Below are 144,179 nucleotides of genomic sequence, written 5' to 3'. Positions count from 1 at the left end.
TCACACTTGATATCTTTCCCATCAACAGTCACATGTTGTGTCTCATCAGAGTTACTGTTATAACTTACATCAAATGCTTCACACTTGATATCTTTCTCAGCAAGCAGAGCCACATGTTGTGTTGTTTCACAGTTACTGTCAAAGCTTTCATCAACTTCTTCATATTTAATATCTATCACATCAGCGTGTTCAGTCATATAGGTATGCGTTTGTAAAGCATCATTACCACAATATACACACAGACACTTTCCCTCGTCATCATGTCTGGCCATTTGACCAACAAAATCAGCCATCTTTTACAAACTGTAATTTACAAAAGTTTGTACAAAATAATATTTCATCAATGGACAGACCTTTCAGACATATACTCAAAGTATAAAAACAATATAAATCCCAGTCGTCACAGGTAAATGGTTCCTATTCATAAGTCACCACATGTAGGTGGTTATGGAGGTTACTCTTGCACAAGGAAACCTTAACCAAAAGTTAACTTTATCTCAACAGTACACAAGCAGTGGAGACAAACACTTGCCACATTTATGTACTGTACTGTATTGGAACTTTCTCACCAGTGATCACAAGCATTAGTCACAAGGTCTTGTTTAAGGTAAAACATTACAATAATCATCATGTTGTATTTAAACAACATTTAACAGTGCAATATTTTCAGGAGAAAGATTCACTTGTGTGAACCTTCTTTTCATCCTCAGTTTCCTAGGATCACTAACTTGACTTTCATATTTGTAACTTATGATTTACACAGTTGATAATTTACATTAATCATGCTTACAAACTTCTCCTGAAGATACAGTATTCACTAATCCTCACACTGACTTATTGTACAGTTTTAAGGGACTGTTCTTGACCTGTTCTGCCTCCTGTTTTGTAGGTTGTGGTGAGAGATGTCTGTGTGGGACGGCCTTCTGATGTCCCTTTGTTACATCCACCCTCTCCCACCTTTATGTCTGAAATATAATAGTTTTGGTATAATTTGTATTCCTTGCACAAGCTGTACCTTACTCAGTATATACACCTACCTTAATTTAATAATAATAATAATAATAATAATAATAATAATAATAATAATAACAATAATAATAATAATAATAAACGGTTTATTAATAGAGTTGCAGCCGGTGGCTGAAAATATACAGACTTGCATTTGATTTAGACATAATGATGTAATATGCATTGAATATATTTATAGGGCTGTACAATACATAAATCAAGAGTTGTTTATTATTTTAACAATAGATGGGATGGCGCTATTCTTATATCTATCGGTGCGGGCTCGTATGGGCTGAATTTTGTTGTAGTGGCGGACTGCGCGAGGTGGGTCGGTGGGGGGCTGCCGGTGGCAGGAGGTGGCGATGACGAGGGTGGTGCATTAGTTGGCTGCCAAACCTTTCCAGTGCTCGGTGGTGGAGGTCACTGAGGAATAGCATTTCCAGAGTGGAGAGAGTGTTGGTGTAACCAGAGTATTCTGCGCCGAGCATGATTCTGCAGGCCTTTTTCTGTACCTTCTCTAGCTGACGTTGTTGGGTGGAGTTGAGAGAAGACGACCAGGCTGGTGACGCATACGTTAGTTTGAGGAGAATAAAGGAGTTGTAGATGGTCATCAGCTCTGGCGTGGGTGTCCCAAGTGACCTAAGTCGTCGTGTATCAGGCGTTGATAAACAATATCATAACAGATTTCTTTCATTGCTGTAAGAGTGAGTGACTGTCGAGTGTGATACATGATACTGCACTGTTTATTGACTTTACTGGGAATGGCTTGTATGTGGTTTCTCCAGTTAAGTTTCTCAACAACAATAACTCCGAGAAATGTAGTATTTTGTTCGCGTTTGAGGACTGTATTACCAAGGTACAGGGGGTCCAGGTCTGAGGAAAAGTTTTTCCTTCTGTGGAAGATCGTGTAGTGGGTTTTTTCGAGGTCTAAGGTCAGTTTATAACATATTACCCAGGTCTTGACTTTAGACACTTCAGTGTTCATAGTTCTCATCAAGGAATGGAGGTCTGAGTTGCTAGCATAGAGATTACTATCGTCTGCAAATAAGTTGTATTTATGAGTGTGCTGGAGTTGACTACATATATCGTTTATGTACAACAAAAACAGTACGGACCGAGAATGGAGCCTTGGGAGATGCCATACAAGATTGGCGAGGAGTCAGATTGGTGACTATTATAGCAGGCATACTGCTTCCTGTTGGACAGATATGATGTAAACCAATTGTGGGACAGGCCCCTAACGCCGTATGTTCAAGCTTTAAAAGGAGGATGGTATGGTCGACAGTATCAAAGGCTTTAGAGAAATCCAAGAAAATACCGACTGTGAATTGACTGTCATCAAAGGAGTTAAGATGTTATTAGTAAAGGATAGCAGAGCACTCTCAGTTGACCTTCTAGCTCTAAATCCAAACTGGGAGTCCGTAAAGATGTTATTGGCATTGCAGAAGGAATTTAGTCTACTACATGCTAGCTTCTCCAGTATCCTACTCAAGGCTGGGAGGACTGATACCGGGCAGTAATTCTTGAAAAGAACTTTGTCCCCAGATTTTTTATATGCTGGGTGAACTTTAGCAATTTTCAGTTTATCCAGAAAAAACACCACTAGTGAAGGAGGAATTACAAATGTGTAGGAGAACAGGAAGTAATAAGTGGGCTACTTTCTTAATGATGCTCATTGGCATATTGTCTTCGCCTGCTGCTGCATACTGTATTTGGACAATTTTATGATGACCAATAATAATTCATCTGCTGTGACAAGATAAGAACAGTTCATTTTGCTGAGTTTTACAGGTAGGCTCTAAATTTCTCATGGTGATCAGAGATGCTCTCTACAAGATTTTTGCCAACATTAATAAAATATTAATTGAAGTGGTTGGCAATGAGGGAGGGTTCCGTTACAACCAAAACATTTATCATAAAAGCTGTGGGGGCCGAAGGCTGAGTGTTCCTGTTCTGAATAGAATTTATGATATTCCAGGTTTTCTTATTGTCACCTGATGCTGACTGGAGCTTATTTGTACAGTGGTCCCTCGGTTAACGAACACAATTCGTTCCACAGAGTCGTTCGTTAACCGAATCCATTATTTCAATGGGATATTGGGTAAATGAATCCAGCTCACAGAAAAGTACATACAAAGTATAAACAAAATGCAGTAAAGTACACTTACTTTGAGGTGTGTATGTAGAATGTTGCTGGTTGATGATGATGGGAACTAGAAGTGAGGGGTGGAGGAGGAGAAGGGAGAAGAGAAGGAAGTGGGGATGGAGGAGAAATCGCCTTTCTTTAGACCCATGCTTGAGGCAGTAATTTCACCAATAAAATTTTAAATTCACTAGCTGTAATTACAGATCATTTTATTTAAATCAACACTGCACTGTACTATATATTATCAACATGTTAACTAAATTTCAGAATGAACAATATGTAATTTGAATGTAAAAACGTAAAAATACTCTGTATTCAAGAGAGCGACAAACACGATGTTTCCACCACCGTAAACAAAATTAAACTGACACTTTGGTGGGTGAGTAAAGCGGCTGATGGGCGCACAAAATATTAGTTCCCTGTACTACACATATTATCAATATGTTAACTAAATATTAAAATGAATAATAATTTATTATAAAAAAAATGCAAAAATATTAAAGAGCACAACCTTTTTGATATTTACTCCACTGGAAACGAATGTAAACATAGAACCGATTAATGTATTGGCGGACTGGCCAATCAGCTGATGCTTACAACAAAACGTGTTTGTCGTAAGTTTTGTTCGTTAACTGAATTGAAGATCCTTAAGGGAGCTAATTCGTTAACAGAAATTTCATTAATCGAACCATTTGATAACTGAGGGACCACTGTATAATAGCTACATCTGGCATTTCTAACTGCTCGAGTTACTCTATTTCTGTTACTTTGATAAACATCACCGAAAGTTATGGGTCTTTTTTGCAAATTTCCTTTGGAGTTTGTGGGTTTTTTTATCATTGTCTTGAATTTGCTTGTGATATAGGGTTTGGAAATGGATACAGTTTTCACTGACTTAGTCTAGAAGGGGAAGCATTTATCAAAGCAGACATTGAAGATGCATGAAACGTTGCAGCTGTTCACGTTAGGGGTGTCAGAGGCATACGGTAGGCAAGATCCCACTAAGCATTCATTAAGTGGTTTTCAAAAAGGGGCATATTGTCGGTGCAGTAGTCTCTGTATTGTATTGAGACAACTTGACCTTTCAAGTCCTGTGGCAGTTTTATACATGGCAAAAACTGGGAAGTGATCTGAGATAATGTTATAAATAATTCCACTTCCTAGATTAGGAGTGTTGTAAGTCCAGATATGATCTATCACAGTGGCAGAGGTGGCATTTACTCTAGTGCAGTGGTTCTCAACCTTGTTTGCCCCATGCACCCCTTTCACCATATGCCAGAATGTCATTCCCCCCTCCTCTCCAAGATTGTCTGCCTCAAAAAGTGCATTCCAAATAATATGCATATAATACTGAAAATCCTTTATTTTTTCCATATTAGTACATATACATTTACAATTTTACATGGATTATTTTTATAGTGGAGTTTTACAAATTAAATGCCAATTGAAAATGTTGATGAATTTATAAAACTTGAATAAAAGTAAAATAGTTTTTTTTTTTTTATAATGAATTACTTAACAGACCAAACTGAAGCATAATGCAATAAACAAAAAGTTCAATAGAATACCAGGATATTGTAAATTTGTAATTAATTTTATTCAGATGAAGATTACAGTCAATGAGAAACCTGTGATTGTTTTTTCTTCGCCACTTCTGGGATACGCGGAGAAGTGCTTGAAAGGGCACAACGCAGGTCATTTTCTACCTCTAATCTACTACGTTGCTTTGTTTTAATTTGCAACAGAGTTGAAAAGCCCGACTCACAAAGATATGTCGACACAAACGGAAGCAATGCACGGATAGCTCTTTCTGCCACTTTTGGGTAGGAATCGCACATCAAGGGCCAAAATTCTGTGATTGATTTCTCATCGAACATATCTCTTGCTCCCGAATCAGTTTCCCCCCCCCCTGAAAACCTGAATTCCCCCCTGGTTGAGAACCCCTGCTAGTGGGTTTGGTTATAGTGTTGAAGAAGAGTTTAGAATGACAGGTAGCAAGAAGGTCTAATACTACGGTGTCGGTTTCTGATTTTAATTTGTCAAGGTTGAAATCTCCTGTAATGTAGAAAAGTTTCCTCTCTGAAATTATGAAAAGAAATAAGCTCCAAAAATTTATCAAGGAAGTTCCTTACATTAGTGCGAGGTCTTCTGTGGATTACTCCTACTAGGATATTTCGTGTCGTTACGTAATTCAGTGAAAACACTCCATAAATTCCCCCTGAACCTTTAAATCATCTCTTACAGAGGTGTGTTATACTTGATATCAACATATAGTGACACACCACCACTGTATTGTGATGTGTTGATGCAGTGTCTATTATAATTAGGAATATTATACAAATGTTCAAAATTTGGTTAACGAACGACTCTGTGGAACAAATTGTGTTCGTTAACCGAGGGACCACTGTACAACAATAAAATCATGGTGTAGATATAAGTTGGTGCAACTGATCATGAATCATGTAACCTTAATATACGGACAAGTAACCAAACTTTTCCATAACTCATCAATGGAGACAACTTTAGTTTTTATATTACATCTTAACTTCTAAATTTTGGTCAGGGTCTACATTAAAGCATAGTCTTGACTGTGCAGATGCCATATAATTTCTTTTGAGAAATGGTGACTGCATACATAGTGGCTTCTATTTAGCTTTTCAAATGTTTTCCCCTTCAAAGGTATGCCTTTTTCTTCTAGTATCATCTGCCATCTCTACATCTAAAGAAATTTATCCAGAATTACTTAGTTACTAAAATTATAATAAGAATAATACCAGCCCCTATCATCTTCCATGGAAATTGTTTAGCTTTCAATATATTATACATTGATAATAAATAGGACTAATAAAATCTTACTCTTCGTCTATTTTTTAAATATATTTACACTGCGGTACTTACTTTTCTTCATCTTTGGGGAATCGATGAAATACGAAACCGGGATGTGTATCCTTTCTCCGTTTGCAGATTATGCACGGGTGTCCTTTACTTGTCATGTTGATAAGACTACCCATTTGTAGATTGTGCTCGTGAGCAGATTCCGATTGTCATATTTAATGTGTAAACTACCATATAACGTGCTCCACACAGTGACATCTACTGTATACAACTATACACCGCACTACAAAATTTGTGCATTCCTCGTGTGTTAACCATTACATGCGAATGCCTGAGCTTTCCCGTCTTCTCATAGTCTTTGATATTGCCTATGCGTGATGCGCCGATAACATCCCCTCACAGACAAAGACCGAAAACTACGCAAAATCAATTAAATTCAATTGTGTCACTATTATCCATTTCCATCATGTACTGTATATATGGGGTTCAAAATGCTCAGAATATCGAGATCTAAATGTTTCAGTAGTTTATAACTTTCAGGGGTGCTATGTCCTAAAGTAAAATACAGTAATACCGTTTTTTTTTTTCCACTTGGCAATGATTTTTGTCAGCAAACGCCCCACCAAAACCTCCTTGTTCTCAACAGGATCCCCTATCTTGTTGGGGGTAGAAAGGGGCGATAACTAAAAAAAAAACACACAAAAAACAGGCAATTTCCAATGGAAATCAAGATCAAAACCAATCAAAACACAAAAATAAACTAGATAAACATAGTTTTAACAGAATTGTGTGAACTACTATAAATTTGTTAATTTTTTGTTATCCACCCGTCGGATACACCCTATTTCGTCACCGACCCGGTTCGTCACCAAAACCCCATTTCGTTACCAATATCAAATTCGTTTCGTCACCACTAACAGTCGCTGGTATTAGTGACAAATTGTAAGTTATTATTTTACATGAATAGAAATTACACATGTATATAGATGACTCGAGAAGTATTATTGTTATTATTATACACAGAATATTAATTATTTAATAAAGCAAACAATTAAAACATTGGTAAAAAAAATACAGAAAAAATGAAGATTTATTGTGTTATTACTACAGTATACAGTCAACCCTCACTTTACGCGGTCCCACATTCCGCGTTTCCACGTTTACGCGGTGCCCTGCCGGAACCCAGGATGCTCACATTCCGCGGTGCGTGTACCCCTTTACGCGGAGAGCGGCTGGCAAGCCGGGCCATTTTTGGATCCAAACCTCCCGCCATCCGCCATGTTGTGTAAGCGGCGCAAACATGGTGCGCACAAGGTCGCCCAGTCATCAAAACATTACCAGTTCTTCACCCGCCACCCACCACAGCCAGCCCAAGTCAGTGATAGTGATAATTATGGTGAGGATATGGACTTATATGGACTTTGGGGGGTTTGACAAAGAGGCCCTGCAAGCCTCTGTGGTGGATAGTGATACAATTGATACAAGTGAGGGCCAATAATCTGCCCTCTGCCTCGGAACCAACCGCCCATCCCCGTGTGCCCAGCCATCTTTTCTACTAATGTAAGTGTTAAAAAACCTAATATTATTGATATTTCTCTTAATTATTAATTGTGTGTGCATACTATCATAAAGTTAAGATAATATTTTTACTATAACATAGTTGTGTGTCGTCAAAAAGTGGAGTTTGGGGGTCGGCCCGGTCTCTATTTCAATTAATCCCATATGTTATGTTATTCACTTTACGCGTTTCTCACTTTCCGCGGTACCCTGTGGGTTACATTAACCGCGTAAAGTGAGGGTTGACTGTACATGAATATTAGTTGTTTAATAAAGAAAACTATTCAACATTGGTAAATAAACAAAATGCAGAACAAATGAAGGTGATTTGGCACCAGCGCATAAATCACCGAGCAGTGAAATGATTGCAGGCGCATTACCAATGTTTTTATATTTTTATTTTCGTCTTTAATAAATTGTCAGTGTTTTTAATTATTTTCTGTCCCAAACAACAGTTATTTCTGTGTATATATTACTTTTATCTTCTTCAACTCTGATCGGCTCGTTAGCCGCTTGGGCTATCAGTTACGTCTCTGTTACGCACTGTTGGCAAGTGCTGGGCATGCACTGTCTCCTGAATGTAACTGAACCTGCTCCAGTGCTTATCCAGTCTGAACACAAGTTAAAATCGTGCACAAGAGAAGCAAATCATGACAAACAAGTCCATCTCTGGAAACTGTGGGATGAATATGAAGAAAATATATCACCACTTCTAATTTCCTTAAAAAAAAAAAGTCATTGTCTTCTGCCCAGCCTGCATGAGTAAATTTTAGTCTTTCACATATTGTTTTAGTTAGATGATTGCAGGCGTATTAAATTTTGTTGTTGTTGTTTCGTTTTAGTCTTTAATAAATTGTTTAAGCGAGATGCTTGCATGGGAAATGTTTTAATTTTCTCATTTTCGTCTTTAATAAATTGTCTTAGTGAGATTCTTGCATGATCCAATGTATTGTTATGCCGAGGCATAATTTTGTAATAAAGTTTTGTAAACTAGGTGTTTTGATTAAACATTGATAAATATTTTCATAAACCACGGAGCAGTGAGATGATTGCAGGCATATTAACAATGTTTTTATTTTTGTCTTTAATAAATTATCTTAGTGTTTTTTACTATTTTCTTTCCCAAGCAACAGTTATTTTCGTGTATATATTGATGAGAATGAACGCAGTGCCAAAATTGGTATAGCAGTGGTCACGAAACGGGTTAAAATAGTGGTGACGATATGGGCAGACCCCCACCCAACACCCTTTTTTCACATGAAAAATATGTTTTTTCACTAGTTTCCTTGCTGTTTTAGATGATTCTGACATTTATCTTTAAGGCAAATTACTTTTTTCTTTTTTTTTTGGTTTGGTTAGGTTAGGTTTTCTTGCTTTTTTAGATGCTTCTGGCATTTATAGTTAACTAAAATAGCAAGAAAACCTAACCCAACTTAAAAAAACCAGTTATTTGCCGGTATTTTTGCATTTACACACCGCACATTCCTACCACTATTCTATTATCATATTCTAATAAGACATCTAATTATAAGATAATTTTCATCTATTACATTACCGGTGAAAATGTATAATAACGGAGATACCCTATCAAAAATGTTCTCTATTTTCTTCCATTAATCTTCCGCCATCAACGCCTGCCTCACCTACAACACTGCGTGTCTCCTGCATTTCCTTCATAAATCATCACGCGCATACATTCCCATAAACGTCATGCGGCCAATCAAAAGCGATTTTGTTTTTGCAACCAATTAAAATGATTTGGGGTTCAATTCGCAGTATATTTGGCCAAATCAAATTCGAGTTTTATTTTGGGTCTCTCATATTTCGAAAATCAAGTTCAGTTCCAACCATGGAAGTCTGCGATGGGTGTCACTTAAATTATATGGAGCTGATTGCGAGTTTTTTGGAAAAAAAAAACGAAGAAACTATAGCATTTTTTAAATCGCATGGTGTTCTTCCAACCTCAGTAAAGTGTACTAAGTGTAAGACTGAATGTAAATATTGCAAAGACCAACATATGTGGCGTTGTGTAAGAATCTCAGAATTCAACAACGAACAAGAACCAGGCCAATAAGGTAAGAAATAGGCGATTCCATCATATGGTGAGAGTCAGTTAGGTTAGGTTTTGTTTTTGTTTTTCATGTGTTTTTGGTGTATTTTGCCATGATTTTTTTATTTTTTTGGAAAACGTCCAACGAAAAAAATTCGAAAAAAAACGGCAATTTCCGCCAGAAATGAAGGTCATATTCGGTCTAAACACACAAAAATACACTAGAAAAATATATTTTTTACTTTCTAACAGAGTGCGGTGTGACAGTGCAAATTTACCTATTTGCCCCTAAGGTGAATGTCAGAATCATCTAAAACAGCACGAAAATTAGCGAAAAAATATTTTTTTCGTGTGAAAAAAGGTGATGGGTGGATAACAAAAAATTACCATAAATTTACCCAATAATGTGCAGTGTAAGTCTACAATGTAGTGTAAATATACAATAACGTAGTGTAAGTATAATGTACATAAAACGCAGTGTATAGAGAGTGTACGTATACTATACAAACAATACACAGATAGTGTAGCAGCACATATTGTGAAGGTACACAAGAAGGGCGAGGTTTACCTAATCTCTCTCAATAAACAAAGTAATGAGTAAACCCACCTGATGTAGTCAGTGAGGAAGAGCATGTTAAGTAAAGTCATTACTTGTTGTTTGTTAGCACTGCTAGTTGCTGCACCAAACGCCATCGGAATGAGAATTATAAACTCTTTAGGACAACCTGCCAGGGAGTGTTGTGACGGCACCGAGTGAGAGCTCATTTAAGAGCCGTCCGAGCCGCCAGACTTTACTAACACTTAGTGAAGCAGATTCTGATTGGGCTAGGCCAAAGACTATATACGAAAGATAGGAAAGCGGACCGATAAGAATTGTTGCGCTAATTTGGTCCTAAAACGTACTGAGCCAAAACGATAGATAGAGCTGGCGTACAACTGGTGTCGTCTGCAGCAAGAGGACACCAGTGCATGTTATGCCGCAGAACCAAGAAAGATCATCCCCAATTTGTATACTATTCATTCCCAAAGGATAAAGAAAGGTATATGCACAGTTTTGAAATACATACATATGATAGGACAGGTTTATTTATCATATCCACAAACAACGTGAAAACTCCCTGCAGGCAAAGTAGAATCTGATTTTGAAATATTATTTACAGGTATTTGCAATGGGTACAACAAGTACTGGAGCTTGAGAAACTTAAAGGAAAGAGCCCCCAAAATATAAGCAAAAACACCAGATTATGCAGCCATCATTTTTCCGAAGGCAATTACACTGCAGGGAAGGCAACTTCTAAGCTTTGTAAAAATCTATGTCCAGATATTAACAAAGGTTTGTATTATAATATGTACAGGATGTCAAATATCAAATATTGCAAATAAATATGTTTGCACATATATTTATATATTTCATGTACAGTAGATCCACAATGAAAACGTGGATAAGATAAATCTTGATAAAATCACACAGGAAAAAGGGAAACAGTGGCCCAAGGTTAAAAATGCTTTGAAAGCATTCGAGTTAGATGTAGGATAGATGATTAGTGGGTCCCATATTTTTTACCTGACTAAACATGACTAGTTACGTCGCCCTTTCTTCTAAGCTCCTTTGTGTGTGTGGTGGTGTTGGTGTGCGGATTAGTGGATGTCATGTTTATGACCTGACCTCATGTTTAGTAAGGTCACCCTGTGTACTTAAGCCTCTCGGTCCTTGTAATTCAGTTGCCTCTGAAGATGTCTTGAATAAAGACGAAAGCTAAGGCGCTCCATTGTTTCCCTTTTTCCTGTGTGATTTTATTAATATATATATATATATATATATATATATATATATATATATATATATATATATATATATATATATATATATATATGCAAGTAAATCACTGTAGGTGCGCGTGATCTAGGTATATGCTGATAACCACAGGAAAGAAGAAAACACGAAGTTCCCAAGCGCTTTCGTGTAATTCACATCTTCAGGGGTGAGTACAGACTAAAGAGAAATACAAACCAAGGTGTATATATACAGAGGAGGGTGAGACCAGGTCCATAATGGTCAGGTATTAGGTAATGACCCTACTAATCTTTAAATAGCACACAACGGTTGGTGGTCAGGTCAGAGGGTAAGGTGACCCAACTTTCTCACCTGATTACAAATCTTCTTAATTACAAAATTGTCCAGTTTGTACAGGCCATTACTCAAATTCATGTTGAATGCTTCGGTATGTTTAATAAGACTAGATTCTATGATGTTCCTACTATCAATTGAATTACAAGGTAATATTGAGGAGGCATTATCCCAGTCAATGCAATGCTTGTTATCCCTCAAATGAACAAACAGAGCATTGGATTCCTGGCCTGTCCTAACACTGTATTTGTGTTGTTTAATTATAGTTGTGATTGGACTAAGGATGGCAATCACAACTGTGTAGTGAATCTCTCCTCTAAACAACTAGACAATGATACCTTGTGTGCCCTCGGCTATGGTTTAAGTTTTGATGGTTCTAACAAGGGAGTCGACAGTGTTGACATAGCCAGAGCATTTTGCAATTTTGATAAATTCAGTAATTTGACAAGTGAAGAAGTGAACATGTGTAAAGGTGTTGTGTATGTATCTATGTCCAAGCCTTGTATTCCAAACTGTCCAGAAAGATTCACCAAAGCAATCCAAGCCCTTAAGAAAAATAAGGATCTACATGTCACTAAAGCAGATAAAGCCAACACAGTAGTGATTTTAAACAAAGATGACTATATCTCTAAAATGAATGACCTTTTATGTGGCACTACAACATATTCCAAACTCATAAATAATCCTCTCAACACCGTCAACACCCAGTTCAACAAAAAACTGAAGTCTCTGTTGAGAGGCAAACCTACTCTCATTAAACATCTTACTTCAACGTCCCCTCCACTGCCATACATGTACGGTGTAATCAAGACCCACAAGCCTAATAACCCAGCAAGACCCATAATTTGAATTCAATGGAGAATATTATGCTCCAAAATTTGGTATGGCAATGGGTAATCCACTCTCACCTGTATTAAGCAACCTATATATGGAATTCTTTGAAAAGAAACTATTAAGTAATGTTTTACCACCCTCAGCAGTCTGGTTTAGATATGTTGATGATGTATTATGTCTCTGGCCATGTAATGAGGACCTAAAAGCTTTCCTGCCATAACTTAACAACTTAGCCTCCTCGATCAAATTTGTAGCGTACTGTATGTGGCCAGTTGTCAATTCTCTTTAGTTGTCTATTATCTCTTTGTATGGGCACACAAACGTACGTACATGTAGATACCTTCACTCAGGAATGAGGTTGGATAGAAACTCACGATGCGCTTCCTGTATATATATTGTTGTACAGCGCAGTGCTTAGGAGTGACTAGGTGAGGAGCTGAGAGAGATGTTGCTGGTCCAGTAGCTAAGTGTAGGATGTCCTCCCTGGGCAGGCGTGGCCGTATTTATACAATTTACCAGGATCAGGATCTGGGGTGCGCGTAGCGAGATGACCAATCACAGCGGCTCAAGCGTAAGGTGTGAAACGCTCTGATCCTGAACTGGAGGTTGATGGTCGAGACTAGGTCGGCGATCGTACCCCTACGTCCTCTGCATAGACCTAGTCTCTCGGCGTAGCTGGCTGTACGCTGATTGGCTGGTCGGAGTGCGGCCGGAGCTCAGTTGGAAGTTGTAGGGGAGAGTAGCCACTACAATACTCCCCCTCCCCTCCCGGCGCGGCGGGAGGCTGGATGTTGTCCGGGTTGTGTCTCACACATAACACATACCGGGCAGGTGTATGTACGACTCGGCCGCTACGTGTAACAACTCCCTCCAGTGACACAAAACCTGTGGGAGAATTAGGAGGAGAAAGAGGGTTTGGGATTAGAGGAGGTTGTACAAGCAGTGGTTGTTGTGCTCCTGCTGCTGCAGGGGCTGCGTCAGGAGGAGGGTCCATGGCAGGAGCAGGTTCTACGATAGGTGCAGGTTGTATGTCAGGAGGAGGGTCCATGGCAGGAGCAGGTTCTATGTTAGGAGGGAGGTCTAATATAGGTACAGGTTCTATGATAGGTGCAGGTTCTATGTCAGGAGGAGGGTCCATTGCAGGAGCAGGTTCTATGATATGAGGGAGGTGTACTATAGGTTCAGGTTCTATGATAGGAAGAAGGTCTATGACAGGAGCAGGTTCTACAGCAGGAACAGGGTTTACTTGAGGGTGAAAAGAGGGTGCCCAGAAATGTCGTGGGCGTGGTGTTGCTGCAGGTGGTAACTGCGGGTAGACTGGTGCAGGTGTAGTTTGTTGATGGTGCTGCTGGACTGGGGGCCCAAAGGGTAAGGTGGCCGGTTTGACTCGGTCTATGCTGACGGTGTCATGTCTGCCATTCCGGATAATCGTCAGGAACTTTGCTGAACGGGTAACCACCTGGAAGGGTCCATCGTAGGGACGTTGTAATGGGTTGCGATGAGCATCAGGCCTGACGAAAACATACTCGGCTGTGAGTAGTGCAGGAGGGATGTATTCAGGGCGCCGAGGAGGCTGGCGTGGAGTAGTAGCTCTGAATGCAGAAACTGCTTGTCGTAGCTTTTGGAGTAAGTCGTGACGACCGGCTGGAGTGGTTTGGTGAGGGTTAGGAGGGAGTGAGAAATCCCCAGGTAGCCGAAGGGGCTCGCCTAGTGTAAGATCTGCTGGGCTACAGTCCATATCCTCCTTGTGTGACGCACGGATGCCGAGGAGCACTAAGGGAAGCGCGTCAGTCCAGCTGTAAGGGTCGTGCTGTGCCTTGAGTGCGTCCTTTAGCTGCCGGTGAAAACGCTCTACCATGCCGTTGGCTTGAGGGTGGTATGCTGTAGTGCATTGTCTAGACGTGCCGAGGAACTGTAGGAGGTGCTGCCAGAGTTGTGACTCAAACTGGACTCCTCGGTCAGTGATTACGGTTGCGGGGGGGCCGAAACGGGAAACCCAACCGGACATGAAGGCGCGGGCAGTAGTCTCTGCTGTAGCATTGGGCATGGGAATTGCTTCTGTCCACCTGGTGAAACGGTCGATGCAGGTGAAGATGTAGGTGCTGCCGTAGGATGATGGAAGAGGTCCCACGATGTCGAGGTGTTCTACTTGAAAACGTCCTTTGGGAATAGGGAAAGTATGTAAGGGGGCCCGTATGTGACGATGTACTTTGGAGGATTGGCAGGCCAGGCACTGGGCAGCCCATTTCTTAGTATCGGACTTGATGCCGGGCCAGACGACACGTTGCGTGAGGAGGCGCTGGGAGGCCCGCACACCCGGGTGGCTGAGACCATGGATGCGGTCGAACACAGCGCGGCGGTGGACATGAGGCACGAACGGTCTAGGATGCCCACAGGATATGTCGCACCACAATTTTGTCTTTGTGCCAGGAACAGGGAGTTCTTGGAGTGTGAGGCTTGAGGGGGATGTCTTGTATTTTGCCAGGTCTTCGTCCTTCTCTTGAGCCGCGGCTAGCTGCCCATAGTCAATGGGTGGAGATGAGGGAAGAATGTTGGATACACAACGAGAGAGGGCGTCGGCGATCTCGTTGTGGCTGCCTTTAATGTGTTGGACGTCGCTGGAGAACTCTGAGATGTAAGCCAAGTGGCGCAGGACACGAGGTGTATGTGACTGGGAAGCTGAAGCGAAGGCGTGGACGAGGGGCTTGTGATCAGTGAAGATGGTGAACTGACGGGCCTCGAGGAAGTGCTGGAAATGTTTGACAGCCAGGTATATGGCCAGGAGTTCTCGATCAAAGGCGCTGTACTTGAGGTGTGGTGGTTGAAGCCGTTGTGAGAAGAAAGCAACGGGCATGAGAATTCCGTTGATCTCCTGCTGTAAGACGGCGCCCACTGCAGTAGAAGAAGCGTCTGTTGTGAGAGTGGTCCGGGCGTTAGGTGCGGGGTGGGCCAGGAGGGTGAGGCGTGTAATGTGCTGTTTGACAGTTGTGAATGCCGTGGCAGCCTCTTGAGTCCACACGAGAGGCTTGTGAGACTTCTTTGGGCGTCCCTTGAGAAGGTCGTGTAGGGGGGCTAGGACGGTGGCAGCTTTGTCAATGAAGCGGTGGTAGTAGTTGACTAAACCCAGGAATTCTCGGAGTTTCTTCACCGTTTCAGGTTTGGGAAACTCCCTAATCGCGGTTATCTTCTGTGGTAGGGGTTGTATGCCACTGGGCGAGACTCTGTGACCGAGGAAATCGATGGCCGAGGTTCCAAAGACGCACTTAGCAGGATGAACTTTCATGTTGTTGTTCTGCAGGCATTGGAGAAGGAGTTGTAGGTGGTGGCGGTGCTCGGCAGGCGTCGAAGATGCGACGAGGATGTCGTCAATGTAGACAGTGACAAAGTCGAGGTCGCGAAGCATATGGTCCATGTACCTCTGGAAAGTCTGTGCTGCATTGCGTAAGCCAAAACTCATGAAAGTGTACTCGAAGAGTCCAAACGGAGTGGTGATGGCTGTCTTCTGGGTATCTGCCGGTGCTACTGGGATCTGGTGGAAGGCACGCTCCAAGTCGATCTTCGAGAAGATAGTCTTGCCATGAAGTTTGTGGTGAAAGTCCTGGACATGCGGAATAGGGTACCTGTCAGGTTTGGTGACGAAATTCAGGGCTCTGTAGTCGCCACACACCCTCCACTCGCCGGGCGTTTGCTTAGGAACCATGTGAAGAGGCGATGCCCAGGGATTCCTATTGCCATCTTGCAATAGTTTGTTGAATTCTACTTTGGCTGTGTACAGGAGCTCAGGGCGCAGGCGGCGAGGGCGTGAAAAGACTGGTGGTCCTTTGGTTTCGATGTGGTGGAAGATTCCCGACGTAGGTGGTGGGGGTAGGGAGACTCGGGGTGAGAAAAGCTCCTTGAATTCGTTGAGTAGGGAGGAGAACTCGTTGGAAGGCGCAAGACAGGTGATAGTGTCGGTGTGTCTGGCACGAGAACCCTGGATCTTGCGTGCTGTAGGCTCATGGATGAGGCATAGATGACTTGGTTTGACGCCGAGCTTGTGGAAGGTGAGGAAGTCGAAACCAAGGATGGGTTGAGACACGTCTGCTATCACGAATAACCAACGCAGTCTTGGGCAGACCGAGGTCTAAAGCGAGGGTGAGTACGCCGTAGGAGGCGATGGGGGTACCGTTGGCAGCGAACAGGTCATAAGAGGGTTGCTTTGACTTGTCTTGTAGTGAGGGAGGGATGAGGCTTACCGATGAACCTGTGTCGATGAGGAACTTCTTGCCAGAGGTGCGGTCGGTGACGTACAGTAATGAGACGCCTGAAGGGACGGGGGCTGAGGCGTCTACCAGCCTCCGGTGTTGCCGTTTCCCGAATAGGTGCAATAGGGCTCACAGTTTCGAGCATTGCGGCCGAAAGTCTGGTGATACCAGCAGAGGGTATATTTGTTGTGCTGGGGGCTGGCTGCTGTGTGTCGGAAGTTGTAGGGTGTGGTGCGTGAGTCAGGAACTGGCACAGCAGCGGGTAAGGAGGAGCAGAACTGCTCAATGGTGTCCATCCTGCGGTTCAAGGTTTGTAACAGGTCCTTGATATCTTGTGAGGTATTGCTCGGCTGAGGTGTGTTGACCCGGCTTGCAAGTTCGGTGGGAGGTACTGGTGTGACCGTGGCAGCAAGGGGTGCAGCAGTGCACTGGTTGAAAATTCTGTCTGCCGCGGTTGCATATAGCTCTGGTGTCGTAGAGTAATCTACTGCGGACAGGATGTTGCTTACTTCTGTGGGTAGCTTTTGTGCGTGAAGCTGGCGCAGGATAGAGTCAGGAAGTCTGTCTGTGTACCGGGAGTTCACCCTGCACATCTCTTCCCAGAGATGTCCCGGAGTTGAGTTTCCAAGGGAGATGGAAGATAGGTTCTGCAGGATATTGGAGCGGGTCCGTTGGTAATGCGTTCTTAAGGCATCCCGCAGAGTGGCGAATTTGTTGTTCTCTGGAGGGTTGGAGATGATCTGTGAGACTTGTGTGGCGACTTCAGTGGGCAAGGAGCAGAGCAGGGCGCCGTACTTCTGTTCGTCTGTAGCTGTAGAGCCGATGAGAGCTGCTTCGACATGAACTAACCAGTCCTCTACGTTGTGGTTGAAGGTTGGTAGAGAGATCCGTCCGTCCATTCTTGCGGGAGTATATCGCACCTGTTAGGGAGGTGAACACTTGCGGGGGGGACTTCGGGACGAATACACTTTTTTAGGGTGCAGGTCCTTCGGCCAGAACTAAAAAAACAAAAGAAAAATAGGAGAATAGGCAAAAGAGCTCAAACCACGTTTGGAATATTGCACAATAGTTGCTCTCCAGCTGTGATGTGGGTCACTCACACCGCCAGTAGGGGAGAACAGACTAATGCGTTATAAACCTTACGGTCGTGAGATGGTGTCGTTGTGGAGTAGTGGGTGGTGCAGGGAGGCGGTTGGCCTAGGCTGGCAGCAGGCAGGACGATCTTCTCAGCTCAAGTAGTAAGGCAGCAGAAAGGAGTGTGGTATTCACGGCTCCGGGGGTCACCAATGTAGCGTACTGTATGTGGCCAGTTGTCAATTCTCTTTAGTTGTCTATTATCTCTTTGTATGGGCACACAAACGTACGTACATGTAGATACCTTCACTCAGGAATGAGGTTGGATAGAAACTCACGATGCGCTTCTTGTATATATATTGTTGTACAGCGCAGTGCTTAGGAGTGACTAGGTGAGGAGCTGAGAGAGATGTTGCTGGTCCAGTAGCTAAGTGTAGGATGTCCTCCCTGGGCAGGCGTGGCCGTATTTATACAATTTACCAGGATCAGGATCTGGGGTGCGCGTAGCGAGATGACCAATCACAGCGGCTCAAGCGTAAGGTGTGAAACGCTCTGATCCTGAACTGGAGGTTGATGGTCGAGACTAGGTCGGCGATCGTACCCCTACGTCCTCTGCATAGACCTAGTCTCTCGGCGTAGCTGGCTGTACGCTGATTGGCTGGTCGGAGTGCGGCCGGAGCTCAGTTGGAAGTTGTAGGGGAGAGTAGCCACTACAAATTCACTATGAAATTAGAGCAAGACTGTAAATTGCCACTCCTCGACTGTCTGATACACAGAATGGGTAACACTTTTAAGTTCAGTATTTATAGAAAACCAACTAATGTGTGTTCATACATTCATTATTATTCTTCCCACCATAATAGAGTCAAACAGTCAGTATTTTCAACAATGTTTTTACGTGCTTTTAGAATTTGCAGTCCGGAATTCATTGATGAGGAATACAAATATATCTATAATATTGGCTCAAACCTTAAATACCCTAGATCTTTCATAGACAAATGCCTAAACATTACTAAGAAAACTTTTTATAGAACTGATCCAAAGCCCACCCATGACCATAAGAATATCTTAATATTACCATTTCACAAAAATTTCTCACACATTCTTTCACAACTAAAAACCTCGAACGTCAATGTGGCATTTAAAAACTCATGCACTGTTAAACAAATGTTAATCAAGAACTCCCCCAACAACACAATTGGTTGCATTTATAAAACTATTTACCGGCGGGGTGTAGTGGATACTCTCCTCTACAACTGCTGGGATATGCATATCCTTCAGTCCTTCACCCCCAAAATACTGACTGTTACTTATGATCCTAAAAAGACAACGTAATATTTTATATTCTAAAGCTTAGAAAATGAGTTGGCATTCAGGTGACTTAAATGAATACATGAAAAAGGATATTTGTATGATTCACACATAAAATATGTTCCAAACATGAATAAAAATGGAAGGGAGTGTAGTGGATTTCTCCCCTACAAACGCTGTTTGTCGCCGAGTAGCCGACCCCACCAATTCCCCAGTGTATGCCTCGTTGTCTAGGTCAACCAGCGCCGCCATACACCACGGAGCGGGGGTCAACTACTAAGCCACGCCAACCCCTGCTATTTAAGACCTGACCTCGTGGTGATCTCCCTCTTTCTACCTACACCAACCAGCCAGCAACATCTCCTCCTCCTCCGCCTGCCTGGCGGTCCTCGCTCCCGCCGGCGAGCATGGCGACCCACAGGCTGATCCTCCTCTGAGCATCCTCACCAACCAGCTCTCTCTACATCACGCTTGTAACCATGCTGCCTTCCCAGCACCAAGCTACATTGTACATCTAATACAACATGTATATAGAGAGCACATTGTGAGTTTCCTTTCTCCATCCCATCCCGAGTGTGAACCAAACAATCCCATACCCCACAAATGATGACCCCCGGAGATTTGCACTCACACAGGATGGAGGAGAAACTGATCACTCTCCCAGTCTTCAAGCAACATGGAAGACTGGCTTATCCACACAGAAGCAGCTCTTATCGGCTCTACAGCTACTGTCTCTACACTGCAGGTTAGACACCCTAGAGCAGCACTGCTTCTCTAAGCAGACACCAGCTCCTCTTCCTGCCCCAAGCACCACGTCCTACCAACCCCAGCACACCCGTCCTGTCTCAGACGCCGACCCCGGCCCAGCAGTAACCCCTGACGCGGCCACTGTTCCTGAGTGCAGACCCACACCCCTCTTTTCTCCCTCAGGTACTCCCTGCTAATGTCCTGCACCCTGATGCTGTCACGAGCCCTCATCCGCTTCTGCTGACGCAGCCCCTGCTCCTGACCCAGGCCCACACACCCCAGCAGGCGCATCTGACGACTCTGTACCTGCCGTGAGGGAAGCACAACATTCATCACCTCCACACACCCATTTTCTCCCTCTCTTCTCCCACAGATAGTGTGTATATAGACAGTTGTATCCAGCGACCGGCTCATCCACGCCATCGCCATTGTCTCACATGAGGCATGTACCGCCCGTTCTACCTCACATGTGCTAAGCAACCCTGCAGACAACAAGTCTCCTACACCGCCTGGAGGGAAGGGGGAGTATTGTAGTGGATTTCTCCCCTACAAACGCTGTTTGTCGCTGAGTAGCCGACCCCACCAATTCCCCAGTGTATGCCTCGTTGTCTAGGTCAACCAGCGCCGCCATACACCACGGAGCGGGGGTCAACTACTAAGCCACGCCAACCCCCGCTATTTAAGACCTGACCTCGTGGTGATCTCCCTCTTTCTACCTACACCAACCAGCCAGCAACACCTCCTCCTCCTCCTCCGCTGCCTGGCGGTCCTCGCTCCCGCCGGCGAGCATGGCGACCCACAGGCTGGTCCTCCTCTGAGCATCCTCACCAACCAGCTCTCTCTACATCACGCTTGTAACCATGCTGCCTTCCCAGCACCAAGCTGCATTGTACATCCAATACAACATGTATATAGAGAGCACATTGTGAGTTTCCTTTCTCCATCCCATCCTGAGTGTGAACCAAACAATCCCATACCCCACAGGAGTAACAATTCTTCCTCTAACTTATCATAACATACCAAGGTGAACGACTAATTTATACATTTTATATGTATTATATGGAAAAAATGTAAAGATTATATTAACAAATTTTAAGCATATTTCATGTGAAAAATTGACACGTTAGCTACCGTTATAATGATGCTCGGTAGAGTGATGTGCCAGCTCAATAGATGACGCTGTCGTGGATTTATACCACACATTTTTAATGGCAGGGATAGTCGCTTTCCTATTTTTCGTATGTAGTCTTTGGCTAGGCTCAGTTATCTTCATGGGTGGTCGACCGTCGGTTACGTTGTAGTGGATTCCTCCCCTACAAACGCAGTTTGTCGCTGACGAGCCGACCCACGAATGTCAACTATTAAGACACGCCTACCTCCGCTATATAAGATCTCACCTCGTGGTGACCTATCTCTTTCTACTCACAGCCACCAACAAGCAACACCTCCTCCTGCCTGGCGGTCCTCGCTCCCGCCGGCGACCATGGCGACCCACAAGCTTGTCCTCCTCTGAGCACCCTCACCAACCAGCTCTCTCTACATCACGCTTGTAACCACGCTGCCACTCCCCTGCACCAAGCTGCACTGTACATCCAATACAATATGTATACAGAGAGCACACTGTGAGTTTCCTTTCTCCATCCCATCCTGAGTGCGAACCAAATAACCCGTACCCCACAACGTCTCTGATCTGAACACCACATGCTTCCCTGTTGGGAGCTGTGACGCTTCACCTTATACAAGGATGTATGGGGGTTCCCAATAAAAAAAAATATCTGAACACCGCTCAGTCTCACAGAACCACTTACACAGAATTCTGTACCGTTAGTAATCAAGTAAAACATAATCTGAGCTTTTGTTTTTGAAGTTTTCTGATGGTTTGGACGCCACATTGGCATAAAAGATAGTGTACTATTTGTTGGGATTGGAACCACTGATAATGGATACATCACCTTTGTCCTTGTCAACTGTGGATCAAGATATATTATTTATTTTTAGCAATGGTATTATCTGCTGCAGCTTCATGCAGGATAAGGTGGAAGAATAAGAAAAAGTATCTTTTCATAGATAGACTAAAATGGATAGTGTAGTGGATATCTCCCCTACAACTACAACTGTCGTTTGTTGTCGACTAGCCGACCCCTCTTTGAATTCCCCAGCTTACACCTCGTGGTCTAACCAGCGCCGCCTAACAAAGCTGAGGTCAACTATCAAGCCACGCCTATCCCCGCTATATAAGACCTGCCCTTCTTCTAGCTACAGCCGCAGCGAGCAACACCTCCTCTGAGCACCCTCACCAACCAGCTCTCTCTACCCCACGCTTGTAACCACGCTGCCACTCCCCAGCACCAAGCTGCATTGTACATCCAATACAATATATGTACAGAGAGCGCATTGTGAGTTTCCTTTCTCCAACCCATCCTGAGTGTGAACCAATATCTCAAAACCCCACAAATGGTGACCCCCGGAGAATCGCATTCACACAGGATGGAGGAGAAACTGATCACTCTCCCAGTCTTCAATCACAACATTGAAGACTGGCTTATCAACATGGAGGCAGCACTCATTGGCTCTACAGCTACAGTCCCTACACCACAGGTTAGACACCCAAGAGCAGCTCTGCTCCTCTATGCATGCAGCTGCTCATTTTCCTGCCCCAAGCACCACGTCCTACCGACCCCAACACACCCGTTCTGACGCCACCCCCGGCCCAGCAGCACCCCCAACAAACTACGCCTGCACCAGTCTACCCGCAGTTACCACCTGCAGCACCACCTCACCCACAACATTTCTGAGCACCCTCTTTTCTCCCTCAGGTACCCCCTGCTACTGTCCTGCACCCTGCTGCTGTCGTGGACCCTGCTGCTGTCTTGCACCCTGCTGCTATCTTGCACCCTGCTGCTGTCATGGACCCTCCTGACGTGGCCCCTGCTCTTGACGCAGACCCACACACCCCACCAGGCGCTACTGAGGACTGTGTACCTGCCGCGAGAGAAGCACCACATTCCTCACCTACAAAACCCTCCTTCTCCCTCTGCTTCTCCCACAGATCTCATGTATCCAGACAAAGTTGTCTCCCGTAGCGGCCGGCGCATCCACGCCCTCGCCGTTATGTCTCACATGTGGGATACAACCCTGCCGACAACAAGTCTCCTACACCGCCTGGAGGGAAGGGGGAGTATTGTAGTGGATATCTCCCCTACAACTAAAACTGCCGTTTGTTGCTGACTAGCCGACCCCTCTTCAGATTCCCCAGCTTACGCCTCGTGGTCTAACGTCGGCAACCAGCGCCGCCTAACAGAGGGAAGGTCAACTATCAAGCCACGCCTACCCCCGCTTTATAAGACCTGCCCTTCTTCTAGCTACAGCCGCAGCAAGCAACACCTCCTCTGAGCACCCTCACCAACCAGCTCTCTCTACCCCATGCTTGTAACCACGCTGCCACTCCCCTGCACCAAGCTGCTTTGTACATCCAATACAATATATGTACAGAGAGCGCATTGCGAGTTTCCTTTCTCCAACCCATCCTGAGTTTGAACCAATGTCTCAAAACCCCACAATAGGAACTTGTAAAAGGTCTCTGGAGCTTCAAACAAATGTTTTTGTTTTTTGTTTTATCCTCTTCACCACTGATCGGCTCGTTAGCCGCTTAGGCGATCGGTTGTACTGCGCACATCATCCATAATCGCTCTAGCATTTTATATACATCTTAAAGTCTGGCCTAATGTCAGTGTTAATTAGTAGTAGTTATTTTGGTGAAGGTTAACTATTTTTGTATTGTGACCGAATGCAATATTTTTTATTAGAAAATAAATGTCAAGGGTTCGAGCCTCGGCCCGGGCGTGAAATTTCTTTTCCTGAGGGTTTCTGTCATTTGAACAAGCGGCACCGGCCCAGTGTTTGAAGCATGGCACCACTGTACAATCAGCTGATGGCAGCAAGCATTCGTTCTATCTTGGCCGTGCTGGCTAGGTTAGGTTATTATTTGTTTGTATTAGTATCTATTACGTTAGGATATACAATATTAAGCCAAGCAGTGTACAGTGGTGCCGCGCTTCAAACACTGTGACGGTGCCACTTGTTTAAAATGACGGAAGCCCTCAGGAAGAAAAAAAATCGTGTGACCCTACCAAACACCACAGGCTTCCCGGTCTCCTCCTGTACTAACAGTGGATAGATCGCCTAAACGTCTAATGAGCTGATAAGTGGCTAATGTGATAAAAAAAAAATCTTGATCAGTGCTTCACCCTTTTTTCCACTACCTAAACAAACTACATACTGTCCAGGAGGTCTGGTGGCAGCGACCTTCAGTCAAGTATTAGGTTAAGTAACCCCTTAGGATTAGTGACCCCATTAATGGGTAGTAAACGGTCACGTCTCTGTTACGCACTGTTGGCAAGTACCGGCTCCTGAATGTATCTGAACCTGCTCCAGTGCTTATCCAGTCTGGTCTTGAAAGAGCTCATACTTGGTGCCATCACAACACTCTCTGGCAGATTGTTCCAAAAACTCACAACTCTCACTCCGAAAAAGTTACCTCTTGCAGTTTTCTGGGCTTGCACCTTCAACCTTGAGCTGTGACCCCTTGTGGGGCGAGCGTCTGCCAGTTCCAGGTAAGGACACACGACGGACTAGTGCCCTTTGAGATGACTTTACACCTCAATTAGACTTCCCGTTGCCCGTCTGTAGTATAAGCTAGGCAATTTCAGGCGCTCTAATCTCTCAGGATAGCTGAGTGCAGGTACCAGCTGGTGGTCCTCCTTTGGACATTTTCAATCAACTGAGTACTCACCCTAGCATATCTCGGGGACCAGGTGGGGTGACTGTGTTAGGGGGTGATATTGTTTCCATTTGTTTTCCCAAGTCCTTCTTTCTAAATGTATATTTCTTTGCTTATATTTTCTAAGTTAATATTATTTTCTATTTTATGTTTTCTATTATTATTTCTATATTTATGTTTTCTATTTTAATATCTTTTCTATGTTTTTCTGTCTTCTTTATTTCAGTGTGCTTATTTATTTCATTTCTGATTATTTCTTTCTCTCAATTTATTATCATGCCTTAGTTATATTCTATACCATGGATTAATCTGGGAAAACCATGTCATTCTTCCACAACTCTTATTGTACTTACAACGGTAGCCTGCCACCACCCAGACTTTTACTAGAATATACCAAACCTCATTGAACTTTTAGGTAGCGCAAATGCGACCTTAGGCACGTGAGTTCTAATGAGTATTTTCTGAGAACCAACTGTTAGAAGGAATAGAGCGATGATACTCTCAGTTTACTAAATCAATATTTATTAGATTAAGAGTGAATAAGACGTCAATTTAACACACTCAGATAAGACTAAACCTGTATGTCCTACCTTTAAAAAAAAATATAGATCTTCAATCATTTGTTATATCAAACAACTGTTATATTATTTCTTTGACAAATAAGATGGTTATTTAACACTCTTAGATTGGACTTGACCCTTAGGTCTTACTTTACAATTAACAAAATAGATCTTCAATTATTTATTACAACATTCAACAATGATTATGATATTAACTTAGCCATACAGATGGTTATTTCATACACTTGACAATATCCCAAATTAACACATTATTTATAACATCATGTTATGTCGAAACGAATAACATGGCACTTTTACTAGCACTCAGTTGGTAGCACATACACACACACACACGCGTACATGTGCACGCACGCACACACACACACATAGACAACAAACTAAATTGGAAACCACACGTCAGTGAAGTTGTCAAATCCTCCAGTTTCCGTCTCCACCTCCTCCGCCGACTCAAGTCCCTCGGAGTTCCTGCACACGAGCTCCTCAGTGTTTACACAACATTCATACTTCCCAAGCTCACCTATGCCTCCCCCACCTGGTCTTCCTCCCAAATGCCACACAGCAACACCTAGAAAAAGTGCAAAAAGAGGGCATGCAAGATTATTCTCTCCCCTTCCTACTCCACATATCAAGAAGCGCTCAACACACTGACCCTTTACTCTCACTGACCATCACCACGACCTCATCTGCAAATTTGGTAAGAAGCTTCTACACCATCCTCGACAACCGGCTCCTACTACCACCTGAGATCCCTAGTCCGAGAATTGCTGTTCGACACCACAACCGCATCCAGCCCATACGTGCACGAACTGATCGCTATAAGAACAGCCCAGTCCCAACCATTGTAAAAATTATCAATAACTTGTAATAAACCAGTGTATTCACTCCCAGTAAACACTACTCCTTGCACTGTCACTATGTTGAAATGAACTGTAGTTTGAGCTTTTCCCCATCTAGTTATTATATATCTTATTTGTGTCACTTATGTTACTTGTATATTACAGTATTTGTAATTCGAAACCCATTCCCCAAATATGTAACTGTATATTTTCAGCCTTCTGGCTGCCAAGCTTTCAATAAACCGTTAATTATTATTATTATTATTACACATATACTGTAGGAAAAATCAACGAATTCACAGATTACTTCACTCATTTTCTGCTAAATGCCAAGAAACATTAACATTTTACATAAAAAAATATTATGATTTATTTGTTTCATAAGTGGGAAAAAAGATTGTTATTGTAAACTAAAAATATCTTAACCCTTTTCACGCGACATGCGGGGTAACCCGCGCTAAGGATTATAGTAATTAAACGCAACATATGGGTATATTCCACGGCCTTGAAAAACTTTACTGATAGAGGTGACATGCGGGGATATTGGAAGGACGCTCAAATCCCCGCCAAACGCCGACTGCTGCCATCTAACGAACTCCCAGGCAACTACAATCATACTGATGTGTTTGTTGTGACGTCTCGTTGGATCACATGCGGTAGGTGATTTACAGCTACTCCTCGACTTACGACCACCCGGACATACGACCGCCCAGTCGTATAAAATATTTTTAAATTACGTACAGTGGTCCCTCGGTTAACGAGATTTCGATTAATGAGTTACCTTCCATAAGATTCTTAACTTCGGTTAACGAGCAATCCCTTGATTAACGAGTTTCTTACGAGCCAACCTCCACATGTTTTAGCTTGCATTTGGCGGTCCACCAGCTGTAGTATTAGTCCGCCAATACAGTAATCGGTTCTAGGGCTTAAATTCCTTACCCTTTTAGTAAATATCAAGAAGTTTATGCTATTCAATAATTTTAAAAGTTTAATATTAAATTTTTTAGTCATTTTAACAATTATTGAACATAATTGAAGGTAGGGTCACTAGTTTGTGGCACGCCATCCAGCCTGCCAACACAGCATACAGGTGTCAGTCTTTTTGTCTTTTCAGTGGAGGTAACATCTTGCTTGAGACTCTTCAACTAAATGCTTTTTTTGTGTTTACAAGCAAATTATTGGTCATTTTGAAGTTTATTTTACATATTGACAATATATAATGCAGTGCAGTGTTGATTTAAAGAAAATGATCTTGAATTACACCAAGAGAACTTAAATTTTATGGGTGAAATGGCGCCATGGGGTGACTTCTCTTCCACCCCAATGCCTTCTCTTCTCCCTTCTCCTCCACCCCCATTCTAATTCCCATCATCATCCAGGAGCCTTCTACATACACACCTCAAAGTAAGTGTACCTTTCTACCTTTTTTGTTGAATTTAGGCAATTTTCGGTGAGCTGGAACCAATTACCCAAAAACCCATTGAAACAATGGTTTCGGTTAACGAGCAACCTTCTAGAACGGATTGTGCTCGGTAACCGAGGGACCACTGTATTTCGAGTCTCGACGTTAGTGATCGCGCTGTGTACTGACAAATTTTCATTTGTAGTTCCCTTTAAAATGGCTGGCAAGCGTAAAGATGAGAGTTCTCGTGGAGCTGAGAAGAAAGAGACACACCCATTTTAGATTTTCTATGTACATATTATTTTTGAATTTTCGACTTACGACCTGGTCGTTGGTCCCTAACCCCATTGTAAGTTGAGGACTCACTGTATTGTCATTTTGTTGATAATATATATGTTTTTTTCATGTTATACCATACATGTATATCATCAGTATGTCATCCTGTATAAGCTACTATACCAATATAACCTTGTCATTGTTCAATTAAGTGGAAACATGTATATCAACGTCAGTGTTTACTCATTTTTTTTATTTTTTTTATATGTGACTTTTGGTTCCAGATTAAACAAAAATTATATAAAATGTGATTGTTTGAAATTCGTTTTTGGCTGGATAATTGACACTTTTCTGGAACCAGTGCGAAAATTAATTACGCTTTTAAAGGGTTAAGGTGGACATGACGATAAACTGCTTCACTGTCCGTGCTAATACAATATTGACATTACTTTTGGGTTGGGTAGGATATCAATTTTGGTGGTTTGACCCACAGAAAAATACCTAAATCATAATGTGGCCCCTGACTTAGGAAAGGTTGCCCATGCCTGCTGTACTGTAAAGATATTGGAAGAGAAGGATAAGGCTTGATGTGTTGGGAAGAGAGAACTGGAGAACACAGAGAGTGGTGGGAAGCGAGGATCACCAGAGTGACATAACGCTATGTGGGAAAGAGAACACCAAGGATGGTGCCAGGATGCATGGATGGGGGAATGAAAGAGATGGTTCATCGTGGTAGAGAGAAAATAAAACATGTGCAGTGATATATAATCCATAACTAGGATCTCAGATGTCTAAGGGTCTGCTAAATCCAAACATTTACAATATCACCTCTCACCTCCACATAACTGGTGCCTAGTGCACAATGTTAATGGTTCTCAATGTCTTTACGCAAATCATCATCTTTTTACCTTACTGTTGGATGCGTTTCTTATTTTACAGCAATTCAGATTGTCAGGTCTGTACAATAGAGTACAGTACAGTACTGTATATGAAATTACTACAAAGCAATTGATATTTATGAAAATTCATGTAATTATTACAATGCAATTACAGCCTGCATTACACACAGCTGTTTACTCACAAAAAATAGACTACACTACATACAGTACTACTAGAGGCCAGACGCCTCCTTGGGCCAACATGATGTGTCTCAAAATTTGTGGAGGCAACTGTGCTTGTGTACACTGTGATATATCTAGCTGAGTGGTGTGAAATAACCTCTTAAAAGTGGTCAGACTAAGGTGTCAAGTATGTAATACCTGTTCTCTTATTTATGAATGTTAATATTTTCTGTTTGGTTATAGTTTACAGTCAGATTGGTGAATAGAACGTCATAGCCTCCTATATATTGAATGGTGGTGTAGCATCAAGAAAAATGGGGGAGGGGGAACCCTCCCCAGGAAGTAGGAGAGAGGAGAAGGTGCACCATGTTGCGAGGTCTGCCCCATCATATTGCAATCGTATTAAGTAAGCAATCCTCTTCAATCTATGAATTCTGATATTTCCAATTTGGCTCTATTTAAGAATCAGATGACTAAATACAGTATGTTGAGCTCACAGTATTTTCAAAGGTATATTTTTACTTCAGATTTAGGGGATAATCATATAGCCAAGACAATAAATTATTTAATATTTGAAAAGTCAGTAATGTGTCCAGCCACCCTCCTTGTCAATCACTGCCTGTAGCCTGTCTGACATACATGAGATGTGGTTTCTTAAAAGCTGGGGCTTGGCCCGGCACAGCTCCCACCGAGTCTTAATGTGGGCCAATAAGTGATCTGAGGTTTTTTCCCTTTCTGGCTTCCAGGTGTTGACCATACTCCTCCATATGTTCTCTGTGGGGTTGCAATCAGTGCCCTTGCTAGGCCAATCCAGCAATTGCAAGTTCTCCTGACCTGTGAACCACTGTCGAACTACTCTGGTCATATGTATGGGGCAGCTATCTTGCACAAATATGATGGGGCCAGGAGGGAAGGGGAAGTTCCTTTCCTGAAGGGATGGAAGGAAAAAATCCTGCAGAATATCAATATATTTTGCTGCAGTGAATCTCCCCTCAAGTCTGGTCACATCACCCATCCCATGGATGGAGATCCAGCCCCACACATTACATGTAACATAACCAGACCGAGCCTCCTCACTGATGTTTCGGCGCTCATACCTGTAGATGAATAAAACAAAAAACAAAAAACACCAAAAAAGTAATTTTGTTGCTTCACGAGACTGATTTCCTAAAATGTTGTTGACACCATTTGGTTGGAAATACAAGCATACATTTTTCACCCACAGTGAGAGATGTAAAGAAACTATGAATTTGCATAGTATTGTGAGAGAAAATGATGATACAGTGGTCCCTCGTTAACGAACACAATTCGTTCCAGAAGGTCGTTTGTTAACCGAAAATTTCGTTAACCGAAACCATTGTTTCAATGGGATTTTGGGTAATTGGTTCCAGCTCACCGAAAATTACATACAAAGTAAAAAAAAAAAAATGCAGTAAAGTACACTTACTTTGAGGTGTGTATGTAGAAGGGTCCTGGTTGATGATGATGATGGGAATTAGAAGTGGGGTTGGAGGAGAAGGGAGAAGAGAAGGAAGTGGGGGTGGAAGAGGAATCACCCCATGCTTCATGCCGTCATTTCACCCATAAAATTTTAAGTTCACTAGGTGTAATTCAAGATTATTTTCTTTAAATCAACACTGCACTGCACTATATATTGTCAATATGTTAAATAAATTTCAGAATGACCAATAATTGTACTGTAAAAATGTAAAAATACTCTGTGTTCAAGAGACCCAGAAGCAAGATGTTTCCTCCACTGAACAGATACAAACTGAGGCCTTGGTGGGTGAGTGAAGTGGCTGATGGACGCACCAAAAACTAGTTCCCTGTACTGCAATTATGTTAAATAAGTGTTAAAATGACTAAAAATTTTAATATAAAACTTGGAAAATTATTGAATAGTCCAACCTTCTTGATATTTACTCCAATTTTAACGAATGTAAGCCCTAGAACCGATTTCTGTATTGGCGGACTAATCTTCCAGCTGGTGAGCAAGCCAAAGCATGTCGAAACATTTTTGTAAGAATTTCGTTAACTGAATTTTTGTTCGTTAACCGAATTGAATATTCTTATGGAAGGTAATTCGTTAACCGAAATTTCGTTAACCGAGGCGTTCGTTAACCGAGGGACCACTGTATTGTAATATTACCTGGTATTATTATTTCTCCAAATCTGCAGTGTGCCATGTTTTGTGAACCTGAAGGTCTTCTCATCTGTGAAGACCACCCTGGACCAGAAGTCCAAATCTTTGGTAACATACTGGCTAGCGAAGGCAAGCCTAGCAGAGCGTTGTTTGTCTGTGAGGCGCTCCTTCTTGACAGGAACCATATGTTGGATTCCCGCTTCGTACAGACGTCTTCGGACTGTAGCCGTGGATACTTCTAACTGCAATTCTTTCCTAATTGCTTCAGCATTCGTAAAGGGGTTTTCCTCTGCCTCTCGTTGAATTCTCTCATCTTGCTGAGGAGTTGTCAACCGGGGACGATGTCTCCCCTCTAAAGTGATAAAATAAAACTGTAAACAAAATGCACGAGCATATAGTACATAAAACATATCAAGATTTCTCATGTCAATATAAATATATGTCATCAACAATAAATTTATTTATATCATACCTAAGTTGCTCAAATTTCCACTTTTCTTCCAACGTTTAATCCATTTGGCCACAGTCGTGGTCGAGGTGCCTAGACGGTGAGCGATGGCTCGTATACTAAGGCCACCATCTCGAAGGCCAATGATCTGAGCTCTAATAGATAGTTGATATTTTTCACCAGTGTGTACTTCCATATGTACCTTCAGATATTTCTTCGTGGAAAATCTTTTATTACACTCTTCACACTTAAAATTTTTCTCACCAGTGTGTACAAGCAAATGCTGCTTCAGATTAGTCTGTGAATCAAAAATCTTTCCGCACTTATAACACTTAATAATTTTCACACTATGGACTAAATGATCCATCAATTGATTCTTTCCATTAAAACTTTCTTCACAATTAACATTTTCCTCATCAACAGTCACATGTGTCTCATCAGAGTTACTGTTTAAACTTACATCAATGTCTTCACAATTAACATTTTCCTCACCAACAGTCACATGTGTCTCATCAGAGTTACTGTTTAAACTTATATCAATGTTTTCACAATAAACATTTTCCTCATCAACAGTCACATGTTGTCTCTCATCAGAGTTACTGTTATAACTTACATCAAATGCTTCACACTTGATATCTTTCTCATCAACAGACACATGTTGTGTCTCATCAGAGTTACTGTTATAACTTACATCAAATGCTTCACACTTGTTATCTTTCTCATCAACAGACACATGTTGTGTCTCATCAGAGTTACTGTTATAACTTACATCAAATGCTTCACACTTGTTATCTTTCTCATCAACAGACACATGTTGTGTCTCATCAGAGTTACTGTTATAACTTACATCAAATGCTTCACACTTGTTATCTTTCTCATCAACAGACACATGTTGTGTCTCATCAGAGTTACTGTTATAACTTACATCAAATGCTTCACACTTGTTATCTTTCTCATCAACAGACACATGTTGTGTCTCATCAGAGTTACTGTTATAACTTACATCAAATGCTTCACACTTGTTATCTTTCTCATCAACAGTCACATGTTGTGTCTCATCAAAGTTACTGTTATAACTTACATCAAATGCTTCACACTTGATATCTTTCTCAGCAAGCAAAGCCACATGTTGTGTTGTTTCACAGTTACTGTCAAAGCTTTCATCAACTTCTTCATATTTAATATCTATCACATCAGCGTGTTCAGTCTTACAGGTATGCATTTGTAAAGCATCATTAAGATGAAAAAAATGTCCACAATATTCACACAGGCACATTTCCTCATCACGTTTGGCCATTTGGTCCACAAAATCAGCCATTTTAAAAAAATTACTTTAGAACACTTTGTATAATTTAATTTTTTCCATCAGTGGGCATTCATATGAACTATTCGTTGTGTAAAAAAAATCCCACTTTTCACAAGTAAATCGGTAGCTCCCATTCAAAATTCTACACATGTATGTGGTTTCTGAGGTTACTCTTGTTTGAAAAATATTTTCCATAAGTGAACTTTGACTTAACAGTACATGGGCAGATCAAACAATCACTTGCCATGTACAGTACAGTATTGGATCTTTCATCACTCTCACAAGGTAATCATCTGGATAGAAACATTACACTAATCATCATGTTGTATTTAAACAACATTTAACAGTGCAATATTTTCACCAGTATTTTCAGGAGAAAGATTCACTTGTGTGAACCTTCTTTTCATCCTCAGTTTCCTAGGATCACTAACTTGACTTTCATATTTGTAACTTATGATTTACACAGTTGATAATTTACATTAACCATGCTTACAAACTTCTCCTGTTCTTGACCTGTTCTGCCTCCTGTTTTGTAGATTGTGGTGAGAGATGTCTGTGTGGGACGGCCTTCTGATGTCCCTTTGTTACATCCACCCTCTCCCACCTTTATGTCTGAAATAGTGAAGCACATGAGGTATACTCATCTTCCAGTAGCTAGATACAAAGAAGCAAGTGGCAAAAAGCTCACAATGCCAGTGAAGATAAGATGGGATTCTGTGTCTGACTGATTGGAACTCTACCTTCAGAATTGTTTAATATAAGCCTCTCTTCCTCTTGATGAGTCACTCTCTCAACCAAGATTATGGACATGAACAAGAGCAATGCACAAGACTTTGCAAACAGACTGAAACCTGTCTCTACTGCCCTTTCAAAATTATAAAGTGTTAAGTGTAAAACAGAGGAAGTGATGAAAATTTGGAAAGATATAATGCACGAATTAAAACAACTATCGTATTTTACAGCATATAAGATGCACTCTCTTGTCTGAAAAATGGCTAAAAAAAATCAGCCTGCATCCTATGTGAAGTTGAGATCTCCTGCACACTAATGAATCTCCCTGTTGCTGTCTCCAGTAGGCTAAATTCTACCTAACTCAACTCCAGAATTAAAAATACGTTATTACTTACTTAAACATTATATTTATTTTTAATTACAGTAGACCCTTCCCATTCGCGAGGGATGGGATCCAAGAAATGCTGCGAATTGACAAAACCGCTAATAGTAACTTATTCTGCCTTAGTGCACTACTGCATACCTATACAGTAAAGCATCGAATAACGATGGTAATGTGTCCTCCAATATTGCAGTGTAAGGTGAATCATCGTATTGCGAATCATTAATTACCATTAAAATAAAGCAATAATAATGAGATGTGTTCCCAAGTGTGACCTTTTCATATCTTTTGTGTGACTTTTTATCCTCTTCCCCCCTAAAAATACAATTAATGAAAATTGCAAACTATGTTCTTTAAATAATGTTTCTGAATGCACCTTATACAATTTAAATGAATAATAATATGGTCACAAAAGAGGAGATGGGACGCCATTGTTTTTGTTTGTGTTTACAGCCGGGAGTCTAGGACGATAGTTCTACAAGAGAAAATAAGACCCTGGTTGTAGCTGTAGTAAAATTAATGTAAAAAAAATTAATATATATGTTTAAAGTAATGTTATTTAATGTTAATAAGTGGAACAATAGACGTGGCTAACCACTAATGGTAAAGAAAAGAAAAGTGAGATAGATTGGGAACGCCAACATATACGTGCGAATTTAAGGATACCGAGTCATTTATCTTTTTAACAATATGTACAAAAGATTCATTTTTGTTTATGACTTAATATGTATTAGATTGAATTAATCTTATATATGCGAAATGAACAATACAATTCATTAATAATACATACAATATTAAAACACACAAGAGGATAAGAGACAGCATTGTTGTCAGTGTTTACACTCATAATATGTTATCCATCTGAAACTGAAGAAAATAAGACCCTGGTTGTTGTAGTAAAATTAATGTAAAAAAATATGTATGTTTTCATTAATGTTATTTAATGTACAGCAGAAGTAACCACTGATATTAAAGAAAAAAGTGAGACTGATAGTGGAACGTCAATGTATACGTGCGCACTCAAGGAAACATAGTCATTTTATCTTAAGAATATGTACAAAAGATTCATTATTGTTTATTACTGAATATGTATTTGATTGAATTAATGTTTATATATGTGAAATAAACAATGCAATTCATTAATAATACATAGAATATTATGAGGAGACGAGACGGCATTGTTTTCGTGAGTGACGATGGTTCCACATAAGAAACTGAAGAAAATAAGACCCTGGTTTTAGCTGTAGTGAACTTAATGCAAACAAATTTAATACCTGTATATATGTTTTAAGTAATGTTATTTAATGTTAATAAATGGAACACTAGAAGTAGCTAACCACTAATGGTAAAGAAATAAGCAAGACGATTGAGAACGCCAACGTATGTACAGTAAGTGCGAACATGTTAAAACCTCGCGTCATTTCTCTCCATATGAATATGAAAGCAACACTTATTTACCGTTCATGTAGGTTTTAAATAATATTTACCAATGTAAAACAAAAATTCTACTCACCAATGGCGGTAAAGTGTAATTCATAAGGACAGCCAATGAATATTGTGTGAGTTTTTACTTAGATGACAAAGTTATCAGGTTCAACTCTGGCTGTAGCTGTAGCTTTCCATAAAGCTGTTGCTGAAACTGTTACTGAACCTGAACTTGTTGTTGAAGCTGCTTATGATGCTGAATTTGATGGTTTAGGCCTTTGAATAATAAAGCTGTCGAAAGAACCTTGCACAGCTAGTGTACTTTCTTTTCTCATTATACAACTTTATGTAGAGGTCATTTATGCTTATTTAAATTTTAATGCTTTGTTCTGTTAATGGATCCACTTCAGAAAATATGTTCATTACTTGCTCCATATAATATCCACAGACCTTTCACCTTTTTCATATCGTTTTAACACATCTAGTTTCTCGGCTAAGCTTATAAATTTTCTATTAGCTTTTGAAACAACACTACCATCACTTGCTCATGTTGAATGGGAATACAAAAATGCTGTAAGAAACCTGAGAAAGTTTTTCTCCTTTTCCTGTTCAGATGCGTGATAACAAAGGGCCCGGGGCCGCCAGCTGCGACTGTTTACTAGTGATACTGGCATCACCACTAACAAGCCCAGCAGCCTCAGTGCGCAAGGCGTGTTTTTTAATTTTTTATAATATTGAGATTTAGTTATTATTTATATGAAAATGTAATATAATTTTTTTTAATTTCATCTTAAATACGAAGAAAATAATGGCGTAAATTGAATTGGGTCCTAAATTAACCAGGGTCTTCGTTAGTTGAACCGTCGTTATCGGAGGCTTTACTGTACCAAACAATTGACCAGCTGCGGCAGCACTCATCCTCTCTTTTAACTTATTTAATAATAAGACTGTCAGGGTCATCACTGATATTTGCCTTTTACATTTCTCTCCACTAGCATCACCAGCACTAACACTAGGCAATCTTTTAGGGACCATTTTACACAAAACACTAAAGTTTTGAGAGTACAACATGATATGCTACGTGGGGTGACTCGTTGTGCTGTAGGAAAAGGCTCGCAAGCTACCCACCATCTGCTTACCGCGAATCGTTGAAATCGCAAATTGCACACTCGCGAATGGCAAGGGCCTGTAATAAAAAAAACAATTATTGTAAATACGAAAGGTCAATTTATAACTACTCTGTACTGTACCGGTGATAACCCGAGACGATTAATGTCTGCACGGCAGACACCCAACTCCTCAAACGTAGCTAAGCAATAACCTTTTCTGAACTCTGACAAGCATTACAATCTATTAATGCCATACCTGCAACATTTATTTTTCAATCTACAAATACATGATACAAATGAAGATTTACAGATAACTTTCTTTTCACATTAACATCTGTTAACATCACTGGTGGCATTGTAGCCAAATTAGACTCGTTTCTCTGTATCCACCAGGCTACTAGGCCAAACTATTGTTTTTCAACTAATATTTTTGGGTAGATTTATTTTTACTGTACTGATATACATGCACACACCATCCTAAATACTTAGTGAAAAAAGTAAGAAATAATTCTCCTAAGGGCCAAACACATAAAAGGAATACATTTCTTTGCACACAAGTTAGCTGGCTTAGTGGGGGGATGGCTTGGCGGTTGGTGGTGGGGGGACATTGCTAGAGAATCGGCAGAGGTAATGCCTCCATTGCTATGGTGAACAGGGAGTACAGACGTACTGTACATACAAATGGTGACTATGTTAAACTTTCATTTGGTTTTGATTTACTGGTTTGACAATACAGGTACTGTAGAGTATTTTTTTTGTATCTTATTTATTGGTAATATTCTATTTATTCCTCACATTTACTGGTACTGTATATATTGTTTTAAGAAAACTATGGCTACAGGAAGAAAATACACACAAAAGTGTTTTCCTAAATACTACCTGCTAAAATGGGGGGTGCTTCTTATATGCCATAAAATACAGCACCTATTCCAGAAAAGGAATTATTCAAATCAAAGAAAAGAAATCATCAAGGAATTACTGATTATCATACAGTACGGTATATTGGACCCCCGTTACCAAGATCACTTGGAAAGCTTTACAGAAGAGGAAGGAAGAGAGTAAAGCCATGTCCCTAGCAGAAGAGGAATATCCAGCTCTACTGCCCATTATACTTAAGATGAAAGCTATAGCAGATACCTTTAATAAGACCTACCGGTAACTATTTATTTGACTCATCAGTCATTCTCATCTTACTCCCTGTTCCTGATGGCATACCTTAAAAGGCAAGGTTGATAACAATGCTACAGAGGATGTTTGTGGGTTGCATACTGCAGCCACTTCAAGTGCCAGTGTACAATGAATATTTTCCCCATGCAAAACTTAGAAATAGATTATGAATAGAAAAGCCTGGAAAATTGGTATTTCTTCATAAAATTTTGAAAGATGATTCTAATTTAGAGTCAGATGACAAGAGAATTTTGTCCTCCAGTAAAGAGCGATGTTAGTTTGAATTATGATTTGTTAAAAACAGTATACAGCCACTCCTCGACTTATGACGGGGTTAGGGACCCAAATCCAGGTCGTAAGTCGAATTGGTCGTAAGTTGAAAATGCGAAGATAATACTGTACTGTACATAAAAAATCTAAAATGTGTGTCTCTTTTTCTTCTCAGCACCACAAAACACACTTTTAAGCTTGCCAGCCATTTTAAAGGGAATTACAAATGAAAATTTTGTCAGTACACAGCGCAATCACTAACGTCGGGACTTGAAAATATGTAAATTGAAAATATTTGGGTCCGACTGGAGCGGTCGTGTGGTCGTAAGTCGAGGAGTAGTTGTAGTCTGCTTAATATTTTTTATGTATATTTCCTTTAACGGTTAATATTTTAGAGTAAAGCTCAATTCCAATTTTATTGAATTATCCCAAGTAGCACGTACTGTACTGTACCAGTGCAATTTATTATTTTCATTGCTTAAAATACAATAATCAATTTGTTTTGTATTATTTCAATACCTGTACATTACAGTTTATAAAGTTTGATTTACCCATCTTAAATCAATTTTGTCATACAACATAGAAAATTATTTATATAAGTACAGTAGTTCACATTCATGCATATATTGAACAACCATGGGGACATAACACATCCCTGTCTAACACCCACATTCATTTCAAATGTTTCACTTTCTTTCCCATTTGTAGGTATACTGTACTCTTACCGTTGCCCGGCTGTTCTCATAGAATGCTTCTCCTGCATTTAAAATAGCCTTCCTCCCATCCCGTACACTTGTAACACCTCCCACAGTGCTTTTCTGTTCACCCATCATTCACCTTTTCCTCCATTCACAGTCCGTGCGGCCAACAGCCCGCTGCAAAGTTGTCACATTTTTTGTTTTACTTAAATTGTATCAACCAAATAAACCAATAAAATAGTGCAATTAAAAACTTAATAGGTGATAAAAATGATACATGTGTGGCTAATGTTAATTTACCAAGCTAACCTATATAAAGCGATCTATTACATTAAAGTGTGTGTGGTTGTGAACTAAACAGCTGACTCACCCTCCATGTAGGTGACATCAGTGCACAGAATGTAAGGTCAAATCTTGGAATTACTGTACATACAGTATTATTAATTCTGAAATGCACCGCTTTTTGAGTTTGGATAGACAGATTTATTGAGTTAAATTATCATACATTTTTCACATTGGTTCAAAATGTTTAATACTAAATGTACTAGAGGGAATATTATCAAAGAGCATGACAGAGATTTATTGAGTCAAATAATACAATATGCAATAATCTTGCATAACTCAAACTATAAAATCATACAATACACAACAGTACACTACAAGATGAAAGTGAGTACCGGTAGCCTAGATTTGCATATAAAGCGTCGCTTCCACCCCTGCCCGCCAATTCCTGTGCATATGGCAGTGGAAAATTTAAAAATTAATTATCTGCCAAGTGTGGTTAAACAGTAGTATCGGTTTCAATTAATAAAGCATGATAAAGCCCTGGCTTAGATAACCAATCGGTGGTAAAATGATCATCTACTGTATTAAAATACAATAGATTAAAGACACATCTAATGTTACTAAACTAAAGGCGTAACGGATACGCTACAGAGCGTCAGGAGAATGAACTAAACAATTCTTAAGATACCACCTTTTCTCACTTCAACACTAATCCCAGAATAAAATTTTTTTAACAAGTTATAACTATCCTTGAGTCGGAGCAACTGCTTCCTTGACTGCTGGATGATGAAATAATTGTCATTTGTTTCACCACACAAAGGAGACAGCTAAGAGTAGCTGAAATCCCACACTGACTTAGCTCAGCATGCTAATTCTTGTGTGCAAAGAAATATTTATTCCCTTTATGTTTTAAACCTTATAACAATTATTATTATTTTTTGCACATTCTGCCAATCTTTGCCTGCTTTGTCAGCTATTTATCGGTTTAGTGATATTTTTTATGAACTCTCTTACCTATCATCTACTGTAAGTGACCTGTTCAGCCTTGTGTTATCTTGAAATGTACTGCTTAGGCATTACCTATGCACTCCTGTGATTAAGTATAAGTTGACAGTGAACTGATATTTTTATGCCTTCCTTATTAGTGATACAAGGTCAGACACTACTAGTTACATACAGGTAACCCCAGAGATATGATGGGGTTACGTTCCTAAAAAATCCATCGCAAGGTGAAGCATCGTAAATAGGGAGCATAATAACATGGGGTTCAATGGGATACATTCCCAGTCAGTCCCTAAACACACATGTATCACTGACAAAAAATCTCCTACAATATTACTATCAATACAAAACAAGTAAACAACACCATATTGGATAAGTCTGGTCATCATTACATGTTCCCTTCGAGGCTAAGGGCTTTAGGTGGAGTGGAAACGTCACTCATGACTTCCACACAGCAAAATTTTCTGGCTTCTCCATCAACAAAGCATAGAAAAATTCTGAATAACTTCAACAAATAACCAAAAGTACACCTTAACAACAGTCATTCACCCGATAGTGATTACAACTTACGGAAGATGACACTGTATGGCAAGACCTGGGCCCTTCAAATAAATTGGCTACACAGGTATAATGATTTTGTTTATTCACCATCATTGCAAGGTGGCCTGTGCAAGTACTATACCCACTTTGCCAAGAATCATAATAAGCTGTTAAGCTAGGCATATTCATTGAAACTCCATTCACACAGTATCACAGAGCATCAGAAAAGCTGGGGCAACATTTTAGAAATGATGGCCAAGACTCAAAAAAAATCACACAAAGATGCAGTAGCAGATACACTTCAGTTCAAAGTAGAGATGGAGAAAGAAATGCAGGGTGTCAGTAAACATTTAAACAAGGCAGCAGCAGTTTATGTGTCAGGAACAGAGACAAGCTCAAGTCTATTGTGAAGATGATAATCTTATGTGCACGCCAGCAAATTTCTCTCCGTGGTTACCGTGATAATGCAAATTTCTTTAATGGTGAACAAGGTTGAAATCCAGCAAACTTCCAAACTTTACTTCAGTTTTGAGTATATGCTGGCGAAAAATTGTTGGAACCACTTTAGAAGGGCTGGCAAGAACTGCACATACAGGTCAAAGACAATTCAGCAAGAACTGATAAAGTTGTGATAAACTTACTTTATGATAAAGAATCAGAGATTTGTTCCTGATATCTGTTTGTGTATTATTTCACTTTAATCACATAATACCTTAGTTAAATACTTTTCTCGATAGTAATGAGAGTGGAAGAAGAGATAGCGTCATGATAGTGTACCCGCTTTTGTTACAAAGTGTCCTGGGTTCGTTCCTGGTGACCCTGCCCCTCAACTGGGAGTATAACCAATTTATTACAAAATTTAGTAAATAATAAATATATCATTACTGTAGTTTTGGTCATGGATAACCCATGGATAATGTAATAACAATTACCAATGGCATATTGCGATCATAAATACTAGAGTAGCAGAGAAACACCCCCCCTCCTCACCCTGAAAAATATCTGTGTCTGCCCCTGGTTCCTCTGCAGACAAAAAATGTACACAATGTATCCCTTGTGCATATCTTGTCAGTTCCACAAGGTAAGAAAGCTTTCTTGAGTAATACTTGATGGCCATGGCATGCCCTGAGCACCAACTAAGGAAATTTCACCATAAAAGACAACTTTTTTTTTATCCTCTTCAACACTGATCGGCAAAACTGCACACAATCATGATTTGTTTATCAAATTTCGTAATATTTAAGGAAAGTTGTCCAGGTTATCTAGCTACCTAAGGAAAAATCTAAATACCGGATAGAACAAAATTATTCTCAATTCAGACCAAAGCAAATCAGTGGGAGAGAGAAATAGTACTTTTCATATTCAGGATTTTGTCCGAATTTTCCTGTAAATAATGATGGATGTTGCTGTCACATGGCCTGTTTCGATGATGTCATATTGCACATGGTAAATGACAAACACATGAGCTTAATAGTAATGTAAATAATAATTACTCAATCCTAGGCTGTTAACTGGGTTGGTCTGTGGGTATCGTTAAACTAATACAGTGGTCCCTCGGTTAACAAACGGTTCGATTAACGAAATTTCGGTTAACGAATTACCTCCCATAGGGATCTTCAATTCGGTTAATGAAGAAAACTTCAATTAACGAAATCCTTACGAACAACACGTTTTGTTGTGAGCATCAGCTGATGGGCTAGTCTGCAAATTCAGTAATCTGTTCTATGTTTACATTCGTTTCCAGTGGAGTAAATATCAAGAAAGTTGTGCTCTTTAATATTTTTGCATTTTTTTATATTAAAATTATTAGTCATTTTAAAATTTAGTGAACATATTGATAAAATATGCAGTACAGGGAGCTAGTTTTTTGTGCGCCCATCAGCCGCTTGACTTAGACACCAGGCGTCAGTTTGGCTTTGTTGACAGTGGAGTGAACATCTATTTTAATGGTGTCTTGAATATTTTTTGCATTTTTACATTGAAATTATTGGTCATTCTGAAATTTAGTTAACATATATAGCACAGTGCAGTGTTGATTTAAATATAATAATCTTGAATTACACCTAGTGAACTTAAAATTTTATTAGTGAAATGACTGCATCAAGCATGGGTCTCCTGAAAAGTGATTTCTCCTCCATCCCCACTTCCTTCTCTTCTCCCTTCTCCTCCACCCCCACTTCTAATTCCCATCATCATCATCAACGAGGAACCTTCTACATACACACCTTAAAGTAAATGTACTTAACTGCATTTTTTTTACTTTGTATGTACTTTTCGGTGAGCTGGAACTAATTACCCAATATCCCATTGAAACAATGGATTCGGTTAACGAACTACTCTGTGGAACGAATTGTGTTCGTTAACCGAGGGACCACTGTACTGTATTGTACATGTAGCTACACAATATTATTTGTTGGAGAAAAACATGTCTTCCATAAATATTATAATATATATAACATTTGACTTTGTTCATATAAAACTTTTACGATTATTAATAACGTAGGAAAGAAAAATTATTATTTACGTCAGAAAGACAACCTCACAAGTTCCGCATTTCCGCCATGTTTGTATCACATCAGCTATATTCTAAGTTAGGATAGGACAGTTTGTGTTAGGATATATAAGGTTAGCTAAGGTTTGGAAGGTCAGTAGTATGGTTCTTCTAAAAGAAAAATTTAGTTTTCAGCTTTGGTTGTTTAAATTTTTCTTAGAATATAAAAATATAATATAAGCAGTAGTTTACGTTACATTAAACTTGGGGCATTCAATTTGGTAAGGTGGTTTAGTTTAATTCATTTTATGACCAATCAATAATATCAACAATCCCTCTTGGGAATGCTAAGTAGCAGATATGACAACATTCTATAATTTATGGTTTATAAAAAGAACCAAACTCACGTACTATACTACCTAACCAAACCAACACAACTTTAAATAAAATACATCTTTTTCATATGTACAGTCGCCTTCAGGTGTAGTGTTACCCCACACCAAGCCTTTCTTGCTCATGTGACGTCACACTCTCGTGTGGCTAGGGAACTGAGTGATAGGGTTGTTTACTGTTAATACTTGCCTTTGCCAGTATTTGTATATTAATATAATTGAAAGAACAGTCATCAATGCAAATAATATATATTTTGGGTTCTGTGATATATGATGTTTCTTACAAAAACGAAGCCTTTGAAGAAATACAATGAAAGGAAAGGAGGGGGCGGTGGGGAGAGGATAGGATTGTAGTGGATACTCTCCCCTACAACTGCTGACTGATCACTTGCCGTCCGCAGGGAGTTCCACAGAGCCGGGCTTCACTCACAGACTGCGCGGTGATTGGCCCGTTACTGTCTTCACCTCAGCCAATCAGCACTGCTGCTCACTTCTCACCTCTCTTCTCTGATTCTGCAGAATCACATAAATACTCCACAGCCTAGCTGTGAAGGTCACTCTACTCCACGGTCCCGAGCCAACAAGACCTCTCAACAAGCTCCTCAACCAACAAGGCCTCTCAACAAGCTCCCCACCACACAGCAATATATATATATATATATATATATATATATATATATATATATATATATATATATATATATATATATATATATATATATATATATATATATATATATATATATATATATATATATATATATACATATATATACACAGTCAACCCTCACATTACGCGGTCCCGCATTCCGCGGTTCACCGTTAACGCGGTGCCCTGCCGGAACCTAACATGCCCACATTCCGCGGTGCGTGTACCCCATTACGCGGAAAGCGGCTGTCAAGCCGCGCCATTTTTGGATCCAAACCTCCCGCCATCCGCCATGTTGTGTAAGAGGCGCGAAAATGGTGCGCACAAGGTCGCCCAGTTATCAAAACATTACCAGTTCTTCACCCGCCACCCACTACAGCCGGCCCAAGTCAGTGATAGTGATAATTATAGTGAGGATATGGACTTATATGAACTTTGGGGGGTTTGACAAAGAGGCCCTGCAAGCCTCTGTGGTGGATAGTGATACAATTGATACAGGTGAGGGCCAATAATCTGCCCTCTGCCTCGGAACCAACCGCCCATCCCAGTGTGCCCAGCCATCTTTTCTACTAATGTAAGTGTTAAAAAACCTAATATTATTGATATTTCTCTTAATTATTAATTGTGTGTGCATGCCATCATAAAGTTAAGATAATTTTTTACTACAACATAGTTGTGTGTCGTCAAAAAGTGGAGTTTGGGGATCGGCCTGGACTCCATTTCAATTAATCCCATATGTTATGTTGTTCACTTTACGCGTTCCTCACTTTCCGCGGTACCCTCCGGGTTACATTAACCGCGTAAAGTGAGGGTTAACTGTATATATATATATATATATATATATATATATATATATATATATATATATATATATATATATATATATATATATATATATATATATATATATATATATATATATATATACAGTATATATATATTAGTATAATTTGCTTAGCTATGTTCATGCATGGTAACAAACTCATCCCTCTTTACAGTTTGTGAGTATGCAAGACAAACATATGGTATAGCAACATAACAGATATTATTGTATGAAAGTTTTTTAAATTTATCAAAACTAATATTGCACAAGGTTTGCTGTAGGATATTTCCATAAATATCAAACTATTTATGTTTTCCACATGTGCATTTTCATGGGATTGTGGTTATTATTTGTTGCAAAAGTGTTACAATGATTTGCTTTGATATCAATCTTGTAATTCATATTGTTATCTAATATCTCGTTGATTTTATTAAATTTACCCATTTCATATATTTCAGATTTTATAGTTAATACTTGAATATATTTAACTATTTAGATGTAGTAGGATAAAATAAATAATGGATGGATACAATATTTATTTCAAAACAAACCATTATATCACTAACAAAAGTAATTTGTTTTAAACTGATAAATGTAATTACAAAAGACATAAATTACTTACTCTGTTATGCTTTATTTAGTGTCACAATACTAATCAGGTTATAAGTGGAAGGAGTGTCATACATGAATCTGGGGCGGGTGGTTGAACAGCCAGTTACAACTTTAGTACTTTCTCCACCCACCATTGTTAGCATTACCCCTTGCTGTCTGCTTGGGAGTGAGGCTACAGTATTTTATTATACAGAATTTGTTGCTGATATCTGTGAAAAAGGCTGCCACTCATCCTTCATGTATTGGAGGAGTTGCTGTGGTGTTCGGTCACCTCCCGTCTCCCACGACCTAACGATGGCTCCCCATACGTTCCCGATGGGGTTGAGATCACACCCTTTACTCAGCCACTCCAGAAGTTGTATGTCTGGCTGTTTGTCGAACCATCGTCTGATGATTCCGGTTGTGTGGATGGGAGAATTATCCTGCAATATTAAAGTAAAATATAATAAGGAAAATAATAACCTGGACATTGATTTAATATATCAATTACTGTATACTGTACTTTGTTTTGTTTGCTAGTTATAATAATTATAAAAGTCATAATCAGGAATTTATAAATACAAATGAATATCATTTCCACTAGAGACCATTAATTCAGAGGAATAGGATATCGTTATTCACACCTGAATGAATATTACGCCCTCGGGATATGGGAGAGAGTAGGTTGGGACGGAGGGATCATCACTTCCAAAATCTCCAACTATTTTTCAGAGTGAAATCTCCCTTCAATCTCAGCTAGCTCACCCATGCCGTATGTTTATCCATCCCCAAACGTTGACTGTCACATGTCCGCTTCTTGGCACCTCGATGTTCTGACGTTCATAACCTCGTGTAGTTGGGCCGCCAATAGTGAAGAGGATCACCTTACCCCTAAAGTCATCTTCAAAGTTGCTGAACCGAGTGTAGTGTGAGAATGCGAGTAAGGTTGTGATATGTGATTATGTCAGCTTGTTTGAAATGTCAAACAACCTCTCCCCCTACTTCTTCCACCCCCACCGCCCCCTCCTTTCCTTTCATTGTGTTTCTTCAAAGGCTTCATTTTTGTAAGTTACATCATATATCATATCACAGAATCCTGTTATCGCCGCTAGCTTCAGCTATAGTGCTGGTGTGTGATGCCATTAAATCTTTCGACCTGTGACCTCGCCAGATGTAGAAGTGTTTACAGACAAGTCCTGGTTCTGCTGAGTGGACTGTCTTAGACTGGTGGCGGTGCTGTCCGCCCCTCCATGAGACAGATCGTCCTCTCTAGTGATGCTGTGAAGACCAGCCTTCTCCTGTCCGAGAATTTGCGCTGGGACGATTTACGCAATACTGTTTTTTCTTGGAACACCATACTGATCTGCATTGACCCGCACTTGTAAGTACAGCCTAAGTGATGACATACCCCTCGGTACTGAAATATTGTTGAATAATTACGCCTACTCGTTTCTGCCTAACCTGGAGTAATAAGACAATGCAGAATGAAGCGAAGCTAAGATTAATAGAGTTATGAACTTTGTGTTATGTCAGTGTTTAATAAATTGTAATTAAGATAAAATTGTGTGAGACTAACTAATTATGTATCAGATGGATCACCTTGTAATATTATGAACGCCTTCTCCTCTGCAGGTTTTGACCACAACAATAAATATCGAATGCGTCAAAAGACGGGTTTCAATCATTCCCTTCGACTTGCCAGTAACCTGAATGTCCTTAACTAAGGCGTTTACAATCCAAAATATATATTATTTGCATTGATGACTGTTCTGTCAATTATTAATAAAAAAATACTGGCAAAGGCAAGTATTAACAGTAAACAACCCTATCACTCAGTTCCCTAGCCACAAAAGAGTGTGACGTTGCCACATGAGCAAGTAAGGCTCGGTAAGGGGTAACACTACACCTGAAGGCGACTGTACATGCGATCACCGAAAAGAAAATATGGTGTCAATCTTGGGGTGGCAGTGGACCGCATCCATTAACTGAAAGCAAAAGAAATCGTAAAATTTATATCAAGCAAACGTATTGCTTATGCATTTCTTGTCAATATCATGCGGCAATAACGCTTTTACTTTCGATCGTGAAATGCTGTACAAAGAGTGGTTAAGGAGCTCAATTGGTCTTATTTCAGAAATTTCCTAAAGTTGGCACTAGGTGTGTGCTGTAAATGTCAAATATTACTCTGTACTTTACTTATCCTCTTCGACACTATTCACCCTGTGAGTCGTTTAAGCAGTTGATAACATCTCTGTTATGCACTGTTGGCAAGTACTGGCTCAAGAATGTATCAGTACCTGCACCAGCATTGGGTCAAGTTTTGAATGAGCCTCATAATGTGTTGTCTAAAGGTAGACCCTGCTCCCATATGGCATCATGAAAATTGTGACCAAGTCCCAGGTTGCTGATCTGATTTTCTGCCACATTTACTCACAATTGCAGGGTCTCAATTGTTTCTCTTACTTTGACAACGCAACATACATACAGTACATGTACAGTAATACCCCGATTTACGCTGTCAATTGAACCCGCGGAGGTCCGCGTAAAACGAGTAAATGGAATAACAGAACATATGGGATTAATTGAAATAGAGATTGGGCCGGCTCCCAAACTCCACTTTTTCCGACACAATACAGTGGGGTATGCTATAACGAATCTAATTGGTTCTAGAACCTTGTTCGTTATAACATTCGTTCGTTATAGGATTAATCCGTTCCAGGCCCCCAAATACAACCACTTAACACTGAAAAATATAATATAAAATTGTAAAATTTGTAAAAAAGTGCATAAATATGCATCTAAACCCCTGAAATAAAGAATATCATTAATATTTGTAATAAAAAAATAAATTAGCAAAAAAAACAAAAAAAATCTTTTTTTTTTGCTAATTTGCTAATTTTTTTTTTTTAATAATGTTCGTTGTAGGAGTTTCCTTCGTTATAGCATTCTCAATTTTATAGGTAAAGCCGTTCGTTATAGGAATATTCGTAGTAGGATCCGTTTGTTATAGCATACCCCATTGTACCTATTTTGTAGTAAAAATAACATCTTAATTTTATGATGGTATGCACACACAATTAATATTTAAGAGAAATACAGTCGCCAGGTTAATGTCCATTCAAATAATGGACTCAACTCCCCCCCCCCTTTCCCACACTCACTGGCTCCTCCCTCTCTGAGAAATGTTTGGGTGAAAACACTGGATTTTAAGGTATAGTAATAAATAATACCTCAAACTAAAGTTAGGATAATATAATTGACACTGCTGGATTCCTTGCAAGACCAGGAATATTTTGAATATACATGTCATATATTTTGCACAAAAGATAACATATTTGCTCTGTGTAAACAAAATTCATACATTAGGTCTAAAATTTGTATGTCTAATGCAAAATCCATGATGGTTATATTCAAAATGATCATCATATTGTAAGAATTCCAGCTATCTAAATTATATTCTGGCCGGGTTATTTTGTTTGAATTTTATGAGCTAAATAAAAAAATTATACTTCACCCGCGTATATGAGTAGATGCACCGCATAAAGTGGGAATTCCGGTTCTGGCAGGGTACTGCGTAAATGTAGAAACGCGTAAACCAGTAAACCAGAACCGTGTAAAGCAGGGTATTACTGTATATTGTTTCTCATTCTTGACGGTTTTTTTTTTCATTTTTGTATGTATTATTTTTTATTTTTTTTTGTATTTATTATGAATTATTATTATTAGTAGTAGTATTATATTACACTCCCCGGGCCCCGATGTGGGCCAGTGACCTGCGCCCAGGTGGACTGGTCCCCACCAAAAAAAAAAATAAATAAAAAAAAAATAAAAAATTATGGCTATTATTATTAACATTATTTTTTATTATAAATTTTATTAATTATTATCATTATTATATTTTCGCCATCCCTAGGCCGATGTGGGTCAATGACTTGTGCCCGGGTTGGCTAATCCCCGTTAAAACAAAATCTGTGCCATCACAACTCTGATAGATTGTTCCAAGAGTTGACAAACCTCATTTTGAAAAAGTTTGCCCTCAAAATTTTCTAAAATGATGTCTCTACATCCAATTGTTTATGAAGGAATTAATTAAAAAAAAATCTGACGTGTTAGCGTGGTGTCGTCTGCTTTTTTTTGTTTACGCTCAGACCGAACGTACTCTCACGTCTACTAAAAAAAGTAAAATTGCACCATGATGCTTCAAAAAAATTGCTTTTATTGATACCAGATATCAAAGTAAGTACAATACACTGTACTTTGTTTAAAATGACAGGAGGTCTGTCCCCCGGCTAGGAAGTCAGGTTAGGTTAGGTAGGTTTCTTCAGTTGATTAGGTAAGGATCAATTAGGTTCTATGCATTGTCATATAATTTTTATTACTTACTATCATCCAAAGAACATCTGTAGAAAAATTTAACAAAATCGAACAAGGCTTTTTGGTGTTAGCCACCTGCCATTTTTTTTTCATTTTTAATTTGAATTAAGACAGTACATTTTGGTGGGGGACATTGTTTACATCTTACTCACTTAACTATGTCCGCCAATCAGCATTGCTCTTGGTGTCACGTGATACTCCTACATGTGCTCAGTTCTGAACTTTGCTTGGCTAGTCACAAGATGGATTCTCTGTGTAATGGGTGTACTGTACTTTGTCAGCTTGACAAACCATTCACCGTGTTTTTGAAAATAAAGCTGCTGCTAATAACATTTTTAACTCATGGCATTCTGCCAACCTGTGAAGTGTGCAAAATGTATTTCAGACTGTCACTATCATCAAGATATTTACCTATGGTATTCTAATACTGTATAGACAAACTCGCCAAGATAAAGGAATCTCATTGCAGCTTATGCATTTCTACATTTGAGTGGCACTTGGTTGGCCAAAGTACCTACAATTTGCATCACTTTATCCTCAAGTATCTGATAATTAAGGTAAGGTTAGATAAGATTAGGTTTGATTAGGTTAGGTGGTAATTACAGTATATAGGTCTACCTCACGAGCGAAATTGATTGAAAACAACTATAATAATGCCAGATTTTCATTGTTGTATTATAGTGGACACTGTTGTAGTTTGTGGAAATACAGTATGTTAAAAATTTATATTCTTAAAATAAAAGCTACTTAACATTTGTGGCTGTGAAGAACATACCTAACCAAACAAACCTACCTAACTTCCCCAGTATATTAAACAGAAAGATCTTGCTATGACATGGTGAAATTTGAGGGATTTTCTGGACGCGAGATGATACGGCCGCATTGGTGCTTTTCAGCCCTGGCGGGTTAGTCCTATATTATTAACCGGTTAGGTTTGTTTAGGTTAGGTTTGGCTTTGGGCATATTACTTTTGTTATGTACAACCATCTCATTCAGGGATTTTGGCATTTGCAGTCTGTAGCTCTAATAATTCTGACTCTTTTCTTCTATGACACTTACCTCGTAAATGTCAAATAACGGAGACATTGGATGTGATTTATTCTCGTTTTCATATATGGGAACACCTGTTACTTGCTTTCTTTACAACCGACCCACTCTTGCTCGTTCGTCTCTTAACGTCCACAAAAAATGTAAAATTACACCATATCACTTCAACAAAGTTACTTTCATTAGTACCAGATGTTAAAATAAATACTTACTCTTTAATATGACATAGGGTCAGCCCCTCATCGAGGAAGTAAGGTAAGGTTAGGCTAGTTTCTTTGGTTGGTTAGGTCAGGTTCTATTAGGTTCATTATTATTCGCTTGTACGTGTTAAAAATCTCAGATTCCATGATTGTACGTAACTAAAATTTTACCGTTTTTTTCTTCATAATTTTACCCCACAAAAAAAAAACCTTTACTTCAAAGGCCTGGGAGTGGGAGGGGTCATATCACCATAACGGCTCCTTCCCAAAGAAATGAAGGGCAGATTCCACCAAAACACCACAAAATAAACTAAAATATATATATATATATATATATATATATATATATATATATATATATATATATATATATATATATATTCTGTGGTACACACTTTCAGAATTTTTACCGTTTCTTAAACCTTTGGCTTCTTCAACATGAAGCTGTGAAATCTTCAGGCGCCTACTTAAGGTGCTGAAGTGTAGGTATGCAAACAAGAAAGGGTAACCCAAAACAGGCGAGTTTTACCTAATATCTGTCAATAAACATTAATAAACACAATGAGTAAACCCACCTGATGTAGTCAGAACTTTAGGTTCGTTAACACTGGTAGTTGCTTTAGTTCCAGTGTGACTCGGTGTGAGTTGCCGTTGTTATGTGAAATTTTTACCCAGTTAAGTACTGCACCAGAAAACATCCAATGTGGGTTAAAGAATGAGAGAACAGCGCGGCGCTCTACAATAGTAGCTCGGGTATACTCTCAGGGCGACCATTACCCTTCATCAGTACCATTTTCACCCCGGGTAGAGCCCGCCATCTAGTGCATGAGGAAGATACTAAATTAGAAAACGCTTCAGAGTAACTGCTTTAAATAACTATTCCTTGCCTATACCGCCTTCAGTATAAAACTTTTCATTTATTATTAATACTTACCTACTTAATGTTATTAGAATATTTCAATTCAATATGTACTATACCATATGCCAGGCTGGAAATCATGTACATATTTAGATATTGTAGTGTTACTTCACTCCCATATACATACATAAGTGACTTGTTTCATGGTATAATACAGTACTTGTGGGGAAACATTTCATATGGTTGTGTTTTCAGTTATCAGTACTACTAATGGCTCATTTGTGTTCACAATCATTCAAAGTGCATAAACTGAAAATCATGTGTCCCCTTTATACTGACAAATTAGTTTGCTTGCACTATAAAACCATCCAAAAAAATGTATGGGGAGAATACATTGTAGTGGATTTCTCCCCTACAAACGCTGTTTGTCGCTGAGTAGCCGACCCCACGAATTCCAGTGTGTGCCTCGTGGTCTAGGTCAACCAGCACCGCCATACATCACGGAGGTCAACTACTAAGCCACGCCTACCCCCCGCTATTTAAGACCTGACCTCGTGGTGATCTCCCTCTTTCTACCTACACCAACCAGCCAGCAACACCTCCTCCTCCGCCTGCCTGGCGGTCCTCGCTCCCGCCGGCAAGCATGGCGACCCACAGGCTGGTCCTCCTCTGAGCACCCTCACCAACCACTCTCTCTACATCACGCTTGTAACCATGCTGCCTTCCCAGCACCAAGCTGCATTGTACATCCAGTACATGTATACAGAGAGCACAGTGTGAGTTTCCTTTCTCCATCCCATCCTGAGTGAACACCAAACAACCTGTTCTCCACAACATTATAATGGAACTTAAGTTAAAAACAGTAGTATACCAATATTTATTTTTATTACATTGTAACAATGTCAGGAGTGTTCCCACCAATTTCGAGCCTATAGAATGAAGGCCTTAGGCTTGTCTTCAGCCAATGAGGCGTGATGTCATACTTTAATTTTTACTTTTATCCTCTTCACCAAAAGATCGGCTGTTCCTTTGTGCCACCTAGTTTGAAAAAGTCAGTCTGTGTTGGAATTTGGCTAGAGCCATCTAGTGGAGAAGAAGATAAAAGTATATGTAATGCTGATATACAGTACATTATACTGTATCTACTCTTAGACTGACAGTAATGTACAGCACCATTATATATACTCCGTTGTGGAGTTTTTTTTACCTTCTGTGGTAGACTGTTTATTCTAACAAATTTTTAGATGATTTTCACTGGTATTTTGGTCGAGTACTGGAACAAGCAACAGTGAGGATATTTTTTTATTAAACTTATTTCAAATTTGGTAAATTTTACGTGCAATTTCTGGCTTACTTTACCTCTGCTTATCTATTTTTCACCCCGAGTGCCTCATATAATAATAATGGGTTTGTAAGATACAATCCTGACTCACGTATTTATTAAAAAAACGGCACCTATTCTCAGGCTCTGGAAGAATATGTTATGTAGTTGATCCCTGGTTGTGATATCACATTTATTCTAAGACTTATTTTTAGCTTTGATAAATCTATACTGTACCCTGAATATATTTGCAGTGTGAAATTTATTGTTGTACAGTATTGTTGTTTTTAAATGTCTCTGGAAACTGAAATGCTAATATGAACCAACAGAAACTCTTAAAGTAATACTGTTCTACATAATGGAATTCCCAAGACAATTTCATTTTAAATTCTTACGACAGTTCTACTTCAGCCTCATTGTCTATCATAATGTCAATTATGTAGAGATAGAGAAACAGATCTAAGTCACTAATGAACTGTTGATCTTGATGATGGCACTGTTCAGCTCCATCACCTGCTTCACCAGGTCTTCATCCAGCAGCAGATGAGCTAAAGTCACCAGACTGGACTGTAAGTCGTTTTTGGTGCGACCTATCCCTGCTGCTACTGCAGCCACAGCCTCCTCAACTTCTTCCAGTAAGGCATCATCTAAGAAGGAACTCAGTGGCTGTCTGAGGTGTTTCATGATGCCTTCAACTTGATGGAAGAAAGAAATGTTTGTATTGTAGCAATTCCTGATGGGGAAGTAGAGTCCACATGTGAGATGTCCTTCATCGTCACGCCCCAGCAGAGTCTTGAAGGTTTCTACCAGATTACGACGTTCAGCGATATCCACTCCAGACAGAAATGGTCTCGAGACGTGGATTAGACTTGTAAACTTCTTCTTTGGTTTTCCATCTCGTTCTTCAACCACCTCCCAGGCCACAAAGGCTGGATTGTCTGCACAGAAATGGTACTGAAAGGTGCGGTGGACTTCTGAACGTGTAGTGCTGGCCTTTATGATACCTGACTGAGGGGCAAGACCATCCTCCATAACTGTGATGGGCTCCCCAACATGGTAGCCAGGGTCAAAGAGCAGCACGCCAGCACGACCTGCCACACGGATTCTGATACACAGTAATACGTGTTCCTTGATGCAGCTGGCCACAGGAGGCTCCTTCAGTGAGCAGTACCAATCTAATGCCTTCACCTCTTCCTCACAAGACACCTGAACAACAAAGTATATTTATAATTTCAACTTTTTGCAACTTAACCTCAACACCAATGTATGTATATAATCTGAACTGAAACTTAAAGGTATATTTTTACCTATCTACCTAATTTCAACTTAAAATGACACATGGACCACAAAGTATATATATAACATCAACTTCTCAGATGACACCACAACATCAAAGTACCTGTATAATCTTAATTCCACATATGACACCTGAGCCACACATTACTGTATACACCTGTTACACATAACCACTGTATTCCTCTTGGCTTACACAATACAATACCAAAATTATTGTGTTTTCAAAGAATATAATACTTTAAACATGGGGAGGGTCTGTATATTAAAATGAAATTAGGATATGAATGGTGTAGTGACATTCAATTTGTTAAGACTTGGTCAGCCAAAAAATTCATAGGAATATAATCTAAAACCGATTTACTGGAGGATTCTACAAACCCAAACACTTTTTATAAATTCCCGTCCAACTCTACAGATGCGCATTGATGTCGAAGCCATACAATGAAAGTTTGTTTATGTTGTGTATTAAGTTCTTGTGAAGGTCTTGCTTATTCTATGACAAAATTACTCAAGCCAGAAAATGGATACTTGTCAAATAATAAAATAATCCTTTATGTTCTTTAAAAAAAACTATCATGCATCAAACCAACAAGACAGTGGAAATATCTCATCTTCTATACTGTACTAATAACATTTCTACTATACAACAAATTAACAGTGAGCAAGAGACCTGACTGACTCATTAGTGGCTAAGAGGAGGAGTAAGTGGCTAAGTTTAAAAAAAAAACTTTCAAAGAAATTTTTGTTTACTATTATGAACATGCATCAGAGTGGAACAAGATAATTAAGGTTATGTTACTGTATATATATTAAGGTGTCACTTCAGGAGTTCAACAGTTGCACGTTACTAATATCAAACTTACGACAGTACAGTAGTATGTCTATGGTATGAAAAATCCCTATCGTGTCTACTGTAATCCTTTTAAGGGGACAACTGAAACAAGGAAAAATTTCACATGGGTTCTGATCTCCCCAGTTTGCTTCAGGCTCCCTGTAAAAATTCACATCTGACATGACACTCAGGAGGTTTGATCCCATAGACACAGTATTAATGTCTCCTGTACAGACATATGCCCAAAAACATTATCGTGCCATCTTTGAATCCAAGAAATGACAGCTTAATGTAATTTACCTGGTGGGCGGCGTCCCTGAGGTTGAGGTATTATACAACACCTCCTGGACCTCCACACTATATAATATCACTACTGTATATAACTGTAGCAAGACAATTGCCTGTTTACGAACGCATGTTGACGTGGGGAAAAGGTTTTTGTTATATATTAAGTTTATAAATAAATCTCAACATGGAATAAAAAAGATTGAGGTTTTCATCATATATTAATACTCATGTAGTGTATTTCCAATATCAAAAAATTTGGCTTATTACTTAAAAAATAAATACTGTACAGTTTACTGTAATTTATTGGTAATATCAACGTATTTTACTGAGTGATATACAGCTTCAAATTTACCTGGTAAGTGGCATCCTTGAGGCCCGGGTAGTTAGTTTCAAGAACAGACAACCTGGTGGCGAGGTCAGCTGCCAGGCCCACACAGGTGTAACGCCCGGGCAGCAGCGGTGGATCATAGTCACGGTAGAACTCCAGCAGCTCTGGGTACTCGTCCCGTGACTCCACAAACTCCTTTGAGAATCTGTTGGATTGGGAGACATTGATTACAAGACAATCATGAACAATATTTGTATGCATCAGTAAGTGTATTAATTACTCTTAAAATAATTACTGACAAGAAATGTGTTAATTGCTATAAAGGAGCAGTGGTAACGTTGCATGTTAATTACTCTAAAATAAGGTCTGTCAGTGTTATACATGCCAAGCCATGTTTTCCTGGTCGGATAACTGCATAATCAAGTTTCTGTTATCATTTGACTCAAGATGCTTATTTATTAAGGTGAAATAAGTGGCAATGTTTATTATACAGTATTAAAGTAATCAATGGCAATGTTATACAGTACACAGACGTGGTCCCTCGATTAACGAATGGTCCAATTAACGAAATTTCGGTTAACAAATTAACTCCCATAAGGAATTTCAATTCCATTAATGAAAGCCCTACAAAAACACGCTTTGTTGTGCGCATCAGCTGATCGGCTAGTCCGCCAATACAGTAATTGGTTCTATGTTTACATTTGTTTCCAGTGGAGTAAATATCAAGAAAGTTGTGCTCTTGAATATTTTTGCATGTTTATATTAACATTATTGGTCATTCTAATTTAGTTAACATATTGATAATACAGTCAACCCTCGCTTTACGCGGTCCCACATTCCGCGTTTCCACGTTTAAGCGGTACCCTGCCGAAACAGGAATGCTCACATTCCGCGGTGCGTGTACCTCTTTACGCAGAGAGCTGTTGGCGAGCCGCGCCATTTTTGGATCCAAACCTCCCGCCATCCGCCATGTCGTGTAAGCGGCGCGAGCATGGTGCGCACAAGGTCGCCCAGTCATCAAAACATTACTGAGTTCTTCACCCGCCACCCACCACAGCCGGCCCAAGTCAGTGATAGTAATAATTATAGTGAGGATATGGACTTGTATGGACTTTGAGGGGTTTGACAAAGAGGCCCTGCAAGCCTCTGTGGTGGATAGTGATACAATTGATACAAGTGATACAGGCGAGGGCCAATAATCTGCCCTCTGCCTCGGAACCAACCGCCCATCCCCGTGTGCCCAGCCATCTTTTCTACTAATGTAAGCATTAAAAAACCTAATATTATTGATATTTCTCTTAATTATTAATTGTGTGTGCATACCATCATAAAGTTAAGATAATATTTTTACAACAACATAGTTGTGTGTCGTCAAAAAGTGGAGTTTGGGGGTCAGCCCGGTCTCTATTTCAATTAATCACATATGTTATGTTGTTCACTTTACGCGGTACCCTGTGGGTTGAATTAACCGCGTAAAGTGAGGGTTGACTGTATATACAGTACAGGGAACAGTTTTTGTGCACCCATCAGCTGATTGAATCACCCACTAACGCTTCTTAGTTTAACTTTGTTTACAGTGGAGTGAACATCCAGTTTGTTGGTCTCTTGAATATTTCTGCATTTTTACGTTAAAATTATTGGTGATTCTGAAATTTAGCTCACATATTTTTAATATACAGTGCAGAAATTATTATGAAACATGAAGAAAGCATTAGAACCAATGCACTCTGTTAAGAATATGGCATGTCATCATCAACTGCCTCTACAATCAGCCGTTTGATATTTAAAAGCTGCCGGGAATACGACATACACACCCCAAAGTAAGTTAAAATATAGTATTCTATTGTTTTTTTATTTATTATTGTACAGAATACTATACAGTACAGTACTGTATTGTATTTAGTTTATATTTAATGTTTTGTTAATTCTATTACAGGTATACAGTACTTTGTATGTACTTTTTCTGTGAGTTAGAACCAATTACCCAATATCCCATTGAAATAATAGATTTAGTTAACGAAATTTTTGGTTAACGAACGATTCTGTGGAACCAATAGTGTTCGTTAATCGAGGGACCACATATTATTTACAGAAAAACATTTAAACTGAATTTTTATAACCAACAACATTCATCAGTACAACTTGATCTTTCAAACATGCTAAACTGATCACTGACATGGTGTATGTTAACCCCATACAATACAGTACAATATTTTCTTGTCTCATCAAGAAGAAAGTTTACCGTGCCAAAAATACCTACTGTGTAATTATGTAAAGATCAAAAAAATTATTCAATTATGTAACCAAGGAAGATTTATTTCAGTGGTTAGTGGTAGGTTATAATTATGGTATGAACATTTAAAAGAGGTCATGTTTGTGGTTTAAAGGTAGGTAGATGCAGGTAGGTGTGTGTGGGGTCATCTTCAGAAGGAATAAGCTGGGGGGCCAATCTTGGGATGGAATCCCTTCATGTAACAGCTAAACTAACATCTGCCAAACTACTCACGTGATAAAGTTAGAAAGAGTGTCGTATGGAAGGTCGGCGAGGGCATGGTGGAGGTGGTGGGTGAGACGTGCCAGGAACCTCTGATAGTGGTGGAGGGTGGAGAAGTTCACCTCGGGGCGCCCACAACCCCACTCAGGCAGGGGTAGCGGGCGTTCCACTGGCCACTCGTCCTCACCCCAGTCACTGTCATCGTCGCTGGCATAATCGGTGGTTAAGGAAGCATTCAGAGCAGCCCGTTCCTTGACGCTGACCTCCGAGGTGCCAACACCACTGTGGTAGCCGGACGATGAGCATGACCACCACTCGTGGCTCGGGTGCACGTCACCAACCTCTGACCGACACTCGCTGTCGACAAACAAGTATAATAAAACCATCTGCAAAGAGCTGCATTTATTTTATGGTAATAATACCCTAAATGTTATACAGGTATAATGGTAAAACAGTACTGTAATTATTGTACAGTAATAGTATACACTGTAAATGACCTAAAGTTCCATTATTTTGAAAAAACGATTCACTCACAAATTCAAATAATGACTGAAAATTACTGTATATTCATCATAAAATCAAACTTTAAATAATTAAGAACAAAATAAAAGTTTTAGCAACAGGAAATAATTATACTGGAATTCCATTAATTCTAAACACAATTTTAAAAAACTTTAAATGATGATAAAGAAAAAAATTGATCTTAATGGCAGACGATGTTTACCTTGCCTCACTGCATAAGTCCCGCGCACGAGCCCTGGCGGGGAACAATTGAGGGCAGAAAGGTGCGACAACACCTTCCTTGAGTGTAGTGCTCCATGGGTGCTCGCGGTCGAGTCAGCTAGGCCAGGTATCTCCGAGCCTAACGAAATTGTCCACTTGAGGCGCCTCCATCGCTGTCTTCTGCTTCAGTGTTGCCAAAGCAGTGGCCAGGGGGAAGGGGGACTCATCCGCCCCACCCGTTGTCTTACTACTATTGCTGTTGTCTTCACTGCTCTCTGAAACATAATAACATCAGTCAACAACATGTTAACGTTGAGGGGTAATATACCGCGTGGCCACTACACCAGTGTTGTGTACTGTATTATGTAGTCTCACCCAAAAGTTCGTTAACTCTCCCAGCCAGCTATTACTGCACTGCCTACTTCAGATGTTTGAAACTGTCTCAGTACCAACCAGAACATGAAACCAATACAAATGAAACTAAAGGTTCGAAGTAACAGCCTCAAGTTCATACATCTGAAGCAAATAGTGCAGCAATAGCTGGCTGGGAGAGTTAAACTTTTGGGGTAGACTGTATCGCAAGTCAGGAATCTGCCAGTACAGTATATACGGTGTGGACTAATGGTATTCTTTGTACTCGTCTGATAAGGGTTGAATGGGTAGTAATAACGGGATCACCTTAAGATTAGACACCCCAGCTTCAGGATCACCTTAAGATTAGACATCCTCAGCTTCAGGATCACCTTAAGATTAGACATCCTCAGCTTCAGGATCACCTAAAGATCAGACACCCCAGCTTCAGGATCACCCCAAGATTAGACACCCCAGCTTCAGGATCACCCCAAGATTAGACACCCCAGCTTCAGGATCACCCCAAGATTAGACACCCTAGCTTCAGGATCACCCCAAGATTAGACACCCCAGCTTCAGGATCACCCCAAGATTAGACACCCCAGCTTCAGGATCACCCCAAGATTAGACACCCCAGCTTCAGGATCACCCCAAGATTAGACACCCTAGCTTCAGGATCACCCCAAGATTAGACACCCCAGCTTCAGGATCACCCTTAGAGATTAGACATCCTCAGCTTCAGGATCACCTAAAGATCAGACACCCCAGCTAGGATCACCCCAAGATTAACACCCTAGCTTCAGGATCACCCCAAGATTAGACACCCTAGCTTCAGGATCACCTAAGATTAGACATCCTCAGCTTCAGGATCACTAAAGATCAGACACCCCAGCTTCAGGATCACCCCAAGATTAGACACCCCAGCTTCAGGATCACCCCAAGATTAGACACCCTAAGGCTACCTGAGAGGGGGAGGGGAGTTAACTTAGCATTAGGTAGTGTTAGAATATTTAATCACCAGGGGCAAATCTTCAGGTGTACCCAAATCACGTTCGTTCTGCCAAGGTTGTTTCAAAATATTACCAATGCACTGTACTATTCTTATGTTCAACAGCTCACACTAGGCACCGGTATTTGTCGTTTCATATTCTCGTGTTATACCTTAATCTGATTTTTTAAGTTGAAGACGTACTGTAGATGTGTTGGTGTGGCAGATTACGCTGAGGTGTGTCCTTGGTGGTTCAGTATCAGGCTGTCAGCGATAATAAATTACAACTTCCCTGCTGTGTTGAGAGAGAGAGAGAGAGATTACATGAAGATTAATCCCTTCTTTTACCTGATAATTAAACCCCCTTTTTAATAACCTAACCTCCGCAAGTAACATCAGATTGTTTAATTATCAATAAAATGAGGTAGGGGTGCTGATCTTCACGAGAGAACGAGAGAGAGAGAGAGAGAGAGAGAGAGACTAGATCACAATCATCATGGGAATCGAAGGTTATATTTCCAAGTCTGCCCATTGTACATCCAGTCGTCTGCCCCCACTTACGATTTTTTTTAAGATGACCTGACCAGATTTTAACCCACGGTCAGTCCCCTATCGAGAACGTTGACCTCTGATGTCACTAATATGCCTATTATGACCTCACCTGGTAGACAACGCTACGAGGTCATACATATACTGTAGATTCAACATGTACAGAAAATAATGGTATAAATCACCTGAAGATTACCCCCCCACCCACTGCTAATTCCACCTTATGTTTAAACCAACCTTACGCTAACCTAACATATTTTAACCTTAATCCAATCTACCCAAACCCTACCTTGATCTAATCTACCCAAACCCTACCTTGATCTAATCTACCCAAACCCTACCTTGATCTAATCTACCCAAACCCTACCTTGATCTAATCTACCCAAACCCTACCTTGATCCAATCTACCCAAACCCTACCTTGATCTAATCTACCCAAACCCTACCTTGATCTAATCTACCCAAACCCTACCTTGATCTAATCTACCATAACCTACTAAAATCTACCATATAACCCTATAATCTACCCTAACTTCCACCCTATAAACCTACCGTACCCTAACCTACCGTACTACCCTAACCCACGCATAATCTACCTAACCTACCGCATAATCTACCCTAACCTACTCATAATCTAATTCTAACCTACCGCATAATCTACCTAACCTACCGCATAATCTACCCTAACCTACCGTATAGTCTACCTTACCATAACCCTAACCTATAATCTACCTAACCTGTCTACCTAACCCTACCGCATATCTACCCTAACCTACCGCATAATCTACCCTAACCTACCGCATAATCTACCCTATAATCCACCCTAACCTACCGCATCTAAACCTACCGCATAATCTACCCTAACCTACCGCATAATCTACCCTAACCTACCGTATAATCTACCCTAACCTACCGTATAGTCTACCCTAACCTACCGTATAATCTACCCTAACCTACCGCATAATCTACCCTAACCTACCGTATAATCTACCCTAACCTACCGCATAATCTACCCTAACCTACCGCATAATCTACCCTAACCTACCGCATAATCTACCCTAACCTACAGCATTAGGGTGTTCAATCGGTGAACGGATATAAACTCACACGACTTGTACAGATTGACAACACATTATCTACAGTATATGATGGCATTGCACGTAGGTTAGTTTAAGTTAGGTTAGGTTAGGTTTTTCTTGACCTTTTTCCTGGCTTCGTTTAATCATAAGGCTAAGGGGGCTAATCTTCAGGCGACCCAATGGCCTTGTTCCAAATACATAATCACATAAGCCGTATGTTAAGAGAGCGTTCGTAACTGCTTGAAGAGTTTGGGGTTTCTACTTCACTGTTTACATTGGTTTAACAGGTATATAAGCAATGCAGGTATACAATTCAGCAGTAGTTTACATACCTTGAATTTTTCATACATTGTATATCTGTATTGTAGAAGTACATTTTATGCAGTACAAGTATGCAATAATGTATTGTAAATGTTATATACACTAAACAACATACAATTTTCTGCAGTACATCGTGTGTATACCTGTATCGTCTACGTACACGCTGATTTAATGTAAACTTGTATGAAGATTTCAATGAATAATTATTTATCTATTCAACAAAAAGAAATAACCCTGAGTCCCCTGAGTCAGCAGGTAATGTCGTAACAACTGCGCACTTGACATCCTGTTAAGCAGTAAATTTCAAATGAAGATATTTCGAAATATCCTCATAAGAGTTAAAAAAATATTAAATATGACGTCAAGTATATACTGTACTGAGGTAGCCCCTGAAAACAATGCGGTGATACCCTGGTTAAAGTTTGGACCTTTACTCCAAAGACGACTTGATAAAAAAAAACTAATATTCACCTTTTATATATCCGTTAGATGATTATATTCAAGTAAAAATAAATCCTGAAGACGGCAATAATATAAAGAATAGATGAAAAAAAATATTTGAAATAATGACGATTCACTACTTACCCATGAGACGATCACGAGGAGCTGGTATGCAACTGACGTGGCTTTGTTGACGACGCGCTTTATATACCCCCGGGCTGGAGTTGCCACAGACTGATCTTTCAACCATTTTTCACTATTTTATGGCCTTTAACTTAAACTAATCAGGAAGGGGAAATTTATTTTTGTTATATTTTACGAATGGTGGTAGAGAAACTTAACCGCAAAAAAAAAGATAAAATGAGCTAATGACAATGAAAAATAATTGCGCAACGCAGCCCCTCAGCGACAAGATGGTGATGTCGCAACACCTGCGTCATGGGTATTTGCTCTAGTTTTCCCAGGACGAACTGATATTCCCCCCACCCTCATGTCTAACATTAAGCCAGCCAAGCCATTTAAGTAATCAATATACTAATTCGGTTTTACACAACCTTTGGCAAGTATACCCGGCTGTGAATATATACCATATGCGATTAATCACTGCACATGCTATCGCTACTTCCAGTAATACAATTTAACATACTTCAACAACTTATCGTAGTTTGACATTTAATTTGTTTAGATTCAGGTAGTTTTCGTCCTGGGAATAAATACGGCATACCTATGAAGAAATTCCAGGAGTATGACGCTGCACGCACTGTATATCTGGCGAACCTGTACTTGTAATGTCATTCTCTAAGGCTTTCACTTTACGTTTTTTAATGTTTTTGTTATTTTATTATTGTATAACTAATATTAACAACCTAACATATTACCGGTACATGTAAATTATATTAAAATCATCACGTGAAGTGGCCCTAATACTTATTCCAGGTTATGTAAGTAATTCTTATCAATCTGGTACCACCCGCTCTACCTTTGAACCCTAGATATGAGGCCATGAAGCATGTCTTTAGGTAATTTTAGGTTTTTCTCCAATGCATGTCCAACGATATATAATATTTCAAATGATTCTTCAGAAAAAACTTGTAGATGTTAGACATAACAATATCTGGCATCTGTTTTTGTTTTGTTTTGATGGTCAGTTCAAAACTGATAATATGTTACATAAATTTATTTGTCAGTGGCCCAAGGTTAAAAATGCTTTGAAAACCTTTGATCTTGATGTATGATAGTTATTTAGTGGGTCCCTTATTTTTGACCTAACCTGACTAGTCACGTCACCCCCCTTCTCTTAAGCTCCTCTACGTGTGTGTTGGTGTGGGGATTAGTGGATGACATCATTGTGATCTGACCTCATGTTTTTAAAGTCACCCTGTATATTTAAGCCTCTCTCTGTCCATGTAATCCAGTTGCCTCTGAAGATGTCTTACATAAAGCTAAGATATATATATATATATATATATATATATATATATATATATATATATATATATATATATATATATATATATATATATATATATATATATATATATATATATGCTGATAACCACAAAGTAAAGATCTTGTAACTAGACTTAAAACTTTCCCCTCGATACCATGAGCCTTAATTTTTACTCAGAAGCCTCTGATGCGGTACTCTGTCAAATACTTTGCTAAAGTCGACTTGTGAAAGAGACTTAGGGGTACTTGTAAGCCCGGACCTACGGCCTAGAAAACAGTGCGTTAATGTTCGAAATAAGGCAAACAGAGTATTAGGTTTTATATCTAGAAGTGTAAGTAATAAGAGTGCAGAGGTCTTATTTCAACTATACCTTGCGCTAGTCAGGCCGCACCTCGATTATGCGGTTCAGCTCTGGTGCCTTGATTATAGAATAGATATCAATTCACTGGAGTCGGTGCAACGAAGAATGACGAAAATGATTCCGGGACTTAGAAACCTACCATATCAGGATAGGTTAAAGAAACTAAACTTGCATTCCCTAGAAAGACGAAGAGTGCGGGGAGATATGATAGAAGTATTTAAGTGGGTGAAAGGAATCAATAAAGGGGATATAGATAAAGTTCTTATAATATCCGAGCAGGATAGGACTCGTAGCAACGGATTTAAGTTGGATAAGTTTAGGTTTAGGAGAGAGATAGGAAGAGGAACTGGTTCACAAATAGGGTGGTGGACGAGTGGAACAAGCTTAGCAACTTTGTAGTTAGTGCTGGAACGCTGGAAAGTTTTAAAATGAGGCTAGATAGATTCATGGATGCTAGAGTGGTAGTAACTCTCGACAGGAGCTGCCATGCACAGGCCAACCGTCCTATTGCAGACTCCTTATTTTCTTATGTTATGGTTCGCCTCGTCAACAGTCAGTGATACCTGTTCTTGTTATCTACCTGAGGACACCTGTACTTGTTATCTACCTGATGACACATGTACTTGTTATCAACCTGAAAAAACCTGTACTTGTTATCTACCCAATGACACCTGTTCTTGTTATCTACCTGAGAAAACCTGTACTTGTTATCTGCCTAATTACCTGTTCTTGTTATCTACCTGAGATAACCTGTACTTATCTACCTAATGACACCTGTTCTTGTTATCTACCTGAGCACACCTGTTATCTACCTGGGGACACCTGTACTTATCTACCTGAGAAACTTCTTTTTGATAAGCTCTACAAAAACTTACTGAACATTTATCTGCTCCAGTCCTAATAGAAACCAGACCTACAACTGGCCTCACTGATGGTGCAACGCATAATGTTGACACGTTCGGTGAGCCCAGAAGCTGCCAAGAATACAGTTCTGTAAACTAATTTATTTTACCTTTCAAATTCACCATCACCACTATACCACCACCACCTCTATACCATCACCACTACCCACTACTACCACTATACCACCACCACCTCTATACCATCACCACTATACCACCACCACCTCTATACCATCACCACTATGCCACCACCACTATACCACCACCACCTCTATACCATCACCACTACCCACTACTACCACTATACCACCACCACCACTGTACCATCACCATTATATCACACCACACTATACCATCACACCCACCACACTATACCTCACCACTATACCATCACCACCACTATACCACCACTACACTACTCCACTATACCACCATCACCACTACCCCACTCTATACCATCACCACTATACCCACCACCACCACCTCTATACCATCACCACTATACCACCACCACCTCTATACCATCACCACTATACCACCACCACCTCTATACCATCACCACTACCCACTACTACCACTATACCACCACCACCACTGTACCATCACCACTATATCACCACCACAGGTACAGATACAGACTAGTAGTCACTAGACAAAAAAAACACCTTTTGCTTTATGTTTCTCTGGTATTATACCATACACAGGCATGGTATAAATTAAAAGCAAAATTCCACTGTGTTCCTCAAACTATGTGTTGAGTGTCGTACAGCAACATCAGACAAGAGCTGTTATTGGTCAAGACTGGCCTTGAATACTAAAAAAAAAAAAAAAAATCCAAGTCACTCGCAGGAATTAATCAACCACAGATAATGAAAACAACATCCACCCCCCTCCTAAGATGTCCCCACACACAACGCTTCCGTGACGCCTGCTGGACCACCACTCCACGACCCCCTGACGGAGACACGATGATCCTCCCCATACTGGCCAGATATTTTGTAAATAACATTGATTATGTGTTAAAGGAATATCCTTCCTTCCTTCCTTAGGCTTTAGTAAGCCCCTTTATAATATTTATACTGCATATACTTGTCACACTTGCCAGATGCTTCTGGTGTTATTGTACAGGGGTACCTAGTGACAGCACTAGGATCCCGCTTCCTCTATCAAGGAATAAACAATTGAAATTGAACAACATCCGAGATGAAGTCACTGGCAGCAAACCCACCACAGTGGCCAGAAGCTCATGACGTCACAAATCCAGAAGCCCAATCAGCATATAAAAACGTTACGTCAAATATTCAAAGGGCCAATCAGCATTCGCATACATGATAACTTGCTGCATCCCTTGATTATGTGCGTCATTTTTACTTTATCTTTTCACCTCTAATCAGTTTACTAACCGCTGGGGCGGTTCATTTGTTCTCTATTACGACTTTATATTGTCTTATCTACAACATCGGAAAAAAAGAAGACTTGAAGTGGAAGAAAATTACGTTATTTACTGATACGTATCAGTCTTATCATAATGTACCGCTATCGCCGCCCCTTGTTATTGTTACGATAACCACTGGAGGATACGTAACCTAACCGAAAATAATTAACACATTAACCTAACCTAAAATAATTAACGCTAAAAATAAACAAACCAAACCCACAAAAAATAACACCTTAAATAACCTAACCTAAAATTAACTTTAAATAACCTATAAACTACACAAGTAAAACAAAGAAAGCAAATTTAACTTAACCTTAATTAACTTAAAATAACTTACAGTAGTTTACCTAAAGCAACCTAACTGAACACCACCTAGGAGACAAAATTACCGTGATGTTTGTGGACCTCGAGTCGGGTGTGGGAGAAACAATTAACTACCAGTATTAATACATACCAGTGTGATGGCGGTGACCTATGACCACAGAGGAATTTTATTAGTTCTAACAATTACTAATCAGGCTATCCTTACTGACTGACTGACTTTGTTGTTCCTCGTGTGGGGCTTTTGAGGTAGTTCAGGTTTGTCAAGGTACCTTCGTTCGCTACTGTATATATTGTTTGTATACCTTCACTGTCTTTATACAACCTATCTCTATGTAATCTTTTATAACAATTTAACTGAATATCTCTTTATTTATCTATTTCAGTGAATGTGGAGCTTGAAACAGTAAACTTCTCACAGCTCATAAATCCCATTAACCTACTTGTGTGAGACATCAAGAATACACTCACATATTCTGCTCCTCCGTCAACACTAAAAGTTCTCTCTCATCCCCAGGAGTTTAGTGGTAATTACTCTCTCACATGGCTGCTACATCTTGGACAACCCTGAGAAGACGTGGTATTGTGACACGACGAAATAAAATGCATTTAGAGGGTATAAATAAGGGTCTTGGTGTGTCAATGTGCCTACTTCGACATTTGGCGGGCTAGCGGGCTGGCTGACGAAACGTCTTCTGTGCTTTGTTGTGTTCGCGAACCTTCTACTTCCTTCAACTTTCTCCCTTATGAGATTTTCTACTGCAGGTATTAAGAGTTCAGATGTTCTCTTATTCTTTTTAATAGTTGATGACTATTATAATTACTATAGTAGTGTACAAGGATAAAAATTATCAGCAGATCACCAAATGCATTTTAACATCAATATCAGTTTTCTAAAAGTTCCTATGTTAAATATTTATCGTAACTGTATGTATGCATCTGACTGGATGGTAAAAAGAATATCAAAGTACGCAATTCGAATCTCCCTTAACTAGCTTTGGAAAAGTTCGATGTTAATTTTTCTCGTAACTTGTGCTACTTAAGCCCATCTAAACAATCCTAAACAAACAAAACCTAACCTAACTTTACCCAACTAAATCTAACCAAACTTTCTCAAGCTTAATCTAACCAAATCTTACCTAACTTAATCAAACCCAACCAAACCTTACCGAACCTAATCTAACCAAAAATAAACCTAATTTAACCTTCGAAAACAGCAAAATTACATTGAAACTCAACTTTAACTACATACGTTCAGTTAAAGGACAAAATTAACTTATAGAATTTATACATACGAAATTTACTGATATCATCTTAAACCTTCCTCCATCTTTAATTATGGTATATATTCACCTTGCGAGCCTTCGATATAATCCACCAAGAATAACACTGATAAATTTAACATAACTATAACTTCAGGATATTAATTATACAGCAAGTTACATCAGTATTTTAATATCAGTGAGGCACATAAACTCAGTACTGGAAACACATCACCGTAGCAACACCAAGACATTCACAATCCCCTGATAACATACCTAAGTTAAAATTGGTTACTCATTGTCATCGTATATATACAACAGGCACGACTGACCACACCATCGTTTCCGTGTGGTTGATGTGTCCACCAGTTTTTCACCAGGATAATTTTTTGGGGAGTTCAGTGATAAATAACAATAGGACGCGACACTAGTAGCATAGGGTGTTTAATCATCAGGTAAAATGAACTAGGGTACCTAATTTTCACGTGATTCACTTACAATTCAAGCACTGGGTTTTTCCCATGAAAAAACAAGATATTAAAATTTATCTTTCAACAATAACTGAATTCATGAGAATTTTATCACTCAACAGAATGACGGTACAGAGTTGAGTGTAAGTGACAATGACTCACATTCTCACTAGATTCACTAGAACAAATTCCATCACGCAAGTGCTTTTTTTGTACAGGTAAACTCTTCTAGTGTCCACAATTTGGTGCATATTTTCAAGCAGGACGCAATGATATCCGCCCACGTAACAGTATGAGGCCTGTCTCTTGGTTTCCTATTTACATAATCTAAGTTGAACATATTCCAATTAAACCATACGCAACGTAACTTATTTTAATTATGCTTAACCTAACCTAATCTAATCTAACCATACGCAACGTGACTTACTTTATACTTAACATAAATTAACCTAAACATACCAAACGTAACTTAATACCTACTGACTATACGCTAATTTAACCATACATAACTTTTCCTAACCATAACTTAAAACTAATCCAACCTAGTCATTAATCCTTACTTTCAATTCTAGCCTCCACCCCATTTTTTTTAGTTTCTTCATCTTTCTTCTTTCAATTTCTCTTTGACAGGTTTTTGTTATATATATATATATATATATATATATATATATATATATATATATATATATATATATATATATATATATATATATATATATATATATATATATATATATATATATATATATATATTTACAGGAATAGCCCACCGAGGCTGGGTCACTGACCCACATCAGGGCCTGAGGGGCGATAATATTGTACGCCTTTAACTCATGAGACATAAAGGCAAGCATGAACTTATCATGCTTCCCTGTTGGGCGCTGTAAACGCTTCTGCGCTTCACCTTAAACAAGGATGTAGGGGGGTGCCCAATAAAAATAAAAATATAATAATAATAATAACACCAATTAAATGACAAATAAATCAAGAGTGAGAAATGATATTATACAGTATGTACAGGTATGTTGTATTGTCAATAGTAAGAGAAACAATTGAGACCTGCAATTGTGTGTAAATGAGGCAGAAATTCAGATATACCCTGAATATTGAGATTATGACGGATGAGTTTATGTCATTCATTCTGGACGTATATTACTTGATTTATATATCCACTCACGTTATCATTAGTGCTTATATACTCCTAAGGTAAAAATAAAAGAAAGTCCGGTGAGTGAGTGACATATACTGTACTGTAGTGGAATTCTCCCCTACAAACGCTGTTTGTCGCCGCCTAGCCGACCCCACCAATTCCCCAGTGTATGCCTCGTGGTCTGGGTCAACCAGCGCCGCCATACACCACGGAGCGGGGGTCAACTGCTAAGCCACGCCTATCCCCGCTATTTAAGACCTGACCTCGTGGTGATTTCTCTCTTTCTACCTACACCAACCAGCCAGCAACACCTCCTCCGCCTGCCTGGCGGTCCTCGCTCCTCCGCCTGCCTGGCGGTCCTCTCTCCCGCTGGCGAGCATGGCGACCCACAAGCTGTCCTTCTCTGAGCGTCCTCACCAACCAGCTCTCTCTACATCACGCTTGTAACCATGCTGCCTTCCCAGCACCAAGCTGCATTGTACATCCAATACAACATGTATATAGAGAGCACATTGTGAGTTTCCTTTCTCCATTCCATCCTGAGTGTGAACCAAACAATCTCATACCCCACAAATGGTGACCCCGGAGATTCGCACTCACACAGGATGGAGGAGAAACTGATCACGCTCCCAGTCTTCAAGCAACATGGAAGACTGGCTTATCCACCCAGAAGCAGCTCTCATCGGCTCTACAACTACTGTTTCTACACCGCAGGTTAGACAACCTAGAGCAGCTCTGCTACTCTAAGCAGACACCAGCTCCTCTTCCTGCCCCAAGCACCACGTCCTACCGACCCCAGCACACCCGTCCTGCCTCAGACGCCGACCCCGGCCCAGCAGTAACCCCTGCCGCCCCTGATGCGGCCTCTGTTCCTGAGTGCGGACCCACACACCCCTCTTTTCTCCCTCAGGTACTCCCTGCTAATGTCCTGCACCCTGCTGCTGTCGTGGACCCAGCTGCTGTCACGAGCCCTCATCCGCTTCTGCTGACACAGCCCCTGCTCCTGACCCAGGCCCACACACCCCAGCAGGCGCATCTGTCGACTCTGTACCTGCCGTGAGGGAAGCACAACATTCATCGCCTCCACACACCCTTATTCTCCCTCTCTACTCCCACAGATATTGTGTATCTAGACAGTTGTATCCAGCGACCGGCTCATCCACGCCATCGCCGTTGTCTCACATGAGGCACGCACCGCCCGTTCTGCCTCACATGTGCTATGCAACCCTGCAGACAACAAGTCTCCTACACAGCCTGGAGGGAAGGGGGAGTATTGTAGTGGAATTCTCCCCTACAAACGCTGTTTGTCGCTGCCTAGCCGACCCCACCAATTCCCCAGTGTATGCCTCGTGGTCTAGGTCAACCAGCGCCGCCATACACACGGAGCGGGGGTCAACTGCTAAGCCACGCCTACCCCCGCTATTTAAGACCTGACCTCGTGGTGATCTCTCTCTTTCTACCTACAGCCGCAGCCAGCAACACCTCCTCCTCCGCCTGCCTGGCGGTCCTCTCTCCCGCTGGCGAGCATGGCGACCCACAAGCTGTCCTCTGAGCGTCCTCACCAACCAGCTCTCTCTACATCACGCTTGTAACCATGCTGCCTTCCCAGCACCAAGCTGCATTGTACATCCAATACAACATGTATATAGAGAGCACATTGTGAGTTTCCTTTCTCCATCCCATCCTGAGTGTGAACCAAACATCTCATACCCCACAGTACAATCATTCACCGAACAGTCCTATTATCATCGTAACAATCACAACTAGATATTTACACCAATAACCTATTATCCTCAAAGCATTCTTCCATCGTGTTGGGGTTATTAGGTCTGTAGCCCAAGTCTTTACCTAAAAAAAAACATGACATACTAACCGGATGCCTATAAAAAATTAGTACGTAGCGTCGTACCACCGCTGGACGTAAACAAGAACCTACCAAGCTGTTCGATGTCTTTGAATTTTTAATGGTAGATGACTATCTGTTTTTATAGCACATTAAATAACCTAGAATAAGCTCTTGAGGACCTTCGTTGTAACAGTAATACATTAAGACCTTAGTTATTGAAGTGCAGTAATACATTAAGACCACAGTTGTAGAAGCGCAGTAAAACATATACTGTAATACAAACATCAGGACATCACATAACGGTCATTCGTCAAGGAGTGAGGGAAGTACAGCTCAAGGTATAAATATATATAAAGAAGGGTGTGGGGTGCATGTGTGTGGTTGTGTGTGATGTGAGAAGGGGAGCGAAGCCCAGGGATGGTTAGTGTGTTGTGGTGGCCAAAGGCAAAGAGGCATTTGAATCACGTGTGTGGTCATCATCGTCCTTCATTTCTTAAGACACAGTTTTACCGTTAGTGTAAGTATAGATAACGTACGTGTGTGTGTTTGTGTGTGCTAGATTGGCAACGGTGGTAAGACGTGTCTTGTATTTCTGCATTAGCTTTATCTTTTTTTTTTTTTAATATTATCACTTCCATCAACACATCCAAGTTACATTAAAATTACTTCGCGGAATAAATTAATATTAAATAATAATACTTGGACTGTAGTTAAATTAACATATTCCTATTTGGGCCGCTTGGGCGCTCCTCAAGGCTAACGCCTTATCGAGGTGTTAGCTTCGTGAACGGAAATAAAGTCACAGGAAAAATGTCAATGACATGTACACATTGACAACACAATATAAATATGATGGCATTGCACGTAGGTTAGGTTAGGTTTTTCCGTGCCTTTTTTCTGTGACTCTTTTTCTTGTGACCTTTTTTCCTGGATTCGTTAGCTTTTCCCTCTGAACGTTCCCTGCGCACAACTCTAAAGCAGCGTCTGCGCAGACAATAGCTAACGCGTTAGCTATTCCTTGCATCTGAAACGCCTTGCAATAACCGCCTCTAGTAAACTTACAGAAGAGCGTTGTGGAGTTTATCAATAACAAAACAAAGGAAGAAGAGTATAAAGCCCACCAATACGTTCTCAGGTCCATAAAAAGTATTTACTGCAAAAAGAACTCTGCATGTGTAAATATTTCAACAAGATGGCTTGGGGTGTAAACAATGAGGATCATGGCAGTGACTGATGTTGTGCATAATGTATTGTGTGTGTGTGTGTGTGTGTGTGTAGCCACACACAGGGTGGTGAAATGCGTCTAGTGTGGCAGCATCATGTTAGTGTTAAGGTGAAAGCACTGCTTGTTCCCTTTCAATTTCAGCTGCAGCCGCTTGCTAGCCCTCCAGGCTAGATCAGCAGGGGATCTCGGAGTAGCAGCGGGCCTCAGAGGGATGGCGTATAGGCTCACTGGCATGTGAACAAGTCCTGGCGCCTACCAACCACTGCCCCGCTGCCCTGTGGATTATCCTTGGCAGGTATAAGGCTACGGGAGTAAACCCCGAACGAAAAATCTGCGGTGGGACCCCGCATCAGGCAGGTATGGTTCTAGAGCTCCAACAAGACCCCAACGGCGGTGTAGGCGGAAAAGGTGGGCCATGGAAACCCAACTCCTACACCGGCGGATGAAGGCAATGCCTGATGGACAGGCTACTAAGGCGAACCCCAACAAACTGGGCTAACGGCAGTCCATTGCAACTCTCCCTCTCCCCAGTCATTGCAACACTTGCACCACTGGATCAGGAAAAGGAAGAGCCAAGATGTATGGGTGCAGCCTGCGCTCCTGCTTCACCACATAAATCAACTCACATGCAGCCATCATCCAGTTCATCATACCTCTCATCATCATCAAAACCCCTATACCCCAAAAGCCCTATGGCGATGGACGAGAAGCGATGGGGACAGGCAGAGATGACAGGAGTTTCTAGTCACAACTCTGCATATGGGCAGGACAGATAAGATGGTCATTTATGCACTGGGATCTAGGCAGCAGTGCAATCCGGTCCTGTCTGTGCGACTGAGCAGCCCTTTTGGGGAGCCACTCTGCTCACCCCACATTGGGAAGGGGCTAGAAAAGGTGCCCTAAACATAGCCTGCCTAAAAACCCAACCTGACTGGGCAACCACACCCAGTAAGGTCATCCTTATGCTGTCGAAAACACAACCAAAATCACAGATCCAAACAAAAATAAACCATACAACCTTTTATGGTCGCTGCATGGAATGTCAGGACACTTCTGGATACTGGCACAAATGCTCATCCTGAAAGAAGAACTGCCCTTGTGGCGAAAGAGCTGGCGAGGTATAACATCGGCATAGCAGCCATCAGTGAGTCCCAGCTCCCAGATGAGGGCCAACTCACATAACGGGAGTCTGGCTACACCTTCTTCTGGAAGGGTAAGCCTGCTGCGGAGAGAAACCGCATTTATGGAGTTGGCTTTGTCATCCGCCAACGCATCCTACACAGGCTAACTAAAATGCCTAATGGGATCAAAGAGTGCCTCATAACACTTCGAGTCCCACTGAATCACTCACGTCATGCCTTCTTCATCAGTGCATACGCCCCATTACTGAATGCAGAGGATGACATCAAGGTTGTGCTCCTTGGCGACTTCAATGCCAGAGTTGGCAGAGATGCGCACATTTGGCAGGGAACCATAGGGAGAAATGGATTTGTGGGTATGTAATCCCAATGGCTTACCTTCCTCACAACAAGTGTGCTGCACACAACCTCACTCTTTATCACCAATACCTTTGTTTAGGCAGGCTGACATGTCTGGCGTCTGTGGCAACACCCACAATCCAAACACTGGCATCTCTGGCTGACTACATCATTGTCAGAAAGAGATCGCTGATGTCCTCATCACCCATTATGTGTGGTTTCAGACCACTGTGACACTGGATCACCACTCTGTTTGATCCAAGCTCTCTACCACATCGCCCCAAAGGCAAAGGCAGTAAGCCTCCAGAAGAGGCATTGATACTTGGCTGCCTGAGGATCCAGCGGTAGCACATGCTTTCAGAGAGTAGCCTGAACATGGGCTTATAAACAACCCAACAGTAAATATCGTGAATTGCAGTGTCAATGATACTTAATATTACGCGATAAAACCTGCAGAGAGACCTCAAGCAGACCTGGGAAGAATACACTCAGGACTGGTTCTTAGTATAAAATGACCCAGCAATCAAAGTTACCTATCTATGATAAATTTCGCTTTTACTGACTGCGAACAACCTCAGTCTCGGATCGATCAAAGCTGATACTTCCGCACAGAAGAAAGCGCAGCCCAGCGAACTTTGGTAATCTAAAGAAAGATCACGGTAACAATTCGCGGAAGCACAACAACTTGCAGATCAGCGCTGATGCGCAATTTTTCATTTCACTGAAACATTTTATGGGCCAGTTACTCGTGAGCAGCGCCTCCGCCATATCTGGATTTGCAATATTTCTCATAATAGACAGCGCCTTCCAGTGCCGGAAAGAGCACTACCATTCATTGCTCAACTGAAACACCGATGTCGATGTCCCGACCACCGTAGCAGGTCCTCAAAATCCAGAGCTGACCCACTTCAGTTATCCCTCCATCCTATATGAGGTAGCTACTGTCATCAAAACAGATAAAAATAACAAAGTTTCAGGGCCTGATGGATTCCCAGCCGAGGTGTATAAAGCAGGAGTACTTCTTGCCATTGTAGCGCCATCTTCTACCTCTCCTGGAGAATATATGAGTATGAGGAATCCCCCAAGTTTTTAAAGATGCCTATTGTCAATATTTAGCAAGAAAAAGGACCGTCAGACTGTGGCAATCTACCATGGATCTCACTGCTCTCCTCAGAGCTGGCAAGAGATTTTCACTCGAGTCCTCCAACAAACTTTCTTCCTGAGGCGGAAAACTTCTCCCCAGAATCTAAATGCGTGTTTTAGACATCACATGGCACCACTGACATGATCTTTGCTGCCCACCAGATACAGAAAAAGTGCAGAGAACAGCCAGACTGTACATGGTTTTCATCGACTCCAACCAAGGCCTTTCGACCAGTCAACAGGGCTCTTTTGGTGGACCTCAGTTCTTTTTTTGGCTGCCACCAAATCACCATTGAGAGGCAACTCCATGATGGCATGAACGGCAGTGTTCCACAACGGCACCTAGTTTGAGTTCTTCTCATCCAAACAGGGTTAAAACAAGGGTGCATTAGAATCAACTCCTTCTCCATCTTCTTGGCTGCCTTCTACTCGTGCTAGTGCCAATTTAGTCAAAGGGTGAACATGGAGTACCGGTGAAGGGTCTTTTCAAAATAAGATGACTCCAGGCAAGAACAAAGGTGTCGCAGTTTCCCATTAGCCAAACTTCAGTATGCAGACGACTCAATTCTGTTGTTGCTCACACTCGAACACGACCTACAGGAGATCCTCAACACCCACGCAGATGCTGCGAGTGCACACTTCGCCTTGAGGCGAATATACGGCATCTAGATTCTCTTTCAACCTGCCCTGAGTCCAGACACACCCTACCATCCATCCAGCTTATCAACACTAACCTCTAATGTTGCTCACTTTCGGTATCTCGGCTCCCAATTCGTCCACCACTTAAGACATCGACAGCGTTGAGATTCAGCATCGGATCAGATGTGCATCTCAAGCCTTGGCAGACTCGAATCGTGTCTTCCTTCAGCTGTAGGGAGCTGAATTATCTACAGCTGCATGTGAGTATCGAAAACAGGTCCTCCCTACCCCACATATGGCAGTGAGATGGGTCACATACAGGAGGCACCTCAAGGCACTTGAAATTCACCAACGTAGTTCATGTTCCAACCTCCGAGTTCGCTGGGAAGACAAGAGGAACAAAACCAGTAGTATTCTTAAGGACACCAACTGTAGGAGCATCGCTGCCACCATTATCCACATGAACAACCACGTTGACCGGCCATGTTATCCGCCCGACAACAGACTGTCAGTAGCCATTACAGTCACCTAACGTATAGTAAACGTAACGCCGGCGGGCAACTGAAAAGGTATGGATAGTCTCAAGACAAACCCGAAAGTGCCAACGACCTCACCTGGGAGATGATTACTCCACATCGTACGCGAAGCAGCACCGCATACAGCAGTACAATGCTTCGGGAGTTAGCCTGACTGCAAACCGAGGTAAGATGTAGGCTATCAACGCTGAAAGACGCTGTCACCGCCCCTCCCGCAGTAGATGGAGCCTTCCACATGTGCAACGAATGTGAACGACACTGCCGGTCCCGTATCGATCTCTTTAGTCACCTCAAAACTCACCAACCTAGGTGATATCCCTAATAACTCATATCAATCATATCATTGTATCATAGCTGGATGATCGTCATACTCGATTCCGAGTACCAGCAAAGTAGTAAGTAGTAGTACCATAATGTATTAGAAGAGGCGAAGAACATATTTACCTTGTGATGAGGTACACTTTTCCTTGTGACGCGGTACACCTCTTCCTTGTGACTCCACTTCCCTGTGACACGGTACACCTCTTCCTTGTAACGCGGTACATTTCTTCCTTGTGACGCGGTACATTTCTTCCTTGTGACGCGTACATTTTTCCTGATGCGGTACACCTCTTCCTTGTGTGAGGTACACCTCTTCTTGTAACGCGGTTACATTTCTTCCTTGTGATGCGTACATTTCTTCCTTGTGACGCAGTACACTCTTCCTTGTGGCGAGGTACACCTCTTCCTTGTGGCTGCACATCCTTCCTTGTGGCGAGGTACACCTCTTCCGTGACGCGGCACACCTCTTCCTTGTGGCGCGGTACACCCTTCTGTGGCGAGGTACACCCTTTCCTTGTGACGAGGCACACTCTTCGTGGCGAGGTACACCCTTCCTTGTGGCTCGGTACACCTCTTCTCTGGCTCGGTACACTTTTCTTGTGGCGAGGTACACCTCTTCCTTGTGGCGCACACCTTCCTTGTGACGAGGTACACCCTTTCCTTGTGGCGGTACACCTTCCTTGTGGAGGTACACCTTCCTTGTGGCGAGGTACATCTCTTCTGTGGCGAGGTACACCTTCCTGGGCGCTGTACACCCTTCCTTGTGGCTGCACACCCTTTCCTTGTGATGCGGCATTACTCTTCCTTGTGGCGAGGTACACCTCTTCCTTGTGATGCGGTACACCTCTTCCTTGTGGCGAGGTACACTTTCCTTGTGACGCGGTACACCTTTCTTGTGGCGAGGTACACCTTTCCTTGTGGCGAGAGCACACTCTTCTTGTGGCGGTACACCTCTTCCTTGTGGCGAGGTACACCCTTCCTTTGTGACGCGGGTACACCTCTTCCTTGTGGCGGGTACATCTTTCCTGACGCGTACACCTTTCCTTGGACGCGAACACCTCTTCCTTGACGCGTACACCTCTTCCTGTGGCGCTGTACACCTTCTTGTGGCGCGGTACACCTTTCCTTGTGGCGAGGTACATCTTCCTTGACGCGTACACCTCTTCCTTGTGACGCGTACACCTCTTCCTTGTGACGCGGATAACCTCTTTTCTCAGACGCGGCTGACTCCTTCCTTGTGGCGCCGGGTACACCTATTCTTGTGGCGAGGTACACCTCTTCTCTGACGCGGTACGCCTCCCCTTGTGACGCGGCACGCCTCTTCCTTGTGACGCTGCACGCCTCTTCTAGACGCGCACCCTCTTCCTTGTGACGCGTATTACCCTCTTCCTGTGGCGAGGTACACCCTTTCCTTGTGGCGCGGTACACCTCTTCCTTGTGGCTAGGCACACCTCTTCCTTGTGTCGAGGTACACTCTTCCTTGGACGCGGTACACCTCTTCCTTGTGGCGAGGTACACCTCTTCCTTGTGGCGCTGCACATTGCCTTGTGAGCAGTGCACCTCTTCCTTTGTGGCGAGGTACACCCTTCCTTGTGGCGAGGTACACCTCTTCCTTGTGGTGAGTGGCACACCTCTTCCTTGTGGCGAGGGCACACCTCTTCCTTGTGACGCGGTACACCTCTTCCTGTGTGAGGTACACCTCTTCCTTGTGGCGAGGTACACCTCTTCCCTGGCGAGGTACACCCTTTCGTGGCGAGGTACACTTTACTTGTGGTGCACACTCTTTCCTTTGGTGAGGTACACTCTTCCTTGTGGCGAGGTACACCTCTTCTGTGGCGAGGTACACCTCTTCCTTGTGGCGAGGATACCTCTTCCTTGTGACGCGGTACACCTCTTCCTTGTGGACGCTGTACACCTCTTCCTTGTGGCGAGGTACACCTCTTCCTTGTGACGCGGTACACCTCTTCCTTGTGGCGAGGTACACCTCTTCCTTGTGGCGAGGCACTCTTCCGACGCTGCACACCTTTCCTTGTGGAGCGGTACACCTCTTCTTGTGGCGAGGTAACCTCTTCCTTGTGGCGAGGTACACCTTCCTTGTGGGCACACTCTTCCTTGTGGCGAGGAGTACACCTTTCCTTGTGGGAGGTACACCTCTTCCTTGTGACGCGCACTTCCTTCCTTGTGACGCGGTACACCTCTTCCTTGTGGCGAGGTACACCTTCCTTGTGACGCTGCACACCCTTCTTGTGACGCTGCACACCTCTTCCTTGGACGAGGTACACGTCTTCCTTGTGGCGAGGTACACCTTTCCTTGAGGCGTGCACACCTCTTCCTTGTGACGCGGTACACCTCTTCCTTGTGACGCGGGTACACCTCTCGACGCCGGTACACCTCTTCCTGACGCAGTACACCTCTTCCCTGTGTGAGGTACACCTTTTCCTTGTGACGCGGCACACCTCTTCCTTGTGACGCGTACACCTCTTCCTTGTGACGTGAGGTACACCTCTTCTTGTGGCGCGGTACACCTCTTCCTTGTGGCGAGGTACACCTTCCCTTGTGGCTGCAGCACCTCTTCCTGTGACGCGGTACACCTCTTCCTGACGCGGTACACCTCTTCCTTGTGACGCGGTACACCTCTTCCTTGTGACGCGGTACACTCTCCCCTTGTGACGCTGTACATTTTCTTCTCTGACGCTGTACACCTCTTCCTTGTGACGCGGCACACCCTTCTTGTGGCGCTGTACACCTCTTCTTGTGGCGAGGTACACCTCTTCCTTGTGGCGAGGCACACCTCTTCCTTGTGACGCGTGCACACCTTCTCAGACGCTGCACACCTTTTCCTTGTGACGCTGCACATTTCTTCCTTGTGACGCGGTACATTTCTTCCTTGTGACGCGGCATTTCTTTCCTTGACGCGGGACACCTCTTTCCTTGTGGCGAGGTACACCTCTTCCTTGTGACGCGGTACACCTTTTCCTTGTGACGCGGCACATTTTTCCTTGTGACGCGGTACATTTCTTTCCTTGTGACGCGTGCACATTTCTTCTTGTGACGCTGTACACCTCCTCCTTGACGCGGGTACACCTCTTCCTTGTGCATTGGTACATTTTCTTCCTTGTGACGCGTACATTTCTTCATTGTGAGGCGTACATTTCTTCCTTGACGCGGTACATTTCTTCCTTGGACGCGGTACACCTTTCCTTGTGGCGAGGTACACCTCTTCCTTGTGACACGGTACTCCTTCCTTGTGGCGTGGTACACCTCTTCCTTGTGGAGCGGTACACCCTTCCTGTGGCGCGGTACACCTCTTCCTTGGGCGAGGTACACCTCTTCCTTGTGGCCGGTACACTTTCCTTGTGGCGGTACATCTTTCCTTGTGGCGCGGTACATTTTCCTTGTGACGCGTACACCTTTTTCAGTGTGTGACGCTGTACACCTCTTCCTTGTGACGTGGTACACCCTTCCTTGTGACGTGGTACATCTTTCCTTGTGGCGCTGCACACCTCTTCTGTACGTGGTACACCTCTTCCTTGTGACGCGGTACACCATTTCAGTGTGACGCGTACACCATTTCGTGTGACGCTGTACACCATTTCAGTGTGACGCGTACACCTTCTTCCTGTGGCGCTGTACATCTTTCCTTGTAGCCGGCATATCTTTTCCCTGGACGGGTACACCTCTTCCTTGTGGCGCGGGCATATCTTTCCTTGTGAGCGCTGCACACCATTTCAGTGTGACGCGGTACACCATTTCAGTGTGACGCGGTACCTTCTTTCCTTGTGACGCTGGTACACTCTTCCTTGTGACGCGGTACACCTTCCTTGTGACGCTGCTACACCATTTCAGTGTGACGCGGTACACCATTTCAGTGTGACGCTGGTACACCATTTCAGTGTGACGCGTATACATCTCTTCCTTGTGACGCTGTACACCTCTTCCTTGTGACGTGGTACACCTTCCTTGTGACGCTGCACACCATTTCAGTGTGACGCGGTACACCTATTTCAGTGTGACGCTGTACACCTCTTCCTTGTGACGCTGCACACCTTCCTTGTGGCTGTACACCTCTTCCTTGTGACGCGGTACACCATTTCAGGAGGCTGCACACCATTTGTGATGCGGTACACCTTCCTTGTGGCGCTGGCATCTCTTCCTTGGACGCTGGGTACACCTCTTCCTTGTGACGGTACACCTCTTCTTCCGTGACGCTGCACACCTCTTCCTTGTGGCGCAGTACATCTCTTCCCTTGTGACGCGGCACCTTCTTCCTTGTGACTCCACTTCCTGTGACACGGTACACCTCTTCCTTGTGACTCCACTTCCCTGTGACACTGTACACCTCTTCCTTGTGACTCCACTTCCCTGTGACACGGTACACCTCTTCCTTGTGACTCCACTTCCTTGTGGCTGCACACACCTTTTCCGTGTGACGCGTACACCTCTTCCTTGTGAGGTACACCCTTTCCTTTGTGGCGCTGTACACCTTTTCCGTGTGACGCGTACACCCTTCCTTGTGACGTGGTACACCTCTTCCTTGTGGCGCGGTACATCTCTTCCTTGTGACGCGGTACACCTCTTCCTTGTGACTCCACTTCCCTGTGACACGGTACACCTCTTCCTTGTGACTCCACTTCCCTGTGACACGGTACACCTCTTCCTTGTGACTCCACTTCCCTGTGACACGGTACACCTCTTCCTTGTGACTCCACTTCCTTGTGGCGCGGTACACCTCTTCCTTGTGACACGGTAGACCTTTTCCGTGTGACGCGGTACACGACTAAAAAAATCCCATAAATGTTTTTCTTAATAAATATCGTTGAGAGAGTAGACGAATTATTGTTATAGCTATTCATTGAGGCGTCTTCTTTGCCAAATTCAGATATTTGAAGAGTGATGTTTTAAGTTATCGTACTCTAGTTGGTTAAGTTATCGTACTCTACTGGGCTAAGTCATCATATTGAAGGTATTAAGACAGGTCATCATATTCAAGGGGATAAGTCATTATAAGTTAAATCGTATTCAAAGGATTGACCTTAAATTTGACGTATGGCCTTTACCTTGGGAGGTCATGAAAGCTAGTCCATTGAATAAGGCATCCTTAAAACTATATATCATACCAAAATCATGTTTCTGGTCTCCGAGATATGCCAATAGGTGTATTCTGTCAACTGACCCAACCGACAGCGTATTCGATGCAATAACCGAAAAATAAGTTCAGGTTATGTTTTACAGATGCCCTCCCCCTACCATTTTCGTTAACTATGAACATTGGTTTTTCATAAAAATTGGGTCTCCCTTTATGTCTAGAGTGGTACCACTTTCCTCTCTGAGCCCTTTTCACTCCACCATCCCTCAGTTACAACACCTTGACTGCAGCGTTGCCAACTTACCACGGAAGTATGCAACATATACATACAGTAACAGTGCAGATAATATAAGTAATGGTAAGCACTAAGCAGTACAGTCATTATGAGTTTATTTACTTTGAAGTCTTGTGGGATTGAAGGACTAATTAGTAGCTTATTATTATTATTATTATTATTATTATTATTATTATTATTATTATTATTACTATTTGTTGTTATTATTATTGGTGTTGTTTTATGTTACAGGTGGAGGTCGAAGGATGTTGGCAGTGTATTTGACATTGGGGGTGGTGATGGTTGAGAAGTCAGCCACACAACCTACCTCATCCACCACACTCCACCAAACCACCATCACCACACACTCCCACAACTACCGTCCGACTACAACCACATTCCCACACACCACCACCGCCACACTCTACCACAAACTCGCTAAAACCACATTCCACGCCCACCACATTAGAGAGAATCCAGCAAAGGACTCTACGGTACTCAACCAGCCACCACCAAAGGACTCCACCGTATTCAACCAGGCATCAACTAAGGACTCTCTAAACCTGTTAGGAGACCAGCAGAAGGTCCTTAAGACAAACATACAATCAGCTTCTATCATGGCGTCGACCAGGGTGACTCAGGACCCACAAACAAGGCGTGATCCAAGTCTTACAGAGCCATTGACATTATTACCCGAAAACACCGAAAACAAAACCCACCACACATTACCACAATCCTCCATTAATAGCATCACCTATAAACAAGCTGACGGAGATCTCGACGAAGTGCTCCAGTCAGCGAGAATACCTCCAGCATGGGGCAGGTTAAGACCCAGACGGGATATCCCAGGAAGGATATCTCACACTACTGGGATTCTGGAACACGGGGATGGGATGGGTCCTCTGGGGAATTCGGTTATACGAATGGACGTCGAGGAACCACCTGCAGAAGAGGTGGCCGCCATGATCTCAGACGCCGTGACCCATCACTTAGCTGGCTGTCATAAGGTATATTATTGTGTTCCTCTTTGTAGCAGTTTGGGAGAATTTTCAAATGTTTGTTTTTTTCTTCTCGTGTGAGGATAAAATATCGCAGCTGGCTAGACTATAGAGCCTCAGGGTTAAATATCTCTGCCATTCTATGTGATACGGGTGTTAATGTGATCCAGACGTAGCCAGAGTATACAGTGGTGGGGGAAAACTTATACAGTGGTGGAGGAAAATTTGTACAGTGGTGGGGGAAAATTTATAGAGGTGGGGGAAAACTTATACGGTGGTGGGACAAAACTTATACAGTGGTGGGGGAAAACTTATACAGTGGTGGGGGAAAACTTATACAGTGGTGGGGGAAAACATATACAGTGGTGGGGGAAAACTTACCTTACGATCCCTGGAGTAGTGAACAAATTAAAGGTCTACAGGAAAATTCACCTTATAGTTTAGTTCACCTTAAGAACAACCACCCAAACCCGAGCCTAACTTTATCTAATCTAACTTCATGCTAACCTACTTTAGTCTAACCTAGAACTAATTTAACCTCATGCTAACCTAATCGAACACTAAACTAAACTAACCTAACCCAATCTAATATAAATCTAATCTAATCCCTACAAGTAGCGTTATGGTGTATGGAACAAATCTTTCAGACGAACTAAATGAAACTATTGTATACTAAACGCAGTACACACTATTACCGCCTTATCTTTATACAGTAACCGATGTAAACAAACCTATCTCCAGGTGGTGTTGTATGTGGAACCCTACGGAAACCTGGTGGAGGCGGTGGTGAAGAGCCTGGAGGAGGTGAGACAGGTGTGGGAGTTGGACACCTTCCTGACCACACCTCCGCCCTCACACACCATCTTCACCACCACTCATCACCATCACGCCACCACCACCCTCTGTGTTGCAATCATAGTCCTCGCTGACCTACAGGTAACCTTCACAGGTGTTGGGGGTGTCTACAGGTCAGACTCATCCAACCTAACCTAACTCAAGTAACATTGGGGTGTTTACTCATCAGGCATGTGTTAAATTGGAGTGTATTAAGCTGACGTGTGTTAAGCTGGAGTGTATTAAGCTGACGTGTGTTAAGTTGGAGTGTATTAAGCTGACGTGTGTTAAGCTGGAGTGTATTAAGCTGGCGTGTGTTAAGCTGGAGTGTGTTAAACTGGATTGTGTTAAGCTGGGCATGTATTAAGATTGGTGGTGTTCTGTACAGAGTGTTGGGCGAGCGACGAAGGCGGTGCAACGGGGCAGGTGGTTCCAAGGCTCCCACAAGCAGGTGTTGGCGTATACCGGGGCCTCCCTCAACCTCCATACCCTCACTCAACACCCTTACCTCGGTACTTATACTTCCTTGTGTCTACCTCACCCTTGACACCCTGCCTTCTTGTTTGGTTTATTTTGAGAATTAACTGCAACATATACAGTATATAAGTATGAACACTATGTCCACACACACACATGCTCACGTATATCCCCAAAACAATAACATGACCACTATAAATTAGATATATCCCCTCAATAATAGCAAGATAAGGCGTTTGTGTGTGTGTTTGTGTGTTTAACAGGGTCAGGATATGGGATAGTGGTAGTGTCATGGTGGCCGAGGGAGGAGAACGCCCTTACACAGCACCATCACCAGCAGCAGGAGGAGAAAGAAGAAAACGAGATTAGTGGCCCACGTGTATATCACCTATTGTCCCCCTGCCCCTACTGCCGTGACGGAGGCGCTGAAGTGGTGCTCATTGATGAGTGGCAGCCTGGTGGTTGTGGCTTCGTGTTGGGGAATTCTCTATATCCCGACACGTTCAAGGTAAGCGATTGTAATTAAGAATTCTTCAAGGGATGCTGTATGTTATTGTTGTGATTGTTATTGTAGTTATAATTATTGTTGCTGTGGTTATTATATTCGTTTTTGAAATTATTATTATTAATATTATTATTATTATTATATATACTAAAACAGTATTTCCTTTACACATTACAATCCTTAAAATTTTTACCTTAAACTTGCCCCGTTATAAAGATTATTCAACATATTGCTTCTTATAGCATTTAAAGTCTCAATAATTATTCTACAAAATATATATATTTCTTGTAAAATTTCCTCTTGTAAGAGCATAAAAAAACACACAAAGTTATTACAGTTCTACCCTTTGTTATCGCTCTTCCATTTTATTTTATTTGTAAACCTTCTGACAGGGGGAACTTGTGGATTCATGTTATCTGTCTTAGCGTCCATCAGATCAACACTGTCAATAACTTAAACAAAACAACAAAGCATTTTCACCAAACTTCCGATGTTAGTGTTACAAGACCTTGCACCAGTTTCATGATTAATGTTTTGTGGGGTTATTGTATAGTTATGGTCCCTTGGACTTTGTTGTGACGCGGCGGGCGGAATCTGACAACTGTACCTCCGCAGATAACCTCGAGTTTCCACCATTCCTTTAGATTGACGGAGTGAATGTTGAATGACTTTGCAACATTCCCCTCCAGCATACAAAGACGATTTCTCTCTCCAGTATACAAATGCGATCTCTCTCTCCAGCATACAAAGACGATTTCTCTCTCCAGTATACAAATGCGATCTCTCTCTCTCCAGCATACAAATGCGATCTCTCTCTCCAGTATACAAATGCGATCTCTCTCTCTCCAGCATACAAATGCGATCTCTCTCTCCAGTATACAAATGCGATCTCTCTCTCTCCAGCATACAAAGACGACGACTCTCTCCAGCATACAAAGATGATTTCTCTCCCCAACATAGAAAGACGACCTCTCTCTCTCTCTCTCTCTCTCTCTCTCCCTTTCTCTCTCCAGCATAAGAAGACAATTCTTCTCTCTCTCTCCCCAGCATAGAAAAACAACCTCTCTCCCTGTCTTCTAAATAACACACACACAACTCTCTCCACTATACAGAACTTCCAAGGCCACAGGTTCAACATTGTCACCCTTGAGTACGCCCCTTTCTCCTGCTACGACAAGGCGAGCGACGGAGGGGCTGAGGAAGGGGAGGTGGTGCTGAGGGACTGTGTTGACACCAGGATATTGAACGCTCTGGCCTCGACACTAAACTTCACCTACAATATCAGGGAACCAAGGGATCATCAATGGGGCTACAGGCTAGACAACGGCACTTATACTGGTAAGGTTGTGCTATTGCTACTATTACTACGACTAATGTTAATTACTACTAAAACCATTAACTACTACTATCAATAACAATCACTATTATTACTAATTTGATGTACTATTATTATTATCATCATTATTATAACTACTATTAATACTACAGTCTTCAGATTCCCCTAAAATTATCCCTAAACGACATCTAAAATTCCCTAGTTCCCCCTCCCCCCGAATTTTTCCCTCCTACCACCACAGAAACTTTCCACCCGTCTTCCCCAACACACACTCACTCCCCCACTACCACAATAACCTTCCTCCCGTCTTCTCCAACACACACTCACTCCCCCACTCCCACAATAACCTTCCTCCCGTCTTCCCCAACACACATTCACTCCCCCACTACCACAATAACCTTCCTCCCGTCTTCTCCAACACACACTCACTCCCCCACTACCACAATAACCTTCCTCCCGTCTTCTCCAACACACACTCACTCCCTCACTACCACAATAACCTTCCTCCCGTCTTCTCCAACACACACTAACTCCCCCACTACCACAATAACCTTCCTCCCGTCTTCTCCAACACACACTCACTCCCCTCACTACCACAATAACCTTCCTCCCGTCTTCTCCAACACACACTAACTCCCCCACTACCACAATAACCTTCCTCCCGTCTTCTCCAACACACACTCACTCCCCCACTACCACAATAACCTTCCTCCCGTCTTCTCCAACACACACCACGCTCTTAACCTTCTTCATCCCCTACAGGAGTAATCGGGGCGGTGGAGAAGTACGAGGCAGACTTCTCCCTCAACGTGGCTTTTACCGGGGATCGTGAGAAAGTAATCGACTATACAGTGGGGTATTTCTACGACCCCCTCACCTTCTGTACTACTAAGCCACGACCCCTCAACCAAGTCCTCGCTCTCATCAGGCCTTTTCAACCCCTGGTACGACCCTCTCCCCCCACTCTCCTATCATAACCTAACCACATACCAAACCCAACCCAACCAAAACATTAGGGCACGGAAACTAGGCCTAATATAGGGGCCCTTAATTTTAATAGAAGCTTGTCCTAATGGGCCCCAAATTCAGTCATTAGGTTAGGTTACTGGTGTGATAGTGTTGTGTTACAGGTATGGTAGTGGTGTTGTGTTACAGGTATGGTAGTGGTGTTGTGTTACAGGTATGGTACTAGTGTTGTGTTACAGGTATGGTACTAGTGTTGTGTTACAGGTATGGTAGTGGTGTTGTGTTACAGGTATGGTAGTGTTGTGTTACAGGTATGGTAGTAGTGTTGTGTTACAGGTATGGTAGTGGTGTTGTGTTACAGGTATGGTAGTGGTGTTGTGTTACAGGTATGGTAGTGGTGTTGTGTTACAGGTATGGTACTAGTGTTGTGTTACAGGTATGGTACTAGTGTTGTGTTACAGGTATGGTAGTGGTGTTGTGTTACAGGTATGGTAGTAGTGTTGTGTTACAGGTATGGTAGTGTTGTGTTACAGGTATGGTAGTGGTGTTGTGTTACAGGTATGGTAGTGGTGTTGTGTTACAGGTATGGTAGTGTTGTGTTACAGGTATGGTAGTGGTGTTGCGGTACAGGTATGATAGTAGTGTTGTTACAGGTATGGTAGTAGTGTTGTGTTACAGGTATGGTAGTGGTGTGTAGTGTTGTTACAGGTATGGTATGGTAGTAGTGTTGTGTTTATGGTAGTGGTGTTGTGTTACAGGTATTGGTAGTAGTGTTGTGTTACAGGTATGGTAGTAGTGTTGTGTTACATGGTAGTGTGTGGTACAGGTATGGTAGTAGTGTTGTGTTACATGGTAGTAGTGTTATGTTACAGGTATGGTAGTAGTGTTGTGTTACAGGTATGGTAGTGTTGTGTTGTACAGGTATGGTAGCAGTGTTGTGTTACAAGTGGTAGTAGTGTTGTGTTACAGGTATGGTAGTGTTGTGTTACAGGGGTATGGTAGCAATGTTGTGTTACAGGTATGGTAGTAGTGTTGTTACAGGTATGGTAGTAGTGTTATGTTACAGGTATGGTAGTGTTGTGTTACAGGTATGGTAGTGGTGTTGTGTTGGTATGGTAGTTGGTTGTGTTACAGGTATGGTAGTGTTGTGTTACAGGTATGGTAGTGGTGTTGTGTTACAGGTATGGTAGTGGTGTTGTGTTACAGGTATGGTAGTAGTGTTGTGTTACAGGTATGGTACTAGTGTTGTGTTACAGGTATGGTAGTGGTGTTGTGTTACAGGTATGGTACTAGTGTTGTGTTACAGGTATGGTACTAGTGTTGTGTTACAGGTATGGTAGTAGTGTTGTGTTACAGGTATGGCACTAGTGTTGTGTTACAGGTATGGTAGTGGTGTTGTGTTACAGGTATGGTAGTAGTGTTGTGTTACAGGTATGGTTGTTTTACAGGTGTGGGCAGGGTTCGTGGGAGTGTCGATGGTAGTAGCCCCGCTGTACTACTTGGCGGGAACGGTAGAGAGAATACCCTCACTTAACCTCAAGTCTCCGTCAATCTCAAAAGCCTTTCTCAAAATCTACGGCGCCTGTCTCTCGTAAGTAGATTTCTTCACTTTCTCCTATTTAAATATTACTTATTTACTTATCTATTTACATATTCATTTACTTACTTACTTAAAACCTGTTATACACTGTCAGAAGATATCAAGTGACATTCAAGAGCAAAAACAATGGAAAAAAAAATCAACCATGTCAATATTTGTTTACTTTACGTCAACACTATTACTCCGGCTAAATAAATAAACTGGCTAAATAAATAAAAGATGGTGTGGTGTGCCTGTTTGTTTATCAGTCAGAGCTGTAGGTGGTCAGGAGAGAACGGTCCGCGGGTTCTGGTCGCGGCCTGGCTGGTCTTCTCTATGGTGACCCTGACTTCTTACGTGGCCATGTTGACTGCGTCCTTGACCCTGCCCACACTCTCACCCACACTCAACTCCCTCGAGCAGCTGGTGGAGTCTGACTTCTCGTGGGGCATCCAGGTAGGTGTGAGGATAATGCCCAGTTAAGTGTTAAAGGTGAGGATAATGCCCAGGTGAGTGTTGAGGATGATGCCCAGGTGAGTGTTGAGGATGATGCCCAGGTAAGTGTGGAGGATGATGCCCAGGTAGATGTGAGAGTATTGTGGTGTTGGGGCACTGTTAGCTGGGTGTGGTGTTGGGGTTTAAAGAGAAATCAACGTAACGTAACAATCCAATTAATCAATAATCTAACCTAACCAATCCCTAACTAACCTGAAACTAACCTAACCATCCCTTAACCTAACCAATCCCTAACTAATCTAACCTAACTGGTGACTCGGGTTTCGACAGGACCAGGGCGCCGCGGACTACCAGCTGTTGAAGTCGTCGAGGGTGCCACTGTATCAGAAGGTGTACCGGGGCCTACAGGTGTGCCCCTCCCTGGATGAGTGTCTTGCGAGGGCCAGGGACACCAAGTACGCCTTCATCACCTGGAGACTGTACATGGAGGACAGGATAGCTATAAGGTATCTCCTCTTCCTCCTCCAGCCCGGGTGCTTGTCTCCTCCCTGTTACGGTTCGGTGACTTAACCGAACCTAACCTAACCTCATGTAACCTGACATCCTAACCCAACCTAATCTAATGTAACCCAACTCAGCCTAACCTATTTTAACTTTATCTAACCTAACTTTACCTACTCTAACTTGACTCACCAAACTAAAACTTAACCCCACCTAACTTTACCTGAACTAATTTAATCTGTCCAAACCTAATTCAACCTTATCTAACCTGACTTACCCCCTCCAAAAATTTTTAATCATAGTTGGCAGTAAATCTAATCCACAATCTTACCAATACTAATCAACCAATCTCAGCTAATCTCAGCACAATCAAGACATCCTCCCCCCAAAAGATTAGTACAAAGAGTAAGATTTATGTCACAGTGAATGTTAAAATCTGTGGCACATGAATTTATGGTTTAAGCTGATTATTATGTGCTGTAGTCTCATGTTGAAAGTGTTTTATTATCAAGGGAATGAATTAAGTCACTTATCAAGACAATAGGCACCCCAGCTTATTTCACAAGATTATCAAACATCCTAAAATTAACCTAACCTAACCTAACCTGACCTGACCTGACCTGACCTAACCTGACCTAACCTAACCTGACCTGACCTGACCTAACCTAACCTAACCTAACCTGACCTAACCTAACTCCTCCAGGTTGCATTAGGGTGTTTAATAATCAGGTGTAACAAGCCCTCCTAGTCTTCACATGGTCTCAAGTCAATTCTTTCATTTCATGATTTAATGTAGAGGGACAGTATTATGAAATTTGTTTAAAATACAGTCTCATGTGACATCTTTATTCTTGAGATGTTAAGCTTGTAGGGGCGACCTCACCTGACGCGTGTGTTCGGGCCAAGCACAGTCGAACCAGTGTCAATTACGTAAACAGTGTCCTCCACTACGGCACCTCAGTTACCCAGAGAGATAAAAACACCTGCAACTACCTAACTTACACTACAGACAGGAAAGGGGCGACTTAAGAGAGGTTTATAAATATCTCAAAGGACATTATTCAGTCAAGTGTCCACACCTGGAGCTGGTGGATGGCCGCCTCACACGGGGTCACAGCTTCAAGGTTGAAGAAGCCACAAGTCCAGAAAACTGTGAGCAAATCTTTTTTTTTTTTGGAGTTAAGAATTGTAAGCTCTTGGAACAATCTGCCAGAGTGTAATGTGATGGTACCGAATGTGAGCCCATTTAAGACCAGAATTGACCAACACTGGAGCAGGTACAGATACATTCTGGAGCCAGTACAGTACTTGCCAACAATGTGTAACAGAGACGTGACCGACTGCCCAAGTGGCAAACAAGCAGATCAATGGTGAAGAGAATAAAGTACAATAACAGTAAAGGTACACATGGAGGTTACATCACCTTGTATTGTTACAGGTTCACATCAGCGACGGGAGAGCGACAGCTGCATGTAGCCACCAATGACTTCTTCCCCTCGGAGATTGGATGGGCGATGAACCCCGGGTGTCCCTTCCGCGGGAAATTCAACCAGCAGATCCGTCGTCTGTTAGAAGGTGGACTCATCACTAAGTGGCTCTTGCAGATAATCAACGACCCCAAGAGACGCGAGGTGGTTGAGGGCGAGGAGGTGTTGGAGGGCGAAGAGGTGCCACGTCGAGAAGGACCTCAGCGCCTGGGTCTAGACCAACTCCAGGGGGTCTTCTACATCCTCATCTTAGGTGACATCATCGCTTCGCTTTTGTTTGTGGTGGAATTCTATAAACACTCTCCCTGATGACGAAACAGTTTAACCCCGATAAGAGAAAATAAGAATCAAGTCGTGTTTATCCTCTGTCCGCCCATACAAAACATATCCATTCAATAGCTAGAGAAATTATTTGCAGATGTAAATGAAACTTAAAATACAGGTTCATATCATTAATATCCAGGTGTCGTTTGATAATTAGTATTGTTTATATTTATTCACTTGAGTAATGTCTCACACTTAGCCTTTGTCAGTGACCAACATCACCTTTCTGAGAGTGTGCGGTAGAATATGTAATAGGATTCACTAATACAGTACCTAGTAATTTTTAAATTTGCAGCATATACAGTAATCAGATATCAAAAGTGTTTTAAAGATGAAATGCAACTCTCTTGTACTTCATAAATAATTTTTTCACCATTTTTGTAATCTTTTCCTAAGTAACAATGAAAGTACAATATGCTGAAATGCTGTAACACAGTTTTTTTTTACTACCAATATCCTTACTTACTTCACTAGCTTAAATCATTATTCTTTAACACTCCGTGTTATTAAGACTACAATAAGCTTTCAGTGTATCAGTATTCTCCTACAAGCACCATAAAACCTACTCCTCAATTCACTAGAGACGTGATAAGTAGACTGTGTCGCGATCCCACTACCCTTTATACCTGGGGAGTGAAACCTACCCCAAGTTATTATCAAATAAAGGAACAAATAGGGAATACGGCAATAATTATCCCCACAAAAACCTACTCAACTAAATGTACTTGAATAAGTATGAACAGTTGAAATAAGTAAGTCACAAAAGGGAAGATAATTAATTAATTCAATTTATGTTCTAAAGGGAGTAATGACTAGCAAACAAGAATTTAAGGGAATAAGTGATTATATATTAAAATAAGAGTGATGCCGGAAGGGTGAAAATACACCGTTAAGGAGTTAGACCAAACGAATACTACTTAACATAACTATATTACATAGACATACAAAATATATACATAGTTATTTCCTACCAAACAGGAGATTCCTTACCACCAGGATCCCTTCCTAGGCCTAACTAAATATGTCACTAATACCTGATACCCCTAGGGCATTGCAGAAGACTGGACAAGGCACTAGACAAGGGTCAAGGCTAGAGAACGAGTGGACACGTCTACCATATACCACGGTTTTTCGCTACTGGGGAAGCGTGGGGCACGCCGAGGAGCGCGTCTCATATCACGTGATCCAGGACATTTGCTGGATAGTTTATATAATTAATTAATACTACTCTTGATTTGACTTAACAGAGTAAGACAATGATGCATATAAATAAATGACATACATATACAATTAACCTAAGTAACTAAGAACAATAATAATATAATAAGTACAATTAACAAGTTAATAGCTTGTGTGAAATGTAGGCGTGAACATATGCCTCACGCTATGCGAGTTCCCGAGCGCTACAGGCACGTGACAACTGTCTCCTCCACCAGCAGTCATTGAACCAGTTAGTGTGAGAGAAAGTGTGGAAAGTGAAGAAATACTTGGAGTTGTGAATTTTGCCAGCAAGCACTAGGAATGTGTGCAGCATGATGGCAGCTGTCACACCATGGGAACAAAGCCAAAACTCACCTCCAAGAGTGACACTTAATCAGTGTACAAAATAACACAAACGGGGAGAACTGATCCTTGAATTTCTTCCACGAGAGCTGGATGTCGTTCACTGGTCCTTGACAACCAACGGACCTTGCCTATTAAGTTTTTTATGACGACCTGAAATTATATAACTGCTTTAGTAACACTGCATGTACAGTATATGGACACTGTATTTTCCTAGTTACAGTACATATATTAGATAGCATTTTCATACCGAGAAATTTCTCTACAGAGGGCTAAAGGAACCCTATACAGTATTTCACATCCTGTCACCTCAGTGGTTAAGCATGTATGGTGTAGTCGAGTCGCACTGATTCTAATAAATCCTGTCTGAATAATTTCCTCGAAAAAATATTTATATGTCCGCTGAACAAGTGCCAGGAGCATGGATTTTAAAAACTACTTGTCTGGCCCCTAGTCCGCCGGGCACTGTTGATCTTCACCTGGGCCACGTGCCCACCCCCAAAAAAAAAAAAAAAAAAATATATATATATATATATATATATATAATATATATATATATATATATATATATATATATATATATATATATATATATATATATATATATATATATATATATATATATATATATATATATATATATATATATATATATATATATATATATATGGCATCAAAATTCTGAAATTGGTCTGATTTAAAACATTCTCAAACCCTCCTCCTCCCCCCGACCTTCAAGTTGTGTACGCCATTGCCCCCCCCCCAAGAGGTAGATCAGCTACTATAATAGCCCGTCTTATAGGCAGAAGTATTATGTAAATGGTTAATTACATTTGATTTATATACTCTATCACCCTCTGTAACTTTCCACTAGCTATGAGGTAGCATGTTCAGAGCACGTGATAAGGTGTGCCCGGGAAGTCGTGTCACTTAGGTGCTGAGCTAAGGCATTAAGTAGCCGGTTCTCTGGCCACCTGATGCGGGCAGTAGTTTGATATCCTTGACTAGAGGAAGACGTTGTTGAGAGCCATCGTGGATTGAATTGAATTGGATTTTTGAATTGAATTGAAACAGTTTATTTAGCCAGAAAAACACAAATACAGAGTGGATAATAATAACAATATTAACATGGCTGAGCCTGTTGAGAACCTGAGCTCTCTTGTAGGCACCTGATATATACTGTACATTTATCTCAAGGAAGTATTATGCAACATTTAGTATCATCTGGAATAGTACACAGCCTGGTGGTAATAAGAACATGTCAGAATGTTACCACGGTTATCACTTCAATATTTATTAATTTTATTTATTTAAAAAAAATTTAGTTTATTTTTTTATATATACAGTACATAAATTACAGTGGAATTGAAAAACATAAGTATTATGGGGGAGCAGTACAACATAGGTTGTACAGTAATAAGGTTGAACAAGAGGACAGAGCTGTCAGGATTATGTCTAGTTGGCAATTATGTTTTTTGCAGTAGTAATTACTTATCTATTTACATGATAATTTCCGATAAAACGGTTTTTATGGTACAATAAAAGCAGGTACTGTAAATACAGTAGTTGTTACATGAAATATTAATACTCGAGGGAGGACGTCGGATATATTTCCATCTTAACACTCATAGCTACAGTGATTAAGTTACTTTTCCTTTTCTTTTATCCTCTTCACCAAAAGCTCGGCTCGTTAGCCGCTTGGGAGATCGGTCACGTCTCTGTTACGCACTGTTGGCAAGTACTGGGCATGCACCGGCTCCTGAATGTACCTGAACCCGCTCCAGTGTTGGTCAAGTCTTGTCTTGAAAGAGCTCACACTCGGTGCCGTCACAACACTTTCTGGTAGATTGTTCCAAGAGTTTACAACCCTCACTCAGAAAACGTTTGCCCTCAGAGTTTTCTGGACTTGCGGCTTCTTCAATCTTGAGCTGTGACCCCCTTGTGGGGCGAGCGTCCTCCGGCCCTAAGTAAGGACACTCTACTGAATAGTGCCCTTTGAGATGCTTATACACCTCAATTAGGTCACCCCTTGCCCGTCTGTAGTATAAGCTAGGCAAGTTCAGGCGCTCCAATCTCTCAGGGTAGCTGAGGTGCCGAAGTGCAGGCACCAGTCTAGTGGCCCTCCTTGGAACATTTTCAATCAACTGACAGTCCCTAGCATATCTCGGGGACCAGACGGGGTGACAGTACTCCAGATGGGGACGCACTTCACTCTTGAAGATCGTTACGAGGGACGGACCGTCTAGATATCTGAACGACCTTCTTATAAGACCCAATAATTTATTTTCCTGATTTACCTTCTTCTCGTAACGGCCTGAGAACTTCAACTCATTGTCAACTTACACACCTAGGTCCTCCTCACATTCAGTCTCAAATAGCGCAGTTTCTTCATCCCGTTGGGACATATGATACGCCTCCTTACTGTTGGTACGCCCAAGGTGCATCCTCTTACACTTCGTGACATTGAATCTCAGCAGCCATTTCTTCGACAATTCTTGGAGCTCACAGAGGTCCTTCTGCAGCTCTTCACAGTCAGCTTGGTTCTTGATTTCCCGAAATAACTTGGCGTCATCGGCAAACATTTGTATGGAGGAGTGTACGTCAGGCATATCATTTATGAAACAAAAAAACAACAGCGGGCCCAATACACTGCCCTGTGGTACCCCACTTGTGACAGGTACGGATGATGATTTCGTGCCATTAATCACCACACACTGCTTGCGGTCATGTAGAAAGTCTTCTATCCACGCTAGGATATTTGCCCGAATTCCGTACCCTTCCAGTTTGATTTTCAGCCTTTCGTGGGGTACACTGTCGAAAGCCTTGGTAAAATCTAGGTAAATATTGTAAATATTACCACCCCGTTTCAGAATATGGGTCCAAATATCCAATACCTTGAGCTATTGTGTTAAGCAGGAGCGCCCCGGCATAAAACCGTGTCAGCAATCCTTTACAAGGTTGTTTCGTAGATGTTCCATCGCGGCATATCTGATAGTACTCTCAAGTACTTTACATATTATGCTGGTCAAGCTCACCGGTCTATAATTGTTCGTGGAGTGACGATCGCCCTTCTTGAAGATAGGACTCACATGAGCCACTTTCCATTCACTGGGGACCTTTTGTTCATCCAGGCATTTACAAAACAGGATCTTCAGGGGCTCGGCAAGCTCGTTGCACAACTCTCTCTAGGATGCACCATGTCAGGGCCGGGACTCTTATGGACCTTTAGCCTGGACTGTTTATTTCTAATACCCTCTTCTATGAACACAATGTGGGTCAGTGCTGTGTCGAACCGTCTGTCCTCAAACGCAGGAAGGTTAATTGCATCCTCTCTTGTGAACACCGAGGAAAAGAAGCTGTTCAATGCCTCAGCTGTATCATGGTCAGAATCTGCGTAATTACCATCTTCAAGCCTCAGGTCTGATACTCTTACTCGCGTTTTTAATTTCGACTTTGCATAGCGGTAAAACGCCTCTGGGTTTGACTTGACCTCGCTTGCAACCAGCCTCTGGAACTCCTTTTCAGCCCTCCTACACTCTATATTTGCTTGGTTTCTGGCTCTTGCATACATCCTCCTGTCCCACATCTTGAATTTCTGGGTTTTCTTCTTAACTCTGTCGACCGCCGCGTGGTTCATGTGTAGGGATCCCCTCGTATTCCTAGAGGCACTGGGTTTGGTCTTGGGTATATATTTATCTATCAAATGGGTCACTTTACTAGTTATGATATTCAGCGTAGTGTCTGCGTTCTTGTGCCTTAATGAGTCAGGTCATTTGATACCTCTCATCTCTTCCCTCATCCCGTTGTAATTTCCCTTGCAATATTTGCACCGTGGCCTGGCCTTATCCTGAACTAGGTAACAGTTAAATCTGAATGACAACACTATATGGTGACTAGTGCCAACTGGGGCAAGGTGTTCCAGTTTGGCCACCATACCCTCCTCGTTTGTTATGATGAGGTCAAGTGGCTTGGGTGTTTGCTCCCCTCTGTAATGTGTCGGGTCTCTAACATGTTGGAACAGAAAATTATCTCTCAGAGTTTCTACAGAAAGAGTAGCAGGGTTATTCAAGTCATTTGGGGTGAACTCGTTTCTCCAGTCGATGACGCCATAGTTAAAGACCCCCCCATGATAAGGAGGTGGCTAGGGTTGAGCATCGCCGCGTTGTCTATTAAGGCTCTAAGTTCCTTTGATTTAGTGGGCCACAGTTTGGGGATCTGTAGATACATCCGACGATAACTAAGTCCCCTCCCTTTAATCTAATTTTACACCACTTGGACTCTTCAAAAACATCCTCTCCCTGTACCCTCGCCTAAGGCTGGCTCTAAGGTCTTGCCTAGCATAGATAACCACACCCCTCTTGCAAGTTTCTTGAGAAAGGTTCGTAACTGAGTCATATCCAGCAATACTGAACTCACATTCCTCTGGGTCAATTCTCCTGTTCTTGTACAACATTTCTTCAATTCCTACAATATCTGGTTGGTGTACTTTCAGTAGTGTTTCAAACTCTCTCTTATCAAGAAACGTGTCAGTATTAGTGTACATGACATTCAAGCCAGGATTTGTTCTCGGTAACGTTTCTGCTCTTAGTAGTAACCCCCCCCCCCCATTCTCAGAAGCTGCAACATTTGCTAAGTACACTGTACATGTATTTTGCAGGGTGTTGTTAGAAATGTCATTGTTTCCACGGCGCTCGCCTCCTCCTGTCTGATAGGCGGAGCTGGTGCCACCTCCCGGGTGGGGGGTAGAGCGGGTGCCCCCTGGTCCTGTGTCGGCACACTCGCTTCAACTACCCCTCCCCCTGAATATAACTCATGTACACCCGTCCCCGTTCCTCCTTGACTCCTCCCTCTTCTGCTTCAAGTCCTGCAGGAGCTTCTTGTGCTGTTCCCTCTGCATTAACGTGCGATCTGGGTGAATGAATACATCCCGAGATGCCTCGCTCCTTGCTAAGTTTTTTGCCTGCCAAATAACCCGCCATTTTTCCTCCTCGCTCACAAGTGTGATCCTGAGGGGGCGAGGCTTATCCCCCTGCCTTTGTCCCAGCCTCCTCACATCCTGTGGGGTTGATGACATCTTCAGAACCTCTGTACAAATATTTTGAAACTGCATCTTATCGTGTGTTACCTTATTCTCAGTTCCCTCCGCCTGGCTCTCGGTGACTCCAAAAACTATTACATTGTTCCTGCGCTTTTACTTTTATCCTCTTCGCCACTGATCGGCTTGTTAGCCGCCCGGGCGATCGGTCACGTCTCTGTCACGCACTGTTGGCAAATACTGGGCATGCACCGGCTCCTGAATGTACCTGAACCCGCTCCAGTGTTGGTCGTCTTGTCTTGAAAGAGCTCACACTCGGTGCCGTCACAACATTCTCTGGTAGATTGTTCCAAGAGTTTACAATCCTAACTCCGAAAAAGTTTGCCCTCACGGTTTTCTGGACTTGCGGCTTCTTCAATCTTGAGCTGTGACCCCTTGTGGGGCGAGCGTCCGCCAGCTCCAAGTAAGGACACTCAACTGAGTAGTGCCCCCTGAGATTCTTATACACCTCAACTAGGTCTCCCCTTGCCCGTCTGTAGCTGAGGTGCAGGCACCAGTCTGGTGGCCCTCCTTTGAACATTTTCAACCAACTGACAGTCCCTAGCATATCTCGGGGACCAGATGGGGTGACAGTACTCCAGATGGGGAAGCACTTTACTCCTGAAGATCGTTAAGAGGGACGGACCGTCTAGATATCTGAACGACCTTCATATAAGACCCAATAATTTATTTGCCTGATTTACCTTCTTCTCACAATGGCCCGAGAACTTCAGCTCATTGTCAACATACACACCTAGGTCCTTCTCACACACAGTCTCAACTAGCGCATTTTCTTCTTCCCGTTGGGACATATGATACGCCTCCTTTCCGTTGGTACGCCCCAGGTCCATCCTCTTACACTTCGTGACATTGAATCTCAGCAGCCATTTCTTCGACCATTGGAAAAGTTCCCGTTATTCCTCCTCTCCCCTAACAGTAGGTCCGTTAATTTTCATTTCTTCGACACACTTCTTCAGAGTCCCTAGCTGCTGTAGAACCTGTTCTGATCCTGCATTACTCTCCGCCATCCCCCGTGGCCCTGCTAATGCCTCAGCATAACTCCTCTTAGCAACTACCTCCATTCTATCGGATACTTCCTCAGTCTTAGCAAGGATCTCTTTCCCAACTTGCTCTAGTTTGGTAACCAGCAGGGCTCCAGCTTCATCTATTTTCGTCCCTAGAGGACTCGTTCCCTTATGGCTTGCAATCGCCTCTTTCACCTTGACTATGCAGTCAGGGCAATACCAGCAACAGCCTTCATGCTTTACGGCAGTTAGCATCTTCCTAAACGTTGCACTAGTCAGGCCTGCATCCTCCATATCCGACGTCCCCCTGCAGTAATCACATATCATACTCATGGTTGTTGTTGTTGTGTATAGATCTACACCTGTTTAAAAAATAAAGAGAAAAAAAGAACAGTACTTAGCTGCTCTCCGCTGATTTGAACCACCTCCCCTGTTACCTATAGAGGTGTCTTCTGCTATCACTGTGTACACTGTATCTCCCTGTGAATGGTGTATTGTAGGCACAGTTTCAGTCCATGAGAAAGCACACAAACAAAATAATATTTAAAATCTCTGTGGCACCTATAACACGACTTGGTTTCAGCTGGTAGCGGTGCCTTTCCAGCTTGCTTGCCAATTTGTATTCACTAAGTTATTTACAACTTCTTCCGCGGTCACTGATGACACTATGAAATGATTTACCTAAAATCACAGTACTACACTTCCTGGTTGACCTTTATCACAGCCGTGACCACAATTCCGTAAACAAAAATAAAAGCTTTGTCATATGGCAGTGATTTTGTGGTTATAGGCCTCCTGACCTGACGATTACATTATATGTAAACAAACACCTCACCCACGGCTACACCGCGTTGAGGGAGTGTTTGGGGCAGACCACCTACACGCCCACGTTCTCGCCCTCCAAGACTGGCTGCACAAGTCAGCCCTGTTAAAGTTTATGGATCACAACTACAATGCAGCGGATGATCTGCCGCCACCATCCTCATCAAAGCCAGCAACTGCGGCGCAGGTCTGTCATGTTTGTTGCTCTTGCTTGTCAGATTTTTTTCTTAAAACAAAATTAGGGTTTAATTTATTTGATTTACTAACTACAGTGCCACAGAACTTGCAGTTATATTGTATATGCAAGTGAATAAAGTTGGCGGCACAGTGTTAACGAGCGTATGTCACTACTCTGTCAAGGGCGAGATGTGACGCTACGAAACATCTCCTGTACTAACACTGAGCAATAATGTTCATAACAAAGAAAGGACCAACCGCTAGAACGACTAGTAAGCTGATAAATGATGAAAATTTTCCTCTAACCTCTGGTCAATAGCCGTCCTCCAGCTGGTGGTCTGAGGCTGGGTAACAGGTTCCCAAGCCTTCCCAGGTTTGCCTTTCTAGAATAGGCCAAACATTTTTCTAAAAAGGTAAAATATAAGGCCAAACTCCTATTTTACTAAATTTCATGTAATTAATCATGATCGTATTACTTATTAGGCCTACATACGGTATATAATAAATAATTTTATACCATAATACAAAACAGTAACAATTAAAAAGCAGGGATACCAATCGCTACAAGAGTTGTAACAAAACATTCGTCTGTTTTTGTCTTACTGTATCACAGTAATGGTGCAGATAGTGTTTTACCGACTGTACATACTGAAAGTAACTTAGCTTATACATTATAATTATCAATACTCGCCAATTGTTGTCCAGTTTGAAGGCGCCTCTGGTAAGTAACACAGTTCTAACTTTAGATGCCCACCTGCATTATTTCCTCGAAATCTTCACATTCTTGCTCACTTAGATTTGGGGAAAATTCTGCAGTTGCTGCTCATGATAGGTTCTGTAGATGGTCCTTCAGTGCTCTGCAGTCTGCTCTTGTACATCGAGTTGTTGAACAAATTAAACATCTTATCAGTTTCTTGAAAATTACTGCATTTTTTTCTCACCAGCAAGATGACACCTAATTCGTAACACAGCATCCATGGTTTCTAAGGAGAGCATGTTTCTTTTGTCTTGATATTTGTTACGTGGGAAAAATTTTTCAACAAAAGCTTTACTTAATGGCAAAGCATGAGCATTCAAAACCATTTACACAAGTTGAGAAAAACATTTGACTCCTGCAGAATTTTCATTTTTCTGCACAGTAACCCAAAACTTAACCGTATTATGTGGTACTTCATCACCAGTAAACTCTACCAAAAGAAGTTTGTCAAACTGAAGTTGCAGTAAAGGTGTGCTCCTACTTGCTTTCGTAGAATCATCAGTGATGTTAGCAAACGCTGCTGCAATACAAGGAAAAGACTTGAGCATCTGATTCAGACACTCCTTTGGCTGAAAATATTTTAGATTTTCAACGATGTCAGTGCCCTTGTAGCGTACTGTATGTGGCCAGTTGTCAAGTTTCTCTTTGTTTGTTTGTAGATCTCGCACTAAGGATGAAGGTAAGTAGGGAAACTCACAATGGAGCTTGCTGAGAGGTCTTGTTGGTTTGAGAGAGTTGGGTAGCGTGATGTCCATGGCCAGGCTAAGGTGTATTAATACGATTCTCTAGGATCAGAGAGACGAGGTGCGAAATGAACGGCGCCAATCACCTCGCAGTTCACGAGTGAGGCCTGGTCTGTGGAACTCGCTGCTGATTGGCTGGTATCGGACGGCAATTGATCGGTCAGCAGTTGTACATTTCCGTCCGCAAGTGAGGCCTGGTCTGTGGAACTCGCCGCTGATTGGCTGGTAAGCGAACGGCAAGTGATCAGTCAGCAGACTTGTTGTAGGCAGGGTTGTATCCCACATGTGAGACACAACGGGCGGGGGTGTGGATCAGTCGGCCCCTATGGGAGACGACTCTGTCTAGTGACGCGGAATCTGTGGGAGAAGGGGGGTTGTAGAGGAGAGAAGGTTGAACAGGCGAGGAATGTGGTGCTTCTCTCACGGCAGGTGCAAAGTCCTCAGGGGCGCCCAGGGCCGGATTCAGGAGTGGGCAAAGTGGGCAGCTGCCCAGGGGCTTCCACATATTACAATATTTTATTTATTTGTTTATTCATTTGGATTATTTTTATTTTCATTCTTTTAAAATTTCATGTTTATCTTTAAAATTCATGGAATTTGTACATTATCAATAGACCAGCTATACAGTTAATTAAAATTTCTCAATGTTCTAATTTCCTCAATATAATTGCATATGGCTCCAAAATTTTCCAAAAGAAAGTGTTCAAATTTCAAAATTTTCCAGGGGCTTACAGCGCCCCTGAACTCCCAGATGTTTAGGCTCGCTTCACTACTCTACCCCCCTCTTGGGTAGCAGTTATAATGAGGGCCTCCCACAAAGAGGAGCTGCCATGGGCCTCCACAGGTCTAAATCTGGCACTGGGGAAGCCAGGTGGGGTGTCTGGGTCCATAGGAGCCGGCTGCAGGATCCCTCATCAGGAGCAGGGTCCACGTCAGAAACAGGAGGTACTCCTGAGGATGAAAAGAGGGTACCCAAAATGTTGTGGGCGAGGTGGTGCTGTAAGCGGCAATGGTGGGCAGCATGGGCGATTCTACTGGGGAGGCAGGCCCTCCCCCAGATTTTGGCTGGCCCCTGTCATTCCCCCACTCTTTTATTCTCAAAATTCGTAGGATAATCGTAGGTGATTGGTTACACTGAATATACTGCTACCGTCATATACCGTGAACTGAAAACGCACCATTGCCATTAAGTATAATGTAAGGTGCATGCGGCGCCCATGTCTGAAAATGTAAACGTTGTCTCCTAATTCCATTATGTGAAGCGTGAGATCATTCATTTTTTCGCTGATGTATGTACATACATTGTAAAGACACTGCTATATTTTTCAATGTTTGTTATGTGGTACATCCGCCCCTCTTTATGTGACTATTATGAGCACAATACAGTTTAGAGATATGTTCAAGTGTCAATACTCCAATGAATCATGATTGGTGGAATAAGAGCGTTGCCATTATACCGCCATATGCTGATTATTTTAGGCTGACGTCATGAGAGACGTCATCACATTTGTCAATCAAATTGGTGTAATAATGCCAAAAACTGCATCTTGCAAGTTAAAAAATAGAAAGCTTGGTTTTGCCCCCCAACATTTACCTTTTGGCTCCCAGTGGCCCCCCCACTTTCCGAAGGCTAGAAAACGCCACCGGTGGGGCAGACTGGCGAAGGAGGTGCGGGATGAATGTGTTCAGGGCGATGGAAGGCTGGGCGTGGGGCAGTAGCCTTGAATGCAGAAACCGCTCTCGTAGTGTTTGTAGGTCGACGGGCAGCAGGAGGAAGTGGTCAAGGTCAGAAATAAGGTGTGTGATGTGCTGCTTGATAGTGTCAGAGGTTATGGCGCCTACCAATCCCAGTCGATGTCCTTCCTTGTGTGGTCATGCAGGGAGCCTCACAGCGCTAGCTTTAGCACCAAAACGTTGATGGTACCAACAGAAGGTAGGGGTACATGTGCTGGGGGCTGACGGCAGCGCCTGAGGCAGGAAGGGGTGTGTTGGGGTCGGTAGGACACACAGTGCATGGTGGGCAAAAACAGGAGCAGCTAGGCTTGGAGGAGCATAGCTGCTCGAGGGTGTCCATCCTGCGGTGTAGGGACTGTAGCAGTCCTCATGTCTTAGAGGTGTTCTCGTCTGGGGACCTTGATTTGGTTGACGAGACCGGAGTGAAAGTGACGTGTGGCCGCCGAGTTGTTCACGAAGCATGGCGCACAGCAGTGTATTCGTGGAATACTCTGTCTGCCTTGGGCTGCATAGGTCGTCGAGGTAGTAGAGTAGTCCAATGCTGAGGACGAGACGAACTTCTGCAGGGCTTCTGAGTGTGAAGCTGGCACAGGATAGTGTCAGGAAGCCTGTCTGTGTGTGGGGAGTTCAATTCCATTTCGTCCCAGAGACGGGCAGGCGTTAGTTGCCGAGGGAGAGACAGGTTAGGTCTTGCAGGAGACTGGTGTCAGGCCGCTAGTATCGCTCTGAGAAAGCATCTGTAGAGCTGCAAATTTGTTGTCAGCTGGAGGGTTGGTGATGGTTTCTGGATTTTATGCATGGCGATTCTGTAGGCAAGGAACAGAACAGGGCGACGATTCTGTTTGTCTGTGGCTGTAGAGCCGATGAGATGCCTCCATGATTAGCCAGTCTTCAATGTTGTTGAAGATCAGTATTCGCCTTTCATCTCATTCTTGTGAGAGCGACACGTGTTGGGTGGGATAAGGGACGGGTGTCGCCCAATCCCCTTCGTGTTCACAATCTCCTGGGAGGGAACAGTTACAGGGGGGGACCGCAGGACGAATACACTTTTGAGGTGCAGGTCCCTCAGGCCAGAGCGAAAAAAGAGGAAAAGAAGGAAGAGCTCAAACCACGTCTGGAATATCACGCCATAGCTGCTCTCCAGCTGGGTGGGGGTTACCTACACCACCAGTGGGGAGAACAGACTAATGCTCGATAAACCTAACGGAGATGTGAGATGGTGTCGCGCTGTCAGTGGCGTGGTCCGTCAGTTCAGTTGGCCACAATGGCAGCAGACTCTGGGGGTCACCAGTTAGAAGGCATTGCACCCAGGATCACCACCAGCGAACTGTACCTGAGGGTCACCAATTGTATGCGCATTGCACTCCGGGGTCAGCTCAATTGCAGCGTGACTATACTCTGGGGTCACCACCAGAAGGGCATTGCACTGAGGTCATCCAGTTGTAGCGTATCGCATCTGGGTCACTTCAGTTGTAGCGTACTGTACTAAGGGGTCACTTCAGTTGTTGCGCATTGTACTGGGGATCACTAGTTGGAAGCAAGATTGCAATTCGGGGTCACTAGTTGTGGCGTACTGTAATTTCAGGTCACTAGTTGTAGCGCATTGCATCCGGGATCACTATTGTAGCTGCATTGCACTGGGATCACCAGTTGTGAAGCAAGACAATTCGTCATCACCAGTTGTAGCTGCATTGTACTCCGGGATTACCAGTTGTAGCGCATTGTACCTGGGGTCACCAGTTGTAGCGCATTGTACCCAGGGGTCACTAGTTGTAGCGCATTGCACCAGGGTCACCAGTTGTAGCGCATTGTAATCCGTGGGATCACTAGTTGTAGCGCATTGACCGGGGTCACCAATTGTAGCGCATTGCAATTCGGGGTCACTAATTGCAGCGGCGATTATACTCTAAATACTAATTGTAGAAGGTGATTGTAATTCGGAGGTCACTAGTTGTAGCGCATTGTACTCCGGGGTCACTAGTTGTGAAGCGCATTGTACTAAGGTCACTAGTTGTTGGCAAGATTGCAATTCGATCACTAGTTAGAAGCAGATTGGTAATTCGGGGTCACTAGTTGTGTGTACTGTACTCCAGGTTTACCATAGTTGTATGTGACTGTAATTCGGGATCACTAGGTTGTAGCGCATTGCACTGGGATCACCAGTTGTAGCGCATTGCACCAGTCACTAGTTGTAGCGCGAGATTGCACTGGATCACCAGTTGTAGCGCATCGTATCTGGGGTCACTAGTTGTAGCGTGACTGGTACCCAGGGTCACTTTAGCTAGAAGCGTATCGTAATCTGTGGATCACTAGTTAGAAGCGCATTGTACCCGGGGTCACCTAATTGTAGCGCATTGCACCGGGGTCACTAATTGAAGGCATTGTCCCGGGGTCACTAGTTAGAAGGTGATTGCATCTGGGGTCACTAATTGTAGCTGCATTGTACTCTGGGGGGTCACTAATTGAAGCTTACTGTAATCTGGTCACTCTGTACCAGAAGCAGTACTACCTGGGGTCAAATTTAATTGTAGCGATTGTAATCTGGGTCACTAATTGAAGGTGACTTGTAATCTGGTCACTAGTTAGAAGCAGATTGCAATTTCTGGGGGTCACCAGTTGTAGCAGACTAAAATTGGGTCACTAGTTGTGGTGTAATTGCATCTAGGGGTCACCAGTTGTAGCTGTGACTAGACCAAATTAATTGTAGTATACTGTATCCGGGTCACTAGTTAGGAAGGCATCAACTGGGATCACTCAGTTGTAGCGCACTGTAACTGGGGCTCAATTGTAATGCACTGTACCTGGGGTCACCAATTGAAGCAGATTGTATCCGGGGTCACCTAATTGTAGCGATTGTATCTGGGTTAATTAGAAGGTGATTGTACCTGGGTCACTAATTAGAAGGCAGATTGTACTCCAGGTCACCAGTTAGCGTAGATTGCATTCTGGTCACTTTAGGTTAGAAGCAAGATTGCACTGATCACTAGTTGAAGCAGATTGTACCTCGGGGTCACTTAATTGTACAGATTGTACCTGGGGTCACTAATTAGAAGCGATTGTAATTGGGTCACTAATTAGAAGCAGATTGTATCTGGGTCACTTAATTAGAAGCAGATTAAAATTGGGTCACCTAATTAGAAGCAGATTGTAACTGGGGTCACTAATTGTAGCGTGATTGTAATTGGGTCACCAATTGTAAAGCAGATTGCACCTGGGGTCACTAATTGTAGCATACTGCACTGGGGTCACCAATTGTAGCGCATTGCATCCGGGTCACCAATTGTAATTCCAGGGCCAGCGCACTGCATCCGGTCACCAGTTGTAGCACTGCACCGGGTCACTAATCATTGTATCACTAATTGTAAAGGCAAGATTAAAATTCGGGGTCGATTCCAATTGTAGCGTACTGTACTCCGGGGGTCACCAATTGTAGCGTACTGTACTCCGGGGGTCACCAATTGTAGCGTACTGTATGTGGCCAGTTGTCAAGTTTCTCTTTGTTTGTCTAGTTTGTCTTTGATAGGCTCACATACATACTTACATGTAGATCTCGCACTAAGGATAGAGGTAAGAAGGGACACTCACAACGCGTTTTCTGTCTATATATTGTATGTACAGTGCAGTGCTAGGGAGTTGCTGTGTGGTGAGGAGCTTGCTGAGAGGTCTTGTTGGTTTGAGAGAGTTGGGTAGCGTGATGTCCATGGCCAGGCTAAGGTGTATTTATACAGTTCTTTAGGATCAGAGAGACGAGGTGCGAAATGAGCGGTGCCAATCACCGCGCAGTTGGCGAGTGAGGCCTGGTCTGTGGAACTCGCTGCTGATTGGCTGGTATCGGACGGCAAGTGATCGGTCAGCAGTTGTACACGTCTGTCTGCAAGTGAGGGCTGGTCTGTGGAACTCGCCGCTGATTGGCTGGTAAGCGAACGGCAAGTGATTAGTCAGCAGTTGTAGGGGAGAGTATCCACTACACCCTTCCTGAGCCTCTACTCTAACTGATTTTTTGCCCAAATGAAGGAAATATAGCATCTGGTTTTTTTTTTTTTTTTTCTTGTTCGGATAAATTTGATATGAAAATATCAAGTTGAAATTTATCTTCATACAGTACTGTATCTTACTTTGTTCATGGGAAGTGCAACCATCTTAGAATTATCTTCATACAATCTCTTAACAAGAGAGTTATGTAGCTGCTTCAGTTCAGCAAACACTTTGGAAAGCTCTGCATCAGTAGCTTGAAATGATGCATTAACGGATTAAAAATCCTGAATGATTGGTAAATCAGATGGCGAGTGCAAGTAACTGCTCTCATCACTAATCATTTCATGAATTATACAGTATATGCAAGAATGATAGTTCTTTTCTTTCTCTGCAATTACTTTAAAGTAAGTTTTCAGTTCATACCATTGTGTTAGAATATTAAAAATACATTTACCTTTAACTAGCCATCTTGTGTTGTTAGGGGTGAGGAATTTTGTAAGTTGGATGCAGTCACCATTCATTACAGAAAAAAATATGTCCTTAAACTGTTCCCTCCTAAGAGAGCTAAGGTTGAACCAGCATGCAATCTCCGAAATTAAAACTTCCAAATTTGAGGGGAGTTTCTTGTTGGCATATACACAGCTCAGAGCAAGGCTATGGCATGTGCATTTAACAAATGTTATCTTGGGAACTTTCTCTCGTAATCTAGACAACACTGAATTATTTGTTTCACATATACATTGTTGACACCATCGCTAGAAATTTCTATGCACTTGCAAATGTCAACATCAATTTCTCTCAAGTAATCCATTATGGCATCATATAAAGCAGCTCCCATGGTTGAAGTTACCAGGATCAATGCCAGAAATTCAGTTTTAATACATGAATGTCTTTCACTAAAAAACAAACACATAAACAAAGCCTGTGTGTGTGTGTGTAGGTTTGTGTATGCAGATTCTGACCAGGATAAGGCGGAGGCATTGAGCAAATTTTTTTCCTCTGTGTTCACAAGAGAGGATGCGAACAATCGTCCTGCGTTTGAGGAAAGACTGTTTGACACAGAGCTGACCCACATTGTGTCCTCGGACGAGGTTATAATAAATAAACTGTCAAAGCTAAAGATTTACAAGTGTCCCGGCCTAGATATGGTGCACCCCAGAGTGTTAAGTGAACTGTGATAAGATCCTGTTCTGCAAATACCTGGAGGAGCAAAAGGTCCCCGACGACTGGAAGATGGCTTATGAAAGTCCTATATTCATGAAGGGCAATCGTCACTCCATGAATAATTTTAGACCAGTGAGCCTGACCAATACAGTGTGCAAAGGACTAAAGAGCATTGTAAGAGATGCCACGATGGAACATCTGCTACGAAACAACCTCGTAAAGGAATGCCAACACGGTTTTATGCCGGAAAGATCCTGCTTAACACAATTACTCAAGGTACTAGCGTGGGCCAGAGACTTAATGCATGACCGCTAACAGTCCACGGTGATAAATGGTACGAAATCGTCATGTGTGCCTTCTGACTAGCGGGGTACCACAGGGCAGTGTATTGGGCCCATTGTTGTTGTCTGTTTCACTAATGACATGCCAGAAGCTATACACTCCTCCATACAAATGTTTGCGGATGATGCCTAGTTATTTAGGGAAATTAAAAATCAAACACTGAAGAGGTGCAGAAAGATCTCTATGAGCTTCAAGAATGGTCGAGGAAATGGCTGCTAATATTCAATGTCACGAAGTGCAAAACGATGCACCTGGGTCGCACCAATAGTAAGGTGGCGTATCACATGTCCAATAGGACAAAGAGACTGCATTAATTGAGACCAAATGTGAAAAGGACCTGGATGTGTATGTGGACAATGAACTTAAGTTCCCGGGCCATTGTAAGAAGAAAGTGAATTAGGCAACAAAACTAGTAGGTCTTATAAGAAGGTCGTTTAGATATCTGGATGGTCCATCACTCGTCAAGACCTTCAAGAGAGTCTGGAGTATTGTCACCCCGTCTGGTCCCCAAGGTATGCTAGAGAATGTCAATTGATTGAAAATGTCCAAAGGAGGACCACCAGACTGGTGCCTGCTCTACAGAACCTCAGTTACCCAGTGATTGGAGCCCCTGCAACTACTGGGCATATACTACGGATGGGTGAGGGGTGACCCAATTGAAGTGTATAAACATCTCAGGGGACACTGTTTGGTCGAATGTACATACCTGAAGCTGGCGGACGTCTGCCTCACAAGGGGTCACAGCTCAAGGCTGAAGAAACCCCAAGTCCAGAAAACTGCGAGGGCAATTTTGGGGGGAGTGAGAATTGTGAACTCTTGGAACAATCTGCCCGAGTGCGAGCTCATTCAAGGCCAGACTTGACCAACACTGGTGCAGGTTCCGACATAGAAGCCAGTGCATGCCCAGTATCTGCCAACAGTGTATATCAGACGTGACCGACCACCCAAGCGGCTTACGTGCCGATCAGTGGCGAAGACGATAAAAATAAAAGTAAAGTAATGGAATTAATTTCGTCGCAACCCATTTTGTCAGAACAGAACTGTCCTATATCACATTAACTGTTTAATTTTCTGAACTACAGTACACTAGTCAGTTTAGTGATGTGTGGAGGCTCCACCATCTCTGTGAGGAGCCCAGTGAAATAATGCTGTGAACTAGTCAGTCAAGTTGCCAGTAACCAATTTGTCAATGTTTACATTATCACAAATCACCACACAAGTTGAAGCCAGACTTAGTTAGACTTCACTAAGTGGGAAGTCACTTGTCATTTACAGCTATAACTGTAAATATATACCTTATATGTTGGCGTAAAAGGTCACAGGGTGTATAAGATGACCCCCAAAATTTTCATTTAAAATGTAGGTTTTGAGCTATACTCGCTGTATAAGACTACCGCAAATCTGACACTAACCACTGAGAGCTTACTGCCACAGTAATCCTTTACCGACCATCCCACTGACCAGTGGAGTGATGCTGTTAAACACACTGCTAAGCAACACAGCCTTGGTTATTTAAAATAAGGCCAATTCACTTCAAGTAATAGCAAAATATTGTCAACTACCTACCATAATCTGCATCAAACGTTACCAGCTGGTGTAGTGTAAACACTAGGGACTTCACTACGACTTCATTTATTTTACTGGAACTAATGTTGGTGTCGAGTAAAATTTTACCATTTACTTGAAATGGATTTACTGATTTATTTATTATATACTGTAATATATTAGAAATTTAGGCATAAAATACACTGCAGGTATTTTCTTTAATTTATAAACTTGCTTCGCGAGACGATCAGTAGGACTGGCTGTTTGTTTACTTTGGTGGCAGTTGCAAATGGCGGGGGTGCGTGGTGATAGCTGCGTTTATTATGTTGATATTTTACTGTATTTATGGTATGTTAGACAGGTTTATAATACATTTATATTATTTTAATATTCCGGTAATCTTATTTTTAATCCAGCTTTCCAAACTTAAGTTTCAGTAAAAAATAATTACCAGTAGTGGTAGGACTGTGGGATTAAGGCGAGTGTTTTACGATGTTCTCCATCACCACTAGTGACACACTAAACCACAGGATGTAGAGGTTCGGAGTTTATACCCAGCGTTTAAGACAACCCCTAATTTTGGGCTGATTATTTTAAGGTTCAAATTCCGTTTTATACGCCGATTGGTTGACTGGCCATTTGGGCAATCGATCATTTCTCTGCTATATTGTACACTGTTGGCAAGTGCTGGGCATCTATGGGACTCAAGAATGTACAGTACTAGGACATGTAAAGGTGTTGGTCAAGTCACAGCACTGGCAGGTTATTCCAGCAGTTCATAACTAATTCTAAAGAAGTTTGCCGACAAATTTTCTGCACTTGTGGCTTCATTATTCTGGAGTACTGTTTCCATTAAAACATGAAACTGGATGACACAAAACATAGATAATGCACATATTTTTATTTACAATAAATGACTTTGTTTCAGTTATATACATGTACGTGCATTATTAAGCACAGAAATATCCACAGTTAAGAACATAATCTGTAAGCACTTTGGTCAAGAGCACTTTTATTAAAGCTTGAAATTATTGAACTTTAAGAAATGTCAAAGAAAATATAGACTCACAGGACTTCTATCCACAAACAAGAAATAAACAGTTTAAACAAGTGAAGAGATCAACACTGGAGACTTAAACAAGAACAACAAAAACTGCCAACACTCTCAAAGGCACCACCATAAACCTCACTTCTTACTGTTATAATCAAAGAAAAAATTATATAAATCTACACAATATCCATCTCTATTGAGCAAGTGTGTGTGAAATTTTAATTCTTTGTTATTTTAAATGTTTTCATGCCTGCAGACACCTGACATATTACCAAAAGTAATATTTGTTGAGGCAGCAAATTACTCGAGATTTAATATACACTTTATGTGAAATGTTTTATGACCTTACATTACTAAACAAAAATTGTAACAATGCAAAAATATTTCCTGTCTTCAAACACAACTTACAACAGATAATATTATATTTTTTGTTGTCATAAAGAAACAATACTGGAGTACTGTATATCCCTTAACAAAATATTTTCATACAATCTTCTATTGAAATAAGATGTTTCTAACTCTATTTAGACACTTTGCTTGTACTGTATCTGGGGACAACTCGTCACTCTACCATCATGCTTTGAAGGATTCACAGTTGTGTTAATATCAAGCACAAAATATAACACCCACATTAATAGAACCTTTTACTATAATACTGTTGGTGCTCAGTTATAGCCTCTTCACTCTAGCAGGCTGGGGGAGTGAGGCTACAGAGCTAACAAGCACAAATATATACTACAGTAGAGTCAGTTCAGTACAGCCATAGGTGAAGACTTCAGAAACACGGTATAAGGTAAGATCCTAATTGTGTATTGACCTAACAATAATTTACTTCGCTAACAAATATACTTGTAATGTATATTTAAACAAATCGTAAAATCAATTTATTCAAGAGTAGGTAAAATTTTATCTCATCGGAGGCAACAAGAAACAGCTGTAGATCCCTGGAATACTTTGGTTTCCCAGGATATTTTATAATTAAGTGTTTGTGTAGTCCTCACTTACAGAAGTACAAAGGTCTACTACATATCAGAGCTCGTAGGTTGTCTGTACCCTTACTTCCTTTGCACTAGAGTAAAAAGGGTGGCAGTGGGCATCAAAACCTTTGTGACAGAACTCTCTAATCTGTCTACGTGGGATAATTTACAATACTGTACTTCATGTGGGGAAATAACTACAAAATACTCTTGTACAGTTAGATCTACAGAAGGAACACCACGTCATTCATATCACAGGATGACTTTACGACTTTGTGACTAAACAGGCACTGGGTAGCTGTATGCATTACCAATATTTGATAAAAAGAGTCCACTGAAAAAAATGATCAAAGCTTCATTGGAAAAACTAACTATGCTTATTCTGTATTCTGTAGTAAAATATATGAGGTATTCCCTATAAAATCTTGAGGAAAACTAATTAAAATCTTCAGTTACATTACTTCTGACAACATGAAGACACAAAAAATAATCAGCATCCATCTTTGACTGAACAACAAGACTCCATTCAGGTGACTATAATCATTTTTCCTCTGGACTCTTCACTTTATTACGACTTAGTGCAATTTCCTCTCAAATTAAACAAGCAATACTGTATACAATTATATACAAGAAGGGATTTGACTTATATTCTCTTGACATTAACTTTAGCTAAGAAAATTCCTTAAAACACGCGTGGCTGTATCTGGCATGTACTGTACTATAGGAGCTGTAGGTAATGGGGACTGGGATATCACCTCACATTTTACTTTCTATTAGATTATTTTTTTTCTAATTAATTTACAGATAGCGGCAGTTTTTACCAATTGTAAGCTTGATACACGAGGGGATGCCAGATGTTGTTGTGTGTTTAAGGAATTTTGGCAGCACCTGTACACCATTCTAATGCACCACTAAATTAAATTACATTTTCATTCGGGTGGGAAGAATAATTAACATAAAACACAATTATTTGGAATTTTCATGCAATAATCTCAGTCACATAACACAATAACTACACATGGTTGGTTCCATTTAACTTTGTTTTGGTGATTGTTAAGTTATAAAATTAAATGCCATAGAGGAAAGAATGTAAGACATCATAAATCTATACATAAAAGAAATTATCTTTGAATAAAATATTACAGGAAAATACAACTTAAAATACAGTAATGAATTGGCAACAATTTCCTTAAGTAAAGCTGTACAAACAAATATGTACAATTTTTAATAAGTAGTTAAACAATCACCATGTCTAGTGTCAGTGTACTAGCTGAGACAACAGTCAGTGTTGCACCAAGACATAAGACAAATATCAGCACAGTTTGTGACACTCCATACCTCATTTATACACAGTAATCAAATCTTGGCACAAATGTTAACCTTCAATGAAGATTTTCTTTTTGCATATGAACATGACAGTTCAACTTGCTTTAAAATTAACCACATTTCTCCTACAAATGCTCAAATTTGTAAAATACAAATTAATGAAAAAAAATATATATAATCAAAATATTTGGGTCAAATTATGTACAGTTCTCACACTATTATCAATGGTTCACTCAACCTGGAGTCAGGCTGACCATAATGTACTGTTACCACCATACACTTACCTGTGATCATGACAGGTGATGACTGAGGTGTGGCAGTGTTGACCCTCATAGCTCCTCCTCCCCTCTCACCACCACAAGCAGGGATTATAGTCTTCTAGAAGTTAATCTTCACATTGATTTGTGGTGAGCACAGACACTGTTTGTGTATGTTCTGGTCTTTAGTATTAAAATAATATTGTGTTTCTTGGCACACAAAGTGGGAGGCCAGTCAATAGTGAGAGGCATCAGTGACTGAACCCCTCAGTCACAGGCAGGGTACACTTAGTTAACCATTAAATAAGGTTATTATTGGTGATCACACGTGACCCTCAGTCACAGATAACCAAGTGAGTACTGTACTGTACAGTATAATGACAAGTTACCACACACACTTCTGGATGTTTTTTTTTGTTTCCTAAAACAATACACATTATAACTAAAAGAACAATGTATCAAAAACCTTCCAACAATTTAAATTGAAAATATAAAAATTAATTAATGTATTTCTTGATTACTCTTTGAAGCAAAAATTTTCAGCTTATGTGTACACTTTGGTATACACAGCAGTCACTCTGTATTTTTAAAATAAAAATTTTCTCACAAAAACTGAGATATACTCAATTATAGTAATATATACAAGGCACTTCTTTTACAAAGTTTGTTGAAGAAATTCATTCTGAACACCAGATTTAGAACAGAAATTCCTTCATCAGTATCAGTTGTGTCCAATTATCCCCATCATGAATGCATAATATTCTCACACAGCATAGGCATGTCCATTCTCTTCAGCACCATGACTGACTGGGGTTGTGATCAAGGTCAACGGTAGACGCCGACGTCATCCCACTCACGGCAGAAAGTGCTGATACGCCACTCAGACGGTGATTTTCCAGTTCATTTATTATATCACAGTCTCTCTTATGTCTTAAATTCACTCCATTAATCTTTTCAAAATCTCTGGGACTTGAGGTATCACTTTCTTGTTTAAATTCAACTCCGGCCGACATGTTCACATACGAGTTATCCAACACTGGATTGCAGTTGGAGTTTGTTTCATTGTCTTGGTCCTCACTATCATAGGAACCTGGCTGTGGAGATGGTCCTGGGAACACCCTATTGCTTGATGGTTTGAGGTAGTGTTGTGGGGACATTATACTTGGAATAGTGGGAAGTGGAAAGGTGAAGGTGACACTTGTAGGCGAGTCTGGGGTGGGAGATGCGAGACTTGGACTGAGTGGGGTGGATGGGATGGAGACCTGAGCTGTTGTTATGAGGTTTGTCGGAGATTGAGGAATATCTGATGTTGAATTATGTGAAGAAAACCTTGGCCAATCTGATGAAGCCTCGCCCCCTAGTGGCAGACTGGCTGGAGGTGATCTTGGGGACACTGGTGGCGATAACGGTGAGGGTTCATTGACTAGCTGGAGGTATTGTTGGTGGCGCCTTAGAGGAGCCGTCAGAGGCAGTGTACTCGCTCCAGAGAATGAGTCGCACTCCTCCACTTCAACTCCGTTGTCTCCATCTTCTTCCTGGCTGCCACTTCTCCCCCCAAGGTTTACAACACTACCACTTGTTTGGGCTGACCACGAGTTAGTTGGTGAACAATCATTACCACTGACTAATGAATTTCCTGTTAAAAAAAAAGTATACGATTAGCTTAACTTTCATTTGATCAATGAATAAGTCATAACAATTGGACTGATAAATAGCTATTATTCTAATCTGTTACAATAGATTGGAATACTAGCTCTATGATTTATAAGTCCAATTATACCTTCAGTATAAAAATTATTGAATCTTCATTTATTACTTCTACACCTAACTTCAACTTGACAGGTAGTCAGTTGACCCTTGACCTGATCCTGAATACTGTCATCAAGAAGATTATCCCTAATTCACACCCTTCCTCAACTCAGGAGACAGGTTCCATGTTCTATGTCTCTCTCCCTTGCTTTGTTCTGTTAGTTGGCTGAAGAGGGTCCTAGTACACCAGCTCCAAGATTCCATCTTTAATTCTCCAAAGTTTTTATTTTATTTATATATTTTATTTTTACCAGTGCGACTATTATGCTTTCAGGATATCATCTACATATTATCAGCTCACCTCACAATGTAAATGATACATTTATTTATTGTAAAATGTATTATTTACTTTATTATTACTGTATATGTATATTTTAAAAATATTTGTTTGCACAGTAATTATAAATAGAATATTTTATGTAGCAGCCAAGGCATGGTATTTGAGTATGTTTTTTGGTTGTAATAATGAGGAACGATCTATGTAATGATCCGAATAAGGTATAAAAACTAAACAGAAAATGAACGAATAATCTAGCACACAAAAATTGGAATTTGTCAAATAATGTCAAAACATTCCAAACTTGGTTAATTCGGATTTCTTGGTAATTCGGGTGACCCAGAGCCCACTTTTTGTCAAATTAACGAGGGTACAGTATAGTATGCAACACTACACCACAGGAACTTCTTCCGTCAAAGAAAAGATGCCAAAATAAGTTGTTGTCTGCAGCAAGTTGTCCTTATAGAGTTAAATGATTCTCTGGTCAGGTGACAAGATTATCATTGAGAGAAGAAGGCAAGATATTGTGGTCCTTGTTGTCAAGGGCCATAACACAGATAAAATAATATCTGAAATCTACAAAAGGCATTAAATGAGATGGTGTGAATGCAATCCATTTTTTAAAATCATGTTGAGTTAAAAACATTAAACTGGAGTCAACATCCTTAAACTAACAATCACTCAAAAGAGGACATACTCCTACCTGAGTTATTGTTGTGGTTCTCGTCGTGCTCTGCAGCATAGGCCAGGTTAACAAGACCATAGTCATCTAAAATATCAAACACACACAAGAGGTGACAACACAGGCTTTACCATTCTGTTAAATATCATTAACTTCCTCACTTTTTATCCATTATGGAAATTCTTGTAGCATTTATTCAAGTAGTTCTATAACTTTATTGGTGACAGGACACAGAAATAAAAAATGAGGAATTCATTAGCAGTTAAGAGGAGCGAGACACAAATCATGAAGCCGATGCACAATATACTGTACAGACTCAGAAATCCAGCACTGGTGGGGCTGAGAGTATGGTTACTGTGTTTGTAAGTCAAGAAATAAATTATAATTAAAAATTTTGGTATACAGTTGTTAGGCAGAATTCCCATACAAAAGACCACACGCTGTATTCATCATTACTCACAAAAATCATTCACTTTGCTTAAACCCTTCACTACAGGGATGCCACTTTCAATATGGTATTTTATTTGGCTAAAGCAAAACGATTTTATTGAGCTCAGATAGTCATAACTGCAGGTGCCAGGGCCCTGTAATGGTGACCACAAACCATTTACTATGACAGACAAAACAACCACACAAACCTATCTTAATAATCTTATATTATTTTTTAGTTTGGTTTAGTTCATGTTTGCAGAATTCACTTACTTTGTTTACAGACATTGAAATTTTTTCAGTTATTACAATTTCTCCTTATTTTTTTACATTTTCATGTTTTTTTATACATTGTTCTGGCATACTGAATCAATTTTACAAAGCACTACTGAATATTACGTTTGATTTTGGGATGGACATTCTGTATAATAGCTCTGCACCACAAAGGTAATGTTGATCACTTCAGATAGTAGCCTGGCCAGCTAAGAAAACACACTAAGCAAGACCTACATATAATGCCCAGTTCCCACTGTCTGGAAGTGTTGAGAATTGTGTTAATGTGAGGTGGTGTGGTGGCTGACACTACTAGATATACAAGAATTTGACAATTGTAAAACTTCAAAGTCTGATGTTTGTGGCCAAAAATCAGCTTTAGTCATAACAGAACTAATGCAACAAAGCACAAATACCAAACTGGTTTTAAAGACAACAAACAACTGACACCAAATTAATTGTTTTTTGGCCTGGAGATGATAATTTGTTTTAATTTTTGTTTGTACTATTCTGAGAAAGACACTGTTAGCCATTCTTGCTACTCTGTATTTTATTCATTATATGTGAATTTACTGATAATGTAATATTTATCACCACTTGAACCATTCTTAATCTTTATTCTCACCGTGAACTTTTTTCTTTTGTGACAGGGCCGACTGGCCATGTAGAACTGATTTTGTTCCATTTAATTTTTAATATTCCCCAAAGTGCTGGATTTCAGAGACTTGCAATTCTGAAGTTCTACTGTATATCACTGAAACATATTAGCACTGTACAAAGAACTAGCAAACTGTGATAAGTATTAAAGCTCAGTGTTATACCATGCAAAAAATCAAGTCATATAAATTTTGGGCAATAATGTAAAAGCAGATCATAGATAATAGTACATTACATTCAGGAACACAGCATTGTAATGTATTTTGAATTTTTGTTTATAGAGAACAATGACAGGCACACATAAAACTTGTAAAAATTAATAACAAAATGCAGTAATCATTATTCACTGTAAGAAGACTTCTTTTGTATAATGCACAAGATAATGTTAATGAAACAAACTTCAGCTCTGATTAGTTGTCAGTTTTAAGCTCAGATTAAACTTAAGTGCAGTAAATCAAACCAAAAGAGTGTTCAGTCAACCAACAACATGAACAAGTGGTGAGTACATACCATTTGAACCAATGTAGTGAACATTGTGAACTGCCAGTGCTGGTAGGGCTGATATAGTCTCCTCCAGCATCAATAGTGCATTGAGACACTCCTTAAATGTTGGTCTGTTCTCTGGGCTGTAGCTCCAGCAACGCTCCATCAACTTGTGACTGTTGACACACATATGTATTATTTCTTATTTTGCCAATACTGTACACAGTATACTGTACCTGCATTGTCCATATATGAACATACTGAACTGTATACCTATATTGTCTACATACGTACAGGCCTTCCCCGATTTATGAAGGGCTTCTGTTCCCAAAAACCTTTCATAAATCTGATCACTTTTTCCAATAGACAACCATTTTTAATTAAAGCTAAGATACATTCCCACAAAAAATATACTGTATATAGTGTACAGTACTGTACTGCATATACTTCCCAAAAATATTTTAAAATGCCACAAAACATGATAATGAAAATTTTTGGTGTACACAATGTTTATAACCCAATGGTAAACATAGTAAGAGAATTATACATGCAGTACAAAACAGTAATAACTTTATACCTGTACTTATAAAAATCGAGATAAAATTTAAACAAATTGAGCAGTATGAAATCCTAAGCAAACATCTATAATAAATATATCACTTTTGTAATACACTAAGGTCCAGTCTATAACTAAAGATAAAAATATCCCACGCTCCATCTCTGATGGGTTATTGCATCATCCTAAATTTCCGTTGCTTTTGCATGGTACACACGCTACCATCAGTCAGCCGAGAGTAAATGAAGAGAAATTGTGCAATCGGACAACTTGATCGAGTGACTGTGCTGGTGGAGACAAACATTGGTGTTTCCTGTGTGTCCATCAGCCTTACACCTCGTGTTTCCTGAACCTTGTTAAATATTATATGAATTTAAATGACAGCTAAAGTTCTTCATCATAAATTAAAGATAATAGTTTGGATGTTGAAGGAGAGTGATTAAAAAATATATATTATTCATCACCATTTTCGGCCAGTTTCAACACTTGCGTGGGCTAGTCAAGATTACCTGATGGCATGGTGACCCAACTGCCATCTGGTAATAACTTCAGTCCTCAGTAACAAGTATGTACAGTACAAAAAAAAACAATAGTCCAGTATTCTGTATATTATATATCAACTACACTGGTACTGTTTCCTTATCCTAAAACAGCTTGACACACACATCTTGATCATACCTTCACAAAAAGAACATTTTACTTGTCTATGAAGCTGAATGAAAAACTTACAGTTCCTCTGGGCAATTAGTTGGACGAGTAAGGCGGCCGCCACTCCTGACGTAGTGAAGCACCTCGAGGTTGCTACGTGCAGGGTAAGGCTCCTGGCCGAGGGTGAGGATCTCCCACAGCAATACTCCAAACGCCCAAACATCAGAGTGGCTCGTAAATACTCCATCAACCAGAGATTCTGGAGACATCCACCGCACTGGTAACAGCCCCTCACCCTGTAAATATTTTAAAATAATTTATTTTACAATGTCTGTTTTTCTACAGCTATTATTCAATGTCCATATCATAATTACAGGAGGCAGTAATTTCATGAGAAGAATTTAATAAGATTACAAGAACAATTTAGAGATTGTTAATACAGGGTATATGGCAAAATAGTTGTATATACAAAGTACTGTATACACAAATACTGTATGTAATTATCTCTATACTATACTCATAAATAAACATCATATACATACTGTACTTACTATTCTCACACACTCACACAAAACATTACACATACACATGTACACACATACATCAGTCAGAGATGTATTCTAGTACTGTACCTCTTTCCTGTAGTAATCATTTTTGTATATATCTCGAGCAAGCCCAAAATCTCCAATCTTCACAATGCGTGATGCTGGGTCAGTTGTAGACACGAGGCAGTTCCGAGCAGCCAAATCACGGTGAACGTAGTGCATTTCCTCCAGATAAACGCATCCCTTAGCTACGTCTAAACACATGGCCACAAAGTCAGCTAACGTCAGACCACACTCAGCCTAAGGTGAAAGGAGGAATATTCTCTATGTACAGAAAACAAGAAAAACTGACCCTAATACATACTGCACAACACTGACCATAGGAACACTGGAATGAATGTGTAAGAATCTTCAAACTGTTTTAAATACATAATGAAACTGCAAGATCTATATGGGAAACTAACATATAACTTTATATATAGTTTACAGGGAAATATCAGAGAGATTTAACAAGTTTCTACAAAAAATAACTGAATGAGTCTTAAGTATAAAATTCAAGCTTGTTTGAAAAAATATTGCCATTCAAACACCAAGTGGCAGATGGTCACTAATACCAGAAATGAATTGGGTTCAAGAAAGTTTTATTACACAACAAAACACTAACCCCTCGACTTTTACGAAGATAGGAGAGAAGGTCACCACCTTCCATCAACTCCAGGATAAGGAAGAAAGGATCGTGATCTGTACACACGGCCAGGAGGCGCAGGATGTGTTCATGCTGGAAGTGACTCATTAATTGAGCTTCCTTCAGGAACTCTGCTTTCTCTGCCTCTGTTGCTCCCTTACGCAGGGTCTGAGGAGGAGGAGGTCTCTCATTATCAGTGGAATTATGAAGAGAAAGCAAAGTTAACACTCATAAATTTAACAAGTGAATAAAGCAAAAAGTTTTTCACCAAATGAAATTATCAATCATTACAGTACTTAGTTGGTATTTCACCTCAGTCTTTAAAAATTTTCTGTCCTAGTTTCATTAAAAAGATGAAGGTTGTATATTAGCCAACACATGGATATACAAACCTTAATTGCCACCTTAGTGACCTCAGGTAGGCCAGGCAGCTCACAAGCCGTCCCCTCAAACACTTCACCAAAGGCTCCACTGCCCAGGAACTTGGTGAGAGTGATACAATGCCGTGATACGTGAGGAAGGTCCAGGTCGTCCCCTGATGTAAATAACAAGAGTGTGTTGTGTGCCTCACTTTTTGAAGACATATTTGTCAAATGGTCTGATATTTACCATGACCCTTGAATACTCTTCACATAACTGATCTAACTTGACTATCTCGCATTAAAGATGTAATGTGGAAGACATCCCAAAAGTTACCTCCTCTAACATGCTTTATACAGGCATAAATTGTGAACCAGTTACACTTACAGTATATTCACTCACTACATACTAGTTTAATCTTTAATCACTGTTTTTATTAAGTTTAAAATTCATATTAAAATTATCTTCCCTCTGATACACTTAAATAACACCACTATACATGTGAACAAATGTGCACCCATGAAACAAGAAGAGTTCTATACACACATGTGATTTAGTACAATCATCAGTACACTTCAAACTACTTACAATACTGTACTGTCAAAGATAATACAAATATATACAATTAATATCCAAACACAACAAGACACTGTGATGGTCAAACATACCTGGGAAAGTGTGAAGGTTGTAAAGCACGTTGTTTTCAGTTACAAAGTTATTATTTGTTGGCAACTGTCGGAGAGTTGCCAGTTCTACTTCACGGGACCTGTGGTGATGGTGATGTGCGGAGTCATTAAGGGAGGCAGCCTTTACTTTCCTCCTCCTCCTTTCAGCTCGTCTCATACCTAGAAGAAACAAACAAACTATTATCCAAGGCAACTTCTTCCTTGGAATTTCAATGCAGTCACTGATGTCACCATGTTTCATGACTGCTCATATTGTCCCTAGCAGAGAGAACACCTTCAAGGCCATTGTTCTGTCCTATACTGGTAATTTTATCCTCTTTTATTAATTTTCAGCATTACTAACTATATAAATTACATACTTTGATAACTGCTGACAACCCATTATATTGTTTTTTAAATGTTTCCTCTCATTTTCATCTTTGGGTTAAATTTAGTTTTCAAGAATTTGATCTTCATATGAACTTTCTTTAAAACTGGATAAAATGGAATCATTCATATAGTCTGGGCAAATATTTTCTGGTGTTTTAAATCATTATAATAAAGAAAGCAACAACTATTGATATAAAAATGCTTATTAACAGCAATTTCTTCAATATACTGAAGTTCTCCACCAGGACAAAACTCACAAAACTTGATAACTAAACATCATCAACAAGTACTTCCATGGCTAGGGGGGTTTAGTTTTAACCCCTCAATAGTGGACATTTTGTGTTCAATGCATTCCATTTTTCTGCACACGGGGATGGAGAAAATCCTCAGCTGCTGGTTAAAGGTTAGTGTACAAATTAAAACAAAACATTAACTTACCATAATACAGACATACAAAAAGAACGCCAAAGAAAGCCAGCGACGTGGGGATAGTTGATGCCAGAATTGTAGGAAGACCTGTCTGTGTCATCATTGTTGGTCCTACCAGTGTTTCAATTATGTTTTCTTCGCCCCAGGGACCTGTACCGAGCTCGTTGATGGCTCGGGCACGGAAGATGTAGCTGGAAGATCCTTCTAATCCTCTAATGAGCCACTGATTTTCTGTTGAACAATGGTTAATTTACTGTACTGATTACTACCTGATGAGGCCCTAAGCTTGTAATAATCATGTTAAATATACCAAATCTAAAGTCAGAGCACTAAATCACTTACAATTGTTAGGTGTATAGTCACAGAGGAACTATTGCTGTATGTTCAGTCCCCCCACCCCCATTTAATACCCCATTTTCCTCTTAATTTATTAGTCAGTGTTAAGCCACTATCTCTGGTCTCCTCTGTCACACCCTCCCTTCCCTCTGTCACTCCTCTCTATCATGCCTCTCCCTACCCTCCATCATGTCCCTCCCTACCCTCCATCATGTCCCTCCCTACCTTCCATCTTGTCTCTCCATACCCTCTATCATGCCCCTCCATCATGCCTCTCCCTCCCCTCCATCATGCCTCTCCCTCCCCTCCATCATGCCTCTCCCTCCCCCCTCACCGAGCATTACTCCCTCACTTCTAACACGCACGCACGCACGCACGCACGCACACACGCACACACGCACACACGCACACACGCACACACACACACACACACACACACTACAGAAAATCAAACCACAATAACAACACCAAAAAAATATAATATACATACACTGACAGACAGACTTTACCTGATCCATTATACACAGTAGCGAAGGTAACGTTATCCTTGAGGTCCTCCGAGATGTATGGTGCGGCCTGGAGGGTATAGGCAATAATAGGGGCACCGTTTGATTCAGCCTCGTCCCACCACACCTTGAGTCCTCTGCTGGGAGACGACCCACCAAGGTTCTGCCTCATCACTGGTCCTGGTTTACCTGGGATCTCACCTGAAACAATCACCATGTATTTACTGTCTAGGTTGATTCTGGTTCTTCCTTAATGATGATGATAATATTAATAATGATAATAATAATAAAATAGTAATATTGTAATATTTCAGGCAATATTTCAGTTAAAACCTGATAAGAGATTTAATGTTAATATCCACATACAACACTACAAGACTCACCCAGGGTGGAAAATCTAAAGAGGGGCTTATTTGGCCAGGTATATTTATGGAAGGTGTTGTTGTAGGTAACTTGTAGTCTCAGCAGGTAGTTGGTGGCTGGCTCCAGGTCAATGATGTTGACGATGTATGTCTGTCCGGCGGCAGTTTGCTCCATCGTCAAGTTCTCCCAGTGAATGTTACCGAAGGCTATATACTGAAACTACATCAAAAATCCTCTGTTAGACACACAGTAAAACCTCTGTTTAACGGACTATATGGAGAGCAAAGTCCCTTATATAGATGGTTTGTTATATGTGAAACCCCCATCTAAAAAAATTTATAAATATGGAACCCATTATATCGAGGGTACGATATATGTGGACCCCCCAACTAAAGTTATATGGAGGCTTTACTGTATTAAGCATATTACCACTGTTAATAGTGTTCATAATCTCCTGGACTGTATAATTTTACACAATGAGTCAAGAGAAGTAATTGGTTCAAAATAATTCTCAGGCAGAAGGAAACTACTGTACCTTACACTTCAGAACAGCACCACCCTCTACTGTAATTAAATGTGATACTGTATGAAGTCTTAAGTAAGGAGAGTTAGTATAGACCAGACACCTGAACTCTACTGTGTGTCTCCAGGAATTATCATTATGTTGGTGTGGTATATGATGGTTACAAGGCTATGGTGAATGTATGTATTATGTGGGTTTTAGTTGTAACTGATGGTCACCCTACAGATGCCAGAAGCCTCATGGTTACAGTAAATGATGTTGTGGGTTTTATATTTTCTTTATATTGTACAGTATTTTTTAAAGAATCTTGAATGTGTGTGGGTTTGGAATTTGGATGTTTTGGGACTACGTATACTGTTATTGAGACTGCAAGTGTAGTGTCACAATGCCTTATTTCAATCATGACTGACACTGGATAATGAAGTAAAAGTCCGAGGAAGGGGGAGGAGAACTGATAAACTATGTGCATCCCTACCATGGCACAACTTGTTACCGAGTCAAAATGTTGAGCAATGAGGCTAATAATATGCTTCAGGAACAATGTAAAAACTAAGCTTACCAAGAACAATGTTAAAACTAAGCTTACCAAGAACAATGTTAAAACTAAGCTTACCAAGAACATTGTTAAAATTATGCTTAAAGAAGAATGTTAAAATTATGCTTCAAGAATGGTGTTAAAACTAAGCTTCCCAATAAAACTGTTAAAACTAAGCTTCAAGAAACACTTTCAATTTTAATGCAATACTTACACCATGATGCAGAACTGATCTGTCTGAGGGCGCCTTCCAACTTACGGAAATCGTCCGTGCAGTAGAATTTTCTAGCTTGATGTATGGCAGCTCGGGAAGGGTGATGACAGCTACCCGAGAACTACTTATGTATAAAAGACGATCCCTATTATAGACTGTCACCCATACCTGGAACACAAAAAAGATCTATGAACACTCATCTTCTGTGTAAGTTAGCACAGCATTACATTATCTTAGAAAAAATATTAAGGGATCATATAAGTGGTTCAAGGTTGACCTGATACTGTTTTTGGAAGCTGGGTGTGAATAAGTTTATAGTGTAGCAATGGATGTAAGAGTGTCATATCTAGTGTGAACCCCTGAACCAACACATAAGACAAATGACATACTGTATATATATTACAGGGAATTTGTGTAATCAGTGATTTCACGTAATCCCTAAAATTCCCAGGGATATCCAGAAATCCATAGGAATTATGTGAAATCATTGGTGACACAAATTTCCTGTAAGATACATACAACTAGATATGATCAGTGATGACATAATTTGCCTTGATCGCAATACTGGACTGTATTTCACTGTTTGTTCCACATTTTTATTTAAAAATGTGATGGAGGGTCTTACAGAGTCATCTTCATAACAAATTTGAAACATTTTTACCCATTAGTTTCTGAGTTAAGATGATGATTTAAAAAGTACAATTTACAGTACGTGGTAGTTGGTCATTGTAACCTTGATCAATTCACATTAAATTTTTTGAGGTACCCCCAAGTGATCTACATAGTTCACTATGATAGTAGATTTGATCTGTGATATGTGTATACAGGTACACGTTTTTTAACAACCATATAATTTTGGCATATGATGTCCTAGAGAAAATACAGCAAGTCCCATCCTTCACAATGCTTCCTCTGTTATACACTGTTGGCAAGTACTGGCTCCAGGATGTATGTGAACTTGTGCCAGTGTTGATCAAGTCCCGTCTTACATGAATTCACACTCGGCACCGTCACAATACTCTGGCATATTGTTCCAAGGGTTCAGAACCCTCGCCCCGAAAAAGCAGTACAGAAGTCTTATATTGGAGAGATATACTGTATATTGCCCCAAAATTTTTATTTACGTCTTGGAGTTCAAAGTTGGTTATGACACTAATTATTATGCTCACAGACACACCATAAATGTCTTCTTCACAAACACAACCTCAGGCAGCACGTAGTTTGCCAACTCTGAAACCTCTTATATGATCCCTTAGGAAATTTTCTGTGTACATGGACATTCTAGAATCATTATCATGGAAGATTTTTTACTTCATAATTTGAACTTTATTCTTAGACTACAATAATATACAAAATATACTTAACAATTTACAATTAACCAACTTTACAACTAGTAGCACAAAAGTACTGTATTACAGACAATATTATAACACAGTAAGAGTGCATTAAATCAATGCAAATCTTCCATAACCTTTAACACTCCCTCACACCTTAATCTGTTCTCTACCTGTGATAACTAAACACAGAAATAAAAAGAAAACAACAGTACCTCATATTTAGTGTTAGGTTGGAGTTTGGTGATGGTAGTGTCTATGCGGTGGGTGGCGTTGACATAGGGACGGATGGGCTCGGCGCTGGAGTCACCCCCTTGCCAGTGAACCTCATACATGTATCCTTTAATAACTTCAAAACAAACTTGAATTTCTTCTGGTGATAAAGCCTTAGCTGTTACATTGTCCACACTCTCGGGCGCTGCCAGAGGAAAGAATACTTATAGAACAAAATCTTTGTTAAAATAAAAAAAAATGTGGAGAGGAAAGGAGAGGAGAAAAACAGAGAAGAGGCGAGAGAGAGAAAGACACAAGAGAATACAAAAGAGAGAGAGAGAGATTTATGATTACATTATTTTTATATGAAGTGTCTTGTATCCCATTGAAGAAAAAAGTTCCAAATATCAATACAGTACTGTACAGTATATCAAACAGCATCGATTCAACTCTTGTAGACAGTACATAATTCGGTAACAACATGACATGACACTATAAATTAACACACAATATATATATATATATAATTTCAACCTTTTCTAATGATAATAAAGCCGAGATAATTCAAACATACCTTTGTCTTTTGTATTATATTTGGCAACTGGACCTGCTACTGATGTGATGCCCAACCTTTTGTTGTATACCGTCTCTATGGCACTTCTAAACACATACCTTGTGTATGGTTGCAGTCCGACCACTTTTATGATGTTCTCCATACTCCGCTGGAATACAAATTCCTAGTTGAAACTACGGATGTCTTATCAAACTGAACTTCACTATAATATCATAACTACAGAAAACCACAACCGTGTCCTGGATTCGAGTTCTGACTCGGGACAGACATGGGAAAGATGTTGTCCAGTGTGACCCTTCCAAACATCACAGGTACGACGGCTTCTCATGTACTAAAAATGAACAATAAAATTCATAGGAGAGTAACAAAGAACAGATCAACTGCCTAAGAAGTGGTGAAATGATAAATAAAGAAATATTCCCATACGGTACAGAAACAAGATATAAAAATGAAACAAGTGGCAGGCAGATAATAATTGAGGGTTTGTTTAGGTAGAAAGATGTGTATGATTCAGAGATTTGTTGTAGAAGAATGAGGGAAGATGGAGGGATGAGGAGATGGATGCAGCAGTACTGAAGGGGAATGTAAAGCAACGCTGACAAGAATGCATAACGTGAAATGAAGTTTGAGGAAGGGAAAAACTGCTGATGCTCATACTAGGTTTAAGACAACAGGGGGAAACCGGATAGAAAATGGGGTAGTAAGAATGAAAGAAGAGCGAGTAAGTAAGTAATTGAGTGAGTGAATGGTTGGGTGAGAGAGAGGGCTCATGTTTCCAAACACCTACATTATAAAAAAAATACAGGAAAAATCTGTAGTTTTAAAAAGTCTCTCACAAAAGTCCTGTCGGCTCTCCTGAACCACAAAACACAAGATTCAGACTCATGAACTCAAACCAGTAGAATAGACACTGTTGCATTATTCTGTCCATAAATGCTTCAGGCTCACGAGACTGAATCTTGTGATTTGGGGTTCAGGAGGAGAGCCGACAGGACTTTTGTGGGGTGAATGTACATATGTAAATAAATAAACTGCCCTGTAGGGAAATACAACTTACCAGTATGTGCCTACAGCTGAGCACATCATCAGAGCAGGATGGGGACTTAGTGTGTGTCTCCTTGGCATAATACAGTATGTAAGTAAGAGGAGGCAATGTTACTGATCTACAATTATTTGGCTTGACTTCTGGTGCCGTCAGGCTGATGGCGATGGTAGTTTCACTACTGCCTTCCAACTTGGGTGCTTCTGTATAATTGGAAGCTACGAGACACTCAGAATCTGATGAATAAAGAAAAAATATTAGTACCTAAACTTATTGGAAAGAGTTAAAAGTTGAAGAAATTTAAATAAATCTTGAAATTTAAAAAAAAAAACATTATTAGAGTATTAATTTATCATACTGTATATACAGTACAGTACAGGTAATTAGGGATTAAAGGGAATTTATGCAATAATTCACTAACTAGATCCTGAGCACACCCCAGTCTCCATCACCATGTAACTCACCTTCATTATGGTATGTTTTTTTTTCTGTTTATACAGTATATGGTCCTGTATTTCTCTCATGTCTGGAAACCCACAGTAATAATTGTTCTCAAGACTTTAAGGTGCACACTAAGATTTTGTAAAAAAATTGATTGTGTTGTGGGTTGTTCATCTTACAGGAATCCCCGTACTGAATACTGCTTCAGTGACTTGGGTATTATTATCTCATTTCCTGGAGTAACTGTGATAATGATCTTTAATATATAAAATCAAAAGAACCTCTCACCCGAGGAGGTAACATTATGTGAAGTGAGGCCCTTAACTAGTACATAGGAGTGGAACAGAGCAGAACCCTTTCATAAATCAGGGCTGCCTGTATCAGTAAAACTCAGGACTAGCAGCTTGTAAATCACCCTGTACAGAACTGTATTTGGAAGTCTTGTTCCCTATTACTATGGGGAAACTTCTCATAGAATTTTCCCTAAAACCTTAATTACAGGACTGACTTCCCCCACAGCAGCAGGTGTGTAAGATTAGTAGTACAGCATGTGAGATGGATGTTATGCAGTGTGACCCTACTAAACATGGCAGGTTTTCTGGGATTTTCTCTAGCCAATCATGTTTTTTCCACCTATACTAACACTGAACAATAAAGGTCACAGCAAAGTAACAAAGAATAGATCAACCGCCTCAGTGGCAAATTAGGTGATAAGAGGTGAAATGATAAAGCAATAAAAATCAATACAGGAACTTCTCTCGGCATATATTTTTACCTGGCATAGGTTGTGTGGCTAGATCGATGGGTATGAGAGATGTGGCATTGTGGAGCGGCAGAGAGTGTAAGTCCTCTGACACCAACAAGCCACTTTTGGGCAGCCACAGGAGGGTCTGGTTGCTTCGTGTAAAACAGTACAGATGTGCGTAGTCAACGGCTATCTCTGTACACGGACCTGAGAGATAAAACACACCCCTGTTAACGCACCACTGACTAATCTGACCACCCGAGATGATTTACCATTAACTAATTAAATTGAAAAATCGATAAAATGATGTTACTGTAACAATACCTTAATTTACTAGACCCTTAATGGCTCATCCTATAATCCTAGTTCATCCTATAATCCTAGTTCATCCTATAATCTTAGTTCAACCTATAATCCTAGTTCATCCTATAATCTTAATTCAACCTACAGTATAGTCCTAGTTCATCCTATAATCCTAGTTCATCCTATAATCTTAGTTCAACCTATAATCCTAGTTCATCCTATAATCTTAATTCAACCTACAGTATAATCCTAGTTCATCCTATAATCCTAGTTCATCCTATAATCTTAGTTCAACCTATAATCCTAGTTCATCCTATAATCTTAGTTCAACCTATAATCCTAGTTCATCCTATAATCTTATTTCAACCTACAGTATAATCCTAGTTCATCCTATAATCCTAGTTCATCCTATAATCTTAATTCAACCTCTATAATCCTTGTTCATCCAATATAATTCTAATTCATCCTTATAATTAAACATTTTGGAGGGAAATTGAAACGTAAAAATAAATCCCAATAAAAATACCGGGTAATAAATATAAGACAAGTGACGTCAGTGTTTGAGACCGACGTACCATAGCCATGTTCTCTAGGCACGAATACAGCCTCACAGTAACACCCGTAGAGATCGGCCTTGTAGACGGTCGTGGTTTTCAGGCCCTCGGGGGATGTTTCCGACGCCTCGAAGTATAGGGAGATGTCCGACGTGTTTGTGGTGTCGAGGGCAATGCCGCCGCCCAGAACAGGAGTCTTCATGCAGTTACATTCAGAACTCCTGGGAAAAACAATAAACAAATAAAATATGGAAAAATATAATGAGTTAATTGGTTTATATCAGACAGCTATTTATTTAAAACTTCATAAATAAAACCTAAAAGTCAATGGGTTTATATCAGAGAGCAATTTACTTACTATGCATCAATAGACCATCAAAGTAAATGGGTTTATATCTGACAACTATATACAGTACAGTACTTAAAACTACATCAAATATAAACCTTATCAATTTTAATATAATACATATACAGTATAATATTATTCACATCTGTTACTCTCTCCCCAGGATGAACTACTACCCTCTGTACACTTTACTGGGGAAGGTATTAATAGCTCCCCCAACATCACACTTCTCTCACCTCTCTTCATTAAAGACATTTTGGAGAATGTTAGTAGATAGACTTTTGACCAACAGCTGTAGACCTCTGTGGCCCTCATGAAGCACAAACACTTGACTGAAATTAAATATAACAATTAACTAAGGCTAATTAACATCCTTTATGCAATTCACCGTAATTATCTGAGTGACGATGTATAGCGACATTAATAAATGTGAAACATTATTAAATGGTCGAGTTATATTAGAAAGCCTCATAATATAAATTCCCTCCTGCTATTACAACATGAACAAAGGACCCCTCAACTACCTCACTATTAATGACCCCTGACCTTTGACCTTGGGATGGTAAAATTAAATGGAAGCTTCTCTACTCTTAAAGGAGAGGAACCCATACTATACCATGCTCATAGATGCAGGGAAACTCATTTTAAAGGTTCAGAAACTGCAATGTCCAGAAACACAAGAAAGACACCAATAAGACCTTAACTTCAGTACCTTGATGTGACTGATGACTGACTGACTGATCACTTCTGACCACACAATAGAAAGTAATGTCCTATCAGGTCATGAAAGCAGATGACTTGGATTGGGACAAACTACTGTATATTATAGAAACAAACAAACAACACACACACACACACACACTTTGTCTATAATCTATATAAATAAAATGCATTCTGTGTGTGTGTGTGTTTGTTCCTTATGTATTGCCACAGTTTTGAAGACAGCTGAAATTTAGTAGGTAGGTGCATGTGGCCTAGGAGATGGTCATGCACTACTCTGTCCCCCCACTCGGCTATTAAGACCAAAACACAGAACATTACAGGTGAACAAGCAAACTAAGATATTCTACCTAAATTACTGTGAAGTCAGCCAGTAATTGTTGGTACCTCATAACAGATAAATATTTCAGAAGGACCCCAACACAAAAAAAATATATATATATTACCTGGTCATTGGAGAGAGCAAGAATTTCCTGATATGTCCGGTCAAGTTGAAATTTGCAAGCAACTTTTCACCTTTCTGCTCGATACTCGATGCCTTGATTTTACCCGATCCTCCTGGTTGTTTCTCTGCCCACACAATAACCTCGCCAATCCAATCTACAGCCAGGCCAACACCTTGACCGTCAAGCCGCAACAGCTGTAACATAAAGAGTAAAACTCTAGTAAACAACAAGTCAAGCCAATTCCAACTTAGTCTTTAAATGTTATACTAGAGGAGTGTGGTAGCAAGGGAAACATAGGTGGACGTTGGGGATTTTATTCCTGATGCATGTTTCGTCCTTACAGTCTTCCTCGGGACAGTCTGTAAGGTTGAAACGTGTGTCAAGAGTAAAATTTGTGTTTACTTAGCTGTCACAGTCTCCAATGTCTGAATAAGTCTTCTTATACTGTATTAGTCATTGGGTAAATATGTTTCTAAGCACTTTTATTACATTTAATATAAGACAAAATCTTTCATATTAAGTTTTAAAATATTTACTGTTTACATAAATACTAAACATCATTATGGAAATATATAAATTATACAAATGGAAAATATTTACAAGACCCAATGAAATAAAAACAAGTGAATTCAAGAGTTAATGGACTCATGTCACCACTTACACAAAATGAGTCAGATATTCCCAAAATATGAAGGTAAAAGAATGATTATCTAACTCACCTATAACATTGTTGGGTTGTTGTAGTTACAGTATATGAATAACTTCTACAGTAGGTGTGAAGCCAAAGGGCCACACTCAGGTGACGAGTGTTGAAGGATAATATGTGATAGGTAATACAGTTGTGTGCGGGTTGAGAGTTGATGAGTTGTAGTGTGTTGGGAAGTTTTAATATAAACACAGTGAATTATAGGCGAGTTAGGGGTTGTGTTGATATTGATTTAGGGAAGGTGGTGACCCCAAAGTAGTTTAGCAAGATGTACTGAACTTTAAATATTTTTTAAGAGTTGAGGAGAGAGACATCATCATGTGGGCAGCACCAACACAGTGTGGGAAGATGCAGAAGGAGGAAGAAATCAATTTGAACTGCAGACTCTACACACAGTAAACAGTGTTATAATACAGCCATACACCAAATTTAATCAAAATCTATCTATATTTCATCAAGTTAACACACTGACATAATATCAGGATAGACACAAACACAGGGAAGGGCGGATCATCATCATTTTAAGGCCATTTTCCACACTTCAGTGAATTACCTGATGGCAGTTCTCTGGGCTGCAGTCTCTTACAGCCTCTCTTGTCTGGTTTTATCTCTGAGATTATTTCTTCCAACATCTCCTAAAGTCATTCATGGTATATCTCTGGCTCTCCACCCCTCCACATTCAGACTCGTACATCTCTCAACCAAATTGTTCCGCTCCCTTCTCTTCACATGTCTAAACCATCTCAGCTTACCTCTACGCAAAACTCTGACAAGACACTCAATAACCAACCATCGTCTTGCCTCTGAACAGTTTCCAATCCTTCAGTGTCACATTACACACTCATCTCACCATTCTTATTTCTGCTCAAGTCTCACTGCCATACATCATATTTCTTACACCAGCCACACACATCTTTCCTCTCAAGTGAAGGAGAGTTGTATGATTATTCCCGTGTCCCCTGTTGCTCACTTCTGATGGAGTGGGGGACAGTTAACATATGTCTAAGTATGACACAAGGCAGCAATTATTAATACAGTAATACTAATAATGTCACTAATACCATACATACCCTCTCAGTCTTATTGGTCTTCATGTCTGTTAAATATATGTCTGAATTCATGTCCATCCAAACAAAGGAGAAATTCTTCAGTAGAGGTGTGGCCCACTGTACTCTGGAGTTTTCAGTCAGTACTTCTACTGCCTCATGAAGGTCAGCATCCAGCTTAACAAGGGACTTGTCATTCAACACAAGAAGTGATGGAATTGGTATATGTTGTTGAATGGATTCTGTCACCTCAGAACTGTAAGGGCCTTTACCCATCTCATTGATCGCTGCAACCTGGAAATAAAAGCAAAAATAAACCACTACATCTGCAAATATGTAACAATAAAAATAAATTACCTGTAAAACACACCCTGTATGTCTCCACTTCATTTAAAAGATGGTAAAATTTGACTGTAATTATAGTTCTAATATTACACAAGACTGAAAAATCTGGGTCATCCAGCATCACAGTACAATTGACAAGTAACATGATATGTCCTGCACTACTACATGTACTGTACATCTATAGTCCCTATTATACCTCGTACTAAGTCTTAACTGTAAAATTAAAAGAAATCATTATGTAGAGAGTGACCTAATGTACTGTAATGTCAAATGAGATAGGCAAAGCGGTAGTATAAACACTATGTCCCAGGCATAAAAATAACATTGTCATTACTGTACTGCAATACTGGTAATATATAAAAAACAATATTATTATTATCGATAAAGAACTTAGAACTTTCTTACCTTAAATTTATAATCTTCTTCTGAAACTAGATCTTCAACCATAAGTTGGTTCAGCTTACCATTCACCATCACATTTTTACATTCCTCTTCATCTTGTGTGGTGCAGTAAATTACTTCATAAGTGGTAATCTCACCATTAGGCTTCTTAGGAGGAGACCAACGCAGGTGGATCTTTGCATCTGAATCCTGTCAGTAAACATTAAATACCTACATTATCCCTGACATGATTACTGATAAATATTTAATACACTTGATCACAAGAAGTTAAAGTAATGTGTAATCTTCATGGAATACTGTACATTAAATATATCTCATACATGTTGATCATACCTGAACCTTCTGCACAAATGTCCTCAAGTCTTGAGGTGCCTCAGGTAGTGATGCCGGTGTTCTCAGGGTCTTGAGGAGTCTGGCACCGGCACTCCAGTCTGTAATGCCTCTGACTGACACCTTGAGGGGTGAGTACGGAGGTAATGTTTCTTTATAAGAAACACTATTGTTACCTGTGAGGAAAGCTTTCTTGCTGATGCCATTATCAATGATGACCTCATACATAAGGCTGCCATAGTTAACATTAGTGATCGCTCTCCACTCAAGAGAAAATTCTTCCCAAGTGCCCTTGACTGTGACAGAGTCAGCATCTACCTGACCAGGAATAACAACTGGCATCGTAACACCACCTGTAAGTAATCCAAATGTACAAAAACCTCAGTCATAAATTTCATATAAAACCAAAATCATCAAAGGATTGTATATGTCACACTTAATGTAGCAAGTATTATGATCATGATAAGAAATGTAAAATTACATGCTTTTTATTATTTTTCTGTTTATTAAAAGTTATTAACATAAACACAAACTAAATGAAAGTATAAAAGTCATAAGAATACCGTATGTGAATTTATTACATGGCACTGGCTGAAGGCTTGGTAGTACCACAATAAAGTGAGACACTCCCAGGTTGGAGGTGTGAAGTGCAGCAGAGTTGTTGAGGTTAGTGTCCGAGACGACAACATCCCCGTCCTCACCCAGCCACAGCAGCCGCTCACTCAGGTACCACATTGGCCCTAACATAATGGACACAATAATCAACATCACTCAACAGATATAGCACTGTAAGACTGAACATGAGCTTGTTTATATATGAGACTCAAGAGATTAGTGGTAATGTGTGCCTCCTGTAGTGTCCTATGTCCAATCCAGCACCTGGCTACAATGAAGGACTGGGTATCCTCCCTGTACACTTAGGAATAACATAAGTACACAAATAAGAGTGCTCCCTACTGGTGGTGTAGTCCTTTGGTGGTCGTATACCCTGCCAAGGTGGATGGACTACAGTATCTCAGTACAGGTAGTCACTACATGTCAAGAACCAACAGTAAGTATTTCCCTTATATGATGGCAAAACCAACAGAGACTTTCACACTTGAAGGTGTGACTGTGGCATAAAGTTTACAAGTTTTAATAATATTCTACTAGTTATCATATACTGAATGTAAGACAAGACATCATGCTTCCAGTGCACAACATTAATTTTAACCCTTTCAAGCTTTTTTCCTGTCTAAAGCTAATGTCTAGAAACAAAATTAATACTGACACACACATTTAGCCTTTATTCATTGCTATCTAATCATTCTTACAGCAGGAGAAGATGTGTCCTATGGAATGACAAATCTATGAAAAAAAAAAAATTTGCAACTACTGTATATGAAACAGCAAAACCTGGAAATACTCACCAACTTCAACAGTGTGAGGGAGAAGTTTGGAGGGAAACTTGCTCAGCTCCTCTCCCAACAGCGCACCAAATAAACGGCAGCCGTCAGCATCGCGCACAATCCACCAGATGCGAGAACCTTCTGAGTCTACTGTCAGGCCATACACTGTACAGGAAAGTCAAGATAAACAAAGATTTAATTATATGCATTGATGAGTTATGTAGGTCCATTAATGTGTGTGTGTAACAAGTCCAGTCTTTTCCTATTTCTAATAAAATTAGTTTGATAACTGCTTATGATTGTGATATTATTACATGAAACTATAGTACAGAATTACAATAATCTAGAACTCTAACAACTGTACTCCCACACTTAACTACACAATACTGCCTAAATCTCAGTACTTGGTGTAAAACAATACCTTGCTTTCCACTAAAGATCCCTTCTTGATGGATGGTTGTAACGTTGCGGCCAGCCAGGGTCGACATGAGCAGAGCGTGAGGTGTCGTCCAGAAGAGTCTGCCTCGAAGAGCATCCACCCGCACCTCCCTGGCAGCCGTCACTACGTTTAAAGGACCCTGAGATGATCCATTCAGACTTGTCCAACCAATCTATTGAGAGACAATCAGAAAATTTATTTCTATATGGTTTTTAACTTCTGAAAGTATGCTCACACCTGTAATTAAATAAAGTGCAAGAGTAAAAGAATCAATTTAATTTTACATCATAACAAAAGAAGCTGTAATGACATCAGACCTCCAACACGAAACAATTTGGCTGGAATCGAGATCAATCAAAAATTCTCCCTTAAGAGAAAGCGTGGGTTGAATTTTTCAACTTGTTTCACCATAAATCCTTTCATCAATCTTCCTATTATTGCTCTCCTTTCCACCGAGGGTTCTGTACCCTTGGCTCACCTAACTCAAGAGCGGAAGATAAACACAGAAGAGACACAGAGAGAGGATAAGAAACTCTTCAGAGGTTAATGGTGAAGAAAAATGGTTTTATATATAACAATATATTAAAAAACTATACTGTCCATAGATTATACAATGAAGGTCTTTTTTATTTGTGTCTGCAGCTACGATCTAATTTTTGACTTGGACATTTGGCGAGTACATGAAAGGAAAATATAAAACTACTACTATAATGTTTGAAGTAATCAGTGATGATATACAAGATGATTTTATCTTTTTCATCAGAGAGCACCAAGTCTGCCTACCTATGACTTTTATCCTTAGTTAAACGACAATATATTTCTATGACTTTTATCCTTAGTTAAACGACAATATATTTCATAGGTCATAAAACTTCAGATATGCAATGCAATTTATCATTTTTACCATCTGATCAATGTTGTACATCTTAATCAAAAGTACGTGGGAACTACCGCACTACAATGTCACAACCACCATGACTTACCATCTGTCTGTGAGGATTGGCCCAAAACAGCCTCTCAGTGAGCCAGTCCACCGACACGGAGAGAACCCCGTGTGTGTTTGGCAGCTTAGTAAACGTTGATGTTGTTCTGTTCATGACAAATACACTCTGGTTACTCACTGCCATTACAAGAGCATCACGAAAAAATGCAAGATCTGCAATTTTTCCATCTTTTAATTTCGTCTGGAAAGAAACACTTACATTAATACAAGATAAATACAATATAATTAAAATCATATCAAATTACTTTACTGTTATCATTTCTGGAATATTTTACCCCACACACCTCTCAATAAAATGTATCCAAGTGTGTCCTTACCACCAGAGTTTCCTGTGAAATTAGAACTGAGCTTTCATTCCCAGCGAGATTGGTGAGAAGGATCTTCTTATCAGTGGCCCAAATGAGCTGTGGAGCCAAAGACGTGTCATCGAGGGTGCGACCGCGGAACTCGTGACTCCATGGGCCATTACCACCCCTGGAGTATGCTCTCACCTGTGACGAAATAAAGTACAGGTGTGTCAAGAGTCCATTCAATTTTATAACATAACAAAAGCAACATAAAGCTGAACACCCAATGCTCCAAGCTTCAAGAAGCACAACTAACACCGGACAATGAAGGTTGTAACAAAGAACAGATCAACCATCAGAATGGTTAGTAAGCTAATAAGTGGCAAAATGATTAATAAAAAAATTTAAAATAGCACCTGAGTCGTATATTATAAGCTGGAGGAGATCCACACCAATATTCTCCACAACACACGCATGGCATACATCCATTGTCTCTTCTAGCCGGGGAATTTTTCTTATTTAATACACAGACCCACCACACAGCCCTACTGAAGTGAGGGGTCAAGTCAACATCCCAGGTTTAATAAAGAATTGAGTGTATCTTAGAAAGTTTAATTATGACTTTAATAAAATGATAAAACTCATCCTTCCATTCTTCTGTTTTGTTTACTAAATATTCTGTCTACCATCATCAGGAGGAAGATGAAAACTCAATATAACTTCCTTTATGGTGTTTCCCAGGCAAGAAGAAACAGCATGTACCCTCACACCTACAGGAAATATGGTCAGGGTAATAAATGGTAAAACGTTCTTAATCTTTCACTTCATGGGTATCTCTAATTTTAATTTAAGCGAAGACATCAATACCAACGTATACACAGTACTAGAGAAGAGCATCATGTCTCTGGAAGGTGGTGAAGCTCAGTCAACATCTCTTTTTCCCTGTGATGATACAAGATGTGTGAGCAGTGGTCTATGAGGTACTGTACTGGTAAAAGGCTAGACTTACTTATAAGTAATAGTGTATATGTTATGATAAAAATTACCTTGACCATGTAGAATGTGCCAGGCCTGAGGTTAGTAGCCTGGTAGGAAGTGTCTGTGATGTTCTGACGGTACATGATGTGCTGGCCCTCCTGGATGTGCATCTCGTACATCCACTTCTGCCAAGCACCAGAGCCTGAGGAAGTGTGACAATAAGTAATGATTGGAAAAACAAATTTAAAGTTCAATTGCAAGTTAGTTTTATCTTTTAAGGTATTAGTAATAATCCAGACAACCACATGTATTCTTCAAGCTAATGTTACAATTGGAAATCCTTGGAGAATAACTCGTTTAGGAGTAGCAGTTTGTAGAGCAGGTAAGCCACAGGTAAACTCAGTTCAGTTATTCAGTCTGACCAATGTTACAATACACACCCTTACCATTCATCTAAATGTTTACATCAAGTGGCAACTGTATGATAGACGACTTCACAATACGAATACTGTTGTCGTTACCCAACATTCTGACAAAAATTAAAAATGTTCCAGAGATTTTTTAAGTTGGAAAAAAGAAAAAAAATCATCTGGCAGAATCTATAGTTCAACAAAGACATCTAATAACCCTTCAACTGTAGAACTGGATTCATGAAGTAAGTGACATCATGATGGAGGAGACAGACAGTTTGACAGACAGGATAAATACTATACCCCAGCCACTAATGTGAGTAAGAATGCCCATAACAATTTTAGGCACAAAATTCAGAAAACAAAAATCATAAGAGTATCAGAAAACACATTACCCATGAGTGCGGGGAGAGCCGGAGCGTTCCACCTGAGAGAGGCAGACCTACGGGTGAACACTGCCTGCAGGTCTCTGGGTGGGTTGAGTGGGACGGGAACTGGCTGTGTTGAGGCATGAACGGCCACCAGCATCCCAACACTCACGACAAGATAACTGAAAAAAGAAAAAGAAAAAAAAAGATAATGATGAATCAATGATAGAGATTGAAAGTTTAAGAAAAGAAAGTATATAATAATGTTTTCAGGTTTTCATGTCTTTAGTCATCATCCCCATGTGTAAGAAAGGTGACACAACACTGTAACTATTTATGGGAAGAATGTAGTAAGTCATATTCTCTGTTTGCTCACCTCATCAGTCTCCAGCGAGGACTTTCAATATAAAAATAGTTCCACTTAACGTCTCAACAGTACATTAACCTCACTATGAAAATTAATAATCTATGTTACTTGAAGATATGAAATGGTCAGCCAAACTTATTTTCCGTTTATTTCCGTAACCCAGCACACGATTAGATAGGATATTTAGTCTAGTTTGGGTACATGTAAATAATGTATCCTGAGCATGAGAATGGGGGGAGAGGGGGTTACAGTGTTGGACAAAATCCTCACTATACATATACGCCAATTCATGATGCTGAGGTTAATGTATTGTTCTAATCATGTGCAGTAACCAGCTATAGGCCGCAGCATGGTCACAGGGTCATGATAACATACTTAATGGGATGATACAGTGAACTTAAAAGAGGTTTGGTAGTATACTCAAGGGGTTACTATAGCCTCAATGACCACCAAGTTATGCAAGAAGCTATTACTAAGAATCATGATGGAAGCAGAGAAGTTTATGAACACTGTCCGCTGATACCACACCTGTTATGATAAAATGTTCCTCCGTTCAGCTCCTCTGTGAACACCTCATTACCGTCAGTCCAGAAGAAGCGGTTGTTGAGGTGCACCACCGAGCGAAGTTGTTTAAAGTACGCCTGCTGGGTATTGGCTCTCAAGTTGGTCACCGAGGTCCTGAAAATTGCAATAATGATGAGCTTTGCTGGTAAGATATCATATAATAGCCAAATAACATAAACAAAAACTCTTACTCAAATGTCACCCTTGGCTGGAGAATTGATAAAAATACTGACTAATAACTAAAAATACCATTAACAGGTATAAGAATCTTACTCGCATATCACTCTTGACTGGATATTAACAAGGTGTACTAACAGATTCTACCAATGTGCTTGAATGTGCTAAAGTAATGAAACAAAATACATAATATACAACACAGTGTTAAGCCTCGTACTGTACTTACCCGTCCAAGGAGACCGCCAACATCGTATTTTTCTTACGGTCTGCAACAAGAACTTGAAAATTGGGCGGATCCAAGACGAGGCCTCCTAGATCAGACGCCTGAAGGACAACCTTGGGTTCCGACTGCTGCTCAGACTCTACGTTCAAGTCAAGACGGTGTAAGCCTTTATTTACGTCCTCTGATATCCACCACACGTACCTGACAAAGCGACAATTTCTATGTAACTCGGCATCGCAAGTGGCTAACAGGCCGATCAGTGGCGAAGACGATAAAGTAAATCCAGCGTAAATTACCTACATATCCTCTTCGCTACTGGTCACCTCTCTAGCCTGACGGGCGGTCAGTCATTTGTCCTTTACGCACTGTTGGTAAGTAAGGGATATGCACGGTCATTTGAATGTACCAGTACCTGAACAGGTGCCAGTGGTGGCCAAGTCTGGTCATATATGAGCTCACACAACATTCTCTGGCAGGTTATTCCAAGAGTTCACAACATTTTAGGGAACATTCTATATTTTCAAGCTCCGGTTATGTTTATGTGCTGTCCTCATGGAAATTATGCTCCAATGATAAAAGGATTATTCCCTTCATTCACTTACTCTCTCAGATACTGTACTCACTTTATTTACTCTCTCTCCCTCCCTTCACTCACTCTAACTCACCCATACATACCAAAAATCTAAATTCATCAACTATAGTATTACCACAACAATCCCTCATTTTCCACCCACCCATTGTAGGGGTCGACCTGGAGGTGCTTGGCTTCATAGTGTAGTTGCCCGTGTATGAGGACAGGGTTCTTCCCCATCAGGTTACAGCGCCACAGTTGCCACATCTGATCCGTGGGCGACTCGAGATGGACGATGTAGTAGAGGTAACCGTACAGCCAGTCGACGGAGAGGCTTAATGGGAAACCGTGAGTGTGGTTCTGCATCAAGAGGATTCGCCTCTTTTGGGTCGACGGGTGCAGTTGGAAAATCAAACCATTTGTGTCGCTTAAGTATATTAGGCCAAAGAGATAATGTACAGCCATACCTAGAACAGATAAACAGTGAAAACTTAGATTAATAGATGCATTATTTTAAAGCAGACATTCCTAGGGCAAAACACTATGAAAACTTCAATTAAATGGGAAACCATTTTAGAACATTAACACTTAAACTACCAAAACACCAAAATTACTGATTAAATTTGACAAACGCGTAACCTCTTCACTACAGGGACGTCACTTTTTATGCTTTATTTGGCTAACGGTAGACAACTCTATTTAGCTCAGAGGGAAGCCCGTACACAAGGGGTTAAAACTTCTTGATATACAAAAAAGTCCACAAACCTGTGATGTTATGTTGTTCTGAGATGTTGTAGAAGTGTTGTGGTGTATCCATGATGTCCAGCCCTAGTTTTAACAGATTGGAGCCGGATGTTAGGAGCAAATAACCCTGACCGTCATCAACAGCTGAAAATCAAACCCAATAAATAAGTTAGCTGATCGTTTTCTTGTATTTGGCAACACTATATGCTACTAACACAAGTACAGTGCACTATAGAACCAGGATAAAAAAAAATTATTTACATTCAACTCCTGACATGGCTAAACAGGAATATATAACTGAAACAACAAATCCTCCATACACCAGTGTTGAACACCCACATTTTCACATTTATATGGGTTATAATTCCTTCAGTGTATATTTAATACTGTACACATATCCTAAATTTGAAGAGGTAAAAGCTTCCATACTAATAACCATAAAGAATAAAATTTCTCTTTCTCTTTTTAGTCATTGTGGAAGAGGACATACCAAATAGCCCAAGATCACACAGACGGACAGATGTAACTCTTGCATCTTCCCCGCTCTCAGAATCAAGGGATAAGACCTTGGTGGTGTAAAGTATTAATGGGAGCATGTGTAGATTAGGACCCTCAGCTTATTTCACCTGATGATTAAACACCTTGACACCAACCTAAAACTAAACCCCGCATGTAGGATTAGAGGGTGTTCAATCATCAGGTGAAATAAGCAAGGGGAGACTAATCTTCAGATGATCTATGTTAGAGTACAAGAAGTGTTCAAGCCTTCACCTGGAGAGTTAGGATATGTAGTAACTTTGACAACAATAGCTGGGCCCTCTCCTCTGTGGTTGGTTGATGTTAGGTTGAGGAGGTATGTGGTGTTGGCTGATAACTCTGACAGAATGTACCTGTAGGGAACAAAAGACAGAAAATATTAACCTGAAGAATCCTTTGGTTCATATGGACATGTTTGTTTGGCATTAATGACTGATTTCACAGATTCAGTCTTTAGTTTGTTTTGTATCTGTTCACATCTACTAGCACCATCAAAACAGT

At 40.9% G+C, this 144,179-nt stretch overlaps 5 protein-coding genes across 14 annotated transcripts in view; 1 reads left to right on the top strand and 4 right to left on the bottom strand.

The window, feature by feature from the left end:
* LOC121865042 (zinc finger protein 708-like) overlaps positions 1-10,519 on the bottom strand; it is a 12,137-nt gene extending 1,618 nt beyond the window's left edge. The window contains exons 1-2 of one of the 3 annotated variants that reach the window (XM_042364367.1): positions 10,204-10,519; positions 64-965 (exon numbers count right to left, since the gene is read on the bottom strand). In XM_042364367.1, coding sequence (XP_042220301.1) covers positions 64-293 — 230 coding nt within the window. In that variant the 5' untranslated portion in view covers positions 294-965; positions 10,204-10,519. Of the gene's footprint in view, positions 966-6,052; positions 6,472-10,203 lie in introns of those variants that run through there. The other 2 variants (XM_042364365.1, XM_042364366.1) reach the window with 2 other exon arrangements.
* An 18,903-nt stretch (positions 10,520-29,422) lies between these two features.
* On the bottom strand, positions 29,423-52,258 carry LOC121865041 (zinc finger protein 714-like). Of its 6 annotated transcripts, none has more exons than XM_042364359.1 (6): positions 51,520-52,255; positions 45,355-45,766; positions 38,578-38,727; positions 31,486-33,379; positions 31,020-31,365; positions 29,423-29,967 (listed from the first exon to the last, which is right to left on the bottom strand). In XM_042364359.1, exons 4-6 carry the CDS (start codon positions 32,777-32,779, stop codon positions 29,451-29,453), a joined length of 2,157 nt encoding a protein of 718 aa, XP_042220293.1. In that variant the 5' UTR covers positions 32,780-33,379; positions 38,578-38,727; positions 45,355-45,766; positions 51,520-52,255; the 3' UTR covers positions 29,423-29,450. The 6 variants fall into 6 exon arrangements, with proteins under 6 accessions (XP_042220293.1, XP_042220295.1, XP_042220294.1 ...); XM_042364361.1 differs by lacking the exon at positions 51,520-52,255 and adding an exon at positions 45,968-46,568; XM_042364360.1 differs by lacking the exon at positions 38,578-38,727 and having other exon boundaries at positions 51,520-52,254.
* A 410-nt stretch (positions 52,259-52,668) lies between these two features.
* Positions 52,669-63,063, bottom strand: LOC121865104. The gene is made up of 5 exons (XM_042364434.1): positions 62,958-63,063; positions 59,225-59,360; positions 58,375-58,719; positions 55,893-56,073; positions 52,669-54,330 (listed from the first exon to the last, which is right to left on the bottom strand). Exons 1-5 carry the CDS (start codon positions 63,061-63,063, stop codon positions 53,584-53,586), a joined length of 1,515 nt encoding a protein of 504 aa, XP_042220368.1. The 3' UTR covers positions 52,669-53,583.
* A 4,889-nt stretch (positions 63,064-67,952) lies between these two features.
* LOC121865040 lies at positions 67,953-92,609 on the top strand. The gene is made up of 11 exons (XM_042364358.1): positions 67,953-68,050; positions 82,968-83,722; positions 84,455-84,649; positions 84,936-85,059; positions 85,288-85,532; positions 86,642-86,867; positions 87,628-87,809; positions 89,280-89,422; positions 89,680-89,866; positions 90,197-90,372; positions 91,806-92,609. Exons 1-11 carry the CDS (start codon positions 68,032-68,034, stop codon positions 92,161-92,163), a joined length of 2,610 nt encoding a protein of 869 aa, XP_042220292.1. The 5' UTR covers positions 67,953-68,031; the 3' UTR covers positions 92,164-92,609.
* Positions 92,610-111,985: 19,376 nt separating this feature from the next.
* LOC121865038 (proto-oncogene tyrosine-protein kinase ROS-like) overlaps positions 111,986-144,179 on the bottom strand; it is a 73,879-nt gene continuing 41,685 nt past the window's right edge. The window contains exons 7-40 of one of the 3 annotated variants that reach the window (XM_042364355.1): positions 143,913-144,031; positions 143,163-143,285; positions 142,561-142,864; positions 141,830-142,027; positions 141,391-141,540; positions 140,523-140,677; positions 139,786-139,919; positions 138,770-138,943; positions 138,433-138,633; positions 137,432-137,621; positions 137,032-137,175; positions 136,186-136,362; positions 135,626-135,975; positions 135,296-135,481; positions 134,570-134,839; positions 132,794-132,987; positions 131,864-131,959; positions 131,303-131,502; positions 130,455-130,631; positions 129,254-129,474; positions 128,197-128,344; positions 127,625-127,827; positions 126,076-126,243; positions 124,824-125,022; positions 124,444-124,641; positions 123,608-123,829; positions 122,783-122,959; positions 122,147-122,289; positions 121,734-121,922; positions 121,157-121,369; positions 120,606-120,820; positions 119,348-119,496; positions 117,500-117,565; positions 111,986-116,346 (exon numbers count right to left, since the gene is read on the bottom strand). In XM_042364355.1, the coding sequence (XP_042220289.1) occupies positions 115,502-116,346; positions 117,500-117,565; positions 119,348-119,496; positions 120,606-120,820; positions 121,157-121,369; positions 121,734-121,922; positions 122,147-122,289; positions 122,783-122,959; positions 123,608-123,829; positions 124,444-124,641; positions 124,824-125,022; positions 126,076-126,243; positions 127,625-127,827; positions 128,197-128,344; positions 129,254-129,474; positions 130,455-130,631; positions 131,303-131,502; positions 131,864-131,959; positions 132,794-132,987; positions 134,570-134,839; positions 135,296-135,481; positions 135,626-135,975; positions 136,186-136,362; positions 137,032-137,175; positions 137,432-137,621; positions 138,433-138,633; positions 138,770-138,943; positions 139,786-139,919; positions 140,523-140,677; positions 141,391-141,540; positions 141,830-142,027; positions 142,561-142,864; positions 143,163-143,285; positions 143,913-144,031 (6,898 nt within the window). In that variant the 3' untranslated portion in view covers positions 111,986-115,501. The remainder of the gene's footprint in view (positions 116,347-117,499; positions 117,566-119,347; positions 119,497-120,605; positions 120,821-121,156; positions 121,370-121,733; positions 121,923-122,146; positions 122,290-122,782; positions 122,960-123,607; positions 123,830-124,443; positions 124,642-124,823; positions 125,023-126,075; positions 126,244-127,624; positions 127,828-128,196; positions 128,345-129,253; positions 129,475-130,454; positions 130,632-131,302; positions 131,503-131,863; positions 131,960-132,793; positions 132,988-134,569; positions 134,840-135,295; positions 135,482-135,625; positions 135,976-136,185; positions 136,363-137,031; positions 137,176-137,431; positions 137,622-138,432; positions 138,634-138,769; positions 138,944-139,785; positions 139,920-140,522; positions 140,678-141,390; positions 141,541-141,829; positions 142,028-142,560; positions 142,865-143,162; positions 143,286-143,912; positions 144,032-144,179) is intronic. The other 2 variants (XM_042364356.1, XM_042364357.1) reach the window with 2 other exon arrangements.

This window comes from Homarus americanus, unplaced genomic scaffold, assembly GCF_018991925.1.
Source record: "Homarus americanus isolate GMGI-L3 unplaced genomic scaffold, GMGI_Hamer_2.0 scaffold2539, whole genome shotgun sequence".
Lineage (NCBI taxonomy): Eukaryota > Metazoa > Arthropoda > Malacostraca > Decapoda > Nephropidae > Homarus > Homarus americanus.
Note: the sequence above shows the minus strand (reverse complement) of the source record. Positions and strands in the feature narration are given on the sequence as shown.

Excerpts from the sequence above, each read along its gene's own strand:
- LOC121865104 (XM_042364434.1), bottom strand. The coding sequence starts at position 63,063 with ATGGTTGAAAGATCAGTCTGTGGCAACTCCAGCCCGGGGGTATATAAA. Across the intron at positions 58,720-59,224 it reads CAAGTGGACAATTTCGTTAG|CGAGTGTCGGTCAGAGGTTG; the intron begins GCTCGGAGATAC and ends GTTTGTCGACAG. Across the intron at positions 54,331-55,892 it reads TCAAGGATGCCACTTACCAG|GTGTCTTGTGAGGAAGAGGT; the intron begins GTAAATTTGAAG and ends TTTGTTGTTCAG.
- LOC121865040 (XM_042364358.1), top strand. Across the intron at positions 85,060-85,287 it reads CACTCAACACCCTTACCTCG|GGTCAGGATATGGGATAGTG; the intron begins GTACTTATACTT and ends TGTGTTTAACAG. Across the intron at positions 89,423-89,679 it reads ATCTACGGCGCCTGTCTCTC|TCAGAGCTGTAGGTGGTCAG; the intron begins GTAAGTAGATTT and ends TTTGTTTATCAG.
- LOC121865041 (XM_042364362.1), bottom strand. The coding sequence starts at position 32,779 with ATGGCTGATTTTGTGGACCAAATGGCCAAACGTGATGAGGAAATGTGC. Across the intron at positions 31,366-31,485 it reads TGGAAATTTGAGCAACTTAG|AGGGGAGACATCGTCCCCGG; the intron begins GTATGATATAAA and ends TTATCACTTTAG. Across the intron at positions 29,968-31,019 it reads TGGAGAAATAATAATACCAG|GTATGAGCGCCGAAACATCA; the intron begins GTAATATTACAA and ends ATTCATCTACAG.